Here is a 144,179-nt window from a genome sequence, read left to right on the forward strand (position 1 = left end):
AGGCAGCAGAAGATGCAAGCACTTGTCTGCCTCCCCCTATCTGTGAAATTGTGTGTGTAGGGTAGATGGTGGCGGGGAGTGGTGAGTAGAAGAAAGAAAGAGATGATGGAAGCTGGGTGTGGTGGCTCATGCCTGTAATCCCAGCACTTTGGGAGGCTGAGGCAGGCAGATCACGAGGTCAAGAGATCGAGAACATCCTGGCCAACATGGTGAAACCCGTCTCTACTAAAAACACAAAAGTTAGCCAGGTGTAGTGGCGGGCGCCTGTAGTCCCAACTACTCAGGAGGCTGAGGCAGGAGAATGGTGTGAACCCTGGAGGCGGAGCTTGCAGTGAGCCGAGATCACGCCACTGCACTCCAGCCTGGGCGACAGAATGAGACTCTGTCTCAAAAAAAAAAAGGTGATGGAAGACTGCCCTAGGAAAGACACATTTTGGTAATGAAAAGGCTTTTGGAAATGATCCCAGGATCTCAGTTTCTTTTTTGGGCTATCGCACGTCTGGAGGAGGAGTAACGACCCTACTGAAGTCCATGACTGAATTCAGCGACCTCTACTAGAAAAAGAGGTCAAGGTTTATTTCCATTAAACGAAGCAAGCCTCGCAACCAAGTCTTGGTTCCCTTCTGCAATTCCAACCTGTTTGGAATTGCCAGGGATGTCATTGCAAAGTGTCACAGGCTGGGTGGGTTAAGTCATTTTCTCATTGTTCTGGAGGCTGAAAGTCTGAGATCAAGGGGTCTGCCATGATTGGTTTCTTTGGAGACCTCGCTCCATAGTTTGTAGATAGCTGTTTTTTTTTTTTTTTTTTGAGATGGAGTTTCCCTCTTGTTGCCCCGCTGGAGTGCAATGGCATAATCTCGGCTCACCGCAACCTCCACCTTCTGGGTTCAAGTGATTCTCCTGCCTCAGCCTCCCGAGTAGCTGGGGTTGCAGGCATGTGCCACCATGCCTGGCTAATTTTGTATTTTTAGTTTCTTCCTGTTGGTCAGGCTGATCTCGAACTCCCGACCTCAGGTGATCACCCTGCTTTGGCCTCCCGAAGTGCTGGGATTACAGTCATGAGACACTGTGCTCGGCCATGTAGATGGGTGTCTTTGCCTTGTGTCATTCCTCTGTGTGTGTCTGCATCCTAATCTTTTCTTACTGTAAGGATAACAGTTATATTGGATTAGGGCCTACCCATAAGACTTCATTTTACTTTAATTACCTCTTTAAAGGCACCATCTCCAAATACAATCACATTCTGAGATACCAGGGGTGAGGACTTCAGCATATGAAGTCACAGGGAAGGAGGGAATTTAGCCATGACAGAGGAGTCCACACTTAATTCTGTTTTTTTTTTTTTGAAACGGAGTTTCGCTCTTTTGCCCAGGCTAGAGTACAATGGTGAGATCTTGGCTCACTGCAACCTCTGCCTTCTGGTTTGAAGCGATTCTCTTGCCTCAGCCTCCCGAGTAGCTGGGATTACAGGCGACTGCCACCACGCCCGGCTGATTTTTGTGTTTTTAATAGAGACGGGGTTTCACCATGCTGGCCAGGCTGGTCCCGAACTCCTCACCTCGTGACCCACCCGCCTCACCCTCCCAAAGCGCTGGGATTACAAGCATGAGCCACCGCGCCCGGCACAAGCCTAATTCTTTATCAGCCATTCAGAGTTTAGCAGGGATCTGAGAGCTGGCTGAGAATGAGCCCCATGGGTAAGGAAAGCCAGGCTCAGGGGAGTTCAATAACTTGCCCAAGGACACAGGAAAAATCTGGAATTTCAACACAGGTCAGTGGGACTGCAATGTTCACTCTGTTTCCATCACACAGAGAAAGAGAAAAGATGGAGGGAGTGTGAGGGTGGGATGTGAATCTGAAGGAGCCATTTGGGCTAAAGAAGAAGCAGCGAGGCTGAGGATGCGTGTGGATGGGACCTCAATTCCTGACTCATCCCTGACTGACAGTGACTGACACCATGCTGTCATTCCTGATGGCAGTCACTCTAACAGCCCGCGACTCTCCAACCCCACAGCCCTCACCCATTTCTAGTTTGAAAACATGCCCAGCAGTGCAAACCAATAAACAAATCAAGTCTCTATAACATGCCTGTGCTTCTAATCCTTCCAAAGGATTTCAAACTTTCAAGGGTGCCGTATACAAGCAGCATTGAATAATTATAAAAGTTCACAAAGTCTCTCTTCCATCACACACAGACACATATACATGAAAGTTTTTATGATGGCGATTTTTTATAGTTTCAAATTTTGTAGTTTCTGGAAATTTCACGTCTCTAGTGATTCTAAGTAGAAGTGAATTGAGCTCTGGGGTTTATTTTAGCACATGGTTTATTTTAGTACCAAGTACTGAAGTATAAAGGGGGTTGACTTTGGTCTGGGCCATACCATGGGCATAGGCAAATAATAGGGATCATCACCGCTATAGCATCTGCTATGCAATTGACACAAAAGTCTAAGCATTTTGCTTATATTAAGCCATATAATCTTTCCCTTTGGGACACACACTCTTATTATCATCATCATTTCCATGTTACAGATGAAGAAGCTATGGCCGGAGAGTCTGAGTAACTCCCCATGGTGCAGAGTCACTGAGAGGAAGCGCTGGGGTTAGATCTGGGTAGTCTGTGTCCAAAATCCCCTATAGTTGAGAACCATTGGTCTGCACCCTTTCCCCTGATAGAGTACTGAGTATGGAGTCTGAGCAGTATGCCCTCCTGTGATTGAGGCCTCTCTATTATATTCTCCTCTGAAGGTTTCTTCTCCCCAGACAGCAGGTCCCTCCTGAATTCTGCTCATCATACAACCAGGAAGCCTTAAGAATGGGGTTACAGCTGGGCGCGGTGGCTCACGCCTGTAATCCCAGCACTTTGGGAGACCAAGGCGGGCAGATCACAAGGTCAGGATTTCGAGATTAGCCTGGCCAATATGGTGAAACCCCATCTCTACTAAAAATACAAAAATAATTAACTGGGTGTGATGGCACACACCTGTAGTCCCAGCTACTCGGGAGGCTGAGGCAGAAGAATCGCCTGAACCCGGGAGGTGGAAGTTGCAGTGATCTGAGATCTTGCCACTGCACTCCAGCTTGGGTGACAGAGCAAGACTCCGTCTCAAAAACAAACAAACAAACAAAAAGAAAGTAATAATAGTTACCATTTATTTAGCAATTTAGCATCTGCTTTGTTCTAGAACTTCTGTTAGGTATTTAAGATAAATTGACTTCTGTCTTCTCAATAACCCTGGGCATGATTATTATCTATTATTTATATATTTTTATATATATATAAATTATATACATATAATTTTTTCTATTTATATATTTATATATATATAAATTATATATACATATAATTTTTTTTGACAGGGTCTTGCTCTCCTGTCCAGGCCAGAGTGCAGTGACTCAATCATAGCTTACTGCAGCCTCAACCTCCTGGGCTCAAGCAATCCTCCCATCTCAGTCTCCTGAGTAGCTGGGACTACAGGTACATGTCACCACACCTGGCTAATTTTTGTATTTTTTGTAGAGACTGTGTCTCACTGTGTTGCTCAGGCTGGTCTTGGACTCCTGGGCTCAAGGGATCCCCTGCCTTGGCCTCCCAAAGTGCTGGGATTACAGGTGTGAGCCACCACACCCAGCCTATTATCTGTTGTTATCTTCTGTTTACAGATGAGCAAAGGCATACATTATTGAATAATTTGCAATAGGGAAAAATTGGAAACAAACACATATGCAAATTGCAAATTTCTTACTCATATGAGTTTTTGTGCCCTTATATGAGTTTATTTTAGTCTAGATTCTAAGAACTTGAAGAATGCATATTTGAAATGAGAAATATTGCCATGTTGCCCCACAAAGGACCATAGTTATTGACTCACCCACAGTCAGTGTATGGGGGTGGCTGTCTTTCCACACTCTCTGTCATGCTGGGTAATGTCAATTTTTTAAAAGTTTTTGCCACGTATTTGGAACAGTGTTACCTAACTAATACAGCAACCACTATGCATGTATGGCTATATAGGTTGATTAGAATGAAATAAAATAAAAAATTCAGCTCCCCATCCATACCAGTCAAATTCCAAATGTTTGGTAACTGCACATTGCCCTAGAGGCGATCATATTAACCATGACGATACAGAGCATTTCTGCCATCACAGAAAGTTCTGCCAGACAGTGCTGCTCTTGGAGAAAAAAATGAAATCTCATTGGTGTTTCATGTCTGTTCCCGATACTAGTAAGATTGATCAGCTTTTCATAGGATGATTATAGAAAACTCTTAGGCACACCTGCTATGTAACAAGCATTAATCTAAGTGCATGATGCAGGTAATCCACTTAATATATTGATTGACCTGTTGTTTGAATGCAGACAAGAAGGCTCAAGAAGTGAAAGGGAGTTTGAAGGTGCCTCGGAGAGAGGACTAACTCAGCCCGCACGTCCCTGGGGAGGATTCAGAGCAATTGGTCTTTGATAGCAGAAGGGACTTGTTTTCCCCTGAAGCATCAGGGAAGGAGGAGGAGAAGATGAGTAAAGTGGGGCTGCATCTGTAGGTTTAGTGGGGATGGCTTCCATCTTCTCTGTGAAATATAAGGCATGATCATCACCTGGAAGGGAAGGAACAAGGGAAATTTCCAACGGGAGGTCGAAGAAAGCAGAGCTAAACCATAACCACTCACTAGAATGGGAACACGAGCTGTCTAAAGAAACATACACTATTTCTGGCTATTTTGAGGGGCCAATTGAGGGGCCTGATAGAGTGAGCTTCGGCAAGCATGTCCTCCAACCGAAATTAAGAAACGTGCCACCAACATGGCACATGTATACATATGTAACAAACCTGCACGTTGTGCACATGTACCCTAAAACTTAAAAGTATAATATAATAATAATAATAATAATAATAAAAGAAACATGCCACCCAGCTCCCCAGGCAAGTAACCCTGTCCAGCCCAGCCCAAGGTCCCTGAGGGGGTCTGTCCTTTCTTTAGCTCTTAGCTAGTCCACAGCCATCCAGGCCATTTCCTCTTTGTCTTGGCTTGGGGTTGAATGGATGTAGCCCTCCCTTCGGTTGGAGGTGTAAGCTGCAGTAATGTTGGCATCCTGAGGTCTCTTCAGCCTCTGACCCCTGACAAGCAGGTAGAATGAACTTCTTTAGAGAATTATATGCACCTTGGAATCTTCATAATGAATTCCGAACTAACCAATCAGAAAAGAAAGTGCAGCTTGGGAAGTGAGAGTGAAGGGAATGGGAATGTCTCCTCAAGGATTTTCTCCCTGGGCCTAAAGTATTTACATTCAGATTTGCATATAATTTGCATATAATTTGTCTGGCTACAAAGCCTTTCTGTTGTTCAGATAATGTGTAAACTACAGTTGATTTCTACTATGTCCTTCTCTGCCTCTGTCTTTCCTTACCTCATCTACTCAGATGTGTGGTAGAAATGTCAGGACTGAGGGACCAGTTCGGTGTTTGGGACAAGGGTAGGCTCTGAGTCACATTCTTTCTGTGTTAGCAATGCTGCATGATATTATGCATTTTATTGTTGCAAAACATTTTGGACAGCAAAAGAAACCAGAACGGGGCTGCCTGGAGTAGGGTTGGAAGCAATAAGTAGAGGAGTGAACTTGGCTCAATTAGAAAGGGGAGTTAGTCAGATAAACCAAAAAAAGGTGAAGTCTGGGAAAATTAATTAATAACCCTTGCTAACATTTTATTTAAGATGCTTACAGCATGCCAGGCATCGTTTTCAGCACTTTCAATGTATTATGTGTTTAATCATCATAACAGCCTTAGGAGGTGAGTAACAATTGTTACCTCCTTTTTATAGATGAGTAAACTGAGGCACACAGAGTGTAAGTAACTTGTCTAAGATTGTGCAGCTAGAAAATAGACAATCAGGATTTGAACTTGATCTTCAGAACCTGGAAATGTGCTTTAAACTAGTCTAGTGTGCTGTGTACAGAACAAGAAGGCATAGTTATAGAAGTGAGAGCGAGTGCCAGCTCTTAACTTTAGGCTGCAGGGATCAGATGCTCAGGCCAGTAAAGGGTTAGGGACAAAGTATCTGGATATCCATGGGGTGGAGAGGTGAAAAGAGGGTTTAGAGGCTGCGCCTACAGCACGAATGAGCTGTCGCTCTGCCATCACCTCCTTCTGGCTTGGTCTGAGGTCACCCTTGTTTGTTCTTTCTCTTGGCTCTTGGGTTAGAGTTGACAGAAGACTCGCTTCAGGGTAAAAACTGGCCTCAGCCGGTGGCAGTGGCCTGATGGCTGAACTTAAGCCTGCTGATGTGGATAAGCGGGAATACTTGGTCAGTGGCCGGGACTAAGAGGTTGGCAGGACAAACAATGGCAAGGATGAGTCACTGCTTTATAGTCAAACCCACGGGATGTGTCTTATCAGGCCCCGAGTGACCCACAGGAGAATGCTGTTTGCTGGAGAGAAGAGATGCTGCTTGGAATCTTTCCACAATGGGAAAAGGGAAAAGAGGAGTCGCTGCTCCGTGGAAGCCTGGAAATTACTTGGTTTCTCTGTTTAGTCAAACTCTTCATTTTCAGCATTGATCTGAAATGTAACTTTTCCCTTGGTTTTTATTCATTTTTAAAAAACATTGTATTTTGTTTGTGATGATGATGTTGACTGTTCCAGGATGAAAAGGAGCCAACAGCAGCTGGGAAGTGAAGGGGGATGTAGCTGAGAACAAACCTTGCAGAAGTGAAGGGGAGAAAAATAATTAATGAAAGATGGCGTAGAGGCCGGTTAGTATTGGCTGAGACAGTGTGAGAAACTTCCTTGTGCTGGGGCAGTGTTGTCGAGGAGAGAGTGTTGTCATCTGAATTAATTTGCATGACAATAGGCTGAACCCCTTATTATGCATAGGGATGCTAATGGGCACCAGCCACAGTGCATTTCCATGGGAAAAGCCTCTTCCTTTGAGGAGACAACCTCTTCCTCCTCCCCTTCCCCACCTCCCCTCCCCATTCCTCCTCTCCCGACCTCTCCTCCTCCCCTCCTCTCTGCTCTCCCCTCTTGCCCTCCTCCTTTTCCATTTTTCTTCCCTCTTTTCCCTCTTCTCCCCCTCCTCCTTCTCACAGTGGAAGCCCCAGCCCCTCTCCTGGTGGAATATACCCTTGGGGTGGCCACTCTTAATGGGAAGGCGAGGGTGCTATGAGATGGAAGGAATGAATGCTTTCCAAAACCTCTCCAGACCCGCGTTTCTCCCTCCCACCTCCTACGAAATGACCAAGGAGGAGGTGTGAGTGTGTGTAGTATAATCGAAAACAAATGGATCCCAAATATTGCCAACTTGTTTGTCATTGGAAATGTTGGGGGAGAAGCCACTGTGTGGGAGCAGGTGGGGCAGAAGATACCGAGGTTTAGGGTGAGAGTAGGGCCCAGGAAAAAGGGCAGAGACAGCCTTTATTCAAGGACTTTGAAAATGTGTTTCGGTGCAAGCCGTTCTCTTGTAGTGTTTCTGTTGCACGCCCTTGAAGAAAGACTTAAAACTTGGCACGGCGGGGCTGCTCTATCTCACTTCCAACACCACACTTGGGGAGGCCAGAGAATTCAGGGATGGAGTCTGGATCCAGATTATCTGGGTTCAAATCCCATCTCTGCTGTTTACCAACTATCTGGTACTGACTTTTTGACTTAACTTTTTGTTGCCCTAGTTTCTCCACAGGTAAAATTGAGATATTAGTGCCTTTTCCCCATCAGGCTGTTGTTTGGTTGAGACGAGGCATGCGAAGTGCTTAGAACATACCTGGCATGTTGTAGATACTCAAGGAATGTTAGGTATTACCATCTTCCTTTCTTCTCTAGATAGTTCTCCTTCCACTCCATTGTCTCTTGTTCCTTCAGAAAATCTCTTCAAGTGCTAGGTGACTGATGGCTCTGACTAATCCCCCAAAGCCCTATATGCCTCTATCCCTGTTCCCCCTGCCCGTCCCCCCACACCACCACCCTGCTGGTGGCAAAAGAAGTGAAGACCAGGCTTCATGGGACTGGACTGCTCATGATCACATTGTGTCCTTGGGAAGGGTCTGTCCCTGCTTTGTCACATGGGAAGATAAAAGGTCAGCTGATGAACCTGATTGTACTGTGGGTGCTGGGAGTTCTCAGCAGCTTATCTATAAAATGCCTCATGGTATAAAGTGTTCTCTTTTGTCCAGAACAAGATTTGATTGTCGGAGTTGAAATAACTGCCTCTTAAGTGATTTTGACTTGCCTAGCTTTGCCTCACAGTGTCACTGAGGAGGAGAGATAAACACATCTCATTAATGGGGCTTCTGACCTACCCAGAGGCTTGAAGGTTGAGACTTGGGCACTTCAGCAGCAGTACTCACACTTTTTTTAAAGCTCATGTTTGAGAAATATAAATATTTCTATGTTGTCATTTAATATCTCAAAATGGATATTTTCACTAAATGTAATTCAAACAGGTGATAATTCTAAATTTTCTTTTTGTAAGGCCTTGATCTGAGGGTGTGATGAGGACCAATCAACAGTCTGGTATTAACTCATGAAGCTCTAGCGTGACACCTCTGTCAGAGGCATTTGAATCAGAGCAACTCCATCTTGAATAGGAGCGGGTAAAATAAGGCTGAAACCTACTGGGCTGCTTCTGAGGCAGTTAGCCATTCTAAGTCACACGATGAGATAGGAGGTCAGCACAAGATACAGGTCATAAAGATCTTGCGGTTAAAACAGGTTGCAGTAAAGAAGCTGGCAAAACCCACCAAAATCAAGACGGTGAGGAGAGTGACCTCTGGTCATCCTCACTGCTACACTCCTGCCACCACCATGACAGTTTATGAATGCCATGGCAACTTCAGGAAGTTACCCTATATGGTCTAAAAAGGAGAGGCCTGAATAATCCACCCTTCATTTAGCATATCATCAAGAAATAACCATAAAAATGGGCAGCTGGGTGCGGTGGCTCACACTTGTAATCCCAGCACTTTGGGAGGCTGAGGCAGGTGGATCACGAGGTCAGGAGTTTGAGACCAGCCTGGCCAACGTGGTGAAACTCTGTCTCTACTAAAAATACAAAAATCAACTGGGCATGGTGGTGCACACCTGTAATCCCAGCTACTTGGGAGGCTGAGGCAGGAGAATTGCTTGAACCTGGGAGGTGGATGTTGCAGTGAGCTGAGACTGCACCACTGCACTCCAGCCTGGGTGACAGAGCTAGACTTTATCTCAAAAAAAAAAAAAAAAAAAAAAAAAGAAAGAAAAGCCAACCATTAGCCCTCAGGGCTGGTCTGTCTATGGAATAGCCATTCTTTTATTCTTTTACTTTCTTAATAAACTTGCTTTCACTTTACTCTGTGGACTCACCCTGAATTCTTTCTTGTGCAAGATCCAAGAACCCTCTCTTGGCGTCTGGATTGGGACCCCTTTTCGATAACACCTGGGTAGTACCCATGACAGGGTGGAGGGATTTGAGGCAGATATCAAGCTTCTTTACCCTTGTGCTTAGGATGGCCATATCTTACAAACCTTTTTTGACTGTTCAATGCTATTAATAGAAGGGTGTTAATGTGAAGGAACATCTTCAGGGGAAGATCATTTGAGTTCTACTTTACCATGGTCCTACTTAGCACTTTAAGAAAAAATTAGATGAAGTCATAAAAGAAATGCTTCTGAAATGTGTTGATGATCAACAGTTGTACAGGATAACCAATATTGATAGTATTACCAATCAGAATTAAAAATGATCTGAGGACTCTGGTAGCCAGGCATCAAAACAAGCCAAATGAAATTCAATGGGGTCAAAAGTGAAGTCCTGAGATTTTTAGTTTCAAAAATCCATTGCACAAAGATCATGATGATGACGAAGAACATCAAACGTGGAAACAGTTTTGATGGGAATAAAGCAGGATGTTTGGGTTAATGACAAGTTCAGTAAGAACTGAAGGTATTGAGAAAGCAGCTAGGAATACTGACTCCAATCTTCTGGTTAATTAACAAAGACATATGTTATCTCCACTTTAAAAAGAGACTCTTTCCCACACCTTCATTTGCAACCTTGTTGTTTGGAATTTGGAATGTATTTTTTTTTCTCCTAGAAACACTGTTATAAATTAACCAGGCTTTGATAAAGCTTCAGCTAAAATCTAGCAGAACAGCAGTACAGTAAAAATAATCACTTTGATTCCAACTTGCAGACAGAAGGACAACCCAGGCCTCATTACCTCCAGGCTGTACAGGTGGTTTGCTCTTAGTGTCCCCAGACCCTGGTCCTCAGCAATCAGACTCCTTTTCATGCAGCATGTCCCTCTCGTTCCTACACAGCTGGCTGTGGGCAGCAGGAAAGGGGGTTACCAGCGCTGCCACCACGAAGAAAGATCAAGAGTGTGAAGCAGGAGATGGCAAAATTCAAACATTGCGCAGGCTCCATTGTGGGAAAAGCCTTTCTTAATTGATTTATTCAATGCCTAGAATAGTAACCCCAGGTAAAATGTTATTATCCGGAGCTATATATTAGGTTGGTGTAGAAGTAATGGGAAAAACCGCAATTGCTTTCCCTCACAGAAGGCTCAAGGCCTAGACTGCATTCTGCGGGCATTTCAGGACTTGGCAATTTTTTTCTGTATTTTTCAGAGACCTTTGTTAGATCTCACTGCTCATATTGTCATTTCCAGACAAAGGGAGAGAAACTGTAGCAACCTCATGGGGGTTTCCAGTTTTTGGATGGTTAAAAATTTATTTTTAATCAGGAAATTTCATTGTGGCTTATTTTATTTTCTCCTCCTTCTCCTCCTCCTCCTCCTTCTTCTTCTCCTCCTTCTTCCTTCTTTCTTCCTTCCGCCTTCCTTCCTTCCTACACTCCTCCTCCTCCTCCTCCTCCTTCTTCTTCTTCTCCTCCTCCTCCTTCTCCTCCTTTTCCTTCTTCTTCTTCTTATTTTTTACTTTCTATTTCTCCACACATCTCAGTTTTGAATATGGTTAAAATAATGATGTGTCACTAATGAGGTCATCTCATAATAAGAACCCTTGGCTTGGTTACAGGGAAGTTGAAGTATTTCCATCAACTCTCCCAATCTTGCCAGGATGAACCAGATGAAAGCTAGCTGGGCAAGAGTCCTGACCTGTCTTGGAGCATCGTGTTTTCCTTCTGAATCTTTGGAAGGAGTAGGAATCTTAGCGATTAGGAAATAAACCATTCTACCAAAGTTTCATATTGCCCCAATGACATTTACAAAGCGACCAAAAAAAAAAAAAAATGGGGGGATAGGTGGGGGTGGGGCTACTCTTTATTCTGGTTGCAAATGCAAATAAAATAAAATACTGATGATTTTCACAGAAGGCTCAGTCTCATGAGAGAGGCAGGTATGAGAAAAGATGATTGCAATGTAATGTGGTAAATTGTAGGAGGAGAGAATAAGAAAGTGGTCTGAGAGTGCAATGGAGAGGCTGACACAGCCTAGGAGGAGGGAAGGCTTCCTGACTCTCAGCTAAGGCTTAGAGGATGAATGAGTAGGAGTACCCAGGAGAAGAGATCAGAGGATCAGCACAGAGGACTCACTCATGTGCAGCCACAGCTAGGGGAGACACAGCAAGGAGCATCAAGGGGTACAGCGTTGCTTTCTCCTTAAAGAGAAAAGCAAGGAGAGGCAAGAGATAAAGCTCTTCAGAGTAGAGAAAGACCATATAACCAAGAACTTTCCAGGCTGGATTAAAGAGATTAGACTTTATTCTATAAGCAAGGGGGAGGCTTTGAAATATTTTAACCTGGCAGATTGGTACAATCAGGATTGTTTTAGATTGATCACTCGCTGGACAAAATGGAGTATGAAGTAGACGAGTGTAACCCTTGAGTTGGCGAAACCCATAAGAAGGATGATGCAATCATCTAGGAGAAAGGATTTCTAACTAGGACAGTGGTTGCAGGGAAGAGGGGTATGGGTTAAAGGAATGTTTGGTATGTAAAATCAGGAGGCCTTGGGGATTGATTGTAAAGGAATGGGAGTAGGGAGAGTTGAGGATGCTTTGAAAATTTTTAGCTGGATGGTGTTAAGACCCCTCACTCTTAACAGGAAAAAAGACTTGGGGGACAAGATGACTTCAGTCTTGGACAAGTTGAAAAACTATATGCAGATGAAGCTGTCTAGCCAGTGTGTCTGTTTGTTTGACCACACCTCCGTGTCCTCATTAATATATTAGTGGTTGTGGAGTGCCTATCACATACTGTGTTTAAGGCATTGTTCTATTCATTCTAGCTTTATCAGGGTGAATTGAACATGACTTTTGCCTTCAAAGAATGTACAATCTAATAATAGGAGAGAAGATATAACTACAAAAAATACTACTCCAAGAAAAAGTTCTTATTGCCATAAAATGGAATTCAGGGGTAATAACAGAAGGCTTTATAAAAGAAGGAGGTAACATTTGAGATGAGATTTGAAATCCAAGTAGAATTTGAATATACAGATTTACAGTTAAAAAAAAAGGCATCTCAGATGGAAGGAGGAATATAAGCAAAAGCAGACCCAAGAGATTTGGGGATGAAAAAGGAAAGGCAGAAGGGGGAAGAAGAAGAGGAAGTAGGAGGAGGAGGAGAAAGAGAAGGAGAAATAATAGGTTATTTGATGTGAATGGAGCATAGAATGGTTGAAGAGCAGGAGAATAGTAAGATACCAAATCAGCAAGGTAAGTTGAGCCAGGATTATGGAAGGCTTGCTTGTTTGTCTTTTATCTGTATTAGTTCCCCACCATCTTGGCTCATGAAGTCTGAGCAATAATCAGTCTTACCCCACACTTTCCTTGGAAAGACACATGCATTTGCTCTCGGCACCACCCATCACGATGCTTGGCTATGGTTCTTCTCTTCTGAGTTGGTGGCCATGGCCCCAATGCCAAGGATGAGAGACCTGCTCTGTGCACCAGTATTTCCTTCTACTTTGCTACAGAAATAATCTGTAGACTCTACGATTCATGCCCGTGCCCTCAGCCACTGACAAGCATGTCCACTTGGCCATTTTGCTATTTGCCCCTGGTAAGTATCTACTTGCACATCAATTTCCAGGGACAGAGCAGACTACTAAAAATCAACAGGCTGGTATCTTGTAGGACTTACTTGCATAGCTGCTCCAAAAAAGTGATCAGGGTGAAAAAAAAAAGTAACTGGTGCTACTGTGTTGACTTATAACCTGTATGAGCATCTGACATGTGCAGAACCCTCCTTTCTGGTGGCTGACTCTATCTCCCCTTTCAGAGTTCCTCCTGTCTCCATGGCTTCTGAGAGATTCTAGCTCTGAGAGTCGAGGAACCTTTCTAAGCTTTCGTTAATGTAAAGGGGTTTGGACATGAACTTGAATGGCTATTGAGCTGATTTTCCAGCTGACAGGAGATGGTTAATTGTATGCTGTGTATAGGAATCTTACAAATCTGTCTGGCCATGTTAAAAGCAGTTTGAAATTTATGGCTTGAGACCATTGGGGGTGAAAATGAACTCAGGGCCCAGCAAGGGTAATAATCCCTTAGGTGGAAAATAAAGTCCAGTGGGCAGATCCCAGAGCCCTATAAAGAGAGATGATCAAAAGTAAACATGGTGCAAGTTCAGCAGCTCTGGTGGTATTATGTTCTCTCCTTCTGGGATATCACCTGTCTTTTCAGAAGCATATACAGTCAGTTGAGAGTGTGACTAAGAGTTGGGGGTTATAAAATATTCTGCTTATGTGCTATAGGGATGGGAACTCTGCATCCTTTCCAGGAATCACCTCCTCCCTGATATGGTTTTTGATTCTAATAATCAAAAGGCAAAAGAGGCAATTTATTATGACTGAATAAGTGGATAGATTTCTTTTTCTCCCTTGAATCCTGAGTCAAAATGCAATAGTGACACTCATAGAAGGAAGAGACCCAATCTGTCTCCCAGGGAGAATATGGGGAACTTCTCCAGGGTTCTTCTGTTGAGGGATACATTCTAGTGTCATCTTTGGGAGGAGGCAGTATCTGCAGTGGTGTGAGCTGCAGCCCCCCTGCCCAGAAGCTTAGGGTCATAGGTGAGGATCCGATCTGTGTCATTTGATGCCAGTTCCTTGCTTTCTGGTCCTAGTTTAGTTTTCAGGCCTACTCTGACTCTCAGTGTCTCATTAGTTCCTCTGACTGCTGCTTCCTCTTCTGTATACCTAGAAAGTAGAGCTAAAGGGCCCTATCTCACAAGGTCATAGTGCAGATCAAAGGAGACAGGTGCACAGCATAAGGAGCTAAACAAATAGAAGTCCAATAAATGGTGTTGCCTTACTTCTCATTTGCATGTGCAGGGCACACACGCAATGAAAGGGACACGTATGCAGTGGTTAGTGGAGGTTTCCGCTGGGAGCTGGAGTGCAGGGGTTCTTCCACTTATTTCTGTGTATCTGTAATAAGGTGTTCACAGCATGCCTGATATCTTTATAGCTGAAAAGGAAAGCCTAACTGCATTCATAATAAAGAAAAGAAAATTGAGGGTCTTTTATCATGCTCTCCACACAGTGTGGTAGCTAAGGGGAAATATGAATAGTAGTTACTTGAACTCACAGAGTGTATGAGAAAAGGCAACAGCTGTGACCGTAGTTTTCAAGGGTTCTCTAGCTCATGGGCTGAGCCAGTCCCATTCCTTCCTTCACCATCCATGCAGTCACCTCAACACAGATGCACACACAATCTATTTTAATCTATTTGAGTGATCCCCCCTCTCCCGCTCCATGAGATTGTACCTTCAACTATGAGGAGTGTATTTGACCAAAGGCCTGAGCATCTGCTCTCTGAAACTCAATGCCAAGTTTGCTCCAAAGCCATGCCTCCCATAGGCTGCTCCTGACCAATGGTTGAGTGTAGCAAGGATGCTGTGCTAAGGAAGACCTGTTCTTGGGAGATTCAGCTTTGGCTTGACAGTTCCCCTGTGGCCTTGGACAGTGGTCTAGGAGGCTTTTACCCACCTTCTCTCCTTAACTCAGGGTCAGATTTGCACTGAGGTCTGATGTCCCTATCAACTTTTCCAGCTCTCTCTATGCCCTGCCCCATCCCCCTGCCCTCGCAAGCATTTCCTTTAATAAAATTTTCACTTGCCGGGCGCTGTGGCTCATGCCTGTAATCCCAGCACTTTGGGAGGCCGAGGTGGGTGGATCACCTGAGGTCAGGAGTTCAAGACCAGCCTGGCCAACATGGAGAAATCTCGTCTCTACTAAAAATAAAAAATTAGCCAGATGTGGTGGCGCATGCCTGTAATCCCAGCTACTTGGGAGGATGAGGTAGGGGAATTGCTTGAACCCGGGAGGCGGAGGTTGCGGTGAGCCGAGATCGCGCCACTGCACTCCAGCCTGGGCAACAAGAGCGAAACTCTGTCTCAAAAATAAATAAATAAATAAATAAATAAAATAAAATTTTCACGTATGAGACTGGGCACGGTGGCTTATACCTGTAATCCCAGCACTTTGGAAGCCCAAGGCTGGAGGATCACTTGAGGCCAGGAGTTTGAGACCAGCCTGGGTGACATAGCAAGACTCTGTTGCTACAAAACCATTGAAAAAAGAAATTAGCCAGGCATGGTGGTGTGCACCTATAGTCCTAGCTACTTGGGGGACTGAGGCAGGAGGGTCGCTTGGACTCAGGAGTTCTAGAGTGCAGTCAGCTATGGTTGTGCCACCACACTCCAGCCAGGGGGACAGAGTGAGACGCTGTCACAAATAAAATGATAAAAAAATAAAATCCTTGCTCATTTAATCTTACCTCAGCATCTGCTTCTCAGCAGGCCCAGGCTGACACACTTTGGTTTGTTGTTTGCTTTTTATTTATTGGCTTTTGTTTTCCTATCTGCAATCTCTAGGAAGCCAAGTGGGAAGATCCTTGCTGGTTTCTCCCTCTGAGGAAGATGGAAAATGCCATGACTCCCTGTATGGCCTCTCTTGGAACCATATTTTGAGGTACCCTACTTCCTTCTTGAGTGTCAGCAGAGCAACTGTGGGATTGGCATGAGATTTGGTCATTTCTAGGAGAGCGAATACCTTTTGCCTCTTTGATGAGAAAACTAGACGAGACATTGTTTAGAAATTCTTGAGCTCAGACTTTGGCATTATGACAATGCGCATTCAAATCTGCCCCAGCCACTTGCGAGCTGGGACCTAAAGCCATGAGCTTCTGGTTGTTTATCTATAACAAGCGGATCCCAGTACCTACCTCATAGGGCTGCTGCGAGGATTAAAATAAAATGCATCTGTCAGCCAGCTTGCAGTGTCTGCACTTAGTAGGTGCTCAGGTGCAATACCTTGATAGTTTTGATAGTTTGTGATGTTTATTCTGTTCCTCATTAGCATGCATATGTGTCTGTATCTTGTCAATATAAGCCAATATTTTAAAATATGCGAGTCAGGCTTTTAAATATATTTAAGTACACATTTTAAACTATAAAACCTAATGAATTGAATATATAAGGATTCTTGAAGGCAGAAATGCTCTTCACTCTTACTGTCATTTTTCCATATTCATATGAATGTATACTGATGTGTGTTTGTGAATATAGCACCAGCACTATGCTAGGATTGATGAGAAACACAAAAATTGATCTGTTAGAGATCATGCCTCTAAGAAGATGTCAGTTCAGAAAGGGAACGCACCGTAACTACAACCCGGGATAGATGTATAGGAAAGATTAGGTGTCAGAATACATATTTATCTCATTGATTTTAAAAAGCACATTTTGTCTTTCAGCCAATGGCATCTTAGATTTGACCAAATACAAGTTCATGCAATATGTTTTGGTAGTTTAGAGGAAAGAAAGACTCTTTTAGCTTAGGCACAAGCATGCAGAGGACAAGGCTCAAGAAAGGCTTGAACTTTTGGGATGGACAGAATTTGGTTAGAAGGCAATGGGGACAAGCACTTTAAGGGAAAGAATAGAATAAACAAAACAGACAGGCAGTGAATGGGAGTAGGGGGGAGACAGGTGAGAAAGGCAAGGTGGGATAAGGAAGCTCAGGGATTTGTGGATTTTATTATGCAAATCAGAGAAGGTCAACAAAACTCTTGCATGAGAGGGTGGGGAAGTTGCAGTGAATAATTAGGGCTGTGTTTCAGGATTTGATTTGACAGGGGCACAGAAGGTCAATGGGAGGTAGAGCGTGAGGTGACTTGGAAGGCTATTATGACAGCCTGGTGGAGAAGTAATGGAGAGAAAGGGAAGCCCAATTCTTGGCCCCATACAATGCAGCAGTCATTATCTCATGTGCCCTTTGAAATGACCTTGGAAATTGTTGGGAAAATTAAATGAATTGACTCTGTCTTCCTTCTCCAGCTTCAGTTATCGGCTTCAGTCCCACTGCAATCTTGAACAGACCTTGCCCCAACTCTAATCCCCATGGCTGTGCCTTATGGGAGGGGTGGTGAGAGGCCGTCCATTTTGGTTGCTTTGTTTTCATGCCCTCCACATGTTTCGCAATGTTGTGCCTTCACTTGCATCCTGGAGGTGGCCTTAGTTCTTCAGTGTTTGGATGGAGGAGACATAAGGCCTGGCTTTACTTGTAGCAGCTCCTAAGTGTGTTCTCCAGTGTGAGGGAAGAACTGGAAACACAGAAGCCATAGCTTTTGATGTGTGACTGTTGCATTTAGGGAAGTTTTCAAACTGAGGTCATCAGAAAGAAATCTTTACATCCAGGCCCAAAGCCAAGGCCACCTGGACTTAGGCTTTCTGATGATTCCAGTAATTTGGGAAGCAGGTGCCAGTAAGGGCACAAAGGAGTACTTGGATCAGGACAGAAACAATTTAGGAGAACTGCTAATTTCCTAGTTCTACAAGAAGTCATTTGATATCTTCCTTCCCTCTCCCCTTCCCTCCATTGCTCCCCTCCTTCCTCCCTCTTTTCATTTCTTCCTTCTATTCTTCCCTCCTGCCACTGATGTTTATTGAGGGCTTACTACGTGCCAGGTACTCTGCGATGAGTGCAATGCTGCACAGGTTGCTAAGTGCTACAGGTGGTACCTAAGAGGGAGGAAAGCACAACTCCTGTGGTCCAGATGCTTGAGAAGTGTTGCTGTCAAGGAGACAAAGCCATATAAAACAGTTGGGAGGCAATGACAACACAAAATACAAGAAATAGCTACATAACACAGGAACAAGACATAGGAACATAGAACACACAGCTTAATGGTGACTAACTCCAGTTCTTTGGAGGAGATGACTCAAGTCTTCAAAGTTCTAAACATGGAGAGGTAATGAGAAAGAGTATATCCCAGACTGAGGATCTCATGAAATGCAGCCATAATTATTCACCACTACTTCCCCACCCTGTCATGCAAGGGTTCTGTTGACCCTCTCTGATTTGCATAATAAAATCCAGAAATCCCTGAGCTTCCCTATGCAATCTTGCCTTTCTCACTCTCCCCTCGCCACTCCCATTCACTACCTGTATGTTTTGTTTATTCTATTCTTTCCCTTAAAGTGTTTGTCCCCATTGCCTTCTGCCCAAATTCTGTCCATCCCACAACTTCAAGCCTTTCCTGAGCCTTGTCCTCTCCACTCTTGTGCCCAAGCTAAAAGAATCATTTATTCCTCTAAATTACCAAAGCATATTGAATGAACTTGCATTTGGTCAAATCTAAGATACAATTGGCTGAAAGACAAAATGTGCTTTTTAAAATCAATGCAATAAATATGTATTCTGACACCTAATCTTTCCTATACATCTATCCCAGATCACAATTACTGTGCATGGGTTGTTCTCCCTTTCTGAAATGCCATCTTCTTTTTGTTTGTTTATTTTTGTTTTTTTTGGAGACCGAGTTTCGCTCTTGTCACCAAGGCTGGAGTGCAGTGGTGGGATCTCAGCTCAGTGAAACCTCCTCCTCCCAGGTTCAAGCGATTCTCCTGCCTCAGCCTCCTGAGTAGCTGGGATTACAGGTGCCCGCCGCCATGTCCATCCTGAGTAGCTGGGATTGCAGGCACCCGCTACCACATCCAGCTAAGTTTTGTATTTTTAGTAGAGATGGGGTTTTGCCATGTTGGCCAGGCTGGTCTTGAACTCCTGACCTCAGGTGACCCGCCCACCTTGGCTTCCCATGAATGCCACCTTCTTAAAGGCATGATCTCTAGCAGATCAACTCAACTGGGGCAGTTTTCCTTCTCCCCCCCACCCAACCCTCCTCAATCCAAGGACATCTGGAAATATCTGGAGACAATATTGGGTCGTTGAAACTAGAGAGGGGTGTTATTAGCATTTAGTGGGTCCAGGCCAAGGATGCTGCTAAACACCTATAATATACAGAACAGTCCCCCTGCAACAAAATGCGACAAAACGCAGTTGTGCCCAGGCTATGAAACCCACGTGAATCATCCCACAATGCAATGGGGCGTGGGACAGATTATCCAGAGAGGTGGCTGGAGATGGATCCATTGAGGAGAGGTGTGCTTGCAAAAAATTATGAAGTTTCACTTGACTGAGAGTGGTCTTTAAGATCCCATGCTGTTTGTTCCCAAACAATCCAGAAACAAGACAACTGGTGCTTCCAAATGCTTGGATGACAGTATAAGTGAGGAGACAATGGCACCAACTGTAGCCTGAGCTGCAATAGCTTTTTCTGGGTGGGTGGTTCTGGAGAGACACACTGGGAAGGAAAAATGAACAGGACATGCAGACTTACTCCAGCTCCATAATGAAGGAAGAACAGTCATCAAAAGTTCAATTTTGGTATTTTCATGTGACCATGTCCTCAGAGACCTAGCTTTGAACTTGGGGCTATAGGACTTTGCCTTTTGTTTTAAAAATGACACTGTTTCACTCCATCTTGAGGGGTAAGTTGCTCTATCAATTAGTTTCTAACATTTTTCTTCAGCCCAAGATCATTTATCTTAGGTTTTCTGGACTTGAGATAATTTTCACTGCAAACTTGGAGATAATTTGCACTGCAAGCCCTGTTTTGTGTGTTTGTTTTAATAAGTTGAAGTAAAAACAGAAACAAAACAAAAAGTCCTCCTCGGAAGAAAACCTGTTGTTTTCATGAGAAGATTTTGCTCCTGTATTCGATGCTCCTTCCACGGAATGCTGTTCCATCAGGGCTTTCTGAGGACACTGCCTCCTCCCCCAAAAGGCCTCCTTTCCTTTCAGGTCCCTGGAGTGTTGCTGGGTGGGTGATGTTCACTTCTGTTTGCCATTCATTGTCCTAGAAGGAGCTTGTGGGGTCTGGTGTGGAGTGTGTGTGCACGCGTGCATGTGTGAGCTTTGCTTCTGGGAACAGGCAAAAGAGCAAGAGAGGAACAGATGGGCCCCCTGAGCTTCTCTTTGGCCTGAAAAATGAAAGGCGGAGAAAATTGTAATAAAAAACGGAAACAGCTGTGGCAGGGCAACAGCAGCTTGTGGGGTGGGCCCAAGCCTGAGGGGGGTTGCAGTCTGTCAAGATTCTGCTCCTCGGCTGGTTGGGTATCACCAAAAAGAGTGTCCAGAGGTCATCAGATGTGTCCTGTGGACTTCCTCCCTCTTCACTCTCCAAGCCAGACTGTAAAAACAGATATTGAATGATTTTTTTAATGTATCAGAGAACATGGACAAATAGGCCCCATAACTGCCATTGAACCTATCCATGCAGCATGACTATTCTTTCTTCGATCTCATGTAAGTTTCCCCAACTTTGTTGAAACCTGTTTTTTGTCGGGTTCTTGGCACGTAAAGTCAGCAGCAGGTTAAGATGGCATTTTCCAATGACCGATTGACCAGGATGATTCACTGAATAAGCAGAAAAGACATTTAGTCATAATCATTGGCTCCTGTTCAAGAACAACTGGACTCTTTCTCCAGAGGGACTTTTAGGCCGGGTAGCTCTGAGAAATGAAGACTGAAAATGTGACAACTTGAAGGAAGAGTGCAGATATCATATCAGAAAAGACAAAGAGTATCTGAGAAAGTGAAGAATTTGCTACTTCTTCTCTACTTCCCACCATCAATAATGAATAGTAATGATCATTTCAGTTGAATCACTAATGCAGTAATAAAGTATAACCTTGCTATGTAGAGTAATCCAATTGCTGATCAAATGACAAGTGGCTATACAAATCAGGATATTACTTTTTTTCAGGTAATATATTTATCTATTAAGGAATCTTTTATTTTTTGTTTGGTATTTAAAAGCAACACACGTTTAGATGATGAATTTTAGAAGCTAGGGAACTCCTGACCATAAGCGCTTTATTTGCTTAACTCCCTTGACTATGTTTAATGAAGAAACATAAATATCCATAATTTATTAACATCATTTGTTTAACGTTGGTCTCTTCCTACTAGGTGTGGGGTCCCTCTGTCCTGTTCACCTCTGTACCACTAGCTTCTAGCATGAGCCTGTCAGGTAGTAGATGAGCAAGAAACATTGGTCGTCTTGACGATTATGACTTCCTGGTCAATGTGGCCGGATAGACCTGAGCATGTCAGTTCTTTCCACACTGTATTCCCATGAGGACGGTTTTGATGAACAGCTGTGGGCTCTGGTCTCTAGCCAGAAGCTGGATTTTATTTGGTCTCATGTCCATTGATTGACTACTGTGCATGGCTGATGTCTGTTATGCTGTTGGCTCAGGTTATGTTCCTGCCATCTTAATTTTGTTGTCTAGCATGAGGTGCAAGCTTTGTTCTCATAGTTGCCTACTTGCACTATGGTTGAATCAAAATGATCAGATAACACAGGTGAACATTGGAGGGAAAGGAGTCTTGGTGGGAATAGGGGCTCAAGGGGCAGGGGCATTGGGGAGACTTAAATATGCCATGTCATTTTTTTCCCTTAAGCCCAGAAAACAGCTGCAGGTGGAGAATGGGATGGATTTCAAGAATTCTCCATGGAGGCAGGGGTTCACACAGGGGCCAGCTGGGTGATGAAATCCACTGAGAGGTCAGATGTGTGCTCATGTTCAGTGAAGACTTCAGAAATTTCAGGGACTTTCAAATTGGCTCTGGAGGGAGGCAGATCTGTTGACTGGGAAGGACACACACATGATGATTCTGAGACCTAGGGGCTTCAGCCAAGAGGGAAAATGAGGACCCAGACTCCTTCTAGTTCTCTTTGGGAAACCCTTGAAGAGAAGTGTCTCTTCTTTTCTAAATTTACAGAGATGTAGGACATTCAGAATAGGAGCAAATCTTACCCTTTCCAGGGGCTTTAAGCTATAAAGTGCAGAAGTCCCACAAACATTGTCTTTCTAAAGGTCCTTTATTTGCATAGAGGTGGGTCAGCTCCTCACAGTTCCAGGAATTAGAGCAATTTGCATAAGTGCCACCTAGAAGGCCAGATGTTTATTTGGGCTTTAACTTTCCCCCCTTATCCCTTGATTTCTTCCACCTCCCAAGCTGCCTGTAAGTGAGCTTGAAAGTTTCACGTTAGACACTCCTGAATTACCAGCCCTATTTGTCACCAGCTGGACCTAGAGGACAAGCATAATCAGCTTCTTCACAGAGCTTGGCACGTCCCCACATGGGTCTAGCTAGATTCGTACAGTGCTGAGGCAGCTGCAAAAATGAAGTCAAAAGAAAAATGGGTATCTGAACTCTTCCTATCCAAAGAAAGGAAATAAACATCTGGGTTCCAGAAGAGTATCAGGGTCATCAGATCTGATGTCTCTCGAATTCTGTAAGGCCAAATAGTGTGCAAGGGAACTGGATAGGGCGCTGAGGAAAAAGGGGTGTTGGAAATGTAAAGTGAAAGCGTGAGATACCATTTTACACCCACAAAAGTGGGTGTCACAAATACAAAATCTGACAACAGGTGGGAGTGTTGATGTAGAGGAACTGTAACTCTCCTTCCCTGCTTGTGGGAGTGTAAAATGATTTAAGCACTTTGGAAAATGCTTTGGCAATCTTTTTGTAAGGTTGAACGTTTATCTATTCTATGACTCAGCAATCACATTTCTAGGTCCAGGAGAGATTTATATCAGCTTTATTCACAATAGCTCCAAACTAGAAAGAGAGCAAATGTCCGCCAGCAGGAAAACAGATAAACACATTCTTGTGAATTCATGCAATGGAGTACTAGTTAGGAAGAGAAAAGAAAAAACTACTGATACATGCAATGACATTGGGGAAACTCAAAAATTATTTTAAGTAAAACATGCCAGACATAAATGGGTACCTATTGTATAGTTTCTTTCATATCAAGTTCAAGAACAGATTCTAATCAAGGGTGATAGAGATCAGACCAGTGGTTGTCTATGGAAACGAAGATGGACTGAAAGAGGGAATGAGCAAACGTTCTCGGGTGATTAGTTTGTTCTCTAATTTGACTAGTGTGGTAGTTGCTCAAACATACGCATATATCAAAAATCATCAAGTTGCACACTTAAGACCTATGCATTTCACTGCATGTAAAGGTTTTTTTAAAAAAACAAAAAACAAACAAAAAACAACCCACAATAAAGCAGGACAGGAGTCCAAGAGGGGAAAGGAAATCTGTAAAGGATGCTTTTTGAAGAGTTGTTTCATCAGTGGATACTCATCCTCCCTTCACTGGGGAGGTATGGTGTATTATCCATTATCCCCAGGTTGAGTAAATGGGGCTTTAAAATAGGTCACTTGCAAAGCTTTGAAAAGAGTCCTTGCAGTTCAGAAGCATGGAGAACTCATGCTTGCCTTGAGAATCTAGTTATCCAGGGTAAGCTGTGAGAAGTGTTGACTTTTCTTGGGTGAGGGAGGGATATGTTTCCATTGACCAAATGTGGGTCCCTATCTAAAAGAGAGAGCAAACATGGCATCATCGTGGGTCCTTTTTAGCAGAGTTGCCTGCGAAGGTGAGGAGACCTCCGCAGAAAGAGGCGGGAGGTGTTCTGAGCATGCTCTGTGGTGGGAAAGGCAGTGAAACTACCTGTCTAATAGTGATGTATCTGCCTGGGTCAAGACAGCTGCATGAATGAACAGTTCATGAAAGTGCCCAAGGGGAAATAGTGCAGCGCTGCTCAGGTGCCTGGCCCACCAGGAATACCAGCCTTAACCATCTACTAGGACTGGAGAATTTGGCACCATCCATATAAATACCCCTTTCTTTTTCTTCTCCTCCCCTGTTAGTCTCATCCTCTTTGACTCTGTTGGGCAGACAGGAAAAAGCAGCCAGCTAGTGGGAGAGAAGAAAACAGGGAACATACAGAGAGGTGTACAATCGCCGTCTTCCCCAGAGTGGGTTTTCGTCCTGGAGCATTTGTGAGTTGAGGAGGAGGGAAGATTTACTATTAAGCCAATTTAGACATTTCCTGGAGGGACATTTCAGTTTACTAAAATGAGACTTAAACAAAACATAAGCGGCCGGGTGTGGTGGCTCACACCTGTAATCCCAACACTTTGCGAGGCCAAGGTGGGCAGATCACCTGAGGTCAGGAGTTTGAGGCCAGCCTGACTAACATGTTGAAACCCCGTCTCTACTAAAAATACAAAAATTAGCTGGGCGTGGTGGTGGGCACCTATAATCCCAGCTACTCGGGAGGCTGAGGCAGGAGAATCGCTTGAACCCAGGAGGCAGAGGTTGCAGTGAGCCAAGATCATGCCATTGCACTTCAGCCTGGGTGACAGAGCAAGACTCCATCTCATAATAATAATAATAATAATAGAAAAAAAAGTAAGCATAGAAGTTTTTTTTTTCCCTATCATTCTGAGAATGATAGGAAAAGTCATGCCTCCCTCCCTTCCCACCCCCTCTCCCACTTCCAGTGAACACTCAGGGCCAAGGGAAGATCCAGCTTCTCAATAAAATCCAAAGAGTCAATGAAGGCAAATAGAAAGTTGCATTTTGATCACAATCCATATAGGTTACATGTATTTCCAACTGACTACTAAGCATGTCCAACTACATTCCTATATTCCATGATTTGTTCAAATGACACCATCTCTCCCTCTGCCACTGAAGGTAGGACATAGAGATTAGCCTCGATGTCACCTTCTGAGTGGTTTACATACCACCAGTTCTCAATCCGCATCACTTCTAGCCCTTGAGTCCTCTCTTAGCCATCCCATCCTCTCCATTTTTATTCCCACTGCCTTGGACTTAGCTCAGGCTTTGTCTCTTCTATGGTGGACTAAACTAGTGACTGCTAAGTGGTCTCCTTAATGATCTGGTTTCCTAGATTTGGACAGCAAAGTCAAAAGTCTGGTTTGGAGCAGGGGGAACAATGTCCACTTTTAAATTTGTATATATATTTTTTGAAATAGGGTCTTGCTATGTTGCCCAGGCTGGCGTCGAACTCCTGGGCTCAAGGGATCGTCCCACCTCAGCCTCCTGAGTAGCTGGGATTACAAGCGCAAGCCACCGCACCCAGCTAATGTCCTCTTTTTTAAAACACGACAACTCCTGCCATTTCCTGGTTCAAATCCTTCTAAAGTTCACTATGATTCTGCTTATCTCTTAACTAATTTTCTGCTATTTACCTACCCATATCGAATACTAGTCACAGTGAACCAACTTACAATTGCCCCAAAGCACCAGCCTGTTGAATATTTCCATGTTCTTGCACAGTCCCTCCTCTGTGCCTTAGTGTCTTTCCTTAGCTGGACGATTTCCCCCTCCTCCCTCTCTTCTGCATTCTTTATATACATTTCTAACTCAACGCTCAACAATCTTGTCTGTTTAATGTCTTTATCTTCACCCTTCTTTTTGTGAGCTCCTTATCTTATTAATTTTGAAGCCCAACTGCTACCTGGCATATAGTGAACATTAATCAAATGTTCATTTAATTGATAATTAAGGAGTAATTTTTTTTTTTTGCCTTCTAACCTCTAATACTTGATTCCCATCTGAGGATCTGAGAGAATACAGCAACTTAATACACCAATGAATTCATCAATAAATGCTTACCGAGCTCCTGTTATGTGTCAAACACTTTCCCAGGTAATGGAGATAAATTGAGAACAAGACGACGTTCAAAGCCTTAGTTGGAGGAGACAAACACATAAATGACAAAGATTATTTCAGGAAGTGATGATGTTACAAAAATGGAATAATGGGTTAGTGAAGATTGAGGTGAAGGCAGTGTGGACTACTGTATCCAGGATGGGCAGGGAAGGTCCCTTGGACCAAATGGCCCTTTGGCCCATTTCAGCTGATATCTGAAGATGAAAAAGAAATAACAGGGAAACTCTGATGAAAGGGTGTTTAAGTCACGAAAGTAGGAAGTGCAAAGGCCCTGAAATAGAAAAGAGTTTGAGAGACTGAGAATGAGAAAGAAGGTAGAGGGGTGGGGCATTGGGAATAAGGAGAGTAGTGGCAACAGATGAAGTCATAGAATTAGGCAAGGGCTACGTTGTGTGGGGCAGCAGTCAGCAAATCTTTCTGTAAAGGGGCCAGCTAGTAAATATTTTGGGCTTTGTTGGCTCCTATCTCTGTTTCAACTCCTCAAGTCTGCCATGGAGCAGAAAAGCACATAGACAATCTGTAGACTAATGAGCATGACTTTGTTCCAATAAAACTTTATCTGCAACAATAGGAGGTGGGCCAGATTTGGTACGTGGGCTGCGTTTTACCAACTCCTGGAGTAGGGCAGTTGAATCCTATGGTAAGGAATTTGGATTTTATTCCAAGGATAGGCAGCCATTGAGAGGTTTTGAAGAGGGGATCGTATGGTCAGATTTTGCTTTGAAGAGGTTCCTGTAACATAATTTACAACGTTAAGAATTGTCTTTCTCCATTTATTATTCCTTTCCCGTTACAAACTCTATTTCTAATTTTCTTTTGAAAACTGAGAGGATTGGGGGAGCCTCTGGTAGTTGCCTATGCCATTTACTAGTCACATAACCTTAGGTCAATTGCTTAATCTCTCAGCCTCAGTCTCCCTCTTCATAAAGCTGTAATAAGAACACCTGTCTCAAAGGGTTGTTAAATGGATTACATGAGATCGTTTATATAAAATATCTGTCACAGTGACTTCGAAAGTAAGGGCTCAATAATGCAAATCCCTTTGCCATTTTTTTTCTTCCATTGGGCCTGCATGTGTCATACGCCAGTCAAAACAGGAGGGTATGTAAAACTTGGGTCAAAAAATCAATTGCACAATTACAGGATAGGTAAGAAATTACTTAACGTAACATAACTGGGTGACTTGGCTGCTACAAGAGCTAATACGATTTTAATTTAAATTAATAGAAACATGATTTCTGATGACAAGAATGATGAATCTATTTGTCTTCCATGTTAGCCAAGTATTTGGAGTCCTGGAAAAAATTCTGAGTGCACTCATTTGAGAATACTAGTAAGTGAAGTACATTCAAAGAAGGCTATCAAATATAAAAGGGTTTTGGAACCCTATCATATGTAAAATGTATTGGAAGTGTTTATATTGGGAAGAGTAAAAGAAAACTTTAAAACTGCACACATAGTTGAAAGGCTGTCACTTGGAAGAAAGATAAGACACACTGTTCTGCTGTGGAGGTGGGCCACCTTGGACCATTGCGTGGAAACTGCAGAGGTAAGATTTTTCCACAATTAAAGATCTCCATGGTGGATATGAGCTCTCAATCCATGCAAGTATTCTGGAAGTGATGGAGGAGTATTCAATAGCTGAGATAATGTATAAGAGATTTTTGCAATGCAAACACAAATACATTAAAAGACCTTTCTTTATACCTTCCTCATTTCCGATTCCTTCCTCATTTCTGCAGGGTACATTAACCAAATCTCTAGAGATCAAAAAACCCTTTGGATACTAGGGACTGGATTTTTCTCTTGGGGTCTCTGCTAAAAAGAGGATTGTGAGACCCATGAATCCATGGTTCATTAAGAGGTAGAGAGACTAATAGAGGGTTATTGGGGGGTGGGGCAGAGGGACAGGAGGGAGTGGCTAAGGTAAAAATAGAGTGGGTTCCCTTTATGTAAATGGAGTCAATTTTATATCACTGAAAAAGAGATGAAGATCAGGAGAGGAAAAATGAACTCAGCATGTTCTCACCAAAACCATTTCCAAATCTATCAACTCCTCCTTCCCTGTACCTTTTCTCCCAGTTGGCCCTAATGAGTTGCATTTTTTCCCCCGATGGCATGCAAACGAGGGAAGACCAGGAAGTACTATTTATTTGTGCCTGCCTCCTCTTCATGAAAATGTAAGCTCCATGAGGCAGTCTTTCTTGTTCATGGTTGCATCCTAATCAAATGTTTACGGAAAGAATGAGGAGTGGGAATCATTCTAGAGTGGAATATGACAGCAGGAAATAATGGTGATCAGATGAACCTCAATATAAAATCCTGAATGCTCAAGGGACGTGTCTAACAATAGCTTCAAGGAACTATTGCCCCAAATTTAGCCTGGTTGTTTTCTGATATTACCTGGCCCATGTTGTATCTGGTCAAAAAAGAACGATTCTCCAGAAATTCAGAGTAAAATAGTTCTAGTTTGTGCTTGATAGAAGAGGAAAAGCTCAATCAGGGCTGAGCAAAGTTTCCAGCTGTCAGAGTCAAGGGGAGACTCTGAGAAAATGCAGGGGAGAGGTGGCAAAGAAAAGAAAAAAAGGAATGAGCAGGAAGAGGGAAGGGAAAGAATAGGAGGGCAGGTCATTGCTTTCTTGTGTGCAAGAAACCTGTCTTATGCCCGCAAGTGAATGTCATTTGAGAAGCAAAAATTCATTTGACTCTCAGAGGGATGAGAAACTGCACAGACAAGTGGTAGAGTGTTACTGCAGAGATTTCAGTGTGTTCTTTGGCAACACCATCACGCTCATAGATACGATGGAAGGTAGGTATTTGTTGAGCACCTACTATGTTTCAGGCACTGTTGAGAACAGAAAGAAAAGTATCTTGCTATCTTCTATGGCAGCCTCTAATGCTGCAGTTTACTGGCCAATAGGTGTGATCAGGGGCAGATCCAGCTTTTGTGGGGCATGAAGTTTAAGGATTTTTTTTGTTTTGAGACGAAGTTCTTTAAGAAAAAGAATTTAAATTTTGAAAATTCAAGAATAAGTCTAGAGCCTCAAAAGGAGCCTGTGCTTTTGAGAGGTGCTGAAGCTTGAGCTTTGTTTGCTTCATAGTGAATCCAGCTCTGGCTGTAGTGATAGTTCATCAATTACTTTAATATACAAAGTGCCACCATGCTGCCTCGAAAACGTTCATTTTGGAAATCAGGGAAGGAAACTCCATGATGGAGTTGAAGTGGGAAAGTCAAACAGCTCAAACAAATCCACATGGCTCTAATTTAATAATAGAGCAGAAGACTGATTCTTAAATGAGTTTATTTTTATTCCCTTTTGCTAAAAATTCCAGTTTTGTTAAAATAGTTAGAAAAGAAAAGGTTTTATTTCAAGTGCAAACAAATAACCCTGGATCTACATACAAGCTCTTTCCAGTGTGGAGGACTCTCCTAGGTTTCCAGTCAATGTGTTGCTGTTGCCAGGGTGATAAGCTCTGTGCTTCTGCAGTTAGACTAAAAATTCCTCCAAAATATTTTATAATCTGGTGATATTGGGCTTTGACTAGATCTCATAGATATGGGGGTGAGCAGGATTCGGAGGAATTCTCTCTCCCAGCACTCCTGTGTCTCTTGTATTTTACTGTGTATCAGAGCCACTCGGGGAGCTTATGAAACTCTTTTTCCTGGGTATTACTCTCAGGAATTCTAATGCAGGGGGACTGCTGTACAGACCAGAAGACTCCAATGCAGTCAATTCCCAGATTGCTCTGGCTAAAATCTCCTTTATTAACAACCCTGCTGTATGTAGGAGGAATTATAAACATACTCAGCAAAAGGGGAAAGTGAGGCACAGGAAAGCAAAACAACTTGCTTCAGTTCCCTTCACAAGTTTATGTCCGAACGGAACATTTCGGCTTCAAGAAGTCCTGGCAAAGCCCACATACTGGGAAAAAGAGCATATTTCTGGAAGGGAGAACAGTCTAGCAAACATACAGATTTGCTAGGGAAGGGGGTAGTTGCAGTGGAATGGTGTGTGTTGATTTTAATGGACAAAGGGATTAGAACGAATAAGGTAGGCAAGAATTAGTGAACACCACAGAGACTTTTAAAAAGGACTTTGTGAGTGTTGGCAAGAGAAAAAAAAAATAGAGATTTTGTAAGAAGGGAGGGCCTCAGCGCATGGAAGGCTATGTGACAAACAAGGAACAGAATTTGATGTCTGAAGGGGTAGGGAAGGATTTGCACAGTCCCCCGCAGATCACAGGCCCTCAATCAATGTTTGTCGAAGGAATTTGCAAAGGAGGCCGAGTACTAATGTTGCTTCGATTTGATAACTACCATTTTCCTGGTTGCCGTGTTCCTGGTGTGGGATGTCAGCCAGGAATCCAATAAGCAGAAACAGACAATGTGAGGTAATGCCAGAGAGGTTGGACTCTGGTTAAGACTGTCAGAGACACAGGCCCAGTAGTAAAACTAGCCTGAGAGGGTGAAGGTGACTGACTCTTTAGAGACACTTCTCCAATCAGCTGGGGTGTGGGAGTGGGGATGGGGAGGTGTGCCCATGCGAGGGAAGGAGTGATTTCATCTATTTAATGAAAAATGACCTGAGCATTTCTCTGAACCTGGAAACTCCCCATATAACTGGGGCCAAGGAACACAGGATTAGGTCTTGTTTCTTCTACAATGGCTTTGCGTCTGCTTAGAATGAGTTAAACTGGAGGGAGCAGAAAAATCATCCCCTTTCGTTGTCTCTGCAGAGAAATCTGGATGGCTCTGAATCATTTAATGGGTTAATACTATAGGCTTCCCTCTGGTTCCCTGTAGACATTGTTTTTCTCTGGCTTCCTTTGCTTTTTAAATGGATACTCCATTTCTTGGGTATGTGTTCATAGGAACAGAAAGTTTGCCATATTAAAACCAGATAAGCAAGTCACCCCTCTGGCATTCTGTCTACTGACGAGCTCCTGATTTCAGGTCTAATATTCCCTGTGACCTCCGCAAGGGACAGCTTTTGCCCTGAAGCATGAGGTCATGAAAACCACAACAAACATTTTTGCCAGAGCGAGCAACTACTGACATGTAATTTTCTGTGTGATCTATTGGAGTGGCACTTTTCAAGATTTTTCTGCCTAGGTTTTTGGGAGATGCACAGTCTTTTCTTCAGCGTGTGTTCTAGGATTGCCAAAGGTGCTGATAAAAAACAAAAACATCACAGGGATCAACACTCCACAATGTCTTTTGTGCTCAAATTTGCCAAATCATCCAACGGGAGAACTGGGTGAATAAATCCACAGGGCCACTTTCTTTTTAATGCAATGTATATTTATTGTAAACAATAATATACAAAAAAAAAAGAGAAAGAAAAAGGGAAAGGTAAGTTTCACGGAGAGAACAAAAGGTTTGGGGCTGGGAGGGAAACAAGTGAAACAAACAAAACACGAACACAAACCAAACCTTTTACCTAAAGACAAAATATGATTTAAATGCCAGGTTTCTTAAGTTACAGAAATATCTTTTTAAAAAGATCCGCTTTTATACAGAAATTGAAAGATGCCATATTATGAGTGCTTTAAGATTTTATTCTACTGACTTCTAAAACTGTTAATATATCTTTTTTTAAATAAAAAAAGTTTGCTGTCTTTTTTAAAAAGCAATCCTCAAACTCTCTAGCCACAGCAGTAATTAAGATTAAGGTCTGTCAGTGGGCTGATCCCCTCCAGGTAGCCTCCCTCACTCCAAGAGAAGATGCAGAGAAATATCAATGACACATGCTTGCATTGTTTTTGTGTCAAAACACACACACACACACACACACACACACACACACAAATATAGGGCAGCCCAAAGGTCTGTGGCAGAAAACACTGCAAATGACTCAGTGATACACTACATTTGCAATCTCTCATTTATACAAAAAGAGAAACAAGTTTCCAGTTTGTTTTCAACAAAAACAACAAAGAAAAAAGGGATGGACAAAAAGGCATTTATACAAATCTAGGGTGAGGAATCCAAAGAAACTTGCTTTTAATAATAAAAAAAGATTAAAGAGATAAATAAAAAAAACTGGTTACAGTTAAGAACATAATTTAACAGATGACCATACCCTTTGAGGAAGGCTCCAACAACCTATTTTAAAGAAGGTAAAATTGAAGAAAAAAAAAAAAAGAAGTTTTTTTTTTTTTGTTTTAATTAAAACCTCTCCTTACAAGATAAATAATTTTAGCACGGGGAATGTCTTGAAGGTTAACTGCTGGTGTTCAGAGAGGCACAGGTGACAGAGCGAGCAGGCATCTGCCTTCCACATGGGGCCCAGGCAGGCAACCAGGGGCAGTGTGCTCGGGCACTTACTGGCTGCTGAAACATTCCCAGAACAGATTTCATTTCCTTTGCTTGCCTTTTACGTCTTTAAGACTGCAGTGAACAAGCAAAGGCAGGAGGAAATGCACTAAAAGAAGAGTGCAAATGTTTCCCAGCAGCACGGTTTTAAGGCTCAAGGTGTTTTTCTGTTGTTTAAAAAAAATATATACGATAAAGCTTACCAAATGCTTCTCTAGACTAGTGTTTACTCCCATAATTGCAAAATAAGGCCTTTATTTTTTTTAAGGCAGCTCCTCCTTGAATCGCAAAGCCTGAGGAATTAAGCAAAGTTAACCCCCAAAACTGATCACATAACACAATTCTGTTTTTAAATGTTAATACAACAGGATTTTTTTTTCTTTTTGTAAGAGAACGCAAATCTGTACAAAAATACTCTGGTTGCAAGAAAAGCTAGGGCACACTGTTCAACTAAGAGTAGTTTAGCTGTTGGAAAAATAAGAGCATTTAATTTTATCTAAAAATATGTATAAATCCCCTCAAAATGGTAATGAATCATACACAGTACATACTAAAAATATTTAAAATAGAGAATATTCCTCACAGAGGACTTTTTTCTTTAATTACTGCTAAAAAAATAATTACAAAGTCCAAACAGGCAGAGAGATTTAGCACACTGATCACACGATTCTCCATCATCCTCTACGCTTGCTCTGAAGAGGGTTTAAAAAGTCCAGTTTCTCGCTGATTTCGCTGCTCCATTTAGCCAAGGTTGGCCTGGCCACTGATTGGCCACAAGTGGGTAATGCGCTTGGATAGGTCATGTTTGTGTCTTGGAAATTTGGGTACGAGTTGCCTTTAGCTTAAATGTCTTTAAGGAAGAAGAAGAAGAAGAAAAAAAATAAAAAAACAAAAAAACAAATGTCCAAAGGGAATTCTGGTTGGTCCTCTTTCTTCGGTTATTTTTAGGATCATTTCGGCCATCTTCGCCCTTCGTGGGAGGCCTCCTCAAGGTCGAGTGAGCTGTGTGTAGACGGGTTGTTCCCAGTGCTGGGGGCTGTGGGTCTGCGGGATGGAAGGGACCCCAGAGGTGTCGGCGATGGGGGTGTACATGGGGCGCTGGGCGGGGTTCATGTAGGTGAAGGTGGAGTAGAGGCCGGTGCCCTGGCCCGCCGCGTGGCTGTAGTAGGAGCTGGAGTTCTGGTGGTCGGTGTAGTCGTACTGTGAGCGGGTGATGGGCGGGTAAGAGGGGCTGTAGTGCGGGAGGTTGAAGGGGCTGTAGGCGATCTGCTGGGGCGAGTGCTGCTGCTGCTCGCTGTAGTGGCTGGGACTCAGCTGCTCCGTCTTGATGTGCGTTCGCTGGGACTGGCCCGGCTCGCTGCTCAGCGTGGTCAGCGTGTGCGCCTGTGGCTGCTGCGGGGGCGCGGCCGGCTGCTGCGGGGGCGCTGCCTGCGGCTGGGGGGGCGCCTGCGGGGCCGGCGGGGCCTGTGGGGGCTGCTGCGGGGGCGGCGGCGGCGGCGCCTGCTGCTTGGACATCCACACGTGGCCCGCGCTCGCCGGGGTGGCCGCAGTGCTGCTGATGCCGTAGCTGCCCGTGTAGGTGACCTGGCCGTGCGTGGCCGGCACCCCCGGGTGGCCGTTGGGCGGCAGGTACTGGTCAAACTCGTTGACGTCGAAGGTCTCGATGTTGGAGATAACGTCGCTGCTCAGCTCGCCGATGTCCACGTCGCGGAAGTCGATGGGGGGCTGTCTGCCCCCCTCTGGCAAGGGGCGCCCCTCTCGCTTCAGGTCAGCCTTGCCCGGCTGCACGTCGGTTTTGGGGGTTGTGGGTGGGGTCGGTGGGCCCTGGGATTGCCCTGCGGACAATAAAAGAACAAGCACGGGAAAATCAACAAGGGCCGTGCAGACGCCCTAGTCTTAGGCACCCTCCAGGGACCCTCCCTTGCTGCTAAAGTGTAGTAAGGGCCCGCACCCGCGCGGGAGGTGCGCTGCACCGGAGATAAGTCGCCCAATGATTAACCCGCTGGTACACACTGGACAGCCTCCTTTTATCAGGAGAGGGTCTGGGGCCCAGAGGGTCCGGAAGACCAAATTGCTACTTGTGTAAGAGCCCTGTGTGTGCTTTTGGGGTGGCGGACCAGAAAAGAAAGGGGAGGTCTTGTAAGGCTGTAAGGCCATTTTACCTCCCAATAAAAAAGTTAATCTCTTCGGATGCTGGGATTGAGTTGGTGTGTGTGTGTGTGTGTGTGCGCGTGTGCGCGCGCGCGCTGTTTGGGTGCCTCTTAGGCTCCGGGTAGAGAGGGGAGCGAGACAGGCGCAAAGGGTAGTGTGTCCCTCCCGGGAAGCATAAAGTCCCCAAGAAGAATCTCCCAGGCGGAGGGCAGGGGGTGTGCCAGGCGGGACCGGGGTGGCTGGTCCGGCGGGGCCGAGGGGCGACTCACCCGAGTGCTCGCCGGGGGAGTGCACTTCGCTCATGCCCGAGGAGGAGTGAGGCGAGTCGGCCTGCAGCGCCTTGAAGATGGCGTTGGGGGAGATGTGCGTCTGCTCCGTGGCCTCCTCTGCCTCCGCCTGCCCGTTCTTCACCGACTTCCTCCGCCGCGGCTGGTACTTGTAATCCGGGTGGTCCTTCTTGTGCTGCACGCGCAGCCGCTCCGCCTCCTCCACGAAGGGCCGCTTCTCGCTCTCGTTCAGAAGTCTGCTCGGGGCGGGGCGGGGGTCACAGAGAAAAAGAGGAAGAGGGGTCAGTGAAATCCACCAAACTGTCAGGTCGGCTGGGAGGAGGCGGCGACCCAGACCACTCGGCTTCCTCTGCACACAACTCCATCTTCCCTCCTGCCTGCAACCACAGCTCATAACTTTTCTTAAAAATAAATAAATAAGTTCCTGCAGTCTGACCTGAGCGGTCACTCCCCGCCCCCTCCCCCCCTCCCCCCCTCCCCTTCTATTTCTATTTTGGAAACGCTGGAGATGAAAACGACTCCTGCTGCTGCCCCCTAACCGCCTTTGCTGCTCGACTTACCGCCCCCAACCCCAAAAGCCTTTAAAAACTTTCCCCCAAAGTACTTAAGCTGCAAGAAGCTCCCCAATTCTCACCCCCCCATATACTCCCAACTATTTCCAGTAGCCTCCCTCCTCCTGCCTCCCAATTCCTGCCAAGGGTCTCCCTCCAACCTCGGTTTCTCCCTTGCCCCATCTCCGTGGGTGTAGTGGGGCTGCACGAGAGTGCAGTTTTAAGAGGCGGGGTTGAGGGGAGGCAAGCTTCACTTCCCCGCCCCGATTGAGCTTCCAGGCGACGGGAGAGCAGGCTGGCAGCCCCCTCCTTCCGTCTCCCACCAGTCTTCGTCCATCCTCCAGCTACCTCCCCCACCCCTTCCACTTACCAACCCCCTCCTCCGCGTCCCCGCGAGCAGCCCAAGAACTTTGTCAAACTCTGAGCCACAGTTACACCCCGTTCCCACTCCCACGCCCATCCCGCCGGCTCCCGGAACGGCAACTCCCGGGCGATGGGAGGCGGGGCGGGGCAAGTCAGCCCTGGCCAGCGCCCCCAGCCGCCGCGATGCCCACCCTGCCGCGCCGCCCCCGCCGGGCCCTACCTCCAGAGCTTGCCCAGCGTCTTGCTGAGCTCGGCGTTGTGCAAGTGCGGGTACTGGTCCGCGAGCTTCCTGCGCGCCGCCTGCGCCCACACCATGAAGGCGTTCATGGGCCGCTTGACGTGCGGCTTGTTCTTGCTGGAGCCGTTGACGCGCACCGGCATGGGCACCAGCGTCCAGTCGTAGCCCTTGAGCACCTGGCTGACCGCCTCGCGGATGCACACGGGGAACTTGTCCTCCTCGCTCTCCTTCTTCAGGTCGGGCTCGCCCTTGGGGAACGTGTTCTCCTGGGGCCGCGTGTTCTCGGTGTCCGAGCCGGAGCCCGACGGGCAGGGCGAGCCCGCGGAGTCCTCGGACATGGTGGGGCTGGGGGCGCCGGACAGGCCCTTCTCCTGCTCGTCGGTCATCTTCATGAAGGGGTCCAGGAGATTCATACGCGGGCCCGGGGCAGGGGGCTGGTGGCCGGGAAAGGCGAGAAGCCGCGGCGGCTCGGGGACTCGAGGCGCGGGCTCCTCTCCCCTCGGCTGCCCGGATGCGGAGCGAGCGGCTCCTGGGGAGGCTGGCGCGTCGGCCGGCTACCGCGGCAAGCACTTAGGAAGGCGCGGGGTGGCCAGTCCGCAGCTGCCCGCTCCAAGTGGGGGGAAGCGAATTGGAGAGGAGGAGGAGGGGAGGAAGAAGAGCAAAAGTGGGGGAGCTTGCACCCCTTCTCTTCTCCTCCTGCAAAGAAAAGTTTCCGGGGTTGAAATTGGCGAGTCTCCGCGCCACTGAAGTTTCCAGTCAGTTTCGAGCTCCGCTCTCCGCTCTCCAACTCCCAGCCCAGGGTCTCTTTAATAAATACTCCGCCTCACCTTAGAGCCACCCGCCAATCACAGCACAGCAGTCTCAGGGTTGGCAGGCAGCTGATTGGACCCGATTTTGGGGAGGGAGGAGGATTGTGGCACTGGGCTGGGTGACGAGACGGGAGGGGAGGAGAGGGGAGGGGAGCGCAGCCAAAGGGTGGACGGTCGGGTAGGGGGGGCGGGGGGTGCTGCGGGGAAGGCGGGGGACCCGGGACTTCCAAGTGTGTAAGTTTGTCGTACTCTCGGAATGCCAGAATTTTAGTGCCTTCTCCGCGCGAATCTTTATGTGTGTGTGTGTGCGCAAGTGTGTGTGTCTGGACTCGGATCTACCCCCACCTCCGACATTTCTTTTCACTGCTCTCTCCGCGGCACCGGGGACTTAGCTGGAGTTTGCAGTATTCGAAAAGCAGCCGCTTCTTAATGCGTAGCCGAGTTTACGCGCCTGGAGCGAGCCTGCCTGCCTGCCTGCAAAAGTGCTTAGAAATAGTCTTTTGAAGCAAATGTTTTGGTGACTCAACGCCCGCTGTTCCTCCGTAATAATCCATATAAATAGATTAACATGCTCGGGTTCGCCGGGGCTGGTGCGGCTGGTCAGGATTCTGCTGCGCTTTTGCAAAGGGAGTCAATGGAAAGCAAAGCTAAGTCCCCGCGAAGGTTGGCAGCGGCGGCCGTGGCCACGCAGGAGCCCGGCGCTCTCGGGGCCGCCCCGCGCCACACCGACCTTGAGCTCTGACAAGTCCTTCTCCAGCCCCCTCTACCCGCGACCCTGCCGATGCTCCTCAGTAACAGGGCTACTGCTCTGACGTTTTGGTCTTTGCCTCCTGGCCGAGTCAAAAACGTCAGCCGAGTCGCCCTGTCTGGGGAGAGTTTGCTAACTGCTCTGGCTTTGAGAGATCGAAGTTTGCCAATGCAGCTGTCCCGGGCCGCGAGGCCCAGGCCGGTCACTTGGTTTGTAAAAGACCAAACAAATGGGCACCATCGCAGACAAAACTCTCCACTCTGGCGGAGTCGTGCTGCTTGCCTGCTTTTGCTGGCATTTACTAAACACCTGAAGGGGTGAAGCGCCGGTGCTTCTGACTCTAGTCCGGTCGGTTCAGACCTGCATATAGTTGGGAGTTCTGGGGGAGGCATTGGTGGTGTCTCTCATGTATTTCAAGTGTGATTTGAGCACAACCTTTGTGTTCACACGAAATGCTTAGAGCCAGGTTGGGTAAGTGCGGAGCTATCTGCTCTGGGACAGAAGAAAAGTCTTGGTCGCTTGCGGGTTCCGTGCTTTCAGAATGCCAAATAAACGCACGACATTGGGAAACTCTTAATTTTAAACTCCCCGCCCCCCCCCACCCGACTTTTGGGCTCTTGCAAAAATTCGCCTCTAATTAAATTATTGTTATGGTGAATCGGCCCACATCATATTAAAAACTTGTTTTTTTCCCCTTTCTAATTTGCAAAGTGAGGACACTATCACAAGATCCAAATCGATGTCCTTCCGGGAGAATTTTTTAAGATCTTGTTTTCTCTCGTTGTCTTCGGAAGAAGCCCGACATTTCTTATAGGAAATGGAACTCTTCATAAGGTAGTAAGTTACAGCCTTGTTCAACGGCATTTTTTCTTTTTAACGAATGTAACTTCTTCAAATGGGATGTTTCTGGTGCCCTATAGCTCGTTTACAAATTTAAGAGATTTGCATACAATAGTTTCGTATCCAGGGCTCTGTGATTACTTTCAGAAAGTGTAAGAACAGCATCGTCCTTTCCTAGGAGAAAAAAGTCCGCGTAGTGTGGACCTATTTCTGTGTCCTGGATAGAAGGGCATTGTGTGTACAGCATAGCTGTGTAATTCTCAGACACCTGATTCAGGAGACTCGGAGACCATCGGGCAGACATTTTAGCCAGGTCGTCTGCACTTAGTTGTATTATATTGTAATTACCATGTTTGCTGAAATAAAGTCAATGAAGAGGGCTATGACTTTAAGATATTTTGGAATATTTCACTAAATATGTGTCAAGATATATACGTATATGTATAAATATACTTTTAATGCAATTATGCAATAAGATACTAATATGTAGAGTTTTACATCATAAACGACTGGGATTTATACATTTCCCGTTGATTTGATGCAAGCATTTTTGAATTTTACATCTTCCTGAAAACTTACGATGAACAGGCGACTTAAAAATGGACTGCAGTTTTTATATGTATCCAGAGGGGGCGCCAAAAGCCCAGAAACTGTTTCCAACTCCGAGAACCAAGGAAAACTTGGATGGTGGTGGCTGGGGGTGGTGTGTTCCACTCAATCTGGACTGCTTTGCTGCTGAGATTTATATTTGCAGGAATTCCTACGCGATATTCCCTCCCGTGCGGATCCACCTCTGCGCAGCTCAGTGAGGGAACTTGTGTCTGTAGAGAACCGGGTTAAAAAAGAGCACTTGAGATGCCAGCCGTTTCTATTCTGCGCAGAATTTGGGGACTGAGGCCAGGAGAAGGCCTCTATCCCCCAGGTGCCAAGCGTTGCCACAGTCAGGCCAAGTCTAGCGCGTGGCGCTGTCAGTTCGCGAGTGGCTCGGTCCTGCATTTCTGCAGGGGCCTCCCGGTGTCCACTCCCCTTTCCCCATTCAGGGGCTCCATTCGCTTCGTTGTGTCTTTCTCAGGTCGCCCCGACCCCTCCTCCCTGACCTGGGAAGACGCGCGCAGTCCCTGACCAGAGGACCTCAGACACAGGTAGAAGGAAAGGAACCCGCTCCTGATGTTCAGGTTACAGATCTGGAAACTAAGGCTGTTGACCCAGTATTAGCTAGAGCATTTAGCCAGGGGCGAAACGAGCCAGGGTCCTCCATCTGATGCGGTGAGGGAGGTCAAGAGGCAGGAGACGGAGGGCGCTTCTCCGTGTTCGGGACGTGCTTTCGGATACCCGCTCTTGAGCAAGCGCCGCGAGGTCTGCCGCCGGGAGCGGAGACACAGAGGTGCGAGTGGCTCCCCAGGGAAGCCCTCGGGAAACCGAGGTCTGGGATCTCCCCCTTTCCCGCTCTTGCACGTCCCGGGCCGGCGCCGGGCTCAATTTCCCCAGCGGGGGCCGCCAATCTCTCCTCCGCGTCTACGCGGGAGCTGAGACCGGAGCCCAGAGTTTCTGGCGCAGGGCGAGTTTCGCGCAAACACTCAGTGCCCAGGAGGCGGGTGAGGGATGCGAGCGGATGGGGTTCTTTTTACCTGGCGAATTAAGGACCACAACCTCCTTATCCAAACTTCCTTAGCGAAAGTGGGGACGGTGTTTAAATCCGTTTTCAGTAGGGACGCTTTTCTGTCCTTAGGGAAAGTTTGGTGGGGTGAGCAGCGGGGTCCCCCAAATATCTCAGCCTCGGGCAATGTTCTCATTAGAGGTGATGGGAGAAGGGGTTACTCCTTGTCCATTCCAGTTCCCCGGGCCGGGTCCCTTGCAGGTAGAAGACTCCAGTCCCTGGAGGGACAGGTCCCCGTGTCCCGGGCTCCCAGCCGCTCCTGTAATTAGTACTTTTCGCTGGGCTTGGAGAGTGTTTATCGTCCGCTCTTCACGCCGGACACGAGTTTCTTGTGGAAGGGAGCGGCCGGTAAGCCAGTCTCAGGACTGGCGCTGGGCTGGACAGCAACAGCTAAGGGGAAAAGGAAAGTACCAGATAGCGTCGTAGGTGCGCAAAAAGTATCTGTTGACTGACCGAATAGATGTCACCTGTGGACATGTTGCCCGAGTGAGTGCATGTTCCATCACAGCCGCCAGACCTTCCAGCGACAGTTGCGAACACGCGATGCGTGTGCATTCCTGCGTGTGTATTTCTCCCCACACGGGAGCCCGACTTTGGGAAGTTGTCCGGCATGTGCCACCCAGGGCTGTGGAATCCCGACCCCCCTAAAACTGCAGACCAAGAGGCACGTTTCAGTTTTCTTCCCTTTCCTGTTTTCGAAAAAAAAAGAAAGATGAGGTGGACGGGAGGTGTCGGGTGAGGGGGCGCGAACCTCCAGTCTGCCCTGGTGACCTGGCTGGGTCTGGGGGCGTCGGGCGGCTGTAACACAGCAGGGCGCCCGGGGGGTACGGACCGGAGCCCAAGCCAGAGACCAGACAAGCTGGCTAGTCGTGGAGCTGCGGAGCCGAGCAGGGAAAAAGGAGGAGTGGGAGTGGAAGGCCCCAGTCCCAAAGGGATTGCGCTCCCAAAGGGAGTGTGCTGTTTATTCATTCTGGGTTTTCTGAAAGTATCTGTCCTTAGCAGTGGCCCCGGGGAGCCGCGCGTCATGCAGATTCCCTCAACTCATCCCTAGAACGCCCTGCGGAAAATTTCCTAGGCCATCTCTTCCCCCTAACGCCCACTCCCACTATTTTAAAAAGTCTTTCAGGCATTTTTAGCTGAAGGTGATTTTGCCTTGGTGATTTAAAAGTAAAGATAAAGTAAGCGCTCAACGCAGTGGTGCCTCCTTTGCGACATACTCGGCCGGGGTCACTTCGGCCCCAAGAGCTTCCTCCGCACCAGCACCTGCTCCTCCCCCTCGATCACCTTTCAGTTTAGGTCTATGCAGTCTCAGGTACCGACCAAAGACAGCCGAGATTCTCAGGATGGTTTTGTGGGGTTTCCCTAGGGGAGGGCAGGCTCAATGGCGATGATTTCATCTCAGCCTGGAGGGATTCTAACCAGCGCTTCCCTCTAAGAGATCCTATTGGGTGGGTGATTATTCCGGATCTTAATCAGCGAAAATGTCCCCATCAAGCCACGGAAATAGAGGACATGCTTGTAAGGTACAATTTCGAAGGTAAGGGTCAGAGTTAAAGACCAATTATCCTGTCTTCCCTGCGATCCTTTCCGTCTCAACAGGACCCGGGAAGTCCCGGGCAAAGCACATCTCCCTGGCTCCTGCAAGCTACAGCTTCACCCAACTTCGTGTTGGGCTCCGTTTTGGTTTTGGAGCGGCGTGAGGGAATCTCGGGGGCTAGGTCGACTGCCACTGACCTGAGCTCCGGACTCAGGGGGCAGCGCGTCCTGTCCCAAGGGCCTCCCGCCCCCGGGAAGGCCAAGGTCGTGAGGTCAGACCCCAACTTTTGGGCTTCCGCGAGAGTAAAGCCCCCGGATGGTCCTTGGAGCTGTGACGTCACAAAAAGTGCTTGGGGTAGGCGGACCCACGGCTTTGTTAAACAGCCCAGGGGCTTCGAGGAGGAGTGGGGGCCCAAAGCAACTCAGGGACCCGTTGAGCTTCCTGCTTTGTCATTGTTTATTTCAAATTAATTTCATGGTGCCTGTCGCTGACTGCAAAGCTGCAGGAGAGACAGGCTGCCCTCGGGGTCTCTCCCAGCCTGGATAGGCAGACCAGGGATTTTTGAGAAAGCAGAGATTTTTGGTTTTCTTTTCTTTTCTTTTCTTTTCTTTTCTTTTCTTTTCTTCTTTTCTTTTCTTTTTTTCTTTTCTTTTCTTTTTTTTCTTTTCTTTTCTTTTCTTTCTTTCTTTTCCTTCCTTCTCTTTCTTTCTTTCTTTCTTTCTTTCTTTCTTTCTTTCTTTCTTTCTTTCTTTCTTCTCCTTTCTCTCTGTGCCATCTTTCTCCCAAGGTCCTTTCTCTCACTATTGTAAAAGGAAGAAGTGGAATAGTAAATGTCTTCTTTTTCTGTCTTCAGCCTTTTGTTTTCCGGATGGGTTGTGAAATTTGGACTGGCCTAGGAGAGGACAGTGTTTTTGGATCCTCCCCCCTTCCAAACCATTAAGACCCAGAAAATATAACAGTGTTCCTGTCACTATCTTTTGGATCACATGTGTTTACTTCAATGAGAAAGGGCAGGTTGTTTTCTTCCGCAGAGTTCTAGGACTGGAACCTGTTATTTTTTCTTCCCTAGTTTCCAGGTTGGCTAAAATGTGAGGGAAGTCCTGACAAAACGCAGTCAGAAGGCATCAACTGTATCACAGAAACTGATCCCCCTTGAGGTCCCCCTAAAGCTCGCCAAACTGTCAGCTTTGGTTGGCAAAAGAAGACTATTTGTCTCATCTGCCTTAATATCCACAGGCAAAGCAAAGACAGATAAACAGTTACTAGTATAATTTAGGGGTAGGGTCACTATAGATTCAAGTATATGGGCATTTAATCTTTCCCCTAAATACTCATTTTCTTGGAGCAGTGGAGACATCTCATAGGTTGAGATGTTTTCCTCAGCAGCCAGGAGAAAAGGTGGTGTCTGACCATGACTGAGGGGTTGATACCATACCTGGAAGGTGTGCTTTCTACCATATGATGATTGGACAGAAAGGCAGAGTGGGTTTGCTCAGATATTCCGCCCAGGCATTCACCCCATCCCCACGCCTCCAGGGTCCACTTCTCCCCAGGGACCTGGCTCTAGAGTTTTCCTAGGGAGCTCCCAGTAGAGCATTAGTTTGAACCCCAACTATATTAAATATATGCGGTATCATGGGCGGCAAAGCAGGCGGTCGTGGATGCTTGCAAATTTGCAAAGCATAGACCAACATGAGGCTGGGCAGGGATTGGGGGAATGGGGTGGCTACATCTAAATGTTTCTAGGACTCCAGATGACGGAGTAGAGTTCTGGGTAGAGGAAGTACAATGTGGTGGAGACACCATGTCCTTTCCATCCTGTCTTTCCCTGTCACTTGTCATGTCTCTCCCATTTAGCCCAACGTCAAATCATTCTGATTTTTGAATAAATCAATTCAGTGAATATTGCTTGAGGGCTGACAACGTGCCTAAACTTCTGAAGGAGACAAGATTTGGTCTCTGCTATTGTCTCCAGGTCTGGTTTCCAACAGAATCCAGCCTCTGTCCATGTGAACTCTGCTCTGTCCTCTGGGCTCATAATGTTCTGAGACTCTCTCTTGCTGCCTGTTTCATGGATTCCCCCTCTATTTCCCTGAGATGACTCACAGGTCACAGAAAGCTGCCTCCCATCCTTGCGGCTCCATCAAGGTGCTTTGGAGGCAGGTAAAGCACAGGTAAGGACTGGCACCCCAAACTCCGGGCTCGATGGCAGACTCAGTCCCATCTCTTTCCTCTTGGCCCCAGGAGCCCTGCTGATGCTGTGTTGCCCTTTGACTGGGCCATCTTCTTTCCCTGCCCTCGCCCCTTCTTGGTCCAAGCCCAGAAATGCCTTGTAGTGTGTGGCACGCTTCACTCTGGCTTTGGAGGACATCTGCCAACCAGCACAGTGGTGATGACAGTTTCCAGATGATTTTCCAGGAGCAAAGAAATGTTCTGGGGGAGGAGAGAGTGGCATTGGCCAAACACTGAGTGGGCTGAACATTGTGGTTCCGGAAGAGGCCCAGGGAGGTGGAGTTTCATGAGGCTCAAAGATTTCTTTTTCCCCTTTAGATTCTGCCTAAAGCAAAAGTCACTAATTGCTTTGTATTTTCCTGGCACTTAAATGGTCCTCTGGTTTCTGACTCTCCTCCAGGAACTTAGGTTTGAGGAAAGCAGGGCTTCAGGGTGGTATCAGCAGGGACATTTGCCTCTAAGCTCACCTTCCTCAGTTCGGCTAGGCCCAAGGCCTACTTCAGCCAACTCTTGGGTTATTATAGGATCCTCAGCCAAGTGGACTGCACAGTCTGGGCAGAGGATAGAATACAAACTCACCTATTCCCTTCTCCTGTCTCTGGGATTTGCCACTCCAAATTCACTTCTGCTCGAAGCATTTTGATATTTAGTCAGGGAAACCAGGAAGTGCTAGTGAAGTTGTTTTGGAGACTTAAGAATGGGTTCAGGCCAGGCACAGTGGCTCACGCCCATATTACCAGCACTTTGGGAGCCTGAGGGGGACGAATCACTTGTGGTCAGGAGTTCGAGACCAGCCTGGCCATCGTGGTGAAACCCGGTCTCTACTAAAAATACAAAAATTAGCCAGGCGTGGTGGCACATGCCTGTAATCCCAGCTACTCAGGAGGCTGAGGTAGGAGAATTGCTTGAACCCGGGAGGCAGAGATTGCAGTGAGCTAAGGTTGTGCCATTGCACTCCAGCCTGGGCAACAGAGTGAGAATCTATCTCTAAATAAATAAATAAAATAAAATAAAATAATGAGTGCAGAGAAAAGATTCAGTTCTCGATTCTGAAAAATCTTGGATTTATGTGCTGACTTATACCTCATCTTCACTTTTCTTTTTCATATACTAGGAAGGCTTTCTTTCAGTCCTTTCTTGCAACTCTCCTTTTCAGGGAAAGGTGTCTGTCCCAGATAAAAGCTGCCCGCACCTATCTTACCTTGGGAAAGATGTGAGGCTTATTCAGACTATGGAGTAAATGACTACTAAGGCTTCATATGTTCTCATTCTAAGAGGCAATGAGACTTAAATAAGGGGTAGAGATCTAGTTTAAATGCTAACCCCTCTGTGAAAATTTGAGGACTCCCCAGGAAAAGCTATTGGCTCCCATCTCTGTGTTTTTATAACATTTTGTTCAGGCCTCTATTGTGCATATAGGGTCCACAGCTGAAATGTGATCTCCTCAAGGAAAAGCACGTAGTGTTATCCTCTTTGTATCCTCAGTCTGTGTACCACATAGAATCTGCTGAATAAATGTTCATGTAGGGAATGAATGCTAAAATATAGCCAAAGCAATGAATACCTAATGGTAGAATTTCAGCCATTAGGCACATGGTGGGACATCTTGATCACTTAGATGGAATGTCCTTAAAGCTCCCTTTGAAGTGTGTCTGGCAGATGGCTCCTTATGCCACTTACAAGGGAATCTGTCCTTGTCTTGGCACCTTCATATAAATTTCCTACCCTCTGATTTTTTTTTTTTTTTTTTTTTTGAGAGAGGGTCTCATTCCCATCGCCCAGGCTAGAGTGCAATGGTGTGATTTCAGCTCACTGCAACTGTGACTTCTTGAGCTTAGGTGGCCCTCCCACTTCAGTCTCCTTAGTAGCTGGGACTACAGGTGTGCACCACTATGCTCTGCTAATTTTTTGTATTTTTAGTAGAGATGGGGTCTCACTATGTTGCCCAGGCTGGTCCCGAACTCCTGGGCTCAAGTGATCCTCCTGCCTGGGCCTCCCAAAGTGCTAGGATTATAGGCATGAGCCACCGTGCCTGGCCTTGACTTCCTTCCATAAGAAAGAGTGTTGTAGATCTCCTTTGGAGAATATTTGGAATGATGGATATAAAGCTTTCAGACTGCAAGCTTTATACATTTCTGGCCTGGATTTACAGGTTTTGAGAAAACAATCAAACCGCAAACTGAAATCATTATTAACATATCAGAACCTCTAAAACCCCCAGACCTTGCTGCCCAAATAGACAATGAAAATAATTTTTCTTCTTCCTGGTTTTTTTGCTTGCTTTTCTAAGTTCAAAGCACAGCCCTTTCACAGATGAGCCCTGGTGGTGGTGTGGCTGACTGGTGAATGAATGGTGGGCGGAAATGGTGGTTGTGGGGAGTTGGTGCCTAGGAGACAATTATGACCTGGTCTTTCTCTGCAGCTCCTCTTGGGAAGGCATTTTCTTCTTTCTGCAAACCGTGCTGCTGTTTGTTTGGAGAAGGAGAGCTGTGGGTATGGAATTAGCGGGTGTCATGTGGGCTGCACGTGTGGCTGGAGCTACCTGAAATCTGTAGGCTAATCACTCCCAGATGGCCCCAGGGACTGCAGTCCCCAGAGCCCCAGAAGCACAAATCCCTTCCCAGGCCCTCCTGTAGAAGGGGAGGGGTGGGAGTTAAAGGGGAAGCGAGAATGGCAGTGAGTGTACACGGTGTGTGTTGTCTGTATCATTCGTGCCTCTGACCCTGCATCCTCTGACCCGGGGCATTGAAGAAACAAAATCACCCGCCACTACTTTTGCCCCTAATCCAAACTGTGATTTATTTGGAAGAAGAAGGAGGAGGAGTAGGAAGAGGTGAAAAGGAAAATGAGGACAGGAGGAGGAGAGAAACATTAGCTTCAGGAACTGTTGCATTGGCTTGGGGGTGGGGAAGGATGGGCGGGGTTCATTTCAACAGCTATTTACTTAGTTATTAAATGTCAAAAGTGCCGTAGCTTTTTGCTGCTTCTGGGTGAAACCTGTTGCTCAGATGGGTGGGGTGATGCACTGAGGGGTCACTGGAGAGGCACTCTCTTCCAGCCCGTGGGCAGCCACCACATGTAGGAAGTGTGGGGTGTCAGCTTGGGGAGGAGAAGCCTTGGTTTTGGCCCCCTGTCTGTTTAGAGCCTGTATTCTCTCTGTTTTGTCAGCTTCCACCCACAACTGTGGCCTCTATGCCTCTCCCCTGCAACCAGCCTTTGCCTGGACTCAGTGATCACAGCTCTACGCAGTCTCCCCTGAATAAACACCCATTCGCACACTGCACCATCACTCATTGACGTGGGGGAATCCTGGGAGGACACGCCTATTCATTCTCTCCCTCTGTCTCTCTCATACACACACGCGACACTCCAAAGCACACATACTCATTTGCTCTTGTTCCTTCTCAAATGATTCCATCACTAATACACATTCCTTGCTGCCGCTTCCTGCTTTCGCTTTTGAAGTGCCGTTCCATCCACTCCTCAGCTCTATTCCCTGCATATCTCTAGGAGGCTGTGAGGGGAAGGAATTATTCTCTTTGTTTTCCACCTAAAGAAGCGGAAGCTCTGGCAATAGCCGGCTGCTTGCTCAAGGTGACACAGTTAATGGAGAGGCAGATCTCTGGATGCTGCGTCTCAGGGGCCACGCCTGCCTTCCCCGCCGCCGCGTGCATACACAGAATTCCTCATGCTGCTGCTATCACGGAACTCAGGGTACAGGTGCACCCCGCAAGCCCACTCCTCCACAGTCTTCTTGTTCTCCCTGTGCTCTTGTTCACTCTTTTTTGCATCACGTGGAGAGACTGGGACTCCACTGTTTTATGAAGTGCATCTCTGATTTTATCTCCTCCCTTCTCCCCTAATCAGGGTTTGGCTGCCTTTGTCTCCGAGGAGCAGAGAACAAAGTGTGACTTGAACCATGCACATCAAACGTGTCCTCCATTTGTTTAATTTCCTTTTCATGAGACTCTTTTCCCGGGTTTGTAGGAATGGTGTGTGGGTTGAGTTTGTTTCACAGCGATCGTTACTTTATTTTACTCTGCTATGTGTTGGGATTTCTTTCTTCTCTATGGGATGTGGCAGCCTTTTTATATCTTGATCCAGATTTTCAAAATCATTTTACTCTATGAGGCAGAAATTGGATGCCACCACCCTCTTACACCTGGAAGAGTCCTCATCATTTTGGAAGCGCAGGGCCCTCTATTATTACCCTGTCCTTTTTCTGCTCCTGGAGGCATTTCTTTTTTTTTTTTTTTTTTTTTTTTTTTTTTTTTTTGAGACGAAATCTCGCTCTGTCACCCAAGCTGGAGTGCTGGAGTGCAGTGGCGCCATCTCAGCTGACTGCAACATCCGCCTCCCAGGTTCAAGCGAGTCTCCTGTCTCAGCCTCCTGAGTAGCTGGTATTACAAGCGCACGCCACCACGCCTGACTAATTTTTGTATTTTTAGTAGAGATGGGGTTTCACCATGTTTGCCAGGTTGGTCTCGAACTCCTGACCTCAGACCTCAGGTGATCTGCCCGCCTCGGCCTCCCAAAGTGCCGGGATTACAGGTGTGAGCCACCATGCCCGGCCTGACTTTTCCTAATAAAAGGCAGTGCTTGCACAGCCCTTCGTATGAGCTTGGTAATCTGCTAAGAGCTTTACCTGGATATATTACCTTGTGTGCCCCCAGGAACCTTTTGTGGTGGTTCTTATTCTTTTCCTCATTTTACAGACGGGAAAGATGGGGTGGAGAGTGGTTAATTCACTTGACTCAAATCTCACAGCTGTAGGTGTTAAGGGGTAAAAACCAACACTAACAACAACAATGAAACAATAAAATAATAGCTACCAAATTTTGGAAGCTTGTTATGTAAAAACTCAATACAAACTGGGATGGGCTACCCTGTTATCATCTCTGTTCCACATCGGGGAAAACTGTTTACCATGGCCTTGTTTCTTTCTGGCCTTGCCTTGTTTTCTTTGGACTACAGGTTTTGTGGGGCAATGTTAGTTCACATTTAGAGATGGCAGTCCCTGAGCCAGGTTGTCAATGGAAGAGAGTGGGTTAGAAAGGAAGAGGGGCTGCTGAGAATTTCTTTTTTGAGACAGAGTCTTGCACTGTCACCAGGCTGGAGTGCAGTGGCGCAATCTCAGCTCACTGCAACCTCCGCCTCCCGGGTTCAAGTGATTCTCGTGCCTCAGTCTCCCGAATAGCTGGGACTGCAGGCACGTGCCACCATGCCTGGCTAAGTTGTGTGTGTGTGTGTGTGTGTGTGTGTGTGTATATATATATATATATATATATATGTATTTTTTTTTTTTTTTGTAGAGATGGGGCTTCACCATGTTGGCCAGGCTGCTCTCGAACTCCTGACCTCAGGTGATCCACCCGTCTTGGCCTCCCAAAGTGCTGGGATTACAGGTGTGGGCCACTGTGCCCTGGCTGCTGAGAATTTCTGAATCTCCGTAGTTGTCTTGCATTTTGCATAGGCCATAGCAGGTGTGATACCCAAGTGGTTTCTTCTGTTATCTGCATCTCCATTGCTTCAAGCTGTTTGCTCTTGTGTCCATTCTCCCCATCTTCCCAGAGTTCCCAATTGTCCCCTAATGCTGAAGGACCATGTACAAGAAGGGCACATTCTTTTTGGGGGAAATTGAGGTTAGAACTCTCTGGTTCAAGCCAGGTCTGAATGATAACACATTTCCTTGGTACAGCAAACACTGGTGCTGAAAACTTGCTTATGCAGAACAGGTGGGAAGAGGGTTGCTATATGCTCCTTTAAGGAAAAAAGAGGGCAAAACACAGGGTGGGTGGTTATGACTTGCTGAAAACCATGAGGTAGATAGGGTTAGGGTTCCCTGAGTATTTTGGTGTCCTTTCCATTGTTCTTTAACTGTTTTCTCCATGAAAGAGCCAGATTCCAATTCAATTGGGGTTAGTCTTTTAATTTTTGGCAATTATTCCTGTATAATTGGTTAGAGAATGGAATGGATGGGGTGAGGGCATTGCTAAGAATTGACTCCAGTGAATATAGACAGAATGAGGACAGGGGATTTCATGAGAATGACAAAGATCAGTCAGTTCAAGAATATATTTTATTGACTTTTCCTGAGCTCAGGCCCCTTTCCGGGGAGCTAGGAAGGCTGAGGGGAGTGGGGGGCAAGAACAATGAAAAATTTGAACGTTAAAACTCCTGCCTTGGGAAGTGTCCAGTGTGTTCTAACAATGACAGCATGCTCTTTAAAAAGCAGTGCACATTCATTCCACAAACATTTCTTGAACGGCTAGGAGAGGCCTGGCTGCGTGCTATCCAACTACCCAAATTTACCAACCCAAGGGCAACTTCATTCTTAATTCAGCATGTCAGGCAGTGGTGCTTTTCTAGCTAAAGCCCTTGTCTGTGTGGCCCTTTGCAAACAAATGCCACTTTTGGGACCTGATGAGGAAAAGAGAAAGCAACACATTCATGCCACATAGCTGGACATTCGCGGATGCCTTCCCTGTTTCTGACACTTGGTCATAGCTGTGTTCTAAGTCTGTGGTCACAAAGGTTTCCATGGATATTTTAAAGTGCTTTGTGTGTCGGAAACTGTGAATAAAAAGGTAAGGGGGGAAAGGCTAAGCAGCAAGCTCACCCAAACCCTAAACCTCAGACTCTTGGAAGGAATCAGCTGCATAAAACAGTCCCAAACTGCAAACATGCCGTCAGCCAGGACGACGAAGGAGACGTTTCCAGAGACTGGTGGTTCTGCAGTCTCTGGTGGCCTTGGCTGCACACAAGTCCACACTGAAGAGTGGAGATCCTTTTTAAGTTTCGGAAAGCAAAGCACTTTCTCCCTGCCGCACCCCTTAACTTGCTCCCTTCTGATGGTCCTGGTCTTCTCTCCAGGGTGCTCCTGGCTGACCCCAGGGCTCACACCAGCCTCCCTTTGACAGTGGCCACCTCTCCTGCCAGCTCTTATCTGGGAGAGCAGGAATCTTACCTTTCAGATTCCCCACAGTTTCTGAAAGAAGGTATTGTTATTTTCTCCAAACTGCCCAGGTTAGGAACAAAGGCGGATTCTGGATCTTCTTTAAGCGGGATGGAATGGAATTGGCATTCCTTTAAAATGGCTTGTTATTACAGCTGATTTCTGCTAACAATTACCTAACAATATAGAAAGAGGATCTGACTCCTTTAGGGTGTTGTTGAGTTTTGCCTTTCTCATTTTCTTTTTTGCGGAGCCTTAAAAAAATTCGTGTGTTGCTGGAGTTTAGATTTAGACAGGTCTAGTATATTTATATCAATGATGTGTAAATCCTACTAGGTAAATTATTATTTTATAAAAATGTGTGTGTGTTTGCTTCCCAGAGAAGAGAAAATGGGATATTTTATTTCCTTTGGTAGTCAAGTTGTCTCTTCTTGAGAACAGAATTTTGTAGGAAAAAGGATGAGTTGCTGAATTTTGAAAACGTGTCTATGAAGAGTATGATGAGATGGTTTGTTTCACAAGTGGGCTCTGTATTTTTTATTATTTGATTTGAGCAAATGCGTTGCACAAAACTGATACTCAACAGATACTTGTTGAAAAGAATTGTGCCTGCTTTGCTTGATATGCTGAAGTAGAAGGAAGTCCCTGCTCTGTGCTGGAATGGGAGATTGGAGGGTTGAAGACTGTCCTGCAACAAAGACTGGGCAGATGGGTAGGGCATTTGGTTAAACCTAAAACCCAATTTTTGTCAATACGGTATAACCTCCATAGATCTTTCAGGGAGTAATTCTAAATCAGGAGTGCCTTAGACCAAAAATGTGACCTCTGTGTTTCTATAACTATGTTAATATGACCTGTAAAACAGTTCACTTCTCAACAAGTCAGTTTCCTCATATTTAAAATGAGAAGTTGTCTTGAGTTTCTAAAGATGTTTAGGCTGCATTGTCTTGGGCCTGCTCAGGATTTTGACCTCTGAGATAAAAGCTGGATTTAAAAAGCCAATCCAAGCCAAACACCTGGCATTATTAGCATTGTTATTCCATCAGATCTGTTTGTTTGATAAAGAAGCTGGGGATGGAATTGGTGGTGCCTTAAATACCCTAGCTTGGTGCAGAGGTAAGATACTCTGTCCGGGCGCGGTGGCTCATGCCTATAATCCCAGCACTTTGAGAAGCCAAGGCGGGCAGATCATGAGGTCAAGAGATCGAGACCATCCTGGCCAACATGGTGAAACCCCATCTCTACTAAAATTACAAAAATTAGCTGGGCATGGTGGCGCGCTTGTAGTCCCAACTACTCGAGAGGCTGAGGCAGGAGAATCACTTGAACCCGGGATGTGGAGGTTGCAGTGAGCCAAGATCATGCCATTGCACTCCAGCCTGGGCCACAGGGTGAGACTCCATCTCAAAAAAAAAAAAAAAAAAAAGATTCTCCTTAAATATCCTTGCACCCTGACAGCCTGACATACGTCAGGAGCTCAGTAGACAATCAAAAATTCCCTGAATACCAGAAGATTTGGCTGTTTGGGGTTGAGTGGAAGCTGCCTTGGGAGTTAAGATGGGCTGTAGCTTTTCAGAGGCAATTTGTCAGGAGGACTCATGTCCACATCATATTCTTCATAATGTGTGCCTCATACCAAATACATACAATCCCTCCAACCCCCCCCCCCACTTTTTTTTAGAGACAGAGTCTCACTATGTTGCCCAGGCTGGCCTAATGTTCCTGGGCTCAAGTGATCCTCCTGCCTTAGCTGCCCGAGTAGCTGGGACTACAGGCACACGAGACACCAGCTACCAGAATCTCTTTTTGATGAGGATGGATTTATGGCAGATAGATAGGTTTTTGTTTGTTTCAACCAAAACTAGATGTCACCTTCCCCTTTCACCCTATGTTCCCACCTTCTTCTCTCCCTCTTGCAGGCCCCACACATTGATTTTAATTTTCAACACTTAGCACCTGACTTAGTGATCTAAGATCACTGACTCAGAAAACAGGAAAGGTCAGTCTGCCTAACACCTCACCCAGCGTCCTGGGATTAGCATCCAAAACAAACAGATCAGAGATGGGATGCAGACTCTCAAGAGATGATTCCCACGTGTGAGAAAGCCCAGGAGAAGTGGATGGCGGATGGTGTTTCTCAAGCTCGCTAACGTCACTCAAGTTCGTGATCCAAGGCTTCACCCTACTGGGGTTGGGGGGTTGGGTTCTACCGGAAGAGTGAAGCTGGTGGATTAAGAAAAGTGGTGGTAGGGAGAGGGAGGGAAAGGAGTTCTTTCTGCTAATCAAAGGAGAAACCAAATAAAATGAATGAAGTCCAAGAAAAATACAACTCTATTGTTTTGGGGGCATAAGAGGCTGGCTTGGAGGCTTCATTGAGTAATTCGAGTCACACCCTTTCTCTGTGGGACTGAAGGAATGTTGGCTGTTTCTCTGGAGCCCAGGTGGGAGGTGGGTAGACAGGTCTATGGAGATGAGAATTTCTTGGAGCTGTAACTCTCTGAACATCCCCACGGCCTTGCAAGCTTGGAGGCTGGGACATAAAGAAGCAGGAATGCAGTGCTGAATCAAGGCCAAGGAGCAGCGGCCATGGGAGGGGACGGCAGGAAGAGAAAAAGGCGGAAGAAACCTAGAAAACAGGGAAGGAAGTGACCCTGTTCTTTTTCTCCTCTTCTGAACAGGGGCTTCTCTGTCCTCAAGAGCCCCTTGGCTCCCTTTCATTAAGCCATAGGGCGGATACCCAGGGAGAGGTGGCGTGTCTGGGTCGGGGGTGTGATGGGAAGCAGGAAGCACCAGTCACTTCACAAGAAGGCTTGACATTGGAGAGGGAGCCAGCAAAAACTGGCAGACCCCCAAGGTGGGGTAGGAAAGTCTGGCCTAGCGTGAAGAACACTTGGCTCCACAGAGTTCTGTGGGTTTGTTAAAAAAAAGGGCAGTCCACAAAGTTGTGCTGCCAGCCCACCTAAAACATCCCTTTCTCTCCTCATCCTTGATTGTTTCTCTGCAATGACACGTCTACCTCTGGTGGTGAACTTCCATAGCCCAAAGGAGGATTAATGTGACCAGATGTCTTGGCAGGCTTGTCTGTCCCAATAGCAAGTCCTTAATTATAATTGTCAAGAATGTATGTGGGCTCCTGGTGGATCCTACTACCTTATCTCATCCTTCTTCGCCTTTCACTCTTTCTTCTCTTTAGATTTCAGCAAGAATCGTATTTGTGTAGATATAGCTCTGGAATTGCCTGTAACTCTCCTTTGGGGAGAGTTTCACTGTTGGATCAGTCAGTATTCTGTTCCTTCTGTAGCTCTTTGTCCCTTTGCTGGACTGGGAATCTTTTTCCCAAACTCTAGCCTCAACACTCCCCAAATTCCAGCTTGTATTCTTTAACTATTAATGGTGAAGATGCAGCATATACCTCTTCGTTCTTATTCTGGATGCACAATTTATCCGACTCATAAAGTGTCCTGTCTTGGTGTATCTGAAACTTCATCCCCATGAGAAAGATGATGACGTTAGGGAGCTTTCCATTTTTTTCCCCCCAAAAAATTTGTTCTATAGTTGGATTTGTTTTGGTTCCAAGGTCTCTGGACTTAGTGCTAATGGAAATTATTACTGATCTAATGCACAGTAGCACTCTGGATTCCGAACTCCTGGGTTCTCTCTTTCTTTTGACCAACCTGGTCTGCGACTTTAGAAAAGCTATGCCACGTTCTCTGTGCTTCAGTTCTACCTCTTGCTCAAAGAAAGTTCTTCATCAAAATTCAGTGTCTGCTCGCCCTTTCTTTGTCCTTTTCCAAAGCCAGGATACTTACTGTAAAGATCTTCGACAGGCTTCCTTGTGGGAGAGTTTGTTTAGAGTGAGTTTGGAGGAGCTTAGGATGAAGGAGGGGTTGGAGGCAGTCAAGAGCTTTCTGGGCTGAAAGATGGTAATCCATTTGCTTTTAAGGAAACCATACCTTACCCTAGAGAAGAGCTAATCATCTATGGGGCACCAGCCCCAGAATCTTTAGGGTTTAGAATTTGTATGGCAACCACTGCGGAAAATATCTTTGAAGTGAACAGAAGAGGGATGAACCAGTCTGGAAATACTTTCACCATGCCAATAGCCATGTTTACAGTAGAGCATATGGACAGAGTTTAGAGTTGATATATTTCCATCACTTAAAAAAAAAAAGATGATCCATCCAATAAAGGGATACCTTAGTGAGTGCTTGTGTCTGAATTCTGTTTATCTGATATGACGTAGAAGTGCCTAATGACAGCACTTCAACATTTCCTATTATCACAACGATACCATGCAGTGTTCGGAATTAAAAATCAGAACTCAAAGCACTGCTTTGCAGAAGAGGCTTTGCCAGCTACACAGAAAATTGCTGTCCAAGTAAAGCCTTGGTTTAGGGGTGCTGCCATTAGTGCTAGGCCACTGATAACAAACTCAGATGCTAAAAGAATGGCGTGTAGAAGGCCAGGACAATGAGAAGCGCTTATTACAGTCTGTGTTCTCAGCTATAATTGTGTGCTGATTGGGTGCCCTCTGCAAAAATGTTGCCACTATTGATACGAATAATCCTTGAATTCTTTGTTGAAAAGCTACTATGAGTGAAGGCTTTGTGCTAAGTGTGTCATAAACACTCTGCGTGCTTCCTACAGCACCATAGGCAGTAGGCTTGGGTTTCCAGCCTGATTATCTACAATGGGGGATAACACTAGTGCCTCCCTTTGAGGTTACTATGAGGATGAGAGCCCCTGGGTGTCATGTGGGAGAGTTCCTGGCATCTAATAAGTGCTCACTACAGGATAGTTGGATTGGTTGTCATGCCCACCACCATTTGAAGGCAAGCTCAAGCTGAGAGCAGTAAAGAAACACATCCAGAGTTTAGCTAGGAAGAACCCCGGTCTGTCTGTAACTGAAGCCTGCACTCTTCTCATCTCTGAAAGAAAACCGAGAGAAGCCCTGGATTACAACTTGAGCAGCCATGTGGGGCACTGACATCCCATGCCACATGTTTCCCACAACAGGTATCTTGAAAAATGTTACTTGGAGAAAAGGAGAAGAATTCAAGAGCCATTCACGAGAGAGTAATAACTTAAAAATAGGTCTCAGGAGTGGTTCAGATTTTCTGGATATTTGAAAAATTTCATAATAAAATGTTGGGAGAAAAAAGTATGGTGTAATGGAAGCAAGACAAGGCTTATTTAGAAGGCAAGAAGGCCTTTGCCCGGTGTTCCAAAGCTCAGCACTTTCTAGAAGAAAGAAGGAGCAGCAGTGGCCTGAAGCTCTGAGCCCCTGGCCTGGGGGGTGGCCACGGAGAGTTGCTTGGCTTGATTGGGAGGACATCTACCCTAGGTGGAAGATAGGTTCTAAGGAACAAAAAGCCACTTTTCTCAAAGCCTTGCTGATTTACACATTACATAATGTAGAGTTATGTGTCTGCTGTGGGGTTGGCAGGAGCCTGAATGTGATATGTTGATAATACATGGAGTCTTGCATGCAAACTTTGTTTATACACTAGGCCCTCCCTCCGAGTCCAGGGGCGGGTAGCTGGCTGCACAGCCTCCATCAGAGTCTGGAAGAGTCAGTGTTTTATGGCCACTCATGTTTATTTTGCTGTCTAACTATGTTAGCCATTGTGAATTTGGTTAAAGCAAAGCACCGTAAAGAAAATGGAGAAAGCATTCTTTGATATAGAAGCGACTACATTTCCATATGTATCTTCCCTGTCAGATGGCATCCCTGTCCAGAGAGAAGGGGCGACCCAGGGTCAGAAAGGAGACTGGGGACCTGTTTTGAACCTTTAGCTACTTTCCTAAAAATTTTGCTCCAATGTGAGCGTCCATTTAAATATTCAACCAAGTTTTACGTCAAAGTTGGCTGTTGGCTGCTGAGAACGGAGAACTGGCATTCCATCTTTGAAGGGATGGCAGAGAGATGCATTTCACTTTGTCACTTCCAAGCCATCTGATCTGAGTGATCAGAAAAGAGATCAGCCCTTCTCAAGAAGACTTCACCATCCCAGCCAAGAGGGAGCTCAGGCCTCAGGTTGAGGCAGGTTCCCATGAAGCAGCCAAATGTTTGCAAAACAAGCACCGAGATGAGGAGGCTCAGTCTGCAGAGACATCTCAAGGTTGCGACAGTCTTGGAAGATGTTAGTGAGCTGATGGAAGAGCCCTGGGGAGCCAAGGCTGGGAGACAGCTGCCTGGGCAGAGCTGGGGTCCCTTCCAATCGCTGCCTGAAATGCAAGTGTGCTGAGCAAGGAAGGGCTAACTGGCTGGTGTAATTGGTGTTTATATTTGAAAAGGGATACTACACTTCCAGGATAATTCCCTCCAGCCTCCTCTAGGGCTAAGATTTCCAATTGGTCTAGAGTCCTGAAGAGAAATCAGAGGCTGATTACCTGGCCGACTGGGCTGCAATCACACCTTTCAATACTAATTATCTGCTCCTTGAGTTCAATGACATTGAGCGTCCAGGCTCTGGCTGGGGTGAACCTTGCTCATTGGTTTGCATCACTGGCTTAAGACAATGATTTGAATGGACAAAGTACCCACACTGTGCCTTGATAAGCAGGAAATGAACGCTTGTTTGCAAATAAGATTGGGAAATGTGATCAGCTTTTTGTTCGGCATCTGTCTTTGGCTAACGAGCCTGATAATACTAATATAGAAATAATATGTTAGGAGACAGCAGTGATGGAGCCTTTTTTATAACTACCCCCAACTTTCTGTACCTGAAACCACGGAAGGAGAAAAGGGGATGCCTTCTCCCCCGCCAGCCCCGAAAGTATTCTAGTTTGAATTTTTTTTTTTTTTTTTTTTTTTTTTTTGTGGAGGTATGGAGAAACAGTTCCCAACCTGATACAAGATACCTTTACAGTGTTGCAGTGTTGGTATTTGTTCATATATTTGGCTTTTTCTAAATGCCCGCCTCTATTCCCAGCCATCTGTGATTCCCTCCCCCAAGAAAGCCCTCCTTCATTGAGTAGAATATAAATTTTACTTCTACTTGGATGCAACGTAATGGAGGTTTATTAGTCACATAAACAGCTTTGGTGTAGATTCATTCCAGTGACATTTCTTGGTGACGAGAATGTATAATGAGTGTTTGGCAGCTCATGGGGGAGTTAGCTGTGGGCTGGGTGAAGAGAGAGAGAGATTATAAGCCAGTATCTGGCTTGGAACTGCTTGTGTTGATGTCCAGCAAAATGTATTGTTTCTGGTGAAGGGACACTGGGGACAAGGAATATATCTTCACGGTCTTTAATCTTTCAGGAATGTTACTTTCAAATCTTGACCCCTTGATCATAAATGACAGAAGCCCATTGTCATGGGTTGAATTGTGTTCGAAAAGATGTTGAAGACCTAACCTCCAGGACCTCATAATGGGACCTTACTTGGAAACAGGGTAATTGCAGATATAATTAGTTAAGATGAGGTCATACTCATCTTTGGCTATAGCTCAATTACCCCAGCCAGTAGGGTGGGCTCCTAATCTAATATGACTCATATCCCTATAAAAAGGGAGAATTTAGATACAGCCACTTACAGAGGGAAGATGCTGTGATGAGATAGAAGAAACCCTATGAGAAGGTGGGAAATTGAAAGGAAGCATCTATAAGCCAAGGAATGCCTGAGGCTCCCAGAAGCCAGGAGAGAGGCATGGAGCAGATCCTTTGGAGGGAACACGGCCCTGCTGATACCTTGATTTTAGACTTCTAGCTTTCAGGACTCTGAGAAAATACATTTCTGTTATTTTAACCCCCTCCCCACCTACCCCCACCCAGTTTGTGGTCCCTTGTTATTGTAACTTCGGAAACTAATATATCCAGCTTCCACAGACCCAGATAGTTTGGAAAGGAAGAGCAGTATCAGCTTACCCAACCCAAACAACATTCATGTTCTTTTGTTTGCCATCTTGGACACTGGGAAGTTCTCAGGATCCTTGGTTTGGTTACCACTGGAGTCTCAGCAGTCCCAGGCCTATCTTGGAGGTGGTGAAATGTCAGGGGACTAAACCAACTGCAAGCACACCCCTGGCCACATTACTAAAAGGGGTCAGGATATAATTGAGACAGCTTTTTGGTATGATGGACTTGCACTTTGAATTCCTATTTCATTCTCTTAGCTTCTCTTCCTTCACCCTGGAAGGGCAGGAAAGAGAAAATGGCTTAGGTACCGGAGCTTAATTTATAGGCGAACATGGTCAAAGCCAGAGGCAGTTTTAATGGATTTTCTTACCGCGTCATCCAGTCTCAGGGCGTTTTGTGATAGACTGGATTGTTCCCTTTAGTATGCCTCCCATACAACTTCCCCCAATATAGCTGGAACCTGGAAAGAATGGAGACCCTCTGGGCTGAAAATAATGCACTTCACCTTTATCTCTTTGACACTATTCTGAGGATCATTAAGTCCACTAGGTCCTGATGTGATTGTCTATTTGGCTTCTGTCCTTGATGAGAAAGACAACCAGGGAGGAGTTTCCTTTGCTCCAGCCTCTCCCCTTTGCCGTGGTCGTGTATGACACCATTGAACCATAGAGCTATAAGGACCCTCAGCGATCAATATTAAAACTTCCTTATTTTTATTGAAAATGCTGAGATCCAAAGAGGGAATAGAACTCGCTCAAATGCTCTTGCCTTGGTGGTACTGGGCTGCATGCCCAAGTGTTCTGAACCTTGCTCTTCATTTCTAACCATGGCCCCATTTCTTCCTCTTTAGAAGTTTTTGGGTTTGTTTCCTGATTTGACAATTCCTCAGTGCTCTATTGATAAGGTTTGGCTGTGTCTCCACCCAAATCTCATCTTAAATTGTAGCTCCCATAATTCCCACGTGTTGTGGGAGGCACCTGGTGGGAGTCACTGAATCATGGGTGCAGTCCCCCTATACTGTTCTCATGGTAGTGAATAAGTCTCACGAGATCTGATGGTTTTATAAGGGGTTCCCTCTTTCACTTGGCTTTTATTCTCTCTTGGCTGCCACTATGTAAGACGTGCCTTTCACCTTCCACCATGATTGTGAGGCTTCCCCAGACACATGGAACTGTGAGTCCATTAAACCTTTTCTTTATAAATTACCCAGTCTCTAGTATCTTTATCAGCATCATGAAAATGAACTTCCCATTTGTCTTCCCCAAACTCCCATTTTTCTGCCACCAGACCACTTAGAGTTGCTTTCCCTGTCTCCATGCAGCCTGTCCACTCCCCTTGGGCTACTTTTATCAGTAAGTAAAGAAGAATTGGTATTTTTTGAGCACCTACTGTTTGCCATGCACAATGCTGAAATGCTTTCCCAAACGTTAGCAGAAGAGGAGAGTGTGCCTCACAGAGGTCAAAGTCATGCCCAAGGTCATGTGGCTATTAAAAACTAGAGCTGGAATCCAAATGTCTCTGGGGAGGCTCTTTCTCCAGCTCGAGAAAGGGGACCACACCCATGGTACCATGCTTGGATGTAGCAAAGGGAGAGTAAAAATGGCACCTCTGTGCTGTTCTTCCAGTCTCTGACACATTCTTCCAGCTCAGCTCTTTCCACACTAACAAAAGCATTTTAATTCAAAAGGAGTGCTGCCTGCTATCTATAAAAGAGGTGGTTTATATATTTTTTTTCCTGCTCTGCACTTTTCTAGCATAAACAGAACACCCGCTGGTGGTAGCAAACACAGACTCCCCCATCTCACACTTAAAGGCCCAGCATCAGAGTCAAAGCAAATCAACACATATTTGGTGGGCACCCACGATGCCCAAAGTGAAAGGAGTGATGTGTAAGCTCCTTTATTTAAGTTGGTTATAAGCCTCGAGGGGGATGACTCAGGTGCTGCTCAGCAAGTCAACAGGCCAAAAATAAGGGTGTTCTATGAGGAAACCGGCCGCCAGCCACCCTCCGTCCACCTTTGAGCGTTTCTCGTCACGTCTCTGCACTCCTAGCCTAGTTTTGTTGCTACAGCCACTGCCACATCCTGCTCACTCGTTTTGGTTCCCTGGCTGAGATGTTGCCCCACCTCCTTCTAAAATGGCCTGGATGATGTAGTGGAAAGACTGGGAGCCCTGGCCCCTGATGTCCTGACCCTCTTCTCCTGCAGGAACTGGGTGAGGGGGTGGGGAACACTGGGCTTCATTTTCTGCATTTGTAAATAAGTGGGCTATATTTAATAATAAAAAGAATCCTTCTTCCAGTTCTAAAATGTTATAATTTTTTGGTGCCAATCTCTGTTCAATCACTCTCTTCAAGACCTTGGCCAAAACTCTTTCTTTTAATTTTTTCCTAACTAACTCTAACTCACTCTGACCTTCAAAGCACTTAACTGAATCATTATTGTAGACCATTTTATGCTGTTTAAATAGGTCTCTGGAATGGTTTAGAAATTTTGTATTTTGTTTTCTGAGCAAGTTTTTCAGCTATTGAGTGTAGAATCACATTTGTTTGTAATCTAAGGCCCTCAGAAATCTGTATTGTACGATAGAACTTAATTGTGAATTCCTATGTATTGTCACTGACAGTATTTTTTTCATCCAGTCTGCTGTTAAATTCTTAGGTGGTTTGGATGTTTTTAAGTCAACACATTCATGTAGGTAGGGAAGATTCTCAAGCAGAAATGGGGGCAAATGCCCAGTTGTTGTAGTATACTGGCCCCATATTATAGAACACACAATAAAGAGTTTGCATTTTTGCAATGTCTGTTCTGGTAATAAGACCATTAGTGTTCTTGGCCTTTTTGGCTATGCCTCTTTCTGCCACTGCCATTTATTGTTCATCTTACCTCAGCTGGAGGTAAAATTGCCCACAGGGTCAGAGATTCTGGGTTCTAGTGGCTGTTATTGATCTCTCCCTTGAACTAATTAAGCCTGCACAAAGTAAAGGCATTTATTTATTAATTAAACAGATTTTGATTGAGCCCCTGTAAAATTCTAGGCACAAATTCTGCCACAGCAGAGAGCAGCCCTCAAGGAGCTTAAAATTTGGACAGGAAGATAGAGCAAATAAAAAGTATTAGAAATTGTGATTAATATTCAAAGAAATCAAACTATATAGAGAACAATTATTGGGGTGGGGTGGGATGGGGGCTCTCTCCTGTATCAGGGGTAGCTAGGAAAAGGCTCCTGGAGAAGATGGCATTTAAGCTGGAACCTGGAGGATGAGGGGCATCATTCACAAGGAGAGAGTGAGAGGAGAAGGGATGGGGGAGGGCATCCTAGGCAGAGAAAAGAGCACATTCAAAGATCCTGAGGTAGAGAAGACTGGTATGTTGGAGGAGCCAAAAAGAATGCTGACAAGGCTAGCATGCCCTGGCACCCACTCTCCAGGCCTGGGATAGGCATGTTATAAGCTTATAACATGTTATAACATGTTATAAGCTTATAGGCATGTTATAAGCTTGATATATTGTGAGAATATCCAATTCTCGCAATAACCCTAAGAGGTAGGCATAGCTTTACCTGGGTTTCAGATGTGGACCTTGTTTCAGTTTTTCAAGCCCCCACCCCTAGAATGTGGAGAATCTGGGTTTGTGCTCCTTCCCACCCGCCATGCTTCAAGGCTTTCAGTTGGCTTGGGTGTGTGTCTCGGTAAGGAAGTCAGAATGGATCACCTGTCAGAACTGGGGAGGCTGGGGCTTGGCTGGCAGGATGTGGAGTGTGTGTATTTTCTGTTTATTCTTGAAGTTTCCTTCCCTGCAAATACATGCCTAGTTGCCATGTGCCTTTCAGAAGGAAGCCAACGCCAGCACTCCATCGCTCATGAGCAGTCCTGCAAAAACAAATCCATATCCTTAATGCAACCCTAGGTGCCAGCAAGTCAGGCCTGCACTGGCCAGGCAGCCTGGAGCTTAGGAACAATCTGGTCCTCAGGAAGGGAGGGAAGAAAAACAATTTCAAATTCCAAGCACCTAGGGCCTCTTACAGATGGCCATTGTCGGGAGAAGGGAAAACTAAACTGTGTAAAGGAGCTGGTGGCGCCTCTGGGAAGGGTAGAGGATATTGAGGTTAGGGGCTGCTGCTCAGGGTGTGTGCACAGTGGGCATGGGATGGGGTAATCTGAAGAAAGAGCTCAACAGTTCACTTGTGTGAGCTTGGGCAGCTTGCCTTTAACTGCCTCAGTTTCCTCATTTTAAAATGATGAAAAGAGTAATATCTGCCCCGGTTCCCTCAAGTTGGGCATACAAATGTGAATAGGCTTAGAAAAGGGCGACAGACTCTTTAGATGTCAGGGATTGCAGAAGAGGGCTGCCTCTCTCTTTAATTATTCTGTTGATTAGGGCCTCTGGTATGTCTTAGTAAGTTTCCCCCTCCTGGGAATAACCACCTGAGAAGAGCCCTGTAGTTTCCTGTTGCCCAAGGTGAAGGTGGTGGTTGGATGCTCGTCAGGAGTGATCAAGGTTAGGTTAACCCCCAAAAGGCTTTGGTAGCTGCAGAATGGAATCAGCATATCAAGTTTTAAAGCACCAGGAGCCACCAGAGAAAGATGCAGCAGGGCTGTTGATACATATTGATGATGATGAGGACAACAATGAAGATGGTAACAGTGATCATTCATTGAGTTGACTGAGTACACTGCATGCCTGGTAAGTAGCACAGGGCACTTCATTCTTATCATCTCATTTGATCCTCACAAGAAGTCCATCAGGCAGGTGCTAGGATGATTTCCACTTTGCAGATGAGAAGGTTGAGGCACAAAGGGGTTGATAATTTGCGTAACATCATGCTGCTAGTAAGTGACAGCGCTGACACTCAAAGCCACATATATCTGACTCCAAAAAGAATAATCTGCTAATATTATACATGGATTTTTTTTAAAGAAATGAACTTTAAAATTTGCATCGTTAATGTCTGTCTTCCTAGAAGACTTGTATAATATAAGCATATATGAACTATATTTAACATTTATTGGTGAAAAATTATTTACCATATGAGGTTGCTTGATTTGTTGTTTTGTACATTTTTGGTCTCTGGAGCTTCAGAGAAAGAAAATATTAATATAATGCAAAAACTGTCAGCTGACGGCTGCTACTGTTTGTTTTCTGTCATATGCTTTTTAGTCCAGGAACAGTTAGCCAGAGAATGGATGGGTCGGGAAAATATGTTCCAGGTAGAGGGAACAGCATGTGCAAAATCCAGGTATAAGAGAAAACATGGTGGGTTCTGGGAATGGCAGGTCAGTAAGATAATTGGAAAACTGAAGGCCAGTGCAGGTATGGGATGGAGTGAGAGATAAACCTGGGGAAATAGGTTGGGGTCAGACCAGAAAAAGCCTTCTCTGCGATGTTAAAGACTTTGCAATTCATCCAAAACCAGTGAAAACCATGAAGCTGAAGACAGACATGATCCAATGTGCATTTTAGAATGAGAATGCTGGGTGGAATGCACCACTTCTCTTGCTACAGGCCTAGAACCATATATTTCCCCATTCAAATGGCAAGAGCAGTTGAATGTTTTTATGTCCTAGCTCAGTACTCCAGAAGGCTCCTTGAAAGCACACGGCATTTTCTTCTTTGGTGTCAGGGAGTCCAGCCAACCACAGCTGTTGCTGCAGCCTGGCCCTAACCTCAGAAGACTGCATGCTTTCCCCACTTTCAATTCAGAGGTGTGTTTCTTGCATTTATTTTTCTCTATGAGATACTAAAAAGACAGGTGCTGAGTTTTGGGGCTTTCTGCTCACGGTTAGCCCTTATGCTGTGTTGTGCTGAATGCTCAGCTGAAGCTACCTGGAAGTGGGTATGTGCTATGAGTTCCTGAGCGACCATTTACCGTAGCTATAAGTCATTCTGCATGCCAGGAAGGAGCAGGTTGATAAAGAGTGTTATTTCTTTACTTAATAACAAAATAGAAATGTTGTTTGTATCCTACTAGCACTAGAATCCCTAAATGTTGTCTTCACCCACCACAACGGCAGGCTAGACAGTGACAGGTGAATAGAGATTAAAAAAAATCTGCTGGCCTCTCTCCTTGACATTCCTCTTCCCTGAAAAAGACACCAACATCTCTTTGCTCAGTCTTCTCTAGAAGCTGCAGATCAATGTGGAAAGGCAGGAAGAGAGGAGTGTAGTCCCGGACTTGTTTTAACCTTGGGAGTTCTTGTTGCTTTTTCTGATTAAATTGTCCAATTCATTCAGTCCACTAAATATATATTTCATGGGGCTTAGTTGCTAGGGTCAACCAATCGGGATAGAAGATCACAGGTAATGACTGCCAGGAAGCAGAGCCAAGAAATTCCTTCCTTGCTGCTTCATAGGTGACAGGTCTTCAGAAGGTGAAGGACTGTTGTTTGCAGGGTGGACTTCAGTGACCTGCATGGAGCTTGGGAAACTTCACAGTTCCACTTCGAACTCCCCTGTAAGAAGTCAGAGCAAACATTGGAGGTCAATGACTAAATCATGGCTTAAACTCTTTCCATGGGAGTCAAATTCCACTCCCAGCTGTTTAACCAGGACATCTGGAACCTGGATGTCAACATTTTGACCTCCATTTTTGAAAGGCAGTCTATCAGTTGATTACCTACTACCACCTTTTGGCCAAAGAGAGAAAGAGAAGAAATAAAGATGGCCAAATGTGTTGTGTAGCCTTTGACTTAGTTAAATGGTTGAGCAGCCAAAATGGCATATTTGAAAGTTCGTCACTAAAATATTGATTATAGTAACAAACTATAGATCCGAGCTTCTGTTTTCTTACAAGCACAGTGGAGAAATAATTTAAAATGTGGAGGCACCATGAATATCACCGTGGATATTTTCATTAACTCTGTAAAAATCAGTAATCTATGCCGGAAGAACATGATGACAGACAGACACATTTGTTCTTGGCATTTTAGCCTTTTTTTTTTTTTAAACAGGGTTTCACTCTGTGGAGTGCAGTGGTGCAATCATAACTCACTGCTGCCTCAACCTCTCAGGCTCAAGTGATCCTCCCACCTCAGCCTCCCAAGTAGCTGGGACCACAGGCACTCACCACCACACCTGGCTAATTTCTGTATTTTTTTTGTAGAGACAGGGTCTTAGCAGGCTGCTCAGACTGGTCCTGGGCTCAAGCAGTCCTCCTGCCTCAGCCTCCCAAAGTGCTGGGATTACAGGACTGAGCCACTATGCCTGGTGCCTGCCTTTTTTTTTTTTTTTTTTCATTTTCTCTTTTTAGTTTGATAGTTGTATTATTGCCAAAATTTATTAGTACATTTGGAGATTATGGATAAGTATGAAACCTTATATCAGGCTCTGCAAAGAGGACCTCAACTCGGTTTACTTTCTGTAATGGGGATTTATTGCAAGATTGGTGTGTGTTGAGGGGGAGAAAGGGATGCTATCTCTCCGGATCCTGGTAGCCAGGACTGTGAGGCATAGCAACCTTCATAGAGAACTAGGCTTTAGAGACCAATCTTGTCTTGGTTTGCTTAATATTCATATTTCCTGAAAGAGAGGAAATTGGGCTTATCTGCTACCATTCTACATGGACAACCTTAGTGGGCAGAGTTTAGGATAGCATATCCCAGAAATAGTTAGCCTTCTTTATATCTGGTTCTGTGACTTCTCAGCCATTCCCTAAGGCAGTCAGATGTGTGGTTAGAGAGAGCAGGGTTGGTTTATCCACACGACATGGGAGGAACTACATCATGATTGATATGGTTTGGCTGTGTCCCCACCCAAATCTCATCTTGAATTCCCATGTGTTGTGGGAGGGACCCAGTGGGAGGTAACTGAACCATGGGGGCAGGTCTTTCCCATGCTGTTCTCATGGTAGTGACTAAGTCTCACAAGCTCACAAGATCTGATGGTTATTATAAGGGGAGTTTTCCTGTACAATATCTCTCTCTTTGCCTGCTGTCATCCATGTAAGATGTGACTTGCTCCTCCTTGCCTTCTGTCATGACTGTGAGGCTTCCCCAGCCATGTGGAACTGTAAGTCCAATTAAAGCTTTTTCTTTTGTAAATTGCCCAGTCTCAGGTATGTCTTTATCAGCAGCATGAAAAGAGACTAAAACAATGATATATAGGAATAAACCATATTAGTCATTTTCCTTATATTGTGTTTGGACAAGTTGGGCATCTGATGATTTTGAGGTTTTTCCTGTAGCCCCTTCTTCATACTACTTTCATCTTGTACAAAGTCTTGGAGTATAATTTTATTATTATGACATTTATGAATGCGCTTTGTTTTTCTAATGATAAAGTTTTGTCTTTATAGGTTCATCTCAAAGATCTCTCTTTGCATAATGTATGTGTGGACCTGCCTACAGATATATCGGGTGGAAGCCCTAGGAGCCTCAAGCAAGTCTGAATATTGGCCCTGAGAACCACTGTTCTCATTATCAGCAAGGATTTTATCCGGAGACCTCTAGGAATACATTCACTAAAATGCGACTGTGGTCCTGCGGTTGTATGAACTCTGGCTCTTCTTGTGAATTACATTTCACTGGAGTCAGGTGTTTTCTGTAAACATCGTTAAACCACGAGACCAACTGCACTGAACATTTTTTGCACTACATTGTTTTATTTCTTGCTCGTTTTTTCCTTGCAGAGCTGGGGCTGGGGTGAGGTGTGTGGTGTACCTAGCCCTCAAAATGTAAGGATTCTCAGAGTCACACAGGTGCATGGTCAGCACCTGAGAGTGAGCCACCCTTTAACATTTTGCCTTCTAGGTGCTTCACTTGCCTTGCCCAAGCACTAGCCCTAGATTAAATAATATATTTCCATTAGTTTTTCAAAATTGTAATATTAACAATAACTAGCACTTATTGAGCGCTCCCGTATGTGCCAGTAAATGTGACTTACATGTATCTGCTTATTTTTCCTTACATGCAACCCTATGAAGTAGATACAATGGGTATCATCCCTATTTCACAGACAAGGAAACGAAAACACTGGAATGTTAAAGCAGTATTTCAAGACTCATCTAGGAAGTGCCAGATCCAGGACTGGGATCTGGGCCATCTGATTTTCAGCACTTGATCTCAAACTTTCCACTATATACCTCTTCAAGGACATTTTTGTCCATGTGACAAGTAGAAAAATTCCACAGCTAGTTTGCTGACCAGCCAAGTCAGAGCTTCCCTGACACCAGTGTAATCATAACACATGGGATTTGAAACTGTGGTCAAGAATTTTCAGACTAGCTCTCCAATAACAGAAACTTCAAATATCAAACCCCAGGGCAGTTTGTTTTCATCAGGGTCTTTTAAATGACTGATTCTTGGACCAGCCCATTGATACATTCATTCAACAAATATTTATTGGGACCCTCCTGTGTACTAGATATCGTTCTAAATGCTTAGAACACAGCTGTGATTAAATTAATGCCCCTATCTGTAAAGAGGTTACATTCCAATAGTGGGGACAGATCATAAGGAAACAAACAAACATACAGTTTGATGTCATGAAGAAAATAAAGCGGATCTCGAGGGAAAGTGAGTGTTGGGTGGCCAGGAAAGACTTCTCTGAGGAAGTGGCATTTGAGCAGGGTCTTGAGTGACATGAGCAGAGAGAGAGAATGGGAGCCTCACATAGCAGTACTGTAGCTACTTTATAAATAAATTTGTCCTATTGTGTATTTGACTTGACATTTTAAAAAAGTACAAGATCAACATTGACAACAATGTAGTCACGAGAATGTCACTCACCATGGCTTCATGAGCTATTTTCACCTCCTTGCTGTTGCAGGAGGGAGTAGGTGGGGTAGATGGCCCATGAAAAGATTTGCTCCATGGGCAAAACCTTCTGACTGGGGATTTGAAGTCCGCTGAGTGATGCCCTGTTTGTTCTTCTGAATTAAATTAGAATTGGGCAGTCTCCATTTTGCGGTTTTCTTCTTCAGCCTCTGGTGGACCAGAGGATCAGCCAGTTTTCATTTGTGTTGATTTCCTTGGAAGAAAAAGTTGTGGCAGAAGCTGCCCCATGTGTGCGAAAGACCACCCTTCCTGGGCTGTGGCTGAAGCCTCTGTTTCCGTTAGTCTTTCTGTAAGGCAGTGTTGTCAGGTCACCGATTCCAAATATCGAATGACCCAATAGTGAGCACGCAGTGGATTTGTCAGTCCTACCTAAGGCTAGATCAGGACAAAAGCTGCCATGACAATGTCACGTGTCATTCATTGTGCAGGTGAGTGTCTTAGGAGAGGCTGGACTCTTCCTCCGAGAAGATCTGAAATGCAGTGAGCACTTTTGCTTGAAGACAGGGACTGATTTTGGCAGCATCCTTTGGTCTCTTCTAGTCTGGGAGTCAGAGAAAGTTTGCATCAAAATGTCATCAGGGTAAGTGCGAGTGTGAGTAAAGGTAGATGTTTCTAGGGCATCTCTGGCCGGAGGTAACATTTTAACATTTCAGAGCCAAATTTTTAGTTTTGGCAAAAACACGCTTTGCAACTCAAAACTTCTCTTCCTGCTTTACCCTGATTAGTTGCTAGTTGAAAACACTCGGCATCTCAACTGTATCCTCCCCTCCTTATTACCACCCCTTCTCTCCAGCTGCTAACTTGTGAACTCAGGGCTGTGCCCAGCATAGACGTTTATAGCAGTTGCAGGGAGGTAGGTGGGAAGAAAGGAGGGAAAGAAGACAGGGAAGGAAGGTGGAAGGGAAGAAAGAAGAAATTCCTTTTCTATCAACTTTTAGACTTGGAGATAACATTTTTCTCCAGGACACGGTGCAGGCCTCAGTAGTTAGAACAGTCGGGTTCAAATCTTAATCCCCCATTGAAAACACTGTGTGACCTTAGACAAGTGACAGAACCTTTTGGAGCCTCAGATTTTCCTCATCTCTAAAGGAAGAATGTGAGGGATTGATTTCAGTGAAATAGCTCCTGTCAAATGCTGCTGCTACCATGTTTAGCAAATTGCTTAACACATAATAAGCATTCAACCTGAGAGTTTTATTGTTACTTTATTTGGGTACTGAGACCTCTGCTTCTGGGGTGGCACTGCCTGACCTGGGGTGGAGTTACACCGTGTATCCTAGGTCCACCAAGTCTGTGGCTTTATATAGCTAAGAGGTTTGAACAACCCCAAAGCTTCTATCATATAAGAATTTCATAGAGATTCAGATACCAGCAAAGCCGTTGGAAGCTGTGATGATTAAGTTTATGTGTCAATTTGGACAGGCTGCAGTATTCAGTCATTTAATCAAACAATAATCTAAGTGTTGCTAAGGAGGTATTTTGTGGATGTTAACATTTACAACCTGTTGACTTTCAGTAAAGGGGATTACCTTGGATAATGTGGGTGGTCCTTATCCAATCAGTTGAAGGCCTTGGGACCAAAAACTTGCAGGAGAAATTCTGCCTTAAGACTGCAGCCTCAGCTCACACAGGAATTTCCAGCCTGCCAGCCTGCCATATGGATTTTAGACTTTCTAGCCCTGAGAATTGCATGAGCTAATTCCTGAAAGTAAATAAGCTAATAAAAACTTGTATTTTATATTGTTATTGTATTATTTTATATAAACTATATCACACAATTATGTTACCTTTATATAATATAATTACATACTATTTCTAATAAAATTTATATTACATGATATATTCTATATTATGTTATGTGCCAAATTATCATTTATAAATACAAGTAAATTTATGTATACCTAAATTATAATAATTTATAATTTGATATCTAATATATATCATAAATACATGCATTTATAATAATTTATAATTTGCTATATAATGTAATATGGAATATATATATTCCATATTATGCTATATTATATGTTATATTCCATATTATGTTATACAGCAAATTATAAATTATTGTTTTTTCTTAATGATATGAAATATCTATATATATATATAGATATAAAATCTGTTCTTGGTTCTCTTTCTCTGGAGAACCCTGACTGATACAGAAGCTTCTAGCTTAAGTGTGTATATGGTATAGACAAATTTTAGCAGGACTCTTTCTTCAGCTCTTCTGTTATAGGAATCCAGACTTGAATTCTTAATGAAAACTGAAAAGAGGACAAAGGCAGGAGCTTCTTGCTAGGTGGGGACCAATATGGGGATGGATTTCCTAATCCTAACCTGAAAAGGGAATTTCAGGGTAGAATGGACGACGTCCCAAACCCCAGACCAGTGTTTAGTCCCTGAAAGGCTCCGTGGAGAAGTAAACAACTTGGGTGGAGTGCACAGTTTTGTCTGTTCCGTTGCAGAGCTTTCCTGGGCCTTTTCCCCAAGCTGGGTTGTGGTGATTTAAAATTAGTTCTTGTTTGGCCTGCAAGGGAAGAGGGAATTTGCGGAGTCTGGGCTGGACTCAGCCTTTTGCTGTGGAGGTTCTGAGGGCTGTGTCTGTGACTTGTACACGTTGAAAGTGGAGAGACTTGGGCTCAAGACCTCCACGTGACCAAACCTCTGTCCTTGTCGTCAGAGCTGTCCAGAAACCTAAATGGAACTGAAGGCCACCACCTTGGTCTGATCTGGGAGACACCTCTCCTGTCCTAAATAGAGCTCTCTACCTCCCTCCCTCTCTGAGATACCTATGATCTGCAGGATGAATTACTCCTTTTGGTCATGACCTGTAAGCAACTGCTACATTGCAAGTCTCGTTCCCAAACCGTTACTGCCCATGAGCACAGTGACATTTAATTTCATCTTTAGGATTCATTTCCATCACTTCAAGCAGGGTCATCTTGGAACGGGACACAGGATAGGTAAGCTTTGGTGGGGATGGGAGGAGGAAGGTTGCAATGCTAATTGCCTATTTAGGAAAGAAGCCCTAGCTCACTGGGATGAAAACATTGGGGGCTGGTGAGCAGATGATGCTGATTGAGAGAGTTCTATAAGGGCATAAAAGAGCAGAAAAACAGACATTCATTCTCTTTACAAGTGTGTTTTCAGCTGGCATGAAATCTCCTTTGACTCTGGAGTTGTTTTCTCTGAATATCTTTGCTTTCCCCTTATCGGACGTTGATTCCAATGTCAGCGCAAAGCTAAACATGGCTGACTACACATTTGGCCTGGTCCTTGTGAAAATATCTAAGCTATTACTGAATTCAGAGCTATTGCTGATTGGTTTCCTAAGTGGACTTGAAATGCATGGCTTTATTCAAATAATCATATCAGTAAGCCATATTGCTAACAGGTCAGCATGGGTAGTTGATGACTAATACTACACACACACACACACACACACACACACACAGATACATATGTGCACACACACCACTTCATTGTGAGCTGAGTTTAGTTACAATCATTCCAATCTCAGCAATTTTTGATTTATTTGTTTTATTTTGTCGGATAAAAACAGAAATGATGAAAGATGATCAGCTTTAGTTATTAATACTTATTGATACGTATTTAGATCTTTGATTGGCAGTTCAGTCTTACGACCACTAACAAACAGAGACCCTTGGAGGAAAGATTAACTTTGTAAGAATGTTAGGATTTTAATAGCCTAGATAAAGTTTTTTAAAAGTTGGAAACTAGAAAATTTGCTTTGAATTTAATTTATAAGAAGGACTTCCAGACCTCTGTCATATAGACAGTAGATTTCTGTTCCAATTGGAGACAACTATGCAATTTGTTATTCAGTTAAGAATGTTTATATAGTTTTGTTCAAACAGGCATATTTAAGCAATGAAGAAAGTATTGTAACTAGGCAACTATTGATTATCTACGCAGTGTCCATTCCTGCTACTCCCTTCCTAGCAGAACCTTGATTGGGTCTAGGTTTAAACAGCAATGTGTCAAGGCAGGTGGACCAGGAGGATCCTAAGGGAGGGAACTTGATTGATCTGAGCCACTCTTGAACATCCCTTGGTCAGCAATTGGCTTAGAGGTGGGCATCCTAAACTTGGCATACAAGAAAGACAGTAGGAATTTGCTGGGCGCTCTTGGGAAATATTGCATAAAACAGTTCATCAAAATTGGCTTTCCTTTTTGCCTTGACTTGCCATGTAAGAAGTAATGCCTAATGCTGCAACAGACAAATTGCAACCATCAGGGAAAGCCAGGAGACTCTGAGAGAGACCAATTATTGAGCTGCTGAATGAACCCTTCCTGAAACCACCTACTTCCTCACTTATTGGTGTGTCCTTACTGTGTAAACCCCTTTTAACTGGGTGTTTTTTTTCTTGCAGCGAAAAACAATCTATTGATGCACTTGGTGACATTAATTGAGAAAAAAACAATATGGGTAAGATTTAGTCTTCATATTTGTTTTTTTGTCCTTAGTAAGGCATAATGTAATTAACCAAAAAAGAATTGATTATACTTTTTGTAACTCTTGTAGCCATTGTCAAAAAATAAAGTGATTTGGAAAACATGCACGTATGCACGTACATACACACACACTCTTCAATCCATTCTTGAGGTTGATATATTAGTTTCCAGGCATTCGTTCAGTATTTCTATATCTAAAAATTTGTGGAAGGATCCGAGAGATCCAGATTCAGTTTTTATTGCTGTTTGCAAGTATGCTAAGTTGGCAATGCATAGATGTGTAGAGAAGGAGAGTAAGAGACACAGGGAGGCCGGGCGCGATGGCTCACGCCTGTAATCACAGCACTTTGGGAGGCCAAGGCGGGCGGATCACGAGGTCAGGAGATCGAGACCATCCTGGATAACACGGTGAAACCCCATCTCTACTAAAAATACAAAAAAATAGCCGGGCGTGGTGGCGGGTGCCTGTAGTCCCAGCTACTCGGGAGGCTGAGGCAGGAGAATGGCGTGAACCCGGGACGCAGAGCTTGCAGTGAGCTGAGATCGCGCCATTGCACTCCAGTCTCTGGGCAACAGAGCGAGACTCCATCTCCAAAAAAAAAAAGAGACACAGGGAGCAACGTGAGTGAATAATCTCAAGGGATGAACAATTCCCAGCTTTGTTGGGACTTCTTTAGCCACATCATCACATCACACTCTTAGAAGTCAAGTTTGCTAGGTGTGTTTTACAGATAGAAAAGTCAAGGTGCAGAGAAGTCAGGACCTGCACATAGAAATTAAGTGATCTGAGTTCCCAGTGCCCCCAAAGGATTTTCATTACTGCAAATTACCTCTGTTTTATTTTATCTTATGAAAATGCAGACATGCTCAAACCTCTGAGGACCTATTGCCTTTTTGTGAACTTGAGTAGAAAAGAGATCAAGCCACTCGCTGTGGCTGTTAGACTGGAAACTCCGAGTTGGTCACAAGAAAAATGGTTTTCATTTCCATGAACCCAGCCATCTGAACTGGTCAGGCTCTAATAACCAAGTTTAGGGAAGCTCATTTGGAAGAGATGAATTTGCTTTTGGTATTTTGGAAAGGTCTCAGGGCCTTGCCAACATCAGCTGCCGATGGAGTTCCTGACTGTGTGTGACAGGTATCAGCACCCTGCTTCCAGGTTGCTCCAGGTACCCACTCCCTGGTAATCACCTCTGATTTTAAACTTTCCTAACAGTCTGGCCATGGAGGCATGACATCCGTAACATCCCCCAAAGGAGCTAAAGAAGAAATCCACAATTTACCATAAGCATTTCTAGTCTGATGATTGCCAAGAGATTCCTCCAGGACATTCCTCAAGGTGTGCATGAAAAATAGTGTCCACCAGGGACTGAGGTGGTTCAGGTACCATTGCTGCTTTGGGGTGGAACATTTCTGTAAAGTGAGAACAGCATAGGGTTAGGAGCTACGTGAACAAACCCCCTATTGACTAGGAACAAGACATAAAAAGTTTCTGGTAGACACAGATCTAGTGGGGAGGACATGGTGGAGTCAACGCCCTCCAATTTTCTATGGATTACATCCTACCTCCCTCTCAGGGACATGGCTGCAGTTGTGCTTAGCCCATGAGGGTGCTGTTCTCCCTTCCTTATGGAAATTGGAGAATGTGGGAAGAGGAGACTTTGTTTTTATTTTTAATTGTTCTCTTTTTAAAGAAAAACAATTGGACTGTATTTTTTAGAGCAGTTTTAGGTTCACAGCAAAATTGAGCAAAAGGTAAAGAGAGTGATTATACTTTGTGTAACTCTTGTAGCCCCCTGCCCCCACACACATGCACAGCCTCCTCCATTATTAACACACCCCATAGAGTGGTACATTCCTTACAACCAATGGGCCTACACTGACACATCATTATCACCCGGAGCCCATAGTTTCCATTAGGGTTCACTCTGGGTGTTGCATATTCTATGGGTTTGGACCAATGTATAATGACATGTATCCACTATTATAATACCATACAGAGTGCTTTCACTGCCCTAAAAATCCCCCTGTTTCACCTATCCATGCCTCCCTTCCCCCAACTTCTGGCAACCACTCATCTATTTACTGTCTCCAATGTTTTGCTTTCTTTTCAGAATGTCATATAGTTGGACTCATATGGCATATAGCATTTCAGATTGTTTTCTTTCACTTAGCAATAAGCACTTAAGTTTAAGAGACTTTTTATTTTGTTCTGTAAGATAGCCTAACATTTTTCAAAATTAGGACTGTTTTTTAAACAGATTTTTATCAGAAGAAAGAAATAATATGTGGACAATGTGAAATGGCTGTGTTTATAAAAAATAAGTTTTAGACAACGAAAATATAGCTATAGAATTGCTGATATTGCCAACAAACTTTTGTCTTCATCTCTCTGGCTTCCTGTCTCTGTGTCATCTGGTCTCTTAGGCTTTTTCACTCCTTATAAACTGATTGGCCTGACCTTCCTGCTCTCGTTGAAGTTATATGCAATTGATATTTTCTTATTTTAAATAGGCATGTTCCTTAGGGTCTATTCTATGAGGACCAGGATTGTGATTTAGAGGAAGAATCTTGTTCTCTGTGTATTTATGCAGTGCTATATAATTGATATACCTTGTACCCAACAAAGGCACAGTCTCTTCCTATTTTTGCTTCTCCCTTGCACTGCTATCTGAAGAATTCTTCAGACAAATCTGCCCCTTCATTCTGGGGGCTTTTCATTTAGAGACTACAGGAATTTGGTAATTGCTGCAACGTAGAAAGGTATCACCTTCCAAAATATTGGAAGGTATCCTGATATTTCATGTTCCACCTAATAATACCTTTCAGGACTCATGTTCTTAGGCAAATGCTTTGGGGAATGTTGCAGTGATGCATGTGCTGGGGAAACACAGGGGCAAGCATGGATGAAAATCACTGTGGAATATTGAAGAAGGCTTCCAAGAGGAGGTGACATTTGAGCTTGATCCTGAACACGAAGTAAGGACAGAACTAGGAGCTCAACTAGAGGAAGAGGCAAATGGTATACTAGTGTAGACTGTGTTAATGTGTAGACAACTGAAAGAAGTGGCATATTTGGGAAGCTTTGGGATGTCCATGGTGAAAAGTGTCTATGAACAAGGGGTGAGAGAGATGGAGGGAAGAGGGGCAGAGGATGAAATTTCATCAACATTGCATTGTATTTCTTCCATTTGTCCTTTCAGATCAACTTCTGTTCACCCACCTTGTCCTGGGAGGGACATCAATGGGTTTCCATGTCCTTTGGCTTCTGGTTGAGTTCACTCAGTGGAGAACCCTGGCAAGAGGCAGGAAAAGGGGAGGAAGGTAAGATGGGGGTATTTTCTCAGTGGCTTCCTACATGAGAAGTCATTCTGGGTTGGCTGTTTCACCCAAGTGAAGATCATTGACTCTCTAAAGCTGGCCAACTCAACTTGTCCTTTTACTAATTGGATCAAGTAATTGCTGCCTCTGTTTGTCCTTTTGAGTCCAAAAATGGCAAGCCCCAGTTTACGGCATTGTCTTTTGTGATTTCCCTATACCACACCTCTGTAAATAAACCTTTCTTAAATCATCCCTTTTTGAATGTGCCATCTGCTTCCTGTTGTGACTCTGAGCTATATAAATATGATGTGAAAAACCTAGAACACGACGTAGAACAAAGAGTGCCTGCAAGAATCTTTTTTCCCCCTTATTTTATTTTATTCTTCCCATATTTACCAGTGAGATAGCTTCATATTACCCCTGAGATCTGAAACTATAAAACATAAAACATAAAGTGTTTCTTTATATTTCATTTTATTTTTTGTTTATTTAATTTTTACATTTTATTTTATTTTAGGCTTTACGATACATGTGTAGAATGTGCAGGTTCGTTACATAGGTGAATGTGTGGCATGGTGGTTTGCTGCACCTATTAACCCATCACCTAGGTATTAAGCCCTGCATGCATTAGCTATTAGTCCTGATGCTCTCCTTCCCCCCGCACCCTCTGGCAGGCCCCTGGTGTATGTTGTTCCACTCCCTGTGTCCGTGTATTCTCATTGTTCAGCTCCCACTTATTAGTGAGAACATGCAGTATTTGATTTTCTGTTCCTGTGTCAGTTTACTGAGGATACTGGCTTCCAGCTTCATCCATGTCTCTGTATAGGACATCATCTCATTCCTTTTTATGGCTGCATAGTATTCCATGGTGTATATGTATCACATTTTCTTTATCCAGTCTATCATTGTGGGCATTTGGGTTCATCCCAAGTATTTAATAAGGATGTGGTCTTACCGGATTTATGTTAGAAGGAAAGCATTTGTTTGGAATGAATAGAATAAATCTTTTGGGAAAATAGAAAAAAAGATTATTTAAAAATCATGTGAATATTTAGGTCGAAGAGTTGTCCATGAATCCTTAGCTCAGTGTCCATAGATCCCTACAAACAAGATCTATGAATAGAATTCTTGGAATCCTTAAGTCAGGATAGGAAAAAATTACATCTTTATTTTTTCTAACCTCTATTTGAAATGTAGTATTTCTTTCCATTACAAGTGTATGTGACAAGACACAATAGTATTGGTCATAACTAAGGCTTTATCACCAACAAAAATCATAGGTATATTTATATCACACTGCTATGTTGTAAAAATCTCAAGATATCATCTGTACTCTTCACTGCTTCTAAATTATGGTAGTTAGTAGACCCACCTTCAGGTCTTGTTATTGGAGGCGTTAATAAGGAAGCATATATGTTATGTTTCACAATTTTATTTTCTAAATATTTTTAGATTGCAGCTGCATTGCCATATAATTTATTTTATAATTCGGTGTGTTTCAAGTTATGCATTTACACATATAATTCTAAAAAGAAGTCCATAGACTTCACCAAATTTCCAAAAGAGTTCACAGTAAACAAATTATTAAAAATCTCTGTTAATTCATAGATACTCATTCCAGAAAATACAGCAATGGCTGCATATCAGGAATATCTTTCTCTAGAAAAAAAATATCCTAAGTTACTAGATATTCTGGGTAGTTTCTGTATGTGGAGTTTCTGGGGTAAATCCTTTCAGTTCAATATGGTGACTATGTGCTGTGTCATCTCAAATATTTGACCTTATTCTGTTTTTCTTCTCCAGGTCATTGTATGTTTTGTAACTGGATTTCCTATTTGGTATTTGTCTCCCAAATTTTAAGAGCAAAACTTGTCATCTATCGCCTTATTTTAATTCTCACTATGTAAACTTGTAAGAAATAACTCACAACTTGGTGTCTCATAACTCACTTCTGAAATATCCAATGAAAAACTGCCAAGTTATTCACTGTTGTTTATTTTGGTCCTAGTACACTGTCCATGCCCTGGTTGAGTATCTCGCCAAATTTCCTCCAATTTATTGCAAAACCAATTGGCAGAACAATGAGGAAACCTGTCTGGGGCCAATTTCAGCAATTGATGGTGCCGCCTTCTCTCCCCACCTCCACTTTCCACTAATCCATCAAGTTTCTTCCAGATCTAGCCATTCTTAATGGGAATATAACACCTTGGCATAGCTCCAAACATGAAAAAAAAAATATTCTTCCTGTCCTAACTCCACTGTTTCCCTCCCCTCTGCTTCTCGTCCTTTTCTCAAAACTGACACCCTCCAACAAGTACTTCTCCCAGCAGAGAGGATGACATACCTGGCATTGCAACATTTGAGAATGAACCTTATTTTGAAAATAGGTGATCATGCTCTTATCAATACAGGAAATGGGAGATTTAAACCTCTTCCCGTCAAGGTGTGAACCTTCCACAAGGCAGCAGCTCTGAAATATTTCCTGTGTGGTTGGCATAGGTGAAAAAACTGTTTTGCAGAGCCTACTGAGATCAAAACTAGGGAGTGTCTTTGCAGCCCGTTGTTAGTCAAAGTAGTTATGTATTGCTGATGGTGCTTTTCTAACATAGACCTTAAAGCTCTTTTACATGGACTGTCTTTTTGCTGCATTTTTAAGACAGAGCAAGAGGCTGAGATTATCTGCTCCCACTGTGGTTTCAAGACTAGAAACTCAAGGAGGTTGTAGGCTTGTCCAAATAACTTTGGACAAGTATACTTTGATACTTGTCCAATGTATACTTGATACTAGTATTTCACTAGTATCAAAACCATAGTGAAATATGTGAATTAAACTCTGCTGCCATTTTTTTAAAATTATACTTTAAGTTCTAGGGTACATGTGCACAACGTGCAGGTTTGTTACATATGTATACATGTGCCATGTTGGTGTGCTGCACCCATTAACTCGTCATTTACATTAGGCATATCTCCTAATGCTATCCCTCTCCCCTCCCCCCCTCCCCTCACCCCACAACAGGCCCCGGCGTGTGATGTTCCCCTTCCTGTCCAAGTGTTCTCATTGTTCATTTCCTACCTATGAGTGATAACATGCGGTGTTTGGTTTTTTATCCTTCTGATAGTTTGCTGAGAATGATGGTTTCCAGCTTCATCCATGTCCCTACAAAGGACATGAACTCATCCTTTTTATGGCTGCATAGTATTCCATGGTGTATATGTGCCACATTTTCTTAATCCAGTCTATCATTGATGGACATTTGGGTTGGTTCCAAGTCTTTGCTATTGTGAATAGTGCCTCAATAAACATACGTGTGCATGTGTCTTTATAGCAGCATGACTTATAATCCTTTAGGTATATACCCAGTAATGGGATGGCTGGGTCAAATGGTATTTCTAGTTCCAGATCCTTGAGGAATCACCACACTGTCTTCCACAATGGTTGAACTAGTTCACAGTCCCACCAACAGTGTAAAAGTGTTCCTATTTCTCCACATCCTCTTTAGCACCTGTTGTTTCCTAAGCATTATGTTGAGTTGATTTTCAGATTTCTCCCTTAGGTAACAACCAGAAAGAATTTTGGGATATTGTATTAGTTAAGGTGCATGCACGAATACAGAAAGCACATTAGGTGTTTCAACAGAGGGGATTTAATTTAGGAAGTTGGTTATATATATTTCAGCCTTTTTGGAAGGCTGAAGTAACGAAATGGGAACAATGAGATAACATAGAGATAGTAACTGCAGGAAGAAGCTACCCCTACCAGGGCTGGGGAATAAGGGAAAAGATTAGGTCTATTGCAACCTAAAGGATCAGAGGAAGGGCCTTGAGGAGTTGAAGCTCAGCCTCTGAGGGGGAGGCCCTATATGGCTGCTGATGGCATCTCAGGAGATTGAAGGAGGGATCTTATAGAGCTGGAATTCAAATATCTGAGGAAGGAGCAATACTGACTTCCTAGAGCTTGCACCTCTGAGAAAGCACTTTGAGGCTGACTCTAGGAGATGGGGGCTGTATAAAACTGCTGCTGTAAGGATGAAGTATTGCTGGTAGGTAGCACTGGCAGGAGCAGCAAGTAAAAAAAAGGGGGAAATGCATTCTGCCTTCTCCTGATTCCAATCTCCCTCTAGTGCCCCCTATTGCCAGAATCTATCTATTAGAAGCAACTAGCAAAGGAAAAACATGATTTGCAGAGACTCTTTTAGAGTCCCAGAGCAGGGTATTGGAGGTTTGGGAGCTGGGAGACAGTAGCTTACTACATCACACAGGTATGTAGGACATTTTTGGATTACCAGAGGATGTACTAGTCATCCATAGGATGTTTGGTATCAGGAAGAGGATGATTTAATATGAAGTCTACAGGTCATATATGTATGCCTAGAGCTGGCAGGTGAGTCACTGGGACTTGAGATCCTAGGCCTTCTCTCGTTTGCATAGTCCTCTTGCTTGGGGCAGAGAGAGTGGGGTTGGTGTAGGAAGAAAATTGCAGCATGCAGGGTTGTGGGTGGTGATCCCAGTGTCCCTTGTCCAGCCATACAGGTACTAGAAGCTTCAGAGCAGTTGGGCTGAGGCTACGATCAGGGATTAGGTGGGGAGGCACCTGGCAGAATATCTGAAGGACCACACCAGCATTTTCTTGTAGAGCAGTCAATGTATTGGTTTAGACAAACATTTGCACCCACTTAAGGCCCCAGTTTCTGGAATTATAAGGAGTAGAAAGAATCTTGGTTATAAAAATCTACAGATTAATGTGCTCATCGAATAATTATAGAACATCTAGTATATACTACCCATTGTGCTGGGACCAGGGAACATGAAGATGAATCAGGTAAAGATGAATCTGCCTTCAGAGGAGCTCAAACATTAACAGAAAATTATAGTCACTTTATTTCTGGCAGAATGGGAACAGAGTTGAGGGAGAGGCAACTTACTAGGCACATTAGGGACAGCTTCACCCAGGAGCATGAACTGAGTCCTGCTATCAGGAGGGATATTCAGTAGATAGCAAGAGTCAGGGGACAAGGGGCCATGGAACGATGAATCAACGTGAACACAGCCCAGAGGTGTAGCATAGACTGGTGCCCTTGAGAAAGTAGGAGGGACAGCAGGTAGAAGGTCAGGGTCTCCACTGAGGCAGCAGCTTCACCTGCCTTCTCTTTCCAAACATTCTATCAGGCAGCAGCCTGACCGGTTTGAATTTCACCTTCTGCTCACCTTGGATGAGAGTAGTAATCATCACGATCCCAGGGAACAGCCAAAGGAAGAGAAAAGGCAAAAGATTTGGACAAGACTCATGAAGACTAACAGCTCTTGGATAATTAAGAGAAGGCAGATGCGTGAACAGTTTTGATGCAATCATTGAAGGCAGGGCCCAGTGTCTGTGGCATCTGCCTTTTTCTGGAACCAATCCATATTTCCTTGTGGTTTTCTAAGGTGCAGAGAGGGCACATTGGGAACTTTGCTTGAGGTCTTTTTCACATCTTAGAGGGAGGGTCCCTCAGCATCTGCATTGGTGGAGTGTGATCCTCATGTCCCTCTGAATGAGCTGGACTTGAGGGAACCAGCCCCTTCCAGGAAGCCGTCCCATGACTGAAGCCTCAGCAGTAGCCTCTGTCAGTCCCTCCCCCACAGAACCTTTGGCTTCCATCTGACCAGCCTTGACACCCAGTGTCCAAACACCGATAAAATTGATTCCACTAAGCGTGGGAAAGTCCTGGAGCATCGATTGTTTCCTCCTCTGCACCCCCGATACCCTGGCATTAGTGCTCTCCCAGAATGTACCTTGCTTGTTTGATTGGAGGAGGTCAAAGCCCTGATGAAGAATGAGTGGAATTCCACAGGATTGGAGCAGTCTTGATAAATGACAGCAGGGGATGGTGTGGGGAGGGGAAAGGATCAGAGGAAGTGGGGATAACTGAATGGCTTAAAAAAAATCCACCTTTGCCTCCCCCTTTTCTACCAGTCTGTCTAGTGCTTTCAGAGTGAAAAAAAAAACCTTGCCTTTTTAAACATTTGGAGTTTCAAAAATGATCTATAGTGCATGTTTAGTTTCTTGAGTTAAAAATATTAAAAGAAAAAAATGTTTGAGGGCTTTACTGCTTTCCCGCAAAGAGCTAGAGCCACCCAAGCAGGATTGACTGTCATTGGTTTGAGGTTTCTGTTTGCTTTGAGGCTATTTTTTTCTTAGTGCTATCAACTAGATCAGCCCATTTTTAGCTGATAACCCTTTCCAATTTCGCTGTGAAATGAGGGACTGGTTGGGTGGTTTTTTATGTTCTTTCCAGCGTTGACTTTTATGGTCTTTGATTCCAAGGTACCTCATCGACTCTGAAGACAAGAGATAGGTAGGTTCTAACTCCAGATGAGCCGCTGCAAGATGGTACCAGGATGGGATACAGAGTCTTTGTACTATCTTTTATATGTTCTCAAACCCAGCCAGGGATCAGAGTGACAATATACCATGGGGAATCGTACAGATGTTTATGGTGATTCTGCTATGAGTCAACTGAGATGTCCCCTATGGAGATGATAACCCCATACTATAGGCAGTTAGACAAAGATGTAGATGTCTTGATTACAAATGCTACCCGGATCTCCTAACTAGGACCACACATGCGGAGAACCCAGTGGCTTTTGGACTTATCAGCCAATGGTCTTCTTGTGAAGGTCCCTCCTAGTCATGGGAATTGTCTTTTTATTGTTTAAGCTTTTGCATAGACCTGGAAGAGGCATCCATTGCTGTTACCCCTGAGTTTATAATCATGCTGCAAGTCCAGTGGGGAACTTTGGCACAAAGCATTGAATGAGACGGGACTGCACTTATGTAGCCTGCATTTCTTGAGAATAAAGATTTCTGTTCATTTAGTGCAGTGGTTCTCATCTGGGGGAAAACCAGTGAGTAGAGGCCAGGGATGCCGCTAAAATCCTTACACTGTGCAGGAAAGCTGTCAGCCCTTTGCCCCACAACAAGGGATTTACTAGTTCCAAAAGTCAGTAGTGCTGTGGTTGAGAAAACCTGTTTAGCACCGGTAGGTTCCAGAGAGCTCGGATGGTGGTGGTCATTGTGCTAAGTTTCAAATTCAGTATTTAGATTTGGTTTTTAGCTTATAGGCAACAAATTGGCTGACTATGGTGTAAAAAGGAAGCACCTCCTTTATCAAGATTGTCTTCAAAAGATGTCTGCCTCCTCTTCTGGTGGGTCCTGTGTCCATTCACAGTGTGAGAAATGGAAAGGAGGTCACTAAGAGACTTGCAATGGATGTAATAACTGGATGCAGAAACTCTGGATCGGAAGGGAATGTTCATGACTATTTCATCCCTCCTGCTACCTTGGAGCACCAAACGCGGGAGCCACCCAGGGTGAGACTGAGGATTATGCAGTTTTCAACATCTCTTCCCATAGACTACTTCTCCTTCCATCATTTGCAGATTTTTTGGTGCCTTTTTTCTTCTGGAGACTCTCCCCTTTTCTCTGAGCAGTGTTCTGGCTATTTCAGATCTCTGCATCTATGGAGGAACACATGCTAATTTGTTGTTGTATGGCCAAATGTCAGCAACTCATTGCATGTTACCACTAGCAACTCTATTAGCCTTTTTAAGTGGGGTTCTTGAAAAAAAATAATGCCTAGTTCAATTTTCCAGTGGTGAAACCTTAGGTATCATAATACTTTAAGGAAGAAAACACTTTTGGTTGCAGGTCTCTTTTCCTGTTTTTCAAATGGTTGTGTGTAGGCAATCATTTACTCTTAATATCTACCTTATCCATGGTAATATTCCAAGCAAGATATTGTATACTCTTCCTTGGAAACACACTTGAGAATTTAACAAGATAGAGTCCTCTAGATAACATAGCCCTACTTGCCTAAATCTAAACTCTTGAATATAATGAAAAGTCTCCCATCTGGACTATCTTGGAATAGTCATGATTTATAGCTGCTAAACTCCAAATCAGTTAGGTCTCTTGGCGTTAAATATGATTTGCCTTCCTGTTTGTCTCATTAGCACTTTTCAGCCCTCTCTGTCTTAGAGTCCCAGGCCATTGATAAGGGCACAGGTGGGCTGTAGGGTTAAGCAGAAGGAAAGAAGCCACCCCCTGCCTGCCACACTCAGTGATGGACCACTGGGTCCTACCCAATCTATTTTAATCTCCCAAGGCCTTTTATGACCTTGCTTTAGAGAAAGAAAACCACCCTTCAAAGGCCTCGCTCTGTCAATTTCCCCCACCATATGTTCTTATTAAAATGTTTATGACACTCTTTATCTTAGGCTTATTATCTTAGGATTGGTATTGATTAATAAAACATGCTACAAACTACAACTTACTATGTAGATTTTAAAAAGTGGGAATAACAATAACACATACATGATTTTAATCATTTTCTAAGCAAATGTTTCTAGTTGCAAAGTAGTCTCAATAGCAATGGAGAACATTAGGGCATATTATTTTCAAACTAGAAACACATTGAATATATATTTTTTGGGGTCATACGCCTCATGATGTTGTTTTTTTATGAGACTAGATAAAGTATATTGCAAGGCTGATAGCAGCAGAGCATTTATTGACATATTTTAGGTGTTTTCCAATTGACTTTAGTTTGTCATTGTTTGACAAATATAGCCCTGTCAATTCCTTTGATGATGGTGTTTTAGCAAAGTACTGTATGTTCAGATATTAACATTAACAGCATATGGTAAATAAGCTATTTATATTAAAGATTTTCATTGTCTTATTATAAAAGTAGTTATGCTCATTGTAAAATTTTGGAAAGCATAGAAAAGAGTAAGGAAGAAAATAAATATAATTCATGATCCCACCACCCATTTATAACACTAATTTTTTAATAAACATGTGGATACATTGAGATACAGCTATACTGCATACATACACACATATAAACAAGTAAAACATATAATTATTTTGGTAATTCTATTGCATAACCAATTTTATATACTTCTACTACCATTATACTATGAACATTGCCTATCAGGACAGAATTCTTTATAAACAGTTTTAAAGGCTCTGTGGTAAAACATTATGAGGGTGCAGCATAATGTTTACTCACTCTTAGCAGTATACAAGAAGGCTGTTTTTAATTTTTCATTATGATTAACGATGCCATAATAAGCAGCATTGTCTCAATCTCATAGATTTTGTGAGAGGTAAATGAGATGGTTCATGTGAAGTTCCTAATATAACAGTGATAGATGTTCAAAATGCCTTCCTCTCCAGCTTTCTTCCTCTCCCTCCACCTACAGTTTTCCTTTTCTATCTTTAATGCATTTTTTTCCTTAAAAATAAGACCCAAGAATTATAGCTACTTGGTTAACGTATATACACTTTTTTTTTGTTTGTAGTAATTTTTGCTTCCCCATCCAATGCAGTTATGTGGATCTAGTTCTTGATTGGCTTGAGATGCCTTGTTAACCTCTGTCCCAGTCTCAGTTCCATGTTAAAATATAGAAGGGTGGGAAGGAAGGTGTGCTCTGAAGTCAGTTATCACAGGTGGGAGGGTCTGTGAGTACATTTCCAGGTCCTTGCTGTCTTCCAGCCTTATCCAGCTGAAACCATCAGCCCATTTGGTTCCTGGACATACCCAGATAGAATGGTGATGCTTTAAGAGTTCCATCTGCACTAGGGGTCTAGAATTTGATTTGTTGTGGAAGGTAAGATCCAAACACCTTCTTGTCCACAAAACCCATTGAATTCTACCATATTTATTCCATTCATAAGATTGGATCCTTTCTCCCATTTCTGATTTGTATATAGTTTACCTCCTTCTTGCAATTGCAACCCTGTCCTAAACACTAGTCTGTTTGGCTGGGCTTCAAGCTTCTGTCTGATTCCTGCCGACTCCTTACCCCTGGGGAAATGCAGTCTGTTTCCAACTGGACAGGCCATGTGGAAACATATTGCTATCACTCTGTCAGGTGTACTTAGACATTTTTGCTCTCCTCTTTCACCTTCAAGAACTAAATGATTTCTTTCAGCATTTATAGAATTCCAGATCAAGGCTAAATTTCCCATTCCTCTTAGGAGTGTAGACCATCTCTCTTCTCAAAGCACTGACCCTGGGGCTGATCAGACAATCAGTTTTGAGCCCATCCATCCCAGAATCCTTCCTTCTTCATGGCATTGGCAAATGCCACCAACTTCTCAGTCTGCTCACGGTCAAGCCAGCTCATGAAAGGACACCCTCTGGTGTGCTTCTGGCTGTTTCAGGACCACAAGGAGAAGCAGCAGCTGGCAAGAAACATGTTGCTAAATAGACCTGGCTTCTATGAGAATCCCAGAGTTAAGCATTCCCACCCCTTTGGGCCACCTTTCACATTTGATTGATTTTTTTTCGATTGATTGTTTGCCTGACCTGATCAGAGAGTTTGGACAGGAGTTTCTGTTGACACTTTATTTCACTTTGGGTAAAGTTTAAACATGACTTATCACAACCCTGACACATCTGGAAGGCCATATTTTGCCCCCCTCCTGTTGTCTACCTCTTTCAATGATGAGAATATAGGGCATAAAGCCCTTTTTTATACGAGGAGAAAGTTCATTGCCTTGGGTCCTTTTAGAGATTAGTCTTAGGACATCTAGGTTATAATTACTGCTAGATGATCCTTCTCTTTTTTCCTATTGTTAAAAACCTTCATACTTGTTTTATTTCCCACAGGTGAAAACCTTCCATTTCTTGGAGAAGTGCCACTGTGGGGTTGCAAGTCCCAGGATCAAGATTTCGATGTGTCTCTTTTCCCATAAAGTGGCTGAAATCTGAAGCTGAATCTGCAAGTGTCATGGAGTCATTGAATCTCACAGTCTCAACTGATAAAAGTAATTACAGGTCCTCTGGTTCAACCTTCTATTTGATGTGGAAATCCTTTCTACAGTAACTCTGTGTGGGAATCACAGTTCACTTAGGGGCTTAGTCTCATAGTCAAAATGTCTTCTTCCTAAGTGGGAAATTACTTCCAGCTTCTATTCACTCAGTAGTTGTTTAATACTCTCTCTCTCTCTCTCTCTCTTTCTATATATATATATATATATATACACACACACGTATATATACATATATATGTATATAGATACGCATATATAGATATATGTGTATATATATCTATATGGGTATCTATATATATATATACACATAGAGAGAGAGAGAAAGAGAGAGAGAGACAGTATATCTCCATCTAAAAGCAGAAGCATAAAACATTATACCTTTAACACCAAGATCCAGTTAGGTGTGAGCCCCACAGGCATGCTGCTGGGCCCATGGGACCTCAAGTTTAGTAAATTCCAGAATTTGCCTTTAATAAGTTCAGAGTCTAAATATCTAAATACATATTTTAAAAGATGTCTGAAACAAGTTTCCTACTAAAAAGTGACTTATAGTCTAGAAGGCAAGGAATGACAGTCACTCATACTTTCTTTCATGTGGTAATCATAATGGTAATAAGAATGATAACTTACATGCATTGAATGCTTTCTCTGTGCAGGTACAGTTTTAAGTGCTTGACATGAATTAACTCGTTTAGTCATCATAATAATACTGCAAGGTAGGAAAGCACTTTCATTAACTTACCCATTTCACAGAGGAGAAAACCGAGGCACAGCTGCTCAAGATTATACAACTAAGAATAAGAGGATCCAGGATTCAAAATAAAGCATTTTGCCTCCTGAGTCTGTAAACTGTACTGGTATGCTATTTAATCTCTTGCAAACAACTAAGATGTTTGGTAGAAAGAGAGAAATGCCATGAGAGAGAAAGGGCAGACTCTTGTGCTTGGAAAAGATGGCCTGTTTTGATGCATTTGTAAATGATTTATCCCTGGTGTCGGCTTCTCTCGGGCATGTTTCCGGGTATGAGGGAGAAAGGAGTCACTGGCTTAATCTGTTGGTTACCAACTGTAATTTACAGCAGCCTGGTTCACACTCAGCTGGAACTTGGTGTTAAAATGATAATATTTTATGCTTTCGCTTTTAGTCGGTGACAATAAAAAATCAATGGATTATAATTACAGGACCTTGAAGTTTAGTGTTGCCCCAGACTATAATGAAAATCCATTTATGGTATGACAACCACAGATTAGCAATTTATCTCTCCTGAAATAGCAAGGCAGTTTATTGTGTTGCTGGTTTGCTACCACTTGCAGAAGGGACCAGATAATGTGCCAGGTTGCCTTGTGAGTAATAGCCTGGTTTTATTATACAGGATAAATCAATCACATAGCTTCTTGCGTTGGCTTAATGAGGTTAGATTAGCATGCACAGAGCTTGGGAAATAGTTGTTGGTCAACAGCCTCCAAGTGCTGACAGAGGACCCTCAATGGGCTGAATCTGGAGTGAATACTCAGCAGTTTGCTTTGCAGGTGGGCGATAAGAATCTGAGACTTGGTTTGGGAGTTGGTTTTCAAGAGGGCAAGATTTCTTTCTTTTTCTTTCTTTCTTTCTTTTTCTTTTGAGATGGAGTCACCCAGGCTGGAGTGCAATGGTGTGATCTTGGCTCACTGCAACCTCTGCCTCCCGGGTTCAAGCAATTCTCCTGCCTCAGCCTCCTGAGTAGCTGGGATTACAGCCACCTGCCACCATGCCCGGCTAATTTTTTATATTTTTAGTAGAGATGGGGTTTCACTATGTTGGCCAGGCTGGTCTCAAACTCCTGACCTCATGATCCACCTGCCTCAGCCTCCCAAATTGCTGGGATTACAGGTGTGAGCTATGATGCCTGGCCAAGAGGGCAAGATTTCTAAAATACAGTTGAAACTGCAGACAACTTTTGTAGATGAGTAGATCAGTAATGAAACAAACAAAACTCCCAAACAATAACTTTTTTAAAAAAGAAATGGCAGTCTTTGTCATTTCCCTTTGGAATGATGGATTTATTTAGGACAGGACGTACATAGAAGGGGAATGGATTATAGAATATCACACTAGCTGAGGGCCCCAAAAGGAAAGCATCCTGACTCTATGGCTAACATTGGTTGGGGTGTGGGAGTTGTTTTGGCACAATGTCTAGTGACTCCCTGTCCTTCCAAGCTCCCTTATGTCACAAGTGCCACCTTTATTGCTTGAGCTAGGTTCATGGCAAGGGAAAGACATTATAGTTCTCCTCTGCCCTTTGTACCCTGGCTTTTCTGTAGATGTGTTAGAGCCTTCCTTTGAATATCTTTCAGACATTTGCCAATAAGAACAAGCTGAAAGTAATCAAGACTTTCTCCCTTGGGTGAGCCTTCCTCACTAAATATCTGTCATGAAGCTAATATCTTAATTTGCCCCCACTCTGTGTGTACAACTAATAAGAGTGCCATGCATTGGGCCAGGCACGGTGGCTCACGCCTGTAATCCCAGCACTTTGGGAGGCAAAGGTGGGCAGATCATGAGGTCAGGAGATCGAGACCATCCTGGCCAATACGGTGAAACCCCGTCTCTGCTAAAAATACAAAAAAATTAGCCGGGTATGGTGGCATATGCCTGTAGTCCCAGCTACTAGGGAGGCTGAGGCAGGAGAATGGCATGAACCTGGGAGACGGAGCTTGCAGTGAGCATGAGATTGCACCAGTGCATTCCAGCCTGGGTGACAGAGTGATACTCTGTCTCAAAAAAAAAAAAAAAAAAAAAAAAGTGCCACGCATTAAAAATTAACCAAAAGGAGTTGTACTGTGGGATCTGGAAGAGGGAAAAGTAGACTCAGAGAGAGGGTTCAGGTGAGGCCCAATATTGGCATTCTCTATTTCAGGGTCAGTCATGTCTTGCCTTTTGTAATGAAGCCATAATCCCTAAGGAAATTCTAGACAAGGCAGATTTGAAGACTTTTTGCCTCCATAATGCATTTCATGTTTCATTTTAAATTTCTACTTTGTCCTTTCCATTAAGAGACTTAGACTTATCAGAAAAAAACAAAGGTTTTAGTTCTCATATCTCAGAAGATAGAAATTTGTTGACATTGAAGCAGAAGGGGGATAACTAAGACATAAGAAGGCACGGTATAAAAGGGACCACGATGGTGTATCAGTGACCGTTGGTTGCATTAGGGTGTGGTAATAACCCTCAAACATTTTGTAACTTTTTCATGTCAAATAAAACACAGATACAGAAGCCCACACAAAACAAATATTTATCATATTAGAGAGCTAATATCCCTGTAACCAGCACTCGGGTTGGGAAATAGAGCATAGATAGTCACCCCAGAAATCCCTTCATAAGCTTTGTCCTTTCTCTTCCTTCAAAACTAGCTGTCTTCCTCACTCTTATGGCAATGACCCCACATCTTAATGGATTAAGACAATGAAAGTGTATTTCTTACACTCTGTGTCTATCACCAGAAGCTGAGGTGATAGCCTGCTTGTCATTGTCATCCATATTCTGGGACTCAGGCTGGAACTTTCTGGAATATTGCCAGGGAGCATGGCAGAGGGGCACAGTGCATTCTAGGGGAATGCACATTGGCTCAGCCTGGGTAATGAGTGATATACATTACCTCTGTTCACAACTCATTGCCCAGCACCAGTCACAAGGCCCCACCAAATACTAGAGCCCAAGAAATGTAGTCCTGTTGATATGGTTTTGCTGTGTCCCAACCCAAATCTCATCTTGAATTATAGCTCCCATAATTCTTATGTGTTGTGGGAGGGACCTGGTGGGAGGTGATTGGATCATGGGGGTGGTTTCCTCCATGTTGTTCTCATGATAGTGAGGGAGTTATGATCTGAATGGTTTATAAGTGGCAGGTTCTCCTGCTCTCGCTCTCCTACTGACATGTAAGACATGCCTTGCTCCTCCTTTGCCTCCCACCATGACTGTAAGTTTCCTGAGGCCTCTTCAGCTATGCAGAACTGTGAGTCAATTAAATCTCTTTTGTTTATAAATTACCCAGTCTCAGGTAGTATCTTCAAAGCAGTGTGAAAACAGACTAATACAAATGGTTTAGTACCATCCCTTTGGTACCGTCCTCATGACAGTGAGTGAATTCTCCTAAGATCTGGTTGTTTAAAAGTGTGTGCACCTTCCCCTCTGCCTTGATCCTGCTTTAACCATGTGAAGTACAAGCTCTTCCTTCTCCTTCCGCTATGATTGTAAGTTTCCTGAGGCCTCGAGCAGATGTCAGCCAGCATCATGCTTCCTCTACAGCCTGCAGAACCATGAGCAATTAAACCTCTTTTCCTTACAAATTACCCAGCCTCAGGTGTTTCTTTATAGCAATGCAAGAACAGGCTAATACAGGGTCCTTGAGATAATTAAATGAATTGATGTTTGATGCAGTTTGGCTGTGTCCTCACTCAAATCTCACCTTGAATTTTAGCTCCCATAATTCCCATGTGTTGTGGGAGGGACCCTGTGGGAGGTAATTGAATCATGGGGGTGGGTCTCTCCTGTGCTGATCTTGTGATAGTGAATAAGTCTTATGAGATCTGATGGTTTTATAAAGAGGAGTTCCCCTGCACAAGCTCTCTTGCCTGCTGCCTTTGCTCCACATTTGCCCTCTGCTGTGATTGTGAGGCCTCCCCAGCTATGTGGAACCGTGAGTCAATTAAACCTGTTTCCTTCATAAATTGTGCAATCTCGGGTATGTGTTTATTAATAGCGTGAGAACAGACCAATACAACGCTTTAAAGTCTTAGGGCATAGCCTGGCCATCACAATATTTACTGAGATGAAGAATGTTTAAACATTCCCTATTCAGGTAAGATATTCAAGATTGAAAGAGATTCCCCCTGACCACTGTCTAAGATGGTGTGGGGGAAACAAGCAGGTGACTTTTGCAGTCTGCGTTTATGTACCCCATGTGTAAACACGAGGTAACAGAGTGATGGGCCATTCTTTGAAGCACCTTGGAGTCTTTCTATTTTCCACTCCATGGCCTATTAGTTTGAGGTGGGGGATGGGGGGAGGGAAGGAAAGACGAGACGTTCCCATTGCTAGATACCTCTGGGGTTTCTATTTTGTTGTTGTTATTGCTTCAGAATGTTGATCTTTCGCTCTTTTTTGGATGACAAGAAAGTGATTCATGTTCAAGGGGTGGGGTCCCATCCTCTGTTTCACTGACAGTGAAACTGTCAAAAAACCCATCCTTATAAACACCAACCTGGCAAATGAGACCAAGCCTCCATATGGAAAATCAAAGTAAGGGATTTGGCAGGGAGTTGTAAAGATGGTTTTAATCAGAGGCAGAGACAGCCCATGGATATTGAGGTGAGGGTTTGGGGGCTGTCTGCACCATCGTGCCAAGAAGGCTGGGAGCTTGGGCCAGTGAGTTTTCATTCTTGGGAGAAGGCAGGCCCTACTTATGGTGGAAGCCAGATCATGGCAGGTCTCTCGTTTAAATTCGGCTCATTGGAGGGTCCTCCAAGCTAATTGGGAAGGAGCCAGCTGTATTTTCTTTCCTGCTTAATAACAAGGGGGAATTGCTTACAGCTCTGGACTTTATTAGGGGGGAATTTGACATTGTTTTGTTGGACAGAGGCTCCATCCAGGGAGCTAATCTCTCACACCTGTTGGGCTTTGTTAAGGAGCCAAGGGGCCCTGGCTTGTTTGCTATTGGTTATTGCAGAGACTGATAAAAAGGGAAGTAACAGACCAGAGAAAGGATGCGGATTTTCCTCCTCAATCTTAACTCTAAAAATCTAGACCTAAAGATGATACAGGTGCGAGTGACAGAGTTAGTAAGTCCAATATCAGTGTATGAATTAGGTCCATTCAAAAACGCCAGTGCCCAGGTGTATTGGCACGTGTCTGTAGTCCCAGGTACTCAGGAGGCTGAGGTGGGAGGATCCCTTAGGCCCAGGAATTCGAGGCTGCAGTGAGTTAAGATCCCGTTACTGCACTCCAGCCTGGGTGAAAAAGATCCCATCTCTAAAAAGAAAAAACAAACCTCCAAAATATCCACAAGCCCCCCTCCCACAAAAACGCCAATGCTCTAAATACTTACAAAGTATCTGTCATTTGCAAGGCATGGTCCTGGGCCAGTAACTTGTGAGTTAAGCAGAGCTCCTACCCTTCGGGGAGTTATATGTTAGTCATCCCAAGAAAACATTGGAACATGTCTCAGGATTCTAGGAAGTTGGGACTCTCAGGAAAAGGGATTCCTTAAGGAACTGATACTGGCTCCTTGCCTGGGCTTTTTCTTTCACTGGAGTAAGCTCCAACATTATAGGCTATTTCATAAGTCTGGGGAACCTGGCCCTTTATCCTCTGGGGGAAATTTTACCCTAATTAGTGCTCTTAGAATAATGATTAAGAGAACCTGAAGAAAATACAAGGCGAGCATAAGACACCTGGAGGGAAAGGAAAATCCTTCTTCCTGTGGGATGAGCATGTGACAAACCCTGGGGCCTTCTGGTGACCAGTCACACACATTTCCTCTTCTTGTCATGTGAGCTTTGAAGGAGGAGTCCACCAATGCTGGAGCAAGGAGCTCTTTGAACAGCTGAAGGCATAATAAAAAGGTGCTGGCTCTTATAGATTGAAGAGCAAGGTGTCTTGCACTTTGGAAGCTCTGTCTCTGGACTTTGGTAGCTCTGTCTCTTTGAGGTGTCTGGGTTTGTATTTCAACCAGGGCCAGACCCACATCATTTGTGGGGCTCAGTGAAAAATGCAAATGCCAGGTCCTGGCCAGAAGTCAGCAAGTCATGGGTTCATAACCCCCATCCATAGTAGACTGGAGACCCCCAAAGGGATTGCAACTTCCATCTCAGGACGCGCTCAGAACCTGGACTAGGATTGGGTAGAGGCTCCCTCAGAGGTGGGATTGGCTGCTGCCTTCCACTTCTGGAGATATCACAGGGTATGCTTCTGACCCTAAGCCTCCATGGGTCTGTGCCCAGCTTCACCACTTACAAGCCATAAAAGCTTGAGAATGTTACCTAACCTCTTTATGCATCGATTTTTCAGTCAGAGTCATGATAATGACAGCAGCTATCTCAAAGGGATACGGTAAAACATTTAAAACCCTAATACACTTGAAGTGCTCAGAGCAGTGCCTGCCTCTTAACCAGCAGTGCTGTCAACCATTATTATGGATGCAGATTCACCACTTGATTTGCTGTGGTAGGGTGTCTGCTTGGAGCTGTATATTTTTTTCACCCAGTTCTCCCAAAGGACCCTGACTTGTTCTCTTTGCTCTCTTATAACCAGTGGCAGGATATTCTAAGATATCTTCTCCAGGCTTTAGGAGGAGACCCATATTAATATAGAACGTAGAATCCTCTGCCCCCTCAATACACACACACACACACACGTACACACATACACAGGCACACATAGTCATACAACACGAACACAACACAAACACACATACTCCCCTCAATAGCATGAAATGCTAAGGTGAGGGTTTTTTTAAAGGGCCCCAAGGAGATGAGGGTTCTTTGGGGGTGCTTAAGGGTCCCCATGAGCAGCCAACAGGAGTAACCAACCACTGTCATCCCACCATTCCCTTTCAACTACAGAAACTTTTCATTTTCTCTGAGTTGTATTTTACTGTTCTATATTCTATACGGGATTTTACTGTTCTAAATTCCATAAATAGAATTTTGCTGGAAAACATAGAGTTTTGCTATTCTGAAAAAAAGAAATATGAAAACCAGCACTCTAATCAATGGTGCTGTGGGACCTTGACTCTGCCATAGTTACTAGTCTATTGAATTTGATTACTCTGGCCAGGGGTGCAGTGGCTGAAGTGGGCACACAGACAGTTCAAACCCTGGGCTCTGATATTAAATGCCCTTTACCCAAGGAGATACAGCTAGTAAGCTTGGTTGGGACTGACAACATGACTTTTGCTTTCAGATTCTCTCTCTCCCCAGTGAACTGCCTCCTTACTTAAACTGAGGTCTAAGAGGGATAGAACTTGCCAGAAGAGCTGTTCCAAAAAGAGTATTTTGACTTTCTCATGAGAATCAGAAGACCTGGGTTCTGTTCTTTTCTCAGCCATTCTCCATCGTGTGACTTTGGGCAAACTATATAAGCCTTTTGAGCCTTAATACGCTCATCCACAAAGTGGTACTATGCTCTAGTTCGTTTTTCCCACAAGAACATTACGAGGCTCACACAATATGGTTTGTAGAAAAGTCCTTTTGGAAACTATAAAACACTATCCAAATGTGTGAAAAATTTAAGAGTGTACTCTTGCCTTCTTTGTCTGTTTTCTTTTTAATTAAATTTTTTTATTTGTATAAATTTAAGGGAAGCAAGTGCAATTTTGTTACATGGATATATTGAGTAGGGGTGAAGTTTGAGCTTTTAGTGTAGCCATCACCTGAATAATATACATTAAACCTATTACACAATTTCTCATCCTTCACCCCATCTTCCACTCCCCTACCCTGCCAAATGTCCAATGTCTATCATTCTGTATTTCATGTCCATGTGTACACATTACTACCTTCCATTTATAAGTAAGAACACACAGTATTTGTCTTTCTTTTGTGTGTGTGTGTGTGTGTGTGTGTGTGTGTGTTGTTTCTTGCCTGTCCTTTGATGAGTCTTGTTCTTGGTGACCCTGATGAAACTTGTACGGCAGGTAGAAATAGCTCATGTTGCTTCATTTTTCTACCAATAGCCTTGTTTCTGTGTTTTGTGATCTGCCTCTACTAACCCCAAGTTAAATGACGGACGAGATTCATACATGCATGCACATATGCACATACTTCTATACCTCTATTTAATTATCATCCTATACATTATTCAAATTACCCCCTTTCCTTACATATAGGTATGCTATTGGACAGTAGTATGATGGTAATTTTTTTGAAATGGGGCCTCACCCTGTCACCCAGGCTGGAGTGCAATGGCATGGTCTCAGATCACGGCAACCTCCACTTCCCAGGTTCAAGCAATTCTCCCGCCTCAGCCTCCCGAGTAGCTGGGACTACAGGTACGTGCCACCACTCCCAGCTAATTTTTGTTTCTTTAGTAGAGACGGGGTTTCACTGTGTTGGCCAGGCTAGTCTTGAACTCCTGACCTTGTGATCTGCCCACCTCTTTCTCCCAAAGTATTGGGATTACAGGCGTGAGCCACCGCAGATGGTAAATATTTAACCATCAGCTCTCAAAAAAAATTCATGTTTATATGGACATAAGTTTACTATAAATTTTATTGATATAAAGGATGTAGAGCACACAACTTGCAAATAATTATAAAATATTAAATATCCTTTATTATAAATTCCATATACCTGCTTGATTCTCACAAAAGCATTTTACTGATTTTTTTCTTTTGCAGTTGGTGAAAAAGTACAGTTCCAGCATAAGTGCTGGTTGATATTTTCATGTCTGTTGAGCAATGAAAGAATGGCAGGGCACAGTGGCTCAAGCCTATAATCCCAGCACTTTGGGAGGCAGGCAGAACACTTGAGGCCAGGAGTTTGAGACCAGCCTGGCCAACATGGTGAAACTCTGTCTCTACTAAAAAATACAAACATTAGCCAGAGGAGGTGGCACTTGCCTGTAACCCCAGCTACTTGGGAGGCTGAGGCAGAAGAATTGCTTGAACCTGGGAGCCAGAGGTTGCAGTGAGCTGAGATCACATCACTGCACTCCAGCCTGTGTGACAGAGTGAGACCCTGTCTCAAAAGAGAGAAAGAGGAGAGAGAGAGAGAAAGAAAGGGAGAAAGAGAAAGAAACGGAGAAAGAGAAAGAAAGGGAGAAAAAGAAAGAAAGGGAGAAAGAACAAGAAATAAAGAAAAAGAAAAAGGAAGAAAGGAAGGAAGGAAAGAAGAAAAGAAACGAAAGAATTAAGATGTATATTGGAAGGTCAATTCTTAGTCAATCATGTAAGTGATTTCTTCTCTCAATCAAGGAGTAGTTTTTGAATACTGGAACATTTCCTTAACTTTTTTTGGTTGTTATTTTGCTACTCACAATGTAAAAACCCTTGACATGATTTACTTTTATGTTTAATCTGTATTATTAATATTTTCTTCATGCCTGTCTCAAGTCTAGACAATTACAAAACTATAAAACCATGATTTATGGCATTTTTAGATTTCCATGGTGTCAGTGTTCCCACCATGGCCTATTTTAAGCTAAAAATGTGACATAATTGAAATAAGAGCAGGGTAGAGTTGCATGGTAGTCACTAGGACACAGTATTTCCACCATATAAACACAGCAGATGTAAACAACCTCCAGAGTATAGGTAATAGCAAAATAATAAGGAAGTGATGAGCTCATTACCTTTGTTTTTAATACAATTTATTTCATTTTAAGTTTATAGAATTTAACTTTTAATAGTGGCTGTGTTTAACAATTGGCTCAGAAAACTCTCATAAATTTAATAATTGGCTCCTGTGAGTGGGTGTGGAATAGCTCCAGCATACCACTGTATATTTGTTTTCCTCTTCCTCGTGTATCTGGAATTTTTCAACATTCGGAGAGAGTTATTGAGTACTTCTATGTGCTAGATGTTGGGGATTCAGTGACATAGTCCCTGTCTCGTGGAGCAAATAGTCTTATTGAAAAACAAATAAGCAGTGATTTAGAGCAGTGGTGTAAGTGTGTCTTTGTGTTTTATTTACAAGACAGCAGAAGTCCTGTTTGGTGTTAAGGTGCACACTTGTTCCATTCTTTTTTTTGTTTTGTTTTGAGACAGAGTTTCACTTTTGTCGCCCAGGCTGGAGCGCAACAGCGCCATCTCAGCTCGCTGCAAACTCCGCCTCTGGGGTTCAAGAGATTCTTGTGCCTCAGCCTCCTGAGTAGCTGGGATTACTGGTGCCCACCACCATGCCCGGCTAATTTTTGTATTTTATAGAGATGGGGTTTCACCATGTTGGCCAGGCTGGTTTTGAACCACTGACCTCAGGTGATCCGCTTGCCTCGGCCTCCCAAAGTGCCGTGTGAGCTACCGCGCCTGGCCCCTTGTTCCCTCCTTGTTTCCCAGTTGTCCTGTACAGGTAGCTCTTGTGTCAGGGTTTTCCAGTTTTCTGACTAAAAATTCTTCCTCTTAATAAAAAGTTTGGCTAAGGAGCATGATGCTAAGGATGATGAGGTGTTGTCTTGAAGTTGCCTCTTGAAGGCTGACTGTATTAACAGGTGTGGCACCTGCCTCATTTGGAAGAAAGGCCCTCTAAACACCTTATGATTTGTATGGACCTGGGAATTCCTTTTCCTTCACTGTCAGAAATGATTCCCACGCCTTCTACCCTCTAATCTGGGCAAGTGCAAATTCTGAATCCCAAGCAAAAATAAATACATGAATACAAAATTTAAAATGCCCACCTACCATTTGTTGAGAATAAAAGAGAGTTGATGTTGAGAGGGCCTCCTCATTTTATAGGTTCCCCTGAAATCAGAGGATTTCCAAGCGATGGTTACACCTCTGCTTATGTAAAAAGCCGTGGGGCTTGACCACTTCATCCAGACACGGATGCACCTGTGCAGGTACACGGGTCTGCACCCACAAGAACACACACACAAGGAGAAAAAGGCTCCCTTCTTGTCTTAACAGAGATTGTTCATCAAAAAGGGTTAGCAGCGACTTCTCTGTCATCAGGTGTAATGTCCCCTGAAATGACTTGGAAAAGTTTAATTATGTGAGTGCCTTATTTTCAGCTCCTGTTATCTTTTGAACTCTGAGAGGGTGGGGGAATGGGTTACCCCGAAGCTCAGGCTCTTTCTAAAGAGCCTTTGTTTTTCTGCCCAGGTATTAAGTTGGTGGCGCAACAATCCTAGGTACATTTGGTTCACTTTCCTCCGCCCTAGCCCTACCCCCAAGCGCTATCCTGGGTCTGAATGTGGGCCTGTGTTCTGGCCCGCCATCCTCAGGCCTGTACAGGGGACCGAAGGAGAATGGGCCACAGGAATGCACCCAGAACAGAGCCAAATTGTTCAAGCTGCGTGAAGAAGAAAGAAAAAACGGGAGGAGGGTGCATGGGGAGGGAGAAGAAGAAAAGCTTTCCTTGTCGGTTCAATTTCTCCGGAGATATTTGGAGGATAACATCGTAATTTTTCAGGGAGGGGCTGCAGGGGGAGCAGAAAACGAGAGAGCCGAGTTTTATCGGCACAGTGGCCCATACAGAAAGGTGACATTTGAGAGAACAATTGCTAGGTTGTTTGGCCACATTTGCTTCTATGAATGAGGCTTAAGAAAAGGTGTCTTTGGATTGCTACTAATAGTCATCTTCATCATTCCTGCTCTCTCTCTCTCTTTCTCAGTTCCCTTATGAAATAAGGGCACACAGGTAATAAACAAAGCACTATAAAAGATCAGATTGAGGTATTCTGTGGGCTCATTCAATGTCTGGAGCAAGCTTTCTGCACTCCACTGCCGGTGCTTTCTGGCTTCAAAAGCAGCTTTGAGACTGAGGAATAGTAGGCAGGATTAGACTAAGGCCCGGGAGTTCTACAACCCTGCTGAATTTAAAAGGACCATGATCTTGGTCAGCTAAACCACACCCGATGGCCAATGGGCAGAGGAAAAGATGGCAGGGTAGAGACTCTTGGACTTACTCATTTGGATTTTGGAGTTTTACGTGACTTGCTCAAGCCTCATGCCAGATCCAGGTGAGTAGCTGCCTGGGCTAAAAAGCTGTCAGTCGAATCTCATTTTTGCCAACCTTGACAGATGATTCACTGTGATCCTTATTTCTTCTCTTTTTGCCTCGATGTAGGCACTAGGGGTGACTTGCAATCTGCCAGCAGAGTCTGTTCTGGCCACCTGCTGGGGGAGAAGCTGGCCAACCTCTACAAAGGAATTGTATTGATGTGTAGAAATTGGGGGAAGGGAGTTAGGGAGGATAATCAGCAATGGATTGATGGAGAGGTATGAATGACTCCTCTCCCAAAGGGCAGGCTTTCTTGCCACGAGTCTTCTTGCTCCTGACCAGGCCTCTATCCCCTGCCCTTGCCGCCTGTATATTTCTCCTTTGCTCTCAATCTGCATGATTCCACATAAGCAAACAAGGGACCCATTGGAAAGTGTGAAGGGCCCCTGCCTGGTTTCCAACACAAGTAAGTCAAGTGAGTGAGCAGCAGGCACGGGCTGTGGATCGGATTTCCTACAGCATGTTGGTACCCAGGGCGCTTATCTAGAAAGTTCATCCACATGAAGGTGCTGCTGAGCTGGGCTCCCACAGGCCGGGCCTCTGGGCTGACAAGTAACTAAAGATGAAAGGGGGACCCAAGGGTTTTGGGGCTCTGTGTTTCATCAGAGTCTCAATATTCTTTACTCTGCTATTTGTTCTCCTTCTCCTGGATTACAATAATCATTACTGGGTATAATCAAGTAATAGACCTTAATGGAGTTATATCCGTTTTGCAGAGAGGAGAATGGGGTTTAAATGGGCTTGTGCCCATGTTTGTATTTGCACAGGAATGCCCACCCGAATGTGATATATATACTTCAAATATTTGCTTGACAAAGCCTTGGAAATGCCATATTGCTTATGGACAGTAATTGTATCAGTTGTTTAGTTCTAGGCATTCCGAGGAGAAAATTCTTCTAGTAGCTATATATTCCCATCTATCTTATGACCAGTGAATAATGCCAGAGAGTGGTCTGATGTATACCTTCTATAACACTAGATTCTCCTATATCTACACAATACATTTAGCCTCAGGATTTTAGGTACTTTCCAAATGACCCATTTATTATTATTATTTTTATTAACCCTCATTTTGTGAGTAGAGAAATGAATCATCGGGGTTTCGGTTATCTTCTAATTATTACACAGAAGTCTTTCTGAGGTTTAACTAAAATCTTAGCCTTCCCAGATGACAAACAGATTTTTGTGTGCATGTATGTTTAAGTGTACGTATTAGAATGTACATCATGGCAGCTGTATACAAACGCAGCGGGTATATCGCTTGTTCTGTTAAGGTGTGTGTATGAGAACAAATAATGGAGAATATTGAGTCATTGTAACTTGGTGACTTCGACTCAGGCTCTAGACTTTTCAACAGAGACTTTTTTGATAGCCTGCTGTGTGAGAAATGAGGCTGAACGCTGCAAAGACATGGTATTAATTCGTAGGAACAGGGTTATATTTAATACCTCATAAATGTATTTCATAGACACGTACAAAGTTTAATATAGGTCTTCCCAATAATGAACAATAGATGCTTGAAAGCTCCCCCAATTTGCCATTACATAGAAAATTACCTCTTTATTTGCTCAGCTTCAAGGCTTTTGTTTCCTAAGCGATATGAATTTCTCTAGAAATAAGAGATTTTTAATATGGCTACTCTAAAATAAATCAAGCCTCTGGTTTTAACTGTGCCAGGAACATAGTAGGGAATCAGTAATGGTTTGAAGATTGAAGGAATGATTGAATAGTTCCCTGAACTGTAGGTATTGATTTATGTTAATGTATACCTCTATATTTATTTACACAGGCATGTGCTTTCTTAAGTGGAGTAGTCAGTTTTTTGACTCAGTTGACAAGTTCTTATCTTAATGTCTCATTTAATTGATCAGCGACTTAAATTCAGTCAGTTAATCGGTTGCTTTGGTATTATGTAAATATATTTGAAAAATTTTGTATCCTTGAATTTTTCTTCTTTGTATTTCCCATCATCATCTATATTTAATCAATATACATTGAGTAGTTTAAGATAAGACCTCATTATTCTGAGACTACAGTTTGAAATACGCGTGCAGTGTAAGTCAGGTGTACCAAATCCTGGAACAGAATTTAACTTCTTTTCTCATACTTCCTGATGGGAGACCTTGAATGACCAGCAGAGCTAATGGAGCACAGTGGTCAAAAAATTTATTCCTATAAGGTGACAGAAGGAAAAAGCACATCATTGCTCGAGAATTCTATAATTAATGCTAACTACAAGTCACCATCTATGGTTGTGTTCTAAGAAGCATTTTGCCCAAACAATGCTAGGTGAAGCAGTCGCCAATGTTGTCTGGACCGGACATCTGCTTTTTACAGACTTATGGGGGCATGGGGACCTAGGGCTCAGACACATGCATTATTCACTGTTTCTTTCTCTGCTTATTAGCCTTGTGGGTAAGGGCAGCATTAACCACCGGCCCAGCAGCCTTTGAGAACACCATGGCAAAATTCAAGAAAACACACAGTCTTGTGTTTGGGGCTTTAAGAGACTCTAAGGTGACTTGGTGCTCAGGAGGATTTGAGAACAGATTGGCTTATAGCCATTACTGTTGGCTAATAATTGCACTAATCTTTTTGAGGTAGGGGTTAGTATTCCCCCCTCCCTCAATCTCCAAGACAGAGAACAATGGGAGAATTGTATTTCTGCACTATTCCATGAGATAGGGTCGGGACTGCAACTGGGTGGATATAAGGTCTTCAGGGGATGACCCACCAGGCGTTAGCCCCAAACCATTGTTGAGAAACCCAGGACCTGAGCATTACAGCTTTGGCCTAATGATACGGAAGCATTTCCCTAGCTGAGCCATTTCAATAGCAGCTGTTTTCGGGTTCTCAAAAGTATCCTTTGGGTGCTCAGAAGCAAGTGCAGTACTCGCTGGAAGAGAAAGGGGAGTGAAAGGATGTGTGTGTTTGACCTGCACATGTCTGTACTTGTGTGTGCTGCCTTTTATCCATTTTTCTCTTGCTTAAAATTCACTTAGTAAAACCATTTTGTCTTCTTTAGCATGGATGACATTAAACTGAAATCTGGAATTGCAATGCCACGTGGAGATACCTTTGTAGAATGAATTGTGAATGTGTGTATGTGTGTGTGTGTGTGTGTGTGTGGTGGTGGTGGTGGGGGCCGTATTTGTCTTTAATATTAAAGTCAAGTTATCAGTTCTACTACCAGGAGTTAAAATAATCTACAAGATTAATCTACGCAGAGGGTATATCCTCTGATGTAGAAAGTATCATTTAAATGTAAAGTTGTGATAAGCATGCATCCTCTAATTTAGAAAGCACATGCATGGTAAAAACTTATGCCTAGAAGGTTCCACTAAGAAGTTCAAGGGTTCTTAGATCCAAGGGGCAGGTAAACCTCAGAATATATTTGTCACAGTTCGTCCTAATCTCCTTCACTTTTCCCAAAACGGGGCCCGTGATCATTTTAAACATCCTAAGCCTACCCTTTACTTCTAGGGAATTTCCATGGGCTAGTTGTTCAAATGTGGGGCACTGAGAAAGCCGGGTCCTTGCCACATAGCGACTGGGATAGGTGCAGATCATTTTATTTCTCCTCTGCCTCTCCACCCAAGGTTTCCCTCATGCCTGAGAGTTCCAGCCCTTTCTCCATCTGCTGCCTGTTAAGCAGCTGCTGGGTTCAGCAACAAGGAGGCTGGTTTGGCTGGTGGATGGAGAACACTGTTAGTGTAACTTGGCAGGAGGTTGCACGCTGGCACAGAGGGGCGGTGAAAACGAGAGGAGGTGAGAATGTCTCCACGGGGTGGGGGGCGGAGGACAGAGAAGAGGGACGACCACTAGGAGACCCACTGCCCCTGGTGGCTGGAGCTCGTAGGGAGCGGCTGGTCCAAATTGGATGGGGATCCAGCAAAGGCACAGTGTCTCCCCTCCCAGACCCCAGGAGTTCTCCAGCCTGCATTTTCCAGCTCCCCACGAACATTTCCAAATTAAAAAATAAAATAAAAATACGTGTGGAAAAATACAGTAAAAGTGACAGCGCCTTCCCGGTTTCCGACTGTTCTGTTTTGACTTCACAATCAGCCAAACTGGAGCCCCTGAGTAGCCAGCTTAATTTGTCACCTTGAGTTATTAACCGTTTCCCTGCCTCTCTCGGTGGGTGTCCTCCTGGCTCATCGCCCTGGCTGGCTCAGTGACCTGTTAATCTTGTGCCCTTTCTCTCGGGCTTATGGCTCTGCCTGGAGAGCCCTGTTTCCCTCTTGGAGTCAAATTTGAATTCATTTCACAGTCACCTCTCAGCTGGTTTTTGCCAAGTGGTGGCTGAAACAGAAGGGTGATGGGAAAGTGCAGGAAAGAATGGCTCCAGAGGCAGCTCTCGCGGGGTCCCTGGTGTCCTTTAGAAGTTCAACAGTTCAGTCTGTTTCTCTTGGTTAAGGGCCAAGAGGCAGAGGGAGGCTCATTTTAGAACTGGGATGATATAGAATGTAGTCTATTGGGAAGCAGAGGAGAGCTAATCCCGATACATTTTTTATGTCAGCAGAGTTAGTATGCGTGGTATTCTATCTCTCTTTCCATTAGCCCTCTGGTACCTCATACTTTCATGTCTCATGCAGGTTTGGGGCTTTTTTGGACAATATCCAAAGAACACCATTATCCAATGTTCCCTTTTTTCTGAAGACTTACATACCCCTAATACCATTCATCCTTGAAGCCTTATACTTTTAGGACATCCAACTTATTAATACAAGCAATGAATCCAAGTTAATAAATTCTTTGGGGGAGCTACCGGTTTAATGCGTTACTCAGAGTACTAAGGTGTCTTTTAGAAACAAATTTAAAATGTATTAAAATTCTTTTTTATTCTTATAAGATGTAAATTTTCTTATATTTAAAGAGGTAGTGTGGTTGCGTGAATTATAATTCAAAATATAAAAATAAAACCACCTCCCCCAGCAACTCAGGTTCTTTTCTAGAGGCAACTGCAATGATTAGTTTATTGCTTATCATCCCACAGATGTTTATGCACATGTGGGCAATTATAAAATCTCTACTGCTTTTGATTTTTTTTATTATTATACTTTAAGTTCTAGGGTACATGTGCACAACATGCAGATTTGTTACATAGGTATGCATGTGCCATGTTGGTTTGCTGCACCCATTAATTCGTCATTTATATTAGGTATTTCTCCTAATGCTATCCCTCCCCCATCCCCCCACCTCATGACAGGCCCCAGGGTGTGATGTTCCCCGCCCTGTGTCCAAGTGTTCTCATTGTTCAATTCCCACCTATGAGTGAGAACATGCGGTATCTGGCTTTCTGTCCTTGTGATAGTTTGCTCAGAATGATGGTTTCCAGCATCATCCATGTCCCTGCAAAGGACATGAACTCATCCTTTTTTATGGCTGCATAGTATTCCATGGTGTATATGTGCCACATTTTCTTAATCCATTTTCTTAATCTTAATAATTAATATTAATTATTAATAAATGCTATACTTTAGTTTTAAATTTAAGGAAAAGTTGTAAAGATAATTAGAGTCTCCATTTACTGTATCATCCAGTTTTCCCTTTTGTTAACATCTGATAGTTTTGTGGTACATTTGTCACAGCTAGGGAACCAACATTGGTATATTAGAATTAATTAAATTCCACAGTTTATCAGGTTTCACTAGTTTTACCCCAGTGTCCCTTCTCGGTTCCAGGATCCTATCTTAAATTAAGCTGTCATGTCTCTTTAGACACCTCTGATCTGGGACAGTTTCTCAGACTTTCCTTGTTTTTGATGACCTGGACATCTTTGAGGAGGGCTGGTCAAGTATTTTGCAGAAGGTTCCTGAATTTCAGTTCGACTGATGTTTTTCTCATGGTTAGACAAGGGTTTTTGAGACAATGACCTCAGAGATGAAGTGCCTTTCTCATCATGTGATATCAAGGGTACGTACTTCAATATGACTTATTGCTGATGATGTTAACCTTGATCACCTGGCCAAAGTAGTGTGTGTCAGGTTTCTCCAGTGTGAGGTTACTTCTCCTCGCTTCCATACTGTAATCTTTGGGAGAAAGTCACCAAATGCAGTCCAAACTCAATGAGTGGAGAGTTACACAAGTTCCTCTCCTTGTGGTCCCTTTAATTTCCAACAACATGACAACATACCCTACAGGCTTTGCCTTTTTATTTGAGACAACATATTTTAGAGATTCTCTCATGTCCATAACTCAATAACTTCCATATTTTTATTAATTTGCATTTATTCTGTGGATGTGTGAATACCATAATTGAGTCAACTAGTGATACCCTTTGTGACGGGCATTTAGGTTGCTTCAATATTTTGGTCTTGTAAACAATGCTGAAATAAATAACCTGGTACACACTCAAGTATACCTGCAGAATAAATTTCTGAATGTTAAATGGCTACTTAAAAAGGTGTGATTTGTAATTTCTTTTTTTTTTCCTTCTTTTTTTTTCTGAGATGGAGTCTCGCTCTGTCGCCCAGGCTGGAGTGCAGTGGCGCGGTCTCGGCTCACTGCAAGCTCCGCCTCCTGGATTCATACCATTCTCCTGCCTCAGCCTCTCCGAGTAGCTGGGACTACGGACGCCTGCCACCACGCCCAGCTAATTTTTTTTGTATTTTTAGTAGAGACCAGGTTTCACCGTGTTAGCCAGGATGGTCTCAATCTCCTGACCTCGTGATCCACCCGCCTCAGCCTCCCAAAGTGCTGGGATTACAGGCTTGAGCCACCGCATCTGGCCTAGTGATTTGTAATTTCATGAGCTGTTGCTGTATTGCCTTCCATAGACAGTCAATTTATAATCCCTCAGTATTATATAATCAGGAAGATTCAGTGGATGGAATTTTGGGTTGGTGGAGGACATATTTTTTAATTGGTAGACCACTGAGTGCTTTTGCAAATCTCCTTAAATCACATTACAGCAGGAACAACTATAGAAAATACAATTATTTAGGAGCAACCTGATCTGTGAGCTAATTTACTGAGTCGAGCCCAGCCTACCTGCTGAAGAGCTCACATGCCTCCTACCTAGTTCCTTAACTAGGTTTTCACTCATGTCCATTTTGTCATACTTTTGAAACCTTCCTATCTTTGCATAGAACATTATTCTTTCCACTCCCACCTTCTTCCCCAGCCAATCATGTACCTGTTGAAAGTTTGTATCTTGGCTGGGCCTATGTGACTCATTCTTTGCTATTGTAGCACAAATTCACTCCATCTACCTTATATTTATTTGCACTTGTATATTGCTACATTCAGCCTCTTAAGTCATTGTTATATCGAAGACACTTTTGCCTCACATGTACATTATGAATATGCCAGGGTAAGAGGTTATATCTTCTCTTTATTGCATCATTCCCCAAAGGCTCCTGAACCCAATGTGAAGAGAGTCCACATTGCTAGCAGACTGCTGGCTGCTCTTCTTCTCCTCCATTTGCCTCCATCACCTGCTACAAGAGTCACCTGGGAGGAAACCATTGCTGTGAAGATATCTGCCTATCCCTGGCTTCTTGGTGCTGAGACTCTTTCCTGAAAATAACTTGAGAGGGAGAAATATTTTATTTGTGGCTAAGTGATAATTTCACAGGGGTAGTGAGGAATAGCTATAAAGATCACCAGAGAATTGAAATTATCCGAAACCATTGGAAATCACAGTGGAGTCACTTTTTTTTTTTTTTTTTTTGAGATGGAGTCTTGCTCTGTGGCCCAGGCTGGAGTACAGTGGCACGATCTCGGCTCACTGCAACCTCCACCTCCCGGGTTCAAGCGATTCTTCTGCCTCAGCCTCCCAAGTAGCTGGGACTACAGGCATGTGCCACCATGCCTGGCTAATTTTTCTATTTTTAGTAGAGATGGTGTTTCACCATATTGGCCAGGCTGGTCTCCTGACCTCGTGATCCGCCCGCCTTGGCCTCCCGAAGTTCTGGGATTACAGGTGTGAGCCACTATGCCCAGCCCAGAGTGGAGTAACATTGGGCCACAAAGGCATCGTGGATGGTAGGGACCGTGGCTTCTCTGCTGTGTTGGTGCTGGCTGCCTTGAATTTATTTACTGCAACCAGGTGGGCTGGCAACCAAGAAGGTTCTCCCTCTTGGCCATTCTGGTATTACACTAGCTGTTTTAGTCTCTTCTGGCTGCTATAAGAGAATACCACACATTGGGTGGCTTAAAAGTAACATAAATTTATTTCTCACAGTTTTGGAGGCTGGAAAGTCCAAGATCAAGGCATTAGCAGATATGGCATCTGGTGAGGGTCCACTTTCTGGTTCACAGATGAATCCTTCTCTCTGTGTTCTTATATGGTGGAATGGATGAGGGCTATCTGTGGAGCCTGTTTTGTAAGGACACTAATTCCGTTCATGAGGGTTTCACCCCTATGATCTAATGATGCCTCAAAGGCCCCACCTCAAATTAATATGATGGTTAGAATTTCAACATATTAATTTGGGGGAAAAACAGACATTTAGACCACAGCACTAGGGTTTTGTTACTTTTTATTTTTTTTCTGCAAATCCAAGTTGAGACAGACATACTCTGCTCTAATGTAGTTGTCTTTTATCTAAGTCTCTGAAACCTAGCCTTCCTGAGATCAGAACATTGAGAAAGCCAGACATCTTGCCTTTGGGAATGGGCTTATTATTATTGATATTATTATTTTGTCTAGTGAAACATCCTCCATTGCACTTCTGCTTTCTAACCCTTTTGGCCCATACACACATCTATGGAGATAGTTTTTTCATTTGGTTCTTACTCATTCAATCTGTTTAAATGATGGGATTTTAGAGTTAGTAAGGTGTCTTGGAACCCCAAAGGAAAAGTCTCTCTCAAAGTCACAAAGCTGGTTGCAGAAGTCCAGGGTCATCTCAGACAGGTCTCTAACACCCATGAGTTAGTTTCTCTCTATCAGACTTCCTTATTTATGGAGTATCAAATAATAATAACAACAATAGTGATTAATGGCTGGCACTTATTGCGTACTTTCTATGAACCTATGATACAATAAATGCTTCCCATGTATTGTTTTTCTTTCTTTCTTTCTTTCTTTCTTTCTTTTCTTTTCTTTCTTTCTTTCTTTCTTTCTTTCTTTCTTTTCTTTCTTTCCTTCCTTCCTTCCTTCCTTCCTTCCTTCCTTCCTTCCTTCCTTTCTTTTTGAGACAGAGTCTCACTCTGTCACCCAGGCTGGAGTGCAGTGGCACAATCTCAGCTCACTGCAAACTCCATCCCCCAGGTTCAAGCAATTCTTCTGCCTCAGCCTCCCGAGTAGCTGGGATTACAAGTGCCTGCCACTGCACCCAGCTAATTTTGTATTTTTAGTAGAGACAGTGTTTCTTGGCTAGGCTGGTCTTGAACTCCTGACCTCATGATCCACCTGCCTCAGCCTCCCAAAGCGCTGGGATTACAGGCGTGAGCCACCGCACTCGGCCCCCATGTATTATTTTCTTATAACCACTAAGTCAGGCAACTATCATTATCCCCATTTAGCAGATGAGGAAATTTAGGAAACAGTGATTAAGTTACTTGCCCAAGATCAGAGGGCTAATAACAGGTGAAGTCAGGACAGTCAGATTGCTGAGCGTTCACACTTATCCTTGCTATGACGCCTTTCTGTGCTACATTACAGAGCGAAGTGGCACATGGAATGCAGAAAGCACATGGCAGAAACAGTCTCAGCCTTTGAGGGTTTCCATTATAGCCCAGGGGGCAAGATATGGGGATAGGGTTGCCTATAAAACACAGAACACCCAGTTACACTTGAATTCTGGATAGACACTGATTTTTTTTTCTTGAGTCTAAGTATGTCTCAAATATTGCCCAGGGCATACTTATCCCGAAAACCGTATTTGTTGTTAGTCTGAAATTCAGATTTCACTGGGTATCCTGCATGTTTATGTGCTCAATCAGGCAAGATTTTATGGGGAAAATAAAGCTTATAAGCTATACACTTTTCCTTTTCCTCGACCCCAGATGATCTTCTCTCTATTCTCCTTTCCTTCTTCTGCACCTCTTGCTATTGGGCCCCTCTCCCGGCTGTGTGCACTCCTTCCAAGATATGCAACCTTGGGACACAGCAGCAGGTTCTAGAGCTACATACCAGGCTGCCCAGCAGTCAGTGTGAAAACATTTTCCCTTCTCCCTGGGAGCTCAGCCCTGGGGTATGCCCTGTAACGCCCGAGGCCTTGACGCTTCTGCGGGAACACTCTTCCTCTTGGCTCTCTCCATTTGCTCTGCTCAACCTGTACACCACCCCAGACATATCTTACCAGGGTTCCCACCCCGTCCAGTCCAGTCGCTTGCACTGATTTGCATCAGGTCACTTGGTATTCATTAATATTCACCTACGTCCCTGAACCCAAAGGGAATGAGGCAGCAAAGAAGCCTGGCTGCTTCTTTGTTCTCTCTCTGAGATAGGCTTTCATGGGAATCTGATGAGCCGTTGGGGTGGGGTGGGCGGCTGCTCTGAGCACACTAGCTGCAGTCACTGCCTGTGTACTCTCTGGGATGGGGGCGTTCCACTGGCTATTTTAAGGCCAGACTGGTGAATGTTGGGTTCCCCTTCGTTTACCTAGGCTTTCAATATTTTCCCTGGCACACGCTAAGGTGGTCACAGAATGTGGGAAACCAGGCAAGGGAAAAAATTAATGCAGTGTGATGACGCCCCTGGTAGCTGCTGCTAGATTCCATGGAAAAGATGGGGGGCTTGCTATCTGTGTCCACAGGGGCCTCCTAAAGCTGTTAGCTGTGTTGGCACCTGCTCAACTCCAGAGATGCTGGAAAAAGAAAACTGGCTGCAAACTTGGTCTGCAGCCTGCCTGGTAGCCCCAGCTCCACCCATTCCCGTGGAGTGGTTTTGCCCACTGTGAATGCCCCTTTATCGTCAGTGAGCGATAATGACTCTTCAAAAATACTGTGTAGGCCTTGTGTCCTGGATGCCTGTGGCACGAAGGCTCTGCTTCCCTTTCAAGGGTGTTGGCTTAAAAACTCACCCAGAAACTTGAGAAAAATATCTCCACTTGGCAGCTCAGGAGGCTGACACCAACCACCTTCTGTGTTTCAGCCTGCTGGCCATGAACTGACTAGTGGACAGTTATTATAAGGGAAGGAAGTAACTTCAGTACAGAGAATTATGCAGCAGGCAAATGATAGTTATCTAAAGTCCCACAGGGAATATTCCCTGTGTCACTTAGACCTGCATGGTGAGGATTTAATTCAGGACCTTCCCTGAGCTGTAGATTGGCTTTGCAGGAATGTCCCCCCTTGGTCTCCTGCAGTCTTAACCTCTTGGTTAGCACTGTGTCATTACAGCCTATAGTGGAAATCAAGTCCTCGTGTGGGTCTGAAGTTGGGTGTGTAGTTGGGTATTGGTCTTTCCCATGAGTCAAGCATTTGTTAAGTGCCTACTGTGTACTAGGCACTTGACAGTCACGTAATGCTGTGTACCTTATGTCTATCAACCTGCATTCACAACAACTCTGTGTGGTAGGTGTCATTGGATCTGCTCTACAGATGCCATCTTCAGTAGCTTGACTATGGTCACCAGACAAGGTCAGCCTGGAAGACCTCCTGTGCAGTGTCTTCCTTTACACAAAGGCTCCAAAACAGCAGAACTTTAGTCTTGAGCATGCATTTTTCCATCTAATTGCAGCTTTATTCGGGAAAAATAGGTCATACCCAGAGGTGATGGGTCCACTTGAAGATTTTTATTTTGGTCATTTATCACATATTAGCAACTGAGCTCTATTCAGATACAGGTAATATAATTTCGTTACTTTTTAGTGACTGATATGGTTTGGCTCTGGGTCCCCACCCAAATCTCATGTTGAATTATAACCTTGGGAGAGGGATCCAGTGAGAGGTGACTGGATTATGGGGGCAGAATTTTCCCTTGCTGTTCTTGTGATAGTGAGTGAGTTCTCACAAGATCTGGTCGTTTTAAAAGTGTGTATCACTTCGCTTTTCACTCCCTCTCTCCTGCTGTGCCATGTGAAGATTGTGCCTGCTTCCCTTTCACCTTCCATCATGATTGTTAAGTTTCCTGAGGCCTCCCCAGCCAGGCTTCCTGTACAGCCTGTGGAACCATGAGCCAGGTAAACCTCTGCTCTTTATAAATTATCCAGTTTCAGGTAGTTCTTTATAGCAGTGTGAGAACAGACTAATACAGTGACATCAAGTGAAAAATGCCTCAACCCAAAACTGTTGTCTTTCTGTCATACCTGAATGGGTTCTGTTGACTGGAGGACCACTTACATCCTCAACTGACCAGAAGATAGAGATGGTTCAATGTGGTCTCCAAATTGACTCACACTGGTCACTGAGATGTCAAAGGCAACCTCTTCTATTAAGAGTGTGAAATGCTCCATGTGAGCTTTTGTTCCTGCAGAGGTAATGCCCAGTGTGTGCATGTTAAGTGTTGCTAACTTACTGGTGGAAAGTGAGCACTGGGAAAGTGCTTAGAGTCCCTGATGTTTGACTCAATCTAGGTAAAATCATAATCACGGTTTTATTGATTGTTTGGTCCCCAGGGTGATCCTAATCCCTTGCCCTCCATGAATGTTACCCTCCCTAACTGTGGTGACTGTGGGCTAGGCTTCATTTGGAGAGTCTGGAGAGCATGTATAAGTGAAATATTGGTTATTAATACCAGTTATGATTTTCAATTAAGTTCTTGACAGCCCAAAGGATCACAGCCTTCTTGTAATAGGCAGACCTTCTCCCTGCCAGGAAGACAGGAGTTAGCAAAGCACAAATAGCTACAAAAAAATATTCTATTCTAGTTCTTACCTCAGAAGACATAAACCCAATTCCTGGAAAGTATGGAGAGATGGCCAGCCCCCCAAACCTGCCTGTCATTCTTCCTCCCATGATGAACATTTAATATAACATTATGCAGATTTGGGGACAAGTTGGTTGTTTACTTTTACTGCTTACCCTTTTGCCAAGCTTTCTACATATTCTTTATATTGCTCATCAAAGGCCATTCATTCCATACCATTTCTCAAGAACCTGCTGTGGACAAATCCCTATGCTTGGTGCTCTGAAGGACATAGATGGGGTCAAGGGTAAACAAGGGAGACTAAATGGCTGTACTAAAAACAAGCCAACAACTGTAAGGCAACAAACAGACTGTACAACCATGGTACTGGCACTGTATCACAAACCATACGTTCTTCTGCCAAAACAATCAATTAATGCTCCTAGAAATGAATTAGAATAGTACACTCTGTTCCTGCAGATGCCCTAGTTTGCTGAGGATAATGGCTTCCAGCTCCATCTATGTCCCTACAAAAGACATGATCTCGTTCCTGTTTATGGCTTCATAGTATTCAATGGTGCATATGTATTACATTTTCTTTATGCAGTCTATCAATGATGGACATTTGGGTTGATTCCATGTCTTTGCTATTATGAATAGTGCTGCAATGAACATACGCATGCATGTATCTTTGTAATTGAATGATTTACCTTCTTTTTGGTGTATACCCAGTAATGGGATTGCTGGGTCAAATGGGGAGGGAGAGCATTAGGAAAAATAGCTAATGCATGGTGGGCTTAATACCTAGGTGACGGGTTGACAGGTGCAGCAAACCACCATGGCACACGTTTACCTATGTAACAAACCTGCACATCCTGCACATGTACCCCAGAACTTAAGATAAAAATTTTAAAAAGTACATTCACTACTTCATTCTGATATTCACGCAACAGGTACTTCTTGAGGGTCTTTAATGTCAGACTTCTGCATTAAGCCCCAAGAAGAAAGTAGAATGGTGAAAGATAAGCTCCCTGCTTCCAAGAGCTTATAATTAGGCTGATAGGAGAGATTACAAGTAGGTCTTTCTTATATTGTTATTGTATAGGATAAATAGGGAGTCTGTTGTTTACGAGGAAATTTATGTTTGAAATGCAAACACACAGGACAAATTCAAACAGACATCACTCTTTTTTAGGCACCCATAGATTAAAAATGTACGAAAATTTAAAATAAGAGAGAAGAAAGTTTGACACTAAAGTGAATGATTTTTTAAGCATTTCTCTGTGATAAGATCTCCAATTGATGAGGAATGTGTAGATGCACAGGAAGGGTATGGTCATGGAGTGTATTTCATCAGGGCAACAAACCCTCCTGTGTGGCTTAGATTCAAAGTAGCTTTAGTAGAACTTGAAGGTGACAGACATACCTCCAGGAAACAGTGGGGCTTAAGCAGAGTGGAAATAGGGAGAGAGGAAGTCTACACTGTGGTGGGAATGGAGGATAGGAAAAGATTCTCCTAATGTGAATGGAGGAGCAAAGCTGTGGGGTAAGGAAAGAGAAGGATAAAGGGAAGGAATAAATGTAGGGTATGAGTGCTAGCTAGACTGAGGGCTTTTGTTTTAAATCAAAACAAACTTTTGTATAGGTCAAATCTGTGCATGATACAAAAATCAAAAGGTCCAAGAAAACATATTGTGCAAATTCAGTCCCACCCTGGCCTTAGCTCCTAGCCATCCAGTCTCCTACCCCACAGGCACCAGTGGTGCTTCTGGGTATCCTTTCAGGGATAGTATGTGCATTTATTCAAGCACTAGAACAGTGGTTCCCAACCAGGGGTGATTTTACCCTCCAGGGAACACTTGGAAATGTCTGGAGACTTTTTGATGGTGATGATGGAGAGGGTGGTGGTCTGTGGGTGGGGTGCTAACATCTGGTGGACAGAAGCTAAGGATGTTGCTAAACATCTTATAATGCACAAGACACATACAATCTAGTTAGAAAGGTTATAGAGAGGAAGGAGATAGATTGTCAACTGCCCATACTATTAGGCACTTTGACATTTTTAATTTAAAATATAATTTGGAGACCTTTTTATTTAATTCAACACACACAGAATGGCTTGTATGGATGTAAAATACCGAAACACAGACAGCTGTCTTTGTAAAGCTCCATAATATTCTATTATATGGCTATGCCATAAATTTCTTCCCCCATTGTTGGACATTAGGTTTCTTCTCACAGTCTTCTGCATTACTCCGCACAGCATTAGAGACAATGCTTTTACATTCACCTTTCTATAGATCTGGAAGTATATTTGTTAAGATTAATTCCTTGAAGTAGAATTGCAGGGTCAAGGAGGGTGTATGTTTGAATTCTGGTAGATACTTAGAATAATATTAAATTTGCCATGATCAGGTTTTTTTTTTTGTTTTTGTTTTTGTTTTTTTTTTTTAGAAATTACACCTGCCGTTCTTTGTTTTAGATGTCTGGAGATGTGTTCTGGTACTGTGGGCAACAGAAGCAGATAGCACAATGCAGTGCTTTCTTAACTTGCACAATCTTAGGAAATACTTAGGGAGCTTGTTAAAAATATAAGTTATTGCCGGGCGCGGTGGCTCATGCTTGTAATCCCAGCACTTTGGGAGGCCGAGGCGGGTGGATCACGAGGTCAGGAGATCGAGACCACGGTGAAACCCAGTCTCTACTAAAAATACAAAAAAATTAGCTGGGCGTGGTGGCGGGCACCTGTAGTCCCAGCTGCTCAGAGAGGCTGAGGCGGGAGAATGGCATGAACCCGGGAGGCGGAGCTTGCAGTGAGCCGAGATTGTGCCACTGCACTCCAGTCTGGGCGACAGAGCAAGACTCCGTCTCAAAAAAAAAAAAAAAAAAAAAAAAAAAATATATATATATATATATATATATATATATAAAAGTTATCTGCCCCTCTCCCTACACCACAAAAATCAGAATCTTCAGAAGAGGGGTCTGAGAAGCAATGTGAACAAAGCCAGGAAATGTGGGCAACTGTCAGCATGACAAGGCAATGTCCCAGATGTTGATGTGGGGCTCAGGGTAGATGTAATTCAGAGTCATAGGAAAGTGACAGGAAATCCTTATAGCACAGATACTTGGGAGGGTTAATGAGCTGTGTTAGTTTCATCCTTGGAAGTATTTCACAAAATCCCAGCTTCTTCCTGTTGGGAAAGGTTAGGCAAGATCTGTACAGAGGCAGGTGGCCAGGAATAGGGGGTAGGTAGAGGGTTGGGAGGTGGCAATAGATTAACAGACTTCTGTTTCATTTCTCATTCATGTACTGTGTGACCCTCTACCTATGTTTTATATCAAAAGTGTTCCTCTTTAAAGGTTAGGCAATATCTGTATGAGGCAGGTGGCCAGGTATGGAGGGTGGGTAGAGGGTTGGGAGGTAGAGGCAGATTAACAAACTTATGACCTTCTACCTATGTTTTACATCAAAAGTGCTCCTTTTTATAGTAATTATGCCAGCTAATGACTATAGAGAACTTTCTGTGCCTGGCCCTCTGCTCTATTGTTCACATATATTGCCTTTACTTCTTATAATGGTGTGATATAGTAGGTCACTTCTTATTTCTTCATTTCGGATATGGAAACTGAGGGTCCCCAGGATTAAGTGATATGCCCAAGTTAATCCATTCTATCAGTAGTATAGCCAAGGACTGAAATTCAGGTGGTTAAATTCCAAGACTATGATCTTTGCAAATTCACTGCACATACTTTTAAAAAGGGATAGGAAAAACCACAGAATAAACAAGCCAATATGGAAAGTCTATTTACACATTTTTACCTTGAAACTAATGAAACATTATTTTAGCACAGAAATTAAAATTTGCATTTAGCGTAAGGATAAAAATAGGAGATGCCGAGATGCCATATTGTCAGCTGGCCACTTCCAGACCTCCAGAAATCTCGCTTCACTTTTCTCTTAGCGTTTATTTAGTTAGAAACTTTGAGGAATACTGTACTCTATTCAGTCACTGACATTCACCTCTCAGTTTGTACACTTAACACAAGACATGCCATGAAAAACATTTGTACCTTCAAAACAGCGTGGTATCAAAACACGTAAAGCAAACACTGTTAGAATATGCAAGAACAATTTGGGCAGAAAACACACTTGCAAACCTAAACAAGCACAAAACCACAAAAACAGCAAATGGAGTAACTTCTGTTGAAAAGTTCTCCTTCTTGAATATCTTTTTCCTTCTTTTCTCTCAGGTAAAAATGGTGCTACCCTTGGAAATCCAAGAGCAGCTTCAAGAGTCAACTATACCAGCAATCCCTAAAGCTGGAGAATTTATGCCCATGGAAAAGTCTGTAGCGTTTTGCAAACTGTGAGGCTGAGGAATAGACCTCGTTCCTGCAGCAGATCAAAATGGTAGCCCCTTTTCTTTCCATGAAAAGAATTTCTGTGGAGACAGTAGGTTTCCCATTGGATTGTTGTCAGATGAATTGACCTTATCTCTTTTCAACTCTTGCTCTTGGAAAGATGCAGAAATGCAGCAACTGTTGTAGGGATTCCGTGAGACCAAGGAGCTATCTCCATAGCAGGGCGATGTTGCCTTTAGTAATAATTATAATGATAAAAATATCATCTGATGTTTATGGAACAATGCCAAGCACTAGAGCAGTGGTTCTCAACCAGGGGCGATTTTACCCTCCCAGGGGACACTTGGAAATGTCTGGTGTGCTAACATCTGATGGATAGAAGCTAAGGATGTTGCTAGACATCCTGTAATGCACAAGGCAGTGTCCCTAACCTCCAACAAAGAATGATCCCTCACAAAATGAAAAGAGTGTTACAGTCGAGCAACCTTTCAGTAGACTGAGGCTTTTACACATATTTAGCCTTCAAAATAACCCTATAAGACACACAGTTATTGTCCCCACTTTACAGATAAGAATATTTAAGCTTGAAGGAACTAGCTCCAATTGTTTGGACCTTTGAATGCTCTCAGGTTTCTTTGTTAAGATCTATTTGGTTCTATGGCCATAGCAGAACATTTAGGTTTGTTCAGTGGCTAGGAATTGGTTCCCTCAAATATCAGCATGGAAGTTATTCAGCTCAAGCTGACCCAGTCCCTCTCCCATTCTGCTGACTAACAGCTGGTGGCTGGAGCTGCAGGGAGAAGATATTATATAATGTCTACAAAAGTAGTGAAAAGTTGATTTAACTGCTAAGATAAGCAACCAGCAAGATAGAATTTACACTGATATAAAAATATGTTTGCTGAGCATAATATCTAGACTGCCCCCCACACCCTCTGTTCTTTATTCCTGACCTCTGATAGCGGTGTGGCATGTGCTATTGAGAAATCAGAGGTTTCAATGCCATGAGAATCAGACAAGAGGCAATCTCCACACTGCAACCATATACAGAATTAGGTCATTGAATTCCAAGAGTGTTGGGTCCTTTGGAAGACAACCTCTGTTATTCTTTTTTTTTTTTTCCTTTTTGATAAATGTCTAGCTCCTTTTCAAAATATTTCCAACAGGAAAATCAGACTTTTTCTTTTGAATCATTTCTCTGCATCTGGGTTGGATGTTGACTACTTCTTCTCTTTCCTCTGCTCTTTTTCTATCCTTTTCCCTATTTTTTTCAACCTTTTTCACAGGTGTTTCTATTTCCTTCTTCTCCCCTCTCCTTATAATAGCTCCTACTGTGCACCAGGCAAGTCAGTATGGTTGGGTCAATAAGGGCAGAGACCTCTTTAGAGTGGTGGCGAGGTACCAACTTTGAAGTCTTTTGTAAATGAATAAAAACCCCCTGAAAGTTTTTGAAACCTAAGCTGGGTACAACAGGGTAGAAATATAAATAATTTTTCCCCTCACAATTTTCAAAAACTTTCTGTCCTAACCAGCTATCTGCCTTGTCCTACTGCTCCTGCACATTTAAATGTTATTATCACTTCAACTAACTGATTTTAATGAAACTCAAAATACATGTTAATTTAACAAACATTGATTAATCACGCATTATGGGTCAGTTTGTATATTATGGGCTGTGAGAGGTAGAAAGATGAATACGTTGTAACCTCTGCCCTGTAGGAACTTAACATTTTGGTGGGGAAAATGAGTAAATAGACATCCAGTTGTCACTATAGGTTGAAGTATTCATTATCAATTGCTGTAGAACAAATCACCCCAAAAAATTGTGGCTTAAGATAACACACATTTATCATCTCACAGTTTCTGTAAGTCAGGAATCCAGATATGGTTTTACTTAGTCTTCTTATTTCAAGGTTTCTCATAAGCCTGCAATCAAGGTGTTAGTATAGTATCTGTGGTCTTATCTGAAACCTCAACTAGAGAAAGGTTCACTTCTAAGCTAACCCATATGGTTGTTGGGAGTATTCAGTTACTTGACGATTGTTGGAAGGAAGGTCTCAGTTTCTCACCAGCCATTGACTGGAGGCCACCCTCATTTCCTTGCCACATGGGCCTCTCCAATACTGCAGCTTGCGTCTTCAAAGCATACAAGCTGAGAAGGCAATTGAGAGAGGCTGTGAACAAAACAAAAGTTACAGCTTTGTGTGAACTAATTTTGGAAGTGACAGCTCATCACTTGTGTGTATTCAATTGATTAGAAGAAAACCACTAAGTCCAGCTCACATTCAAGAAGAGAGGATTACATCAGGGCTTGAATACCAGGAGGGGAGATCATTACGAGCTGTCTCAGAACTGCCTACCTATAAGGTTTAAGAGATTGTTAAAGAGAGATTCAAAGAAGCTGTCATTGGCCAGGCACAATGGCTCACGCCTGTAATCCCAGCACTTTGGGAGGCTGAGGCGGGCAGATCACAGGGTCAAGAGATCGAGACCATCCTGGCCAACACGGTGAAACCCTGTCTCTACTAAAAATACAAAAATTAGCTGGGTGTGGTGGTGTGTGCCAGTAGTCCCAGCAACTCAGGAGGCTGAGGCAGGAGAATCTCTTGAACCCAGGAGGCGGAGGTTGCAGTGAGCCAAGATCGTGCCATTTCACTCTAGCCTGGCAACAGAGTGAGACTCCATCTAAAAAATAAATAAGTAAATAAAAAGAAGCTGTGATTGTGTGAAAGCAGGGAGTGGTAAAGAAATCTTATTTTTAAAAGGAGATATATTTTACTCTACTGATACTAGACTGCTCTAGAAGGCTTGCATCTACCCAGTGATTTGTGGAATAATCCCAGACCTCCAGAATTTGCGATTGGAGCATTGGTGGCTAACTACTTAAGGTATTATGTTTCTAGTCATGATGAAACATGAAGCTGCAACAGTGTCCCCAAAGCCACATTTATGGTTGTTCTATTCAGGCTTTGTCTCAAGGAATTTTTTGTAATAAAAAGGTCATTCAGTTGTTTATAGTTGTTATTACAGTTGACCCTTAAACAATGCAGGGACTAGGGGACCCAACACCCCATGCAGTCAAAAGTTGGCATGTAACTTTTGACCCCCCCAAAAACTTAACTACTAATAGGCTACTGTTGACTGGAAGTCTTATTGGTAACAAAAACAGTTGATTATGCAAGTTTTGTATGTTATATGTATTATACACTGTATTCTTAAAATAGACTTGAGAAAGAAATGTTATTAAGAAAATCATAGAGAAAATATATTTATTATTCATTAAGTGGAAGCAGAACATCATAATGGTCTTCATCCTTATTGTCTTCACATTGAGTAGGCTGAGGAGGAGGAGGAGGGGTTGGTCTTGCTGTCTTAGGAGGGGCAGAAGCAGAAGAAAATCCAAGTATAAGTGGATCTGCACAGGTCAAACCTATGTTGTTCAAGGGTCAATTGTACATTTGTATGCATTTTTTGTATCAGTTAATACCAGATAATTAAACTCAAGGATGAATTACCTTTGAGGGATTAGATAATAAAGCTCAAAAATGAGTAAGATTTACCTTTGAGGGCTTCTCCTCTGTCAAGACCAGGAGTTGAACTACGTCCTTTGGGTTAAATCTGTCCCCATCTCGTCTGTTTTTGAATGGCTAATGAGATAAAAAAAGATAGTTTTTATGTTTTTTAATGTTTGAAAAACAAATAAAAAGTATTTTATGACATGAAAACGATATGAAATTTAAATTGCAGTGTGTATAAAGTGTTACTGGAACACAGCCATGCCCATTTGTTTCCATATTGTCCCCTACAGACTGAATGTCTGTGTCCTCCCAGAATTCTTATGTTCAAATCTAATCCCCAGTGTGATGGTATTTGGAGGTAGGGCCTTTGGGGGGTGATTAGGTGATATTGTTTTGCTGTGTCTCTACCCAAATCTCATCTTGAATTCCCATGTGTTGTGGGTGGGACCTGGTGGGAGGTAATTGAATCATGAGGGCAGGTCTTTCCCGTGCTGTTCTCAAGATAGTAAGTCTCATGAGATATGATGGTTTTAAAAATGGGAGTTTCCCTGCACAAGCTCTCCCTTTTTACCTGCTGCTATCTCTGTAAGATGTAACTTGCTTCTCCTTGCCTTCTGCCATGATTGTGAGGCTTCCCCAGCTACATGAAACTGTAAGTCCATTAAACCTCTTTCTTTTGTAAATTGCCCAGTCTCAGGTATGTCTTTATCAGCAGCATGAAAATGGACGAATACATTAGGTCTTGAGGGTGGAGCCCTCATGCAGGGGATTAGTACCTTTATAAAAATAGATCCCAGAGGGCTCCCTTTTCCCTTCTGCCATGTGAGGACACAGAGAGAAGACACCACCTACAAACCAGGAAGTAGACTCTCGCCAGATACGGAATCCACTGGAGCCTTGACCTTAGACTTCTCAGCTTCCAGAACTGTGAGAAATAAATATCTGTTGTATATAAGCCACTCAGGCCACAGTATTGTTTAATAGCAGCCCAAACAGACTAAGACATCGTCTATGGTTGCTTTTGCAAAAACAGCAGACTTGAGTAGTTGCCACAGAGACCGTATGACCTACAAAGCCTAGAAATTTTTACTCTCTGGCACTTTTAAGAGAACATTTGCCCCCTTTGGTCTAGAGGAAGATGGACACACAAACAAATGATTATTGCACTATGGTAAGTGGTGTACTGGCCTTACAGACAAAAGACATCAAGGAGCACAGAGCAGGAGTCTGCAAACTTTGTGGAGGTCTCCTTGAGGATAAGTACGAGTTTTCCCAAAATGGGAGGAGAAGAGAGAAAAATTGATCTCAGGAGTTTGACCCATTTGTGCCTGGTGTTCCATTATTGGAATACTAAGCATGTGGGAGTTATTTATATCCTACTGCTCAAGATCATCACCAACATTTGATTGAAAAAATTGCAACCTCAGGCATAAATGGGTCAAGTTGGTAATCACATATTCCTTAGAGAGTGAGGCACTCCCTGAAATTGCTGGCAAAACCCTGTGTTTATGTACATATGTGTGCTTTTCCCACCTTAGGGATAGAATTTATCTCTTTCAACAGGTTTTCAACAGCTTAAGAACCACTACCGTGGGCAGACATGGCAGCCCATGCAAAGTCACAAAGGTGTAATGTAGAGAAAAGCACACTCATAGGGTCAACAGTGAGATCAGCGAGAACACAGAACAGATTTCTATGGAGGAAAGTGGGAAACGAGGCTAAATAAATGTCACCCAACATCAGACGGAGCACCCAGGATGGGGGTGGGGCAGAGGTCTGAGGCTGATTCAATACAGTATAAAGGACTAATTAGTACAAGGATAGTGAACAACATCAAGTTAAACAGATGTGGACTTTGTTCTCAGGTGGCTACTCCATCAAATGCAGTTGGCGGACAGGCAAGAAGAACCCAGCTAGCCTGCACAGAGGCTGTGGGTTGGCAGTTCATTGTATCAAGAATAGAAGGGCTGACCAGATGGTCGACTCTTTTTTTTTTCTCTTTGCTTTTTAAAAATTGATCCAAATATTTGTACTTATTTATGGGGTACATACTATATTTCGTTACATGCATAGACTGTGTAATGGTCACATCTGAGTATTTGAAGTGTCCATAACCATTAGTCTTTATCATTTCTATGTGTGGAACATCTCAGGTCCTCTCTTCTAGGCATTTTGAAATACACAATACCTTGTTAACTATAGCAAATAACCAGCTTTTTAATCATTCCTTGGTCAAATCTCCATTTCATATACCCGTCCAAATCAAAACAACACTGACTAAATCTGCCTCTGGGCCTGTGAAAGGCCAGCCAAACAGCAAGAGGCCAGTGCAAGACATAGCTTCCTCTTCTAGAGCTGAGACTTCACTTTTGATTGTACTGTGGGGCACATAGAACAACATCAAACTCCCAGGTGATGGGAGGGAGAGTTCCTAGGACTAGGGAAGCACAGCCTATGGATGTGAGGTGTGTGAGGAGGTGGGGTGGGGAGGTAATGGTTTTCACTGGATTCCTTTTTATATTTTATTTAGATTAAGTTCTGCTCAGCAGGATGATTTCTTAATTAGAGCTGCCCAGCCAAGCAGACCTCCAGCTCAAACCCCTGTGCTGCCTTCTAAGGTTTCATGAGGGACCTTGTCCTGCCTTATTTCCTGAGTTCTAATATTTGAATAGTATGCAGTGGATTTCAATGGGAGGAAAGGACATGTAATTTAATCATCGTTATTAGATTTTGCTTGTGGATGGGGAGAGAAGGGGGAAGCAGGAGGGATATGGGTCCTTTCTTTGTTAATTTTCTTTTTCTTTTTCTCTACCTTTCTTCCAGTGGTCAAAGGAGGAGGAGGATCAATGGCCTTTTTTCCTCCCGCAACCTTTTATTTTTTAAACAAAGAAGCAAAGTGAGAACATTAAGCTCGAAAGAGAACTGTGTTCATTGCAGGACTTTCTGAGGTCTGGTTAAGCCATTTATATAAAGAAATTACACAGTTCCTCTTTGGTAACCTCAATCCTGAGAGTTAGTGTGACAGACCTACAGCTTTTTGTTCTCTTCATCACTCCAGAAGTTGCAGACTGCGCTCAGCAAGACCTCACGACGTGGAGGAAAATTAAAGAGATAAATGGTCCATGGAGTATCCCCTTACCCCACCATAGATTGACATCATTTTGTGCACAATCCAGGGAGAAGAAAAAGAAGACCAGAAGCCCGCAAACCATCCGAGAGAAGGAAGGGAGCTTTGTCATGTTGCCATCTGAGGCAAGTATACTTGGGATGGGACAGGCAAGCTGAATAGGAATGAAAAAGAGCACTTGGTCAACAAATACACAAATCTATTAAGGTTTTTCAAGAAAGACAAAATTCAGCATGGTTCACCAAAAAGAAAAAGAAAAGAAAAAAATTATGTCCAGAACTCTCCCAATTGTCCTGCTAAATACACACACACACACACACACACACACACACACACACCACACACACACACACACACACCAGCCTATAATTCCCCCCACCTCATGCCCCTATCCTGTTGATCTTTCCTCACTTAAAAATTATCGGAAAAGAATTTATTCATTTGGGAGGATTCCAGGCACTACATTTATGTTGAGTTCAGATGAAATGGGATCCAGACTTTTCAAACCGTACTGTTTTGCAGATAAAACACAAAGGCAGAACTTCATTATCTGGAGACACTGCCCTTTCTTTTTTCTCCTGCCTTTTGTTTCTGAGCAATTTTAAGCTTGTTTGGAAAGTATCATAACAGGGGCAGAGCGTTTTTTACCACATCTATTTCAGGAGGGGTTTTAATACAGAATAATAAAATTATTGCTAAACAGATGGAAGAGTTTTACTAAAGCTAGAAAAGACACTTTTGCTAATACACCCTATAGGCTGATCTCAATTCTCTCATTGTTAAGAACGCTTGGTCTAACAGAGTCTTATTTATGTGCCAAATGGCTTTATTAAATCATTATATTAACACAGAAAAAGTCCTATTACAATGACTGTCTCTGTATGATCAAAACTTGTCCATGATCCTGCTGATAGCCTATTTATTCTGAAATTTAAAAAGGTAACATTCCAGTACAGTCTAATGTTTGGCCAAGTTTTACAAAATTCATTATAATATGGCTGGAGGGGTTACTATGTCCTAGCCAGGGAAGGCCTAAGTTTTATCAGGGCAGTGGTCCCCAGACAAAAAGAAAACTGTGAAAAAGAGACCTCTCATCCACTCATAGATAATAATCCCTGGCAACGTTATAATGATTTCACCTGTAGAAATACAATGGGTCTGTGATTTCTACTTTGATTAATAAAAAAAAAAAAACAAAAACCCAGGGTAATCTCAGTGCTTTGGGAGGCTGAGGCAGGAGGAACACTTGAGGCCACAAGTTTGAGACCAGCCTGGGCAACATAGGAAGACCCTGTCAATACAAAAAAAATTAAAAACTTAGCTAGGCATGGTGGCTTATGCCTGTAATTTCAGCCACTCAGGAGGCTGAGGTGGGAGGATTGCTTGAGCTCGAGAGTTTGAGGCTACAGTGAGCTATGATCATGCCACTGCACTCCAGCCTGGGTGACAGAGCAAGACTCTGACCCCTCCCTACCGCCCCCCGCCGACCAAAAAGAATCCCAGTGGCAAATTCAAAGGCAAATTAATTGCACTGGTGAATCCAGGACTATGGCATGTGAAAAGAGTTTAAACAGCCAGGAGAAGCAAAGTTTGTTGTATACTGGATTTTGAAACCGAATAAACACGGACGCACACACAATTTTTGAATGTAAAATTAATACATGTTGATTGTAGAGAAAAAAAATCACTCGTAAGCCTACCGCTGAGAAAGCATGTGTGTTTTGGCTGCCTAAGATTGATTTCTGCCTTCATGTGGAAGTAAGCTTTAAAGGCTCTGTGTTAGGGCATAGTCTAGAAACATGGGGCTCCATGGGCACCAGGAAAACTTACAAAGGTAAGAGATGGAACTGGGAGGGTTCAAGCTACCAGTTCCATCTCTCCATGTTTTAGAGAATTGGGGCACTAAGTCAGCCAGGTAAGGTCAGGTCAGAGGAGGGCCCGGATGAAGCGTGAGACACAGAGGGAGAGTGCATGAATGGAGACCTTGGGTAGCACCAATGTGTAGTGGCAGAGGTGGGGTGGATGTGGCTGATGTCAGGGAGAGAATGGGAAGCATGCACAGGGCTCGGTCCTATACATACATTGAAAATCCTTTAGCCTTTCAAAGACTATTAACCCAAATCACCTTTCTTGCTTACTCCAGAGGCCTCAGCCTCTGATATAATTGCTAAGTATCTGCCGTGTTAAAAATAAACATTTGAGAATCAAGGGTGATTTTTCTCTTTTCTTTTGAATTGTAATTGCGATGTACTCATGGCCTGCCATGACGTGAGGTCTGGCTTAGATTAGCCCCTGGCTGAGAGACCCATGCTAATTTAGTGCCTGCAATTATGCCTGCCTCTAATCGTGTTCTGCTCTTTGTAGGATGTGCCCTTTGCAATAGAAGCAACGGTTATGCTGGGTCATCTATACTTTCTTGCTCCAGGCCCCTTGTGACACACATTGGTGAGACAACTGGCCAGGATTAGGGGTATGATCTGTGACCCTGAAACAGAGTGAAATTGATTGGTAATGAGGGTGAGGGGGGTGATCCTATGAAAATTATAAGCACCATAAGTATTCTAATATCTGACCCCTCACTGCCATGGATGTGCACCTGCCTCCCAGCCATAAAAATGCTTCCAGTAAAAGAATCAAAAACGAAAACATGCAGAAAAACTTTTATGTATCAGTGCATTTGTCTGAGGTGTCATCCAGCCGTAGCTTCAGAGTAGGGGTGTACATGTCAATTGAGAATGATCAGCCTTTGCTTTCTGGCTGGCAAAGGGGAAACAAGCTGCATAGTTTAGTGCTGGCAAAATAAACCACTATGCAATTATAAACGAGTGGGTGGGTGAGTCGAAAGATGGGTGGATGGGTGAGTGGGTGGGTCCCCTTCCTGATGTATAAAAACAGAACTCCTAGGTTTGGGGTTCATGTTACAATTGGACTCCAGGAAAACAGACTATACATTCAAAATCTAAACCAGTTTTAAAATATAAATTAAAAAGTATTTTCCTTCTAGCACATTTAGATATTATTACTTACTAAGAGAAAGAAGAACAGGCTACATGCCATCTTCGATAGCTCCCTCATGCTCCTAGATTCACAGATGATACCAGGGAAGCCACTGCTTGCCTCTGTGCCTTTGGGGAGGCGGGGGTTGTAGTGGGAAGTCTGAAAGCTCACCATCACGGAGCTCCAACTCCTTCTTCCTGAGATGGGGTACTTGGCTGTGAAGCCGCAGGAGGCTGGAGGGGTGGAGGCTGGGGGCAGGAAGAGGAGGAAGTGAGGAAGGGAGCGATGCCCGGGAGGGCTCTGGGAGAGTAACCAATTCCTTCACTGGGGGCAGGCGGGAGTCTCCAGGGTCACTACGGGGCAACCTGTGAAGGGAAGGGAGGAAAGGGATTTCCGGAAGTCTCCCGCTCTCCCTCCTGCCTGCTTCCCTCCTTCCCCTAGCGGTTGATTGCGAGGAGCAGCGGAAGGAAGGATGTATCAAACCGAAAGAAGAAAGAACCCCTGCCAGTCGCCCCCATGACATCCGACTCTGAACGGCAGCGATCTAGAGGCTGAGGCGTGTTGCAGATTAACAGCAGCGAGGGCAGGAGGCAAATCAGATGCTGCAGGAGCTGACTGTTTTCTTTAGCCATGAGAGCTCACTGTAAGCACAGGTTGCATATCAAAGGCAATGGGAATCAGTCTGTGGCAATATTACATCAGGTCCTGGACTGGTGGTGGTGTTGGTTGGGGGGGTGGGCGGTGGGGTCCAAATCCTAAAAGATGTCAGTCAAACACCAGCTGAGCTTCTAGACCTCCTTCTGTGGCCCTTCTTCTGACCAAGTATGCAAATAATAATACAGTCAGGCTCTATCTCCTGCAATTAGCACAGGGGAGGGCTGAGTAACTGGGAGGACTTATGTTGTAAGGCTTTGAAGTGTAACTTTTGTTTTGTTTTGCTTGCTTTCCCCCTGCATAGAAATTTCCCCTAAGGGAAGGGTGGGTCTAAACTACCTTTAAAATGAGTTTTCACTCCCTGAACAAGGCTTGTAAAAGCTTGAGAGAAAATGCCAGGAGAAAGCACGGAAACTTTCTGGGGATAAACTATGGGCCTCCACCTTTGCACATAATCAGGGGACAGCCACCAACCCCAGTAGCTGCATGCTTTCTTCCACCTTCATCTACCTGAGCAAAACTTTGAGGACATGTTTATGCTGAATCTCCAGAGAGGGCAAGAGAAGCCCAGCTTGGGGGAAATGGCTGGACCTGGATTACTTAGGATAAAAATAGATCAATTTATGGTAGGACTATCTATTTATGTCTGCACATTCATCAGGTTTGCCTAGGAAAGGAGACTGAGAAAATGTGTTGAAATTGGGCATTTCTGATGTCTATCCTATTCTCTGCCTTGGTTGATAACACTTTCTCCAGTCCCCAGATCTCATTTTAGGAAATGAGACTTGTTATCAGGCGTCCTAGAGCCTCCATATTTTTCTGAGTCTTTCTGTGTCTGCAGGCACCATTGATGTTGTTATGTTGTTACTATTGCTTGTTTTCCTCTTATATTTTCTGTGAAAATGCTTAGGAGCTTTTAAGAACTGGTGGCCACCAGAGAGGTTAAACATTATAAACAATATAAAGCAAAGGAATCTTAGTGTGCTGTCTTTGGGGTGTGTCATTGCTGTACAGCTTCTCTTTTTTTCCTAAAAAACCCTAATCATCTGTGGTGGGAGGGGTTGGAGGTGAAGGGATGGCTAGTTGAGGTGGGGGCAATTTGTGCTATACCTGTCTCTGACAGTCTTTTAATTTTTCATTCGTCTATGCAAATTTATTGTAAAAGAGGTATGGCTTTTTCATTCATTCACTCATTGACTTAGTCATTCAACAAACATATATCCAGCACGTCTTGAGCAGGACAAGGCTGAACACTGTTTTTAAAAGGTATGTTTCTGTAAAGATGCACTCTTTCCTGACCACCAGACCCTGCCAGACCTTTGAGAGAGTGTCTCTGAGAAAGAATGAGCAAGGGAAAATATCCCATTGGAAGGGAACTCTCGTGTCCTCACGCCTCCTGAGATAGAGGTGATTAAGGGCGTCTTCTAAAGTACTGAGAACTGTAAGGTCTCCTTAAGGGGGTGAGGGATATGACTTTTGAAAATAATAGTAAAAACAGTTTATCTGGGGATGGTTTATGAGAGTTCACAGAATCCTTTCATGTGCAATACTAGAATGAGCGTTGGGTTGAAGATTAGGCAGACATGCTCCCAATGATACTTTTGAAGCACTGAACACATGGTGTGTTTCACCAAGAAGTTAGCAATTGTTCACAGTTGTAGTATCTGTGACACATGTCCCAAATGATCAGATTAGCTAACGTGACCAAAGAGGAGAGGCTTGACATCTTTGTCACTTGGTTCCATCTCCTTATTTTGTCACTCACCTAGTGTGTGTATGGTCATCCGTTCACAAAACAAAACAGAGATGAAAAATCAACTTAAAAAACCAGGGCTGGGCACGGTGACTCACGCCTGTAAACCCAGCACTTTGGGAGGCCGAGGCAGGCGGATCACGATGTCAGGAGATGGAGACCATCCTGGCTAACATGGTGAAACCCCGTCTCTAGTAAAAATACAAAAAATCAGCTGGGCGTGGTGGCAGGTGCCTGTAGTCCCAGATACTCGGGAGGCTGGGGCAGAAGTATCGCCTGAACACGGAAGGTGGAGGTTGCAGTGAGCCAAGATTGTGCCACTGCACTCCAGCCTGGGCAACAAAGTGAGACAGTCTCAAATATATATATATATATATATATATATATATATATATATATATATATATACACGTATATATATACGTATATATGTATATATACACATATATATATACACATATATATATACATATATATATACATGTGTATATATACATATATATATATAGTGATAATTTTAGGGAACAAGTCTAATTTCAGGATTTTGGGTTGCTTCTGTTCCTCTGGGTGTTTTCTTGGACCCAGAGTCAACATTTAAAAGAAAAGAAAACAAAACAAAACAAAAACACCTACTGGTTCTCAAGTTTTGACCCTTGTGTCATTTATCATCAGAAGTCATGGGATGCACAATTATAGGACCCAGGACTGAGTTAATCTTTGAGGGATAAATTGTGGCACATTCTGTTTTTGAGGGCTTTTCCAAATCTAAATATCTTTGTCAGTGATTTATGATCTTCTGTGATTGTTTATTTAGTTTCCTTGGTCAAAAAAAAAAAAAAAGGCAGCTTTTAGGGTCAGCCTTCAGTGAACAGCGGCTGGACATCTCAACAGCCTCAGCCCAGCCTTGGGCTTCTGCTGAGATGCAAGCATAAAGACCAGGAATGTGATCTATCCCCAGCCAGATGGTCAATAGCTGGAAATACTATTCCCTCCATGGTAACTACAATCTAGGGGAGGTTGAGAGGGAGGATTAGCAAACCTGGTTGATCTGAATGGATTTCCAGTCCACGTTCAAGCATTTTGGGTTTGAGAAAACCCCCAACACTTCGAGCCCCGGGCATTTTTTCCATTAATATTTTAAATTGATGTTCATGTCAAGGGAAATTTAATACATAGGTTTCTGATTCATTTACACTTAACTCATCAAAATATTGTTCTGTAAGAGGTGATTGGTGTCCAAGAAATCTTAAGAGCCTTTTTATAAGCTTTTAAACTTCTTTTAAACGTTAAGAAACAGAAGTTGCAGTCTCCCCAATGTAAACAGGAGTGAATCCCTGGTTGAAGGGGAGGGAAGGCAGGAGGGTGGAGAGAGTAGATATAAGGCGCCAAGACACACTGACCTCAGTCCTTGAGGGACAAGAAAGTGGAGCCCAGGACTTTCCAGTCCCCACCTAGTGATCAACGTCTCACCCACGGTCAGGGGAGCAACTGGTGGTTCTACTTTTTTGAATTCTGAAGGCAGAGGCAAGCTTTTTTTAGGGGTCCTGCTGTTGGCAGAGAAAGCTCCCAAGAGTTCTGCAGAGAAGAAGGCTATAGACTCCAAAATTTTACTTCCAGGCAAGGCCTCCCCCCACCCTCTTTTTCCCCTTCAAAGAAAGTGCTCATAATGTATCCTTTCATTTATAATTTTATGAAGGTCTCAATTGAACATGTAAAGAAAGTGGAAAAATTCTAAGTTGCCATGGATGTTTGGCATTTTTCCTACTATACTAAAATCTACTTTCTGCCCCAAACAAAATGGTTTCAGAGATTCCAACAAAAGGGGGTGGAAGACAGTGAGGGCAGAGGTCTGGAATCAGAGTCTTCATGAAATATATTTGTATGTTAATTATTTGAATATGATCGACTTCTGTTTCACCCTATTTCACTTGGCTTCCTGTGGTATAAAATACAGCTCCTTTGCATTTCATAAAGCTTGTAACTTCTGTAAATGAACACTCACATGTTTTATCTTGTTTTACTCATGCTTCTACAAAATGATAAATGTAGCAGAATTCAGCATCTATTGCTTAGGTTTGTTTATTTGTTATATATTGTTTTTATTTTTCCTCTTTTGTTTTCTTAAAAGAGGGAAAGCTTGAGAATAAATCAGCAATGATAAAAATTTTGTTCTGTTTTTGGGGTTTTAAAAAATTCTCATAATTTCAAGAAAATACAGAAAGCATTCATATTCAGAAAAGGAGCCAAGGAAAAATGTTAGACACCACTTCAGATTTATCCAATATAATATTTACAAAGTGGTGGCTTTTTTCTTGGTGTAAGTTTTAATCTGTTGGTATTAGCAATATCTGCTTTTCTCCTGCCTTGCTTTACACAGATTCTTGATTTTCTAAAAACTGATGTTTTACTCAAACTGAGGTAGGTTCTTTCCTACTGTCTTACATGACTTCGGGTGCACAGACCAAGATTATTTATACACTGTAGAAGTCGATGGTACTAAATCCACTCAAGAAGTAAGAGAAGTCAGAGGCTAAGTCATGAAAAACCTTTGTCAAAAGACTGTAGGGTGAATGTGGTTTTTGCATCCAATGCTTTACCTGTGGGTCTAATATAGATTCTGTGCATTCATCTTCTGCAGGGACGATTTCAGCAGAGCCTCTTAAGACACATGTTCTGGAATGCAGTCAAATGCGTGCTGCTGTACGACCAGCCTATTTGGTAAGGAATGCCCAAAACTTCTGTCTTGTCAGATTTAGATGTGGAGATTTTTTTGAGGAAATTGCATATAGAAATTCTTCCCTGAGTTCTGATAGGAATATGAAAAACATGCTTCTGAAAAACAGGGTAGATGTCTGAGTACTTTGAGACACTCATCTACTACTATTGTTGAAGTGTTTCTTTTTTAGAATAAAATTTTAAATAGTATTACTGTTACCCTAATTATACTATTGTTTATTTCACGGTTAAATTCTTTGCGTCTTTTTTTTTCTTTTGAGAAAAAGCTAATGTGACATATATCTTCATAACTGCTATTGCCTTTTTAAAAATCTCTTTTTAGGCTGGGCGCGGTGGCTCACGCTTGTAATCCCAGCACTTTGGGAGGCCGAGGCGGGCGGATCACGAGGTCAGGAGATCGAGACCCCGGTGAAACCCCGTCTCTACTAAAAATACAAAAAATTAGCCAGGCGTGGTGGCGGGCGCCTGTAGTCCCAGCTACTCGGAGAGGCTGAGGCAGGAGAATGGCGTGAACCCGGGAGGCGGAGCTTGCAGTGAGCCGAGATCGCGCCACTGCACTCCAGCCTGGGCGACAGAGCGAGACTCCGTCTCAAAAAAGAAAAAAAATCTCTTTTTAAATGATGAATTTTACAACATCCCTGAAAGCTTAGGTTTGAGGTGTGTGCCTCTTACTAACATGAGGTATCAGTGCTGATCTGTAATGTTGCTTTTGTGCTACTTGAATTATCAGTTGGCAAAGGAAATTCTTGTCCATGGAGGATAGGGTTACACATATTTTTAGCAAGGTTTTAAATTTTTTTCTCTGTTGAGTTAAAATTATGTAAAAAGAAAAATCAACTGATGTTAATAATGCTGACACCTATTAAATAACCACTTTGGTTTTGTGATCATTCCATTTAACTGTCACAATTGCCCCAATTCATAGTTGAGAAAACTGTGAGTTTAAAAAGTCATGTGATGCAGATATTGACTAGATAAACCAGTACGGCTCCTTGCAGTGCTGGGTAACTTAAGCATGTTGGCTGGATGATCTCTTTGTGATGATGTTTGTGTTAACAGCCCAGCATTAGAATGGGGACTTAATTGACAAACAGAACTGTTTACATTTTCTTTGACGTAATATGTTTTAAGTTAGAAGAATAATTTTTATACCCAAAGCCACATTTTCTCATGTTAATTGTATAGGTATATTTCTAGTTATTATTTGTTCATTGATACACTCACTTAATGAATGCTGACTCTTAGCTGAATAAGGCTGGAATAGGCAAGGCACCTGGCTTTGAGTATATAATCAAATAGGGGAAGTGATACAGAAATAATTAGAAAATCATGTAAGAAGGTCTAATACAAGTATTTTACAAAACAACTAGCCTTATCATATAACTTTCAACCTGAACATGACTTTATAGTTAGGAAACCATTTTACCAAGAATGCAGGAAGTTAAGCCTTCATAATATTTACAAACACTCCAGTTAACTTGTTTTCTGCCCTGTAAATATCACCTCAAGTATTTGGTTTTGCCACAAAACATTAGATAAGCCCAATTTAAACTGTGGTTCCTAATTCTGGAAATTCTGCAAATGCTACTAAAAGATAAGCTTCATTTTCAGTTCCCTCATGGCTGTTAGTCACCAGAAGAAGGGAGAGTCAATTTCCAACTTATTTCCAATGTTAAAACCTTTATTTTGAACATTGTTTTTCATTCTAGCTACCTCTTTGCAATGGTGGGAGACCCTTCCCTAAATTGCCCTCTTCTTTATGGACTGTTAAACTAGCAGAAAGCACTAATTAAATGATCATTAGCTTGAGGATGATTGATTACACTTAGATTTACATGTTGCCTTTTATGTTCAAAGAACTACTTAAGCATCAACTAATTAATCTGCAAGTGAAGAATACTTCCAGCATTACTCTATAATTAGACAATCTCAGGAGGAAACAAGAGGATTTCAAAGGGGAGTCAGATGGTTTTGCAGACTGCTACATCATTTATTTTTTTCTTCACTCAGGTAAAATGGCCAGACCTGAATCCAGTTGCCAACTCATTATTCTTATTTACAAATAAGTTCATTTTTAAAAGGCCAAAGTTGTATAACAGATGAGGAGTTGGAAATAAAAACAAATGAATAACTGAAAGTATTGCCTTTCATCTCAGCTGTTTGGGTGATTTTTAACACTTTATTCTCCGTAAAGAGTGCAATTAAGCAAGTCTGTTTCATGACATGTCATAGACTGTCCTTTCTCTCTTTTCTTTCCCAGCATACTCTTACTTGCAAGTTATTGCTATATATGTGTGTGTTTGTAGGTAGATAGAGAATTAATACTTCTTTTGGGCTTTGGTTTCCTAGGTAGTAAGAATTTGAGATAGGACAGATCCAAAATATATATGATGGGGCTGACAAACAGAATTTTATAAATATTTTTGGGAAGCAAATATTTGTGACCATAAGAATGATTGATTGATAGAATGTTTGGAATCTGTTTGCTGTAATGATGCATTCATCGAAGTAGAATACATCTTTATAAATTCATCCCAAAATTATATTTAAAACCGTAATGACTTTTGCACCAACCTAATACACAAAGGAAGGACCTTGAATAGTAATAAAAGACAATTGTTTTACTCAGGCATCTCATCTGTATGTATGGGTCGGTAGGCCAGCTCTGACCTATACATACAGATTAGGTATGATATTAAAATGATACTAAAATGTCAAGCCTCTCTTGGTCAGATGGCTGTTTATCAAACTTTCCTTGAAGCATAAGCAGTCTTCTCAGCTTTACAAAATAGAGGGATGTAGCAATAAGCAAATTCACTTCAAGTTTCTGTTTTTGATTGGTTTCAGATGAGCTTGTATCGAATGCTAAATTTTCCCTAATTCAGCAACTAGCTTGTATATGAAAATTAAGTGTTTGTGGGGGAAACTGCACCATTTATTTTTTTGAAAACTTATAGCTATGCATTGATTTGTATTAGCTTCTCTCCCCTACTTCATCACAGTAAATTAAGGTGATGATCTGTTTTTAGGTTAGAATTTGCTAAGTGAGTGTCTTTGGGAGCTGTCACTTAATTTTCTCACTAGGAGTATGCAGTTTCCAACCTGTCAAGGACAGCCTAGATTTACCATGCCACACAGGCATTCTGATACGAAATGCAAAAAGTTGGGATTGTTAGAAGAGCTAGAAAGCACAGATTGCACTCAGTTGGACAAAGATAAACAGAAAGCATGCTTTTTTATGAAATTGGAGATTAAATGAGTTGATGGAATCAAGCCTAGACAGCCACATAAGCCAGAGTGGAAAATTATAGACTAAAACGCATCTGATACTGAAGAGAATGACTCTCTCCAAAAGCCCTCACTTTTTATTTCATTCAAGGAGTCTTTATAAGCTCAGCAAGCCCTAAGATTTTAACAAGAAAAACAAAAGCCTCCAAACAGCATGGCTTTCATCCAGTGCTTTTGTGATTTACAAATGACCAGATTTAAAACTTTAATCATCTCACACCTAGGGATTTTTTGGATTTGCTTTAGTTTGTAAGGCATGTCCACAGACAAAATGACTCACAAAAAAACAGAATCAGCCTAAACCCCCAATTGGCCCTATTCCTCTGTCAAATCAAGACAGTCAATTTTGCCCTGGGATTTCAGAGTGTCCCCAAGTGGCCCTTATATTGACGCAATGTTCATCTTGCAGCTATAATCACTGGTTTCTTTTGAAGTGTACTTAAGCTCTTGCTTAAGTAAATCCATTCATGGACAATTATTTAAGAGATTGGAAAATTCTTTGTTCACGTGAAACCTTTCTTCCTGAGCTTCCTTATAACTTGAGATGATGACTTATTTGGTCAACTCAATGCCGTGGTTCCCACTCTGTGAGCCTGTTTTATAGGGGCAGTATAACAGGTGATGTGAAGCCTTGATACACATTTGAAAGGTATGTGGAAGCTAAGAAAGTGCCCTTTGAGAATCCCTGGTCACTTCTGAAATTGTAATTCCTAGGAAGTCACTGGAGCTAAGTGAGTCACTTCTTTTTAGAGGGAAACAGAAAAAGAAAATAATAAGACTATGAAGATCAGGTCTTGATCCTTTCAAAGTTGCTAATGCTAATGTCATTGTTCTTTTTTTTTTCTTCCAAAGATAGAATGACACTAGTTAGAAAAATAAAAGTCTGTTATTTAACATTTCAGATTATGCCTCCAAATCCTATGGAAGTATAACAGCCATAGAACAGACAAACACCAACAGCATCAACAACAGAGAAACTCAGTCCAGGAGGATATGAAACCCTTTGTAATAAAGAAAGCAACAGCCATGAACATTTGTGTACATGTGTCTTTATGGTAGAATGATTTCTGTTCCTTTGAGTATATACCCAGCAATGAGATTGCTGGGTCGAATGGTTCTGTTTTTAGCTCTTTGGGGAATCATTACACTGCTTTCCACAACGGTTGAACTAATTTACACTCCCGCCAACAATGTGTAAGTGTTCCTTTTTCTCTGCAACCTGCCAGCATGTTTTTTTTTTTAACTTTTTTATAATAGCCATTTTGACTTGTGTGAGATGGTATCTCATTATGGTTTAGATTTGCATTTATCTCATGATCAGTGATGCTGAGCATTTTTTTGGTATGCTTGTTGGCTGCATGTATACCTTCTTTTGAAAAATGTCTGTTCATTTCATTTGAAAAGTTTCACTTCATTTCCTTTGCCCACTGCAGCACTATTCACAATAGCAAAGATAGGGAATCAACCTAAATATCCATCAATGACAAATTGGATAAGGAAAGTGTGGTACATATACACCATGGAATGCTATACAACCATAAAAAAGAATAAGATCGTGTTTTTTGTGGGAACATGGATGGAACTGGAGGCTATTATCCTTGGTAAACTAACACAGGAACAGAAAACCAAATACTGCATGTTATCACTTATAAGTGGGAGAAAAATGAGGAGAACTCATGAACACAAAGAAGGGAACAACAGACACTGGGGTCTACTCGAGGGTGGAAGGTGGGAGAAGAGCAGAAAAAATAACTATTGAGTACTAGGCTTAGTACCTGGGTGATGAAATGATCTGTACATCAGACTTCTGTGACACAAATTTACCTATCCTGCATATGTACCCTTTAACCTAAAAGTTTAAAAAAAAAGAGAAAGCAACAGCTAACTTCACCCAATCACTGATGTGCTACAACTTTCTCCCATAGGAACATGCTCTCCCTAGCTAGTAGCTTATAGTGATTTAAAAGCACAGGTTGAAAAATCCCTACTGGCCTGTCCAGCCTTGGGACTCCTCTGACTTCAGTTCTTTCATTTGCAAAATGGAATTGAGCACCTTCCTTGTGGAGGGTGACCAGCAGTCCCAGCTTGCCCAGGACACTCGGTTATAGCCAGTGATATGGTTTGGCTGTGTCTCCACCCAAACCTCACCTTAAATTGTAATAATCCCCACATGTCAAGGGTGGGGCCAGGTGGAGATGATTGAATCATGGGGGTGGTTTTCCCCATACTGTTCTTGTAGTAGTGAATAAGTCTCACGAGATCTGATGGCTTTATAAATGGGATTTCCCCGGCACAATCTCTCTTGCCTGCCACCATGTAAGATGTGACTTTGCTCCTTTTTTGCCTTCCACCATGATTGTGAGACCTCCCCAGCCACGTGGAACTGTGAGTCCATTACACCTCTTTTTCTTTATAAATTACCCAGTCTCGGGTATTTCGTTATTAGCAGCATGAGAACACATGAATACAACCAAGTTCCAGGGAACCCATCAGTGTTGAGCAAACTGATACATTTTGTCACCCTCTATGAGAAACAAATGAGAAAATGTGTGCAATATATATAACACAGTGCCTGGCAGGTAAGAAAAGCTCAATTTATGTTAGCTATTATTAAATGGATTGGAGGGGGTCAAACTTGGTCTTCTTCTCCCCCCAACATACGCATTTTATAAAATAAGAAGGAAACACAGCTTTCCATGACCAGATGTCAGATTGGGTCACGATCTTCCTGATGACCCCGAGGGACTTGGAGCAGTGTGTCATCCATCCAGGGTAGAGTGTGTGGAGTGAAGACAGGATGGGAATTGAACAGCCACATGAACAATGGCATTTTTTCTCATTTTCTCTGTGTTATGCTGATGTGGATTTCATCTCAGCCCAATTCTTCCTATGGATATTTTCAGTCCTAAGCTTCTGAGGTCCTACATTTTTAACTTTATAAGGTTGGTGCAAAAGTAATCACGGTTGCCATTAAAAGTAACAGTGGCCAGGTGCGGTGGCTCATGCCTGTAATCCCAGCACTTTGAGAGACCGAGGTGGGCAGATCATGAGGTCAGGAGATCAAGACCATCCTGGCTAACATGGTGAAACCCCATCTCTACTAAAAATACGAAATATTAGCCAGGTGTTGTGGCGGGTGCCTGTAGTCCCAGCTACTTGGGAGGCTGAGGCAGGAGAATCACTTGAACCTGGGAGGCGGAGGTTGCAGTGAGCCGAGATCACACCACTGCATTTCAGCCTGGGTGACAGAGTGAGAATCCGTCTCAAAAAAAAAAAAAAAAAAAAGGTAATGGCAAAACCCACAGTTTTGTAGCAACCCAATACCTTTCTTTATCATCAAAATAGCCAACACATGCTCGACCCTTTCTATGTCACAGGTGATCTTTAATCACTTTTAGATTTTTACATGTGTTAACTCATTAAAACTAACAGCAACCCATGAAGTAGCAACTGTTGTTTTCCCCATTTTGCAGATGAGGCCACACAGACACAGAGATGGAGAAACTTCCCCAGGGTTTAAGAGTTTAGTTGTCAGGAGACAAGATGCAAATCAAGGTGGGCTGACCTCCTTCAGTCTTACTTTCCTCACCTGTAAAATGGCCCAATACGAACTGCTCACCTTGTTTGTAGGGCTGTTGAAAGAATCAGATGATTTGGTGTATGGGAAAACACGTTGTTAGTTTTCAGGTATTAGGCAATTATGCCCTCATTATTTTTTCATCACACTTTTATTTGCTCACTCTTGCTGTATAGTCTGAAATGACAAACATTTTGAGAGATAATGGGACTGCCCCGACGAGGTAGATCCTTTCTGTAATCAGGGACACAAAGCCTTATTTCTTTGAAATCCTCCCCTTGGGGATGAAACTTAGAGCAAAGAATTGTCCCAAACTTAGGTCAGCGATGGCCCCACCTTTCCCCCTCTTTCAAATAGCTCTTGTTGCTATGAGATGAAAAACACAAAATGAGGTCCCCGGCATCACCTTTGTTCAGCACAAAAGTGGACCGTGCCACTTTAAAGATGGGAAACAGATGATAAAGTTTAGGCAGGTATTGAGTTACCATTCTGCAGCCTCAAACTGCAAACTAATTAGAATTCAGGCCTGTTTCTAAGAAGCCAACCAAACAACGATGTCCTTAGAACACATAATAAAAGGAGCTGATCATTCGAGCTTAGGTTTGCTTTGAATTAGAAAGTTCAGCAGAGACAGTGTGTGTGCACTGTGCAAATTGTTCACTATTCTCCACCCTGTTTGCACACACCCACATGACACTCACTCTGATTAATGAAGGCTATATATGCACACCGACATCGGCATTGGAGCTCCAGAAGCATAAGAAATTTCCCCACGTGTAGCTAGTTTATTTTCAGGTGTGGACAGGATGGTCATTAAAAACAGAGCCAGATTTGGTCTCCTACCTAAACTCAACACCTCCTCTGCCCCTCCCCTGGCAGCATTTTTATGCCTGTGGAGCCTGTCTTTTCCTTGTTGGGCATGCAAACGTTTCACTCATCAGAGGCCCAGAGTTCTTTGGAAGCCTCGGATGTGTCAGTATCAGTAAACTAATGGAAGCCATGTGTTCACAGAATGGAAAAAACCTGGCATCCTAAGGCCCCAGACATGTCTTGCCATAAACGGGTCTAAAGCAGACTCTTTGAGTCCTTTCCTCTTCATAGTAAGTTGTTGGTCACTCTGCTGATTAACTGTTGATAATGCTATTTCAAATTATTCCATTCCTAAACATGAAGCTCTCATTCTCCAAGGGCAAGGGAAGCAGCTAAGATTTATTGAATATATATTAGGTGCTATGCAATTTAATAATTTAATGATGAGCACAATGATTACATCACCTGCTGTGTATTCGGTGCATAGACCTGCTAAGAGCTCTGTGTTGACTGATTTATTTAATCCTGACCCCAAGCTGGGAGGTGGGTATTGTCATCTCATTTTATGAAAAGGAAACCCTTCCTCAGGAGGGTTGAGTAATGTGTCTGCTGGTGATCAGGAGTGGCTTGGAAGAGCCACTATACTTGGTGTACTTCTTTTCCTCCCCGGGGCATAATAACTTGGAAAGATAGGAATTATGGTGCTAATTTTATAACTAAGAAAGCTGAAATTTAGAGAGTTTGAATAAATTTTCTAAAAACATGTGACTGGCTAGTAAATGACAGCAGAGAGGAGATATTCACATAGTCTACGAAAGTCAGTGTATTCTGCTGTGCTTTGCCACAGGCCAGAATTTCTAAGGGGAGAAGGGTTAGATTTCCCAATACTCAGACCAGGTGAGGTGCATACTTAATGTACTGCATCATACCAGACGCATAAAAAGAAGTTTTTAAAAGAATTTGGTTATTCATGGAAATGCCAAATTATCAAAGTAGTCATTAGGGAAACCAAAATCTTTTGGAGTTCTTGGTTAGGTATTTTACATTTTTCTATCTTCAGTAAAAAACAATGTCAAAATCTCAGTGGCTGAAAATAACCAAGATGGATTGTTTACTTATACTACACATTCACCATGTGATATGGTTAGGCTTTGTGTCCCCACCCAAATCTCATCTTGAATTGTAAGCCGCATAATCCCCATGTGTCAAGGAAGAGACCAGGTGGAGGTAACTGAATCATGGGGGTGGTTTCCTCCATGCTGTTCTTGTAATAGTGAGTTCTCAAGAGAACAATTGTTTTATAAGGGGCTCTTCCCCCTCCCGCTGCTGAGCACTTCTCCTTCCTACCACCTTGTAAAGAAGGTGCCTTGCTGCTTTTTTGCCTTCCACCATGAGTGTAAGTTTCCTGAGGTCTCCCCAGCCATGCTGAACTGTGAGTCAATTAAACCTCTTTCCTTTATAAATTACCCAGTCTCAGGCAGTTCTTTACAGCACTGTGAAAACAGACTAATACACCATGGGTCAGCCAGCAAGCATATGGGATGACAGGATAGGGTAAGGTGGCTCTGTGCCACTTTGTCCTCATCAGGGGAAGCAATATGGAAGACCTTCCACCCAACTGGAATATCCCTGGCCTCAGTGGCATAGAGGAGGCAGCATGGGAAGGTTTGCATTGACTCTTAGTCTTCTGCCTGAAAGTGTCTCCTTTCTTGTTGATGTTCCCTTGGCCAAAGCAAATCTCATGGCATACCTGACTTTGAGGAGATGGGGAGTGGCATTGCCCCCATGTGTGTGGAAGGAGAAAAACCAGCATGTTGAGGAACAGCCTCACAATCACCATTCTGCAGATAGATAGGTAGTGGGATGAAGAAGACAATAATTTTTTTCAGTGCTCAGAGCCCTCAAATGTGTTAATCCTTTCCAGATGGGGAGGAGGGGAGGCTGGTAGCTCCTCCTTGCATTTGAATAAATGCAAGCAGTAAGACTACACAATCCTTTCTCCTTCTCCAGACCCCGTGATTCCTACACTTCTCCTTCATATGTCCTACCTTGATCCTAACTAACAAGGATCGGTCTTCTCACTGCAATAGAAGCTGGATTTATGGCCTTTCCCACCCATAGACTCAAGGCTGCTTTCTTAGGGAGTTTTGTATGCAGCCTTGACATCTGCATTGTCTTCAGAGTGAATCCTTGCTGCTCTTGGCATGAAAACAGCCCCAAGCATGGAGCTGATCCTCTGCAGGGCGATCACCCTGGCTGTTAGCTTCCCTTGCTGTCCCCTCTTCCCCAGCCCTTGTTGACCATCTCTTCCCACACAGCATCTGAATCCTGGGGAGCAGACTGAGGGTGGCCACTTGGGAGCCAAGGGGTTCTAAAGCCTCCCAATTAAAAGATGCCAAGTGAAACTTAGGAGCCATCCGAGGGTTTCATCTTTCCTCACTAACTTATAGGACATCCCTCTTTGCTTCAACTGCCTCATTATAAAAGCCAACTACCCTCCCAAAGAGCAATCTGCTGTCCAGTCAGCCACAGTTAGCTCACAATGCAGCCTGGTCCCCACCACTCCAAGACCACCTCCCTCGGGCCCTTATCACTAGCTTTTACTAGCTTCATCCTTTTTGGGATGAAAGGCTGGATCTGAAAGGTCAGTTCTGATGAGCCTAAACTTTTTAATAAAGTCACCTGAATTGCTCACTCCTTCATTGCAGTCATCGTATGGCCTGGTTTAGTTCGGACATACTCCCAAAGGAATAACCTTGACATTTCTTTAAAAATTTGCTGCAAACTGAACTGTTTTCAAAAGTAAGGTCTGATTTAAAATTAAAAAAAAAATCCTTTTCCTTTTGTGGTTCATTATCATCTTCTACATTTCTTTCTTTTTCTCTCGCTTAAAACTAGAAGTATTTCACCCTGGCTTGCCAAATGATTTTTATCTCAGTAGAAAAAGAACTCGCTATTTCCTGAAAATCTACCACTGCCCGCATCTCCTTCTTAAAATACATTTTGTGCTGGGAATCAAAGTCAGGTAACTTGATAAGGAGTTAATGAACACAAATTAATTCTGTCTGCATTTAAAAGAGGGACAGCCTGGCCTCACAGAGTTATCTTATTTGCTTTTCTGGACATGACACTTTCTGGTTGGAAAATCTAGGTACTTGAAGGAAATAAATAAAGGCATACTATTTTCCCACTGGAGTAAGGTGATTATGTATGTGTAAATTATTCAGATAATTTTGGGGGGTGGGTGGGAGAAATTTCATTCCAACACATCTGGCTAATTGCATGTAAATTATCATTTTGACCCCCTGTCATGTGGACAATTTGCATTAAATCCTGGGATAGGGAACGGGAATTTTAAATAGTGTTTGTGTGACAGCTGCAAAAACAGAATTTTAATCATCCTAGGTCTCTCCTTCTGGAACAGGCTTGTATAGCCATAGAGGAGGTCTCTGACCTTCATTCTTCTCCGTTTTGTAAGGCTTATGTTCCCAAGGACAGAACATGCTTACTCCATAATCTTTCTGGACTTGGAGAAAGACTTCCCCGTTTGAGGAAATATGTGTTTTTCAAAGCTGACAACTTTCTATACTCTTGTAGAACTATTGAATGATGTTGCTTTAAAAGTGACATAGAAAAAAGGGAGTATGGGGGCGGATAAGAGGCCACACTTTATTTTTGATTATACTTCAAGTTCTAGGGTACATGTACACAATATGCAGGTTTGTTACATAGGTATACATGTGCCATGTTGGTTTGCTGCACCCATTAACTCATCATTTACATTAGGTATTTCTCCTAATGCTATCCCTCCCCCTGCCCCTGACCCCATGACAGTCCCTGGGGTGTGATGTTCCCCGCCCTGTGTCCAAGTGTTCTCATTGTTCAATTCCCACCTATGAGTGAGAACATGCAGTGTTTGGTTTTCAGTCCTTGCGATAGTTTGCTCAGAATGATGGTTTCCAGCTGCATCCATGTCCCTGCAAAGGACATGAACTCATCCTTTTTTATGGCTGCATAGTATTCCATGGTGTATATGTGCCACATTTTCTCAATCCAGTCTATCACTATGGACATTTGGGTTGGTTCCAAGTCTTTGCTATTGTGAATAGTGCTGCAATAAACATACGTGTGTACATGTCTTTATAGAGGCCACACTTTTATATCTGGTCCTGTTAACTCATATAACTGTGTGTCTTTGAGGCAGGAAGAATCAGGGCAGTGCTATGGAGATCACTGTTGTGTGGCGTGTGGCAGGAGTGACAGCTGGAGGTCTAGGACTACCAATGTCATACTTGAGGGTTTGCTCTTAGTATTGGCTTCCAAAGAATATCAAATCATAATGTAGAGGACCAGAGGTGAAAAAGTGATATCCCAGGAGACTTATGTAGCTTCTTCTGGCCAAAAAGAACTAAATAAACATCAAGACACTCCTCTTTTTTTTTTTCTCCTTTTCTAATTCATTATTAGCAGCTCTTTCTAATGATGTTAGAGAGTGGGTGATGCTAGAGGAACTGGAGGGTGGAGGGAAAGTTGGAGATGTGTCTGATACCACTCCATTTCTTTGTCCAAGTGCACTTTCTCTGTTCCCTTTATTTTCCTCATTAGAGAATGAGGTGATGCTTTTTTGAAAGAATCAGATGAACGTCTCAAGTCTCTCTTCACCTACTTCCCAGGTTCCCTCCTTCAGGACACTCTGGTATTCATGGAGTTACCATCTCCCAAGAATGGAGAGCATCCTCTTCATTTACCAGTGGGGACATATGAGAGCATCATTTTCATGAAAAACAAATTCAGGTTGAAGCAAGTTAAGTGACTTTCTTCCAGGGCAAATAAAACGTATTATCGGAGACCAGGCATGGTGACTTACGCCTATAATCCCAGCACTTTGGGAGGCCGAGGGGGGTAGATCAAAAGGTCAGGAGATCGAGACCAGCCTGGCTAACATGGTGATATCCCGTCTCTACTAAAAATACAAAAAATTAGCCGGGTGTGGTGGCACGCACCTGTAGTCCCATCTACTCAGGAGGCTGAAGTAGGAGAATTGCTTGAACCCAGAGGGCAGAGGTTGCAGTGAGCCGAGATCATGCCATTGCACTCCAGCCTGGGCAACAGAGTAAGACTGTCTCAAAACAG

At 43.4% G+C, this 144,179-nt stretch overlaps 1 protein-coding gene and 2 long non-coding RNA genes across 3 annotated transcripts; 2 read left to right on the plus strand and 1 right to left on the minus strand.

Moving 5' to 3' along the window:
• Window positions 1-31,130: 31,130 nt before the first annotated feature.
• Window positions 31,131-36,544, minus strand: SOX9 (SRY-box transcription factor 9). Its single transcript, XM_003276087.4, has 3 exons — window positions 35,735-36,544; window positions 34,583-34,836; window positions 31,131-33,997 (listed from the first exon to the last, which is right to left on the minus strand). Exons 1-3 carry the CDS (start codon window positions 36,163-36,165, stop codon window positions 33,150-33,152), a joined length of 1,533 nt encoding a protein of 510 aa, XP_003276135.1. The 5' UTR covers window positions 36,166-36,544; the 3' UTR covers window positions 31,131-33,149.
• A 4,991-nt stretch (window positions 36,545-41,535) lies between these two features.
• Window positions 41,536-86,809, plus strand: LOC100593508. The gene is made up of 7 exons (XR_004033297.1): window positions 41,536-41,697; window positions 43,319-43,517; window positions 72,560-72,615; window positions 73,858-73,980; window positions 75,845-75,965; window positions 81,133-83,312; window positions 86,621-86,809. It is a non-coding gene; the product is annotated as an uncharacterized LOC100593508 (long non-coding RNA).
• A 39,306-nt stretch (window positions 86,810-126,115) lies between these two features.
• On the plus strand, window positions 126,116-135,690 carry LOC101176193. The gene is made up of 3 exons (XR_004033382.1): window positions 126,116-126,871; window positions 131,274-131,353; window positions 135,562-135,690. It is a non-coding gene; the product is annotated as an uncharacterized LOC101176193 (long non-coding RNA).
• Window positions 135,691-144,179: the final 8,489 nt, after the last annotated feature.

The sequence above is a fragment of the Nomascus leucogenys genome, chromosome 14 (assembly GCF_006542625.1).
Source record: "Nomascus leucogenys isolate Asia chromosome 14, Asia_NLE_v1, whole genome shotgun sequence".
NCBI lineage: Eukaryota > Metazoa > Chordata > Mammalia > Primates > Hylobatidae > Nomascus > Nomascus leucogenys.

Coding starts and splice junctions, on each gene's coding strand:
- SOX9 (XM_003276087.4), bottom strand. CDS start 36,165: ATGAATCTCCTGGACCCCTTCATGAAGATGACCGACGAGCAGGAGAAG. Junction 34,837..35,734: donor ACGCTGGGCAAGCTCTGGAG/GTAGGGCCCGGC, acceptor CGCCCCGAGCAG/ACTTCTGAACGAGAGCGAGA. Junction 33,998..34,582: donor CTCCCCCGGCGAGCACTCGG/GTGAGTCGCCCC, acceptor TATTGTCCGCAG/GGCAATCCCAGGGCCCACCG.